This window comes from Setaria viridis, chromosome 6 (assembly GCF_005286985.2).
Source record: "Setaria viridis chromosome 6, Setaria_viridis_v4.0, whole genome shotgun sequence".
NCBI lineage: Eukaryota > Viridiplantae > Streptophyta > Magnoliopsida > Poales > Poaceae > Setaria > Setaria viridis.
This window is the reverse complement of record NC_048268.2, coordinates 6,348,122-6,489,091: the sequence shown is the minus strand read 5'-3', so window position 1 is coordinate 6,489,091 and position 140,970 is coordinate 6,348,122. Positions and strand designations below refer to the sequence as shown.

The 140,970-nt window shown below is 44.9% G+C and overlaps 10 protein-coding genes, 1 long non-coding RNA gene, 2 other non-coding genes and 5 pseudogenes across 21 annotated transcripts; 11 read left to right on the top strand and 7 right to left on the bottom strand.

Annotated features, from left to right (window-relative positions):
- Positions 1-3,165: 3,165 nt before the first annotated feature.
- LOC140223163 (receptor-like protein 7) lies at positions 3,166-4,737 on the top strand (annotated as a pseudogene).
- An 8,435-nt stretch (positions 4,738-13,172) lies between these two features.
- Positions 13,173-29,065, top strand: LOC117861013 (receptor like protein 24). Of its 3 annotated transcripts, XR_011898440.1 has the most exons (4): positions 13,509-15,359; positions 23,449-25,366; positions 27,394-28,290; positions 28,372-29,065. XR_011898440.1 is itself a non-coding variant. In XM_034744467.2 (3 exons), exons 1-3 carry the CDS (start codon positions 13,245-13,247, stop codon positions 25,368-25,370), a joined length of 2,985 nt encoding a protein of 994 aa, XP_034600358.1. In that variant the 5' UTR covers positions 13,173-13,244; the 3' UTR covers positions 25,371-25,643. The 3 variants fall into 3 exon arrangements, 2 of the variants coding, with proteins under 2 accessions (XP_034600358.1, XP_034600357.1); XM_034744467.2 differs by lacking the exons at positions 27,394-28,290; positions 28,372-29,065 and having other exon boundaries at positions 13,173-13,651; positions 14,704-15,359; positions 23,449-25,643; XM_034744466.2 differs by lacking the exons at positions 27,394-28,290; positions 28,372-29,065 and having other exon boundaries at positions 13,511-13,651; positions 13,853-15,359; positions 23,449-25,643.
- Positions 29,066-69,832: 40,767 nt separating this feature from the next.
- Positions 69,833-73,489, top strand: LOC117861693 (receptor like protein 28). The gene is made up of 2 exons (XM_034745251.2): positions 69,833-70,016; positions 71,431-73,489. Exons 1-2 carry the CDS (start codon positions 69,833-69,835, stop codon positions 73,314-73,316), a joined length of 2,070 nt encoding a protein of 689 aa, XP_034601142.2. The 3' UTR covers positions 73,317-73,489.
- Positions 73,490-79,261: 5,772 nt separating this feature from the next.
- On the bottom strand, positions 79,262-80,173 carry LOC117859534 (uncharacterized). The gene is made up of 2 exons (XR_011898542.1): positions 79,804-80,173; positions 79,262-79,703 (listed from the first exon to the last, which is right to left on the bottom strand). It is a non-coding gene; the product is annotated as an uncharacterized lncRNA (long non-coding RNA).
- Positions 80,174-80,383: 210 nt separating this feature from the next.
- LOC117859533 (uncharacterized) lies at positions 80,384-84,236 on the top strand. The gene is made up of 4 exons (XM_034742659.2): positions 80,384-81,391; positions 82,528-83,061; positions 83,160-83,302; positions 83,881-84,236. Exons 1-3 carry the CDS (start codon positions 80,537-80,539, stop codon positions 83,265-83,267), a joined length of 1,497 nt encoding a protein of 498 aa, XP_034598550.1. The 5' UTR covers positions 80,384-80,536; the 3' UTR covers positions 83,268-83,302; positions 83,881-84,236.
- A 117-nt stretch (positions 84,237-84,353) lies between these two features.
- Positions 84,354-86,113, bottom strand: LOC117861692 (F-box/LRR-repeat protein At4g14103-like; annotated as a pseudogene).
- A 9,765-nt stretch (positions 86,114-95,878) lies between these two features.
- On the top strand, positions 95,879-95,958 carry LOC117862298 (small nucleolar RNA R160). The gene has a single exon (XR_004641951.1). It is a non-coding gene; the product is annotated as a small nucleolar RNA R160 (small nucleolar RNA).
- A 92-nt stretch (positions 95,959-96,050) lies between these two features.
- Positions 96,051-96,139, top strand: LOC117862297 (small nucleolar RNA R160; annotated as a pseudogene).
- Positions 96,140-96,369: 230 nt separating this feature from the next.
- On the top strand, positions 96,370-96,446 carry LOC117862295 (small nucleolar RNA R160). Its single transcript, XR_004641950.1, has one exon. It is a non-coding gene; the product is annotated as a small nucleolar RNA R160 (small nucleolar RNA).
- Positions 96,447-96,584: 138 nt separating this feature from the next.
- On the top strand, positions 96,585-96,659 carry LOC117862296 (small nucleolar RNA R160; annotated as a pseudogene).
- A 1,872-nt stretch (positions 96,660-98,531) lies between these two features.
- LOC140223070 (F-box/LRR-repeat protein At3g58900-like) lies at positions 98,532-101,122 on the bottom strand. Of its 6 annotated transcripts, XM_072294486.1 has the most exons (5): positions 100,982-101,122; positions 99,585-100,334; positions 99,435-99,504; positions 99,186-99,271; positions 98,532-99,082 (listed from the first exon to the last, which is right to left on the bottom strand). In XM_072294486.1, exons 1-4 carry the CDS (start codon positions 101,084-101,086, stop codon positions 99,225-99,227), a joined length of 972 nt encoding a protein of 323 aa, XP_072150587.1. In that variant the 5' UTR covers positions 101,087-101,122; the 3' UTR covers positions 98,532-99,082; positions 99,186-99,224. The 6 variants fall into 6 exon arrangements, 5 of the variants coding, with proteins under 5 accessions (XP_072150587.1, XP_072150588.1, XP_072150585.1 ...); XR_011898497.1 differs by having other exon boundaries at positions 99,435-100,334; XM_072294487.1 differs by lacking the exon at positions 99,186-99,271.
- Positions 101,123-101,213: 91 nt separating this feature from the next.
- LOC117861022 (F-box protein At1g60400) lies at positions 101,214-103,831 on the bottom strand. The gene is made up of 4 exons (XM_034744476.2): positions 103,663-103,831; positions 102,035-102,931; positions 101,791-101,949; positions 101,214-101,681 (listed from the first exon to the last, which is right to left on the bottom strand). The coding sequence occupies exons 1-4, from the start codon at positions 103,744-103,746 to the stop codon at positions 101,364-101,366; spliced, it is 1,458 nt and encodes a 485-aa protein (XP_034600367.1). The 5' UTR covers positions 103,747-103,831; the 3' UTR covers positions 101,214-101,363.
- A 193-nt stretch (positions 103,832-104,024) lies between these two features.
- Positions 104,025-105,588, top strand: LOC117861691 (F-box/LRR-repeat protein At3g59210-like; annotated as a pseudogene).
- A 4,312-nt stretch (positions 105,589-109,900) lies between these two features.
- On the top strand, positions 109,901-110,940 carry LOC117860194 (basic blue protein). Its single transcript, XM_034743448.2, has 2 exons — positions 109,901-110,331; positions 110,431-110,940. The coding sequence occupies exons 1-2, from the start codon at positions 110,148-110,150 to the stop codon at positions 110,775-110,777; spliced, it is 531 nt and encodes a 176-aa protein (XP_034599339.1). The 5' UTR covers positions 109,901-110,147; the 3' UTR covers positions 110,778-110,940.
- A 1,894-nt stretch (positions 110,941-112,834) lies between these two features.
- Positions 112,835-125,671, top strand: LOC117860380 (probable protein NAP1). Of its 2 annotated transcripts, XM_034743655.2 has the most exons (24): positions 112,835-112,994; positions 113,773-114,184; positions 114,295-114,369; positions 115,055-115,135; positions 115,216-115,296; positions 115,405-115,487; positions 116,036-116,120; positions 116,726-116,851; positions 116,980-117,087; positions 117,706-117,750; positions 117,832-117,974; positions 118,332-118,464; positions 119,106-119,210; positions 119,293-119,371; positions 120,335-120,528; positions 121,164-121,309; positions 121,712-121,793; positions 121,899-122,009; positions 122,364-122,489; positions 122,572-122,687; positions 122,775-122,871; positions 123,176-124,173; positions 124,429-124,638; positions 124,733-125,671. In XM_034743655.2, the coding sequence occupies exons 2-24, from the start codon at positions 113,810-113,812 to the stop codon at positions 125,208-125,210; spliced, it is 4,077 nt and encodes a 1,358-aa protein (XP_034599546.1). In that variant the 5' UTR covers positions 112,835-112,994; positions 113,773-113,809; the 3' UTR covers positions 125,211-125,671. The 2 variants fall into 2 exon arrangements, with proteins under 2 accessions (XP_034599546.1, XP_034599545.1); XM_034743654.2 differs by having other exon boundaries at positions 117,706-117,974.
- Positions 125,672-128,134: 2,463 nt separating this feature from the next.
- LOC117861690 (protein STRICTOSIDINE SYNTHASE-LIKE 10) lies at positions 128,135-129,352 on the bottom strand. The gene has a single exon (XM_034745250.2). The coding sequence runs from the start codon at positions 129,158-129,160 to the stop codon at positions 128,135-128,137; it is 1,026 nt and encodes a 341-aa protein (XP_034601141.1). The 5' UTR covers positions 129,161-129,352.
- Positions 129,353-129,737: 385 nt separating this feature from the next.
- On the bottom strand, positions 129,738-130,715 carry LOC117861689 (uncharacterized mitochondrial protein AtMg00810-like). Its single transcript, XM_034745249.1, has one exon. It carries the CDS (start codon positions 130,713-130,715, stop codon positions 129,738-129,740), a length of 978 nt encoding a protein of 325 aa, XP_034601140.1.
- Positions 130,716-136,000: 5,285 nt separating this feature from the next.
- LOC117861120 ((E)-beta-caryophyllene synthase) lies at positions 136,001-139,715 on the bottom strand. Its single transcript, XM_034744622.2, has 7 exons — positions 139,218-139,715; positions 138,055-138,319; positions 137,542-137,908; positions 137,208-137,426; positions 136,973-137,108; positions 136,629-136,886; positions 136,001-136,495 (listed from the first exon to the last, which is right to left on the bottom strand). Exons 1-7 carry the CDS (start codon positions 139,461-139,463, stop codon positions 136,214-136,216), a joined length of 1,773 nt encoding a protein of 590 aa, XP_034600513.1. The 5' UTR covers positions 139,464-139,715; the 3' UTR covers positions 136,001-136,213.
- Between the last annotated feature and the right edge of the window lie 1,255 nt (positions 139,716-140,970).

The window sequence follows — 140,970 nt, the reverse complement described above, 5'->3', positions numbered from 1 at the left end:
AGTGAGATCTCCAACAGCCTCAACTTCAGCTTCAACTCCATTGGCAACTTTAACGGTGCGAGTCCCCTTTCTTATAGTCTGTGCACCACATAATCCCCGTGAGGAATCAGTAATATGAATGGTTGCCCCAGAATCAATCCACCATGTACTTAATATAAAATCAACATAAAGGGACTCATCGACTGTAGAAATAAAGTCATCATTACCATTTTTTATGCACCATTCCTTAAACTTTTCACAGTGCTTCTTGATGTGCCCATAGGCCACGCATTGATGGCATTTTGGACCCTTAGATGAGGATGACCCATCATTCTTAGGAGGAGGTTGATGAGGCTTCTTAATTTTCTTAAAAGGGACAATTTGCTTATTTTTACCCTTATTTACCTCATGCCTCATGAGGTTGGTAAGATTGCCCTTCCTTGATCTGAGCCTTTCTCCCTCCTGAGAACACTTCGCGATGAGTGTAGGAATATCCCACTTCGTGTCGCTGCCATTATAGTTTATCTTAAAGGGTTCAAACACTGAGGGCAGCGAAAGCATGATGTGGTGAAGCAATGTCTCATCATTAAGGGGGCAATTCATGTCATTGAGCTTATCCCTTAGATCAACGAGGCTCATGATGTGCTCCCTTTCACTGCCTTGCCCATCATACTTAGTGTTCATTAACTTAGTCAAGAGGGTGCTAGCATTAGCCTTACTGGAGCCTTTGAAGTAGTCCTCAACCTTCTCCATAAATGTTTGGCACTTTTGGGATTTTTCTCAATAACTCCCCTTATTGCCGGGTTTATGGTCCACTCCATGATCATTAGGGCCACCCTGTCTGATCACTCCTACCACTCCTTTTCCTTCTCATAGGCAGCAGTGCACTCAGGAAGGGTAGTATCATTATCCCCTTGAGTAGTAGGAGCAACAAGATGATTCTCCCTCATGGAGTGGTCCCGATCCATAATGCATAGGACCAACCCAATCTGGTTCTTCCAGTTGGTGAAGTTGTCTCCCCCAAGCTTCTCTATGCTGTTGACATAGCTTATGATGCTTGATGGAGTCAAGGCTGAGTAAATGAGAGAATTTCAATTAGTAATGATGACAATAATAAATAATAAATTTAATCTGCATTGGCTCGATTAAAAACATAAACAACTTTGCATTACCATTGGGTAGAAATAAAGACATAATTAAAATGACAGAGTAATTTTGCATCACCGTTGGGAAGAAGCAAAATACTTAAAACTTAAATAAAATAACATGAATTAATTTTGCATCACTATTGGGCGGAAGCAAAATAACTTAAAACTTAAATAAAATACTTATGCATATCAAATTAATATCAACATTGGTCAGAAATTAATTGCATGCTTTAATAAATAATTCTGAAATAAATTTCGTGTTGGTTCAATTTAATCAGAATATTATTTTGTTTAACTATGTGCAACTTAGACACTTATTAGCACAACAAATAGGAGAAACAGTGGACTATGCTCAATCTTAAAACCAGCCCAAGCTCAACTTTTGGCCCGTAGCTACCTCCCCTTATTGGCCCAAAATAGCCCAAGTGCGCACTCAGCAACTGACGGCCCAAATGATGCAAGCGCAAAATGGTCCTGCAGCCTGCCAGCGATTTGACAGCCCATGCGAGCCAAAACAGCAGCAGCCCGCAAGCGGCCGAAACCGGCCCACCAGAAAACAACCAGTTCGCGCCCAGCTAACAGCCTTCACAAGCCCTGCTCGTAGGCAGCCCAATCATGCAAGAACAATGGCACACGGCCTGCCTTCCTCATGGCCCTAAAGAGCACATGCCACACAGAGCTTAGGTGGGCCTGCGCCTTCTCACGGTTCGAGTGAGCCCAGCTGACGGCCCATACCGGGTTCCCCGCGCCGGCCTAGACTCTAAGCTCAGCAGCCAATGGCTGGGCCGCCAATCTGGCCCAACAGCGCGCTGCACTCGTCCGCGCTCTTTTGAGCCATCCGTTGCATCCGACGGCGGAGCGCGAGTTTCGGTGGGACAAAACCCGTGAGCGCTGCGCCTCTCCCGAACCCTAGGCCATTTCTGCCTGTCATCGCCTCAACCCTTCCCTCTTCTCTGCCTGCTTCTGCCCCAACCCCGAGCAGCCGCCGCCGGTGAGCTGCGCCGCCACCCTGTGCCCATGCCTCCGCGGCCCTCCCACTGGCGTGCACGTGCGACCAAGTCGTGCAGCGCTCTGTCAGGAGGCTCCGCTAGAGTGCTTTTCCACGACAGGGGGTGATTGAGCAGAAGGCGCGGCTGGCCGCAAGACCGGCGACTGTGAGCTAACCTGAAGCTCGCCGCGGTGTCAACAGGTTCGTGCGTGGAGGATCTGATGCCGCGGGTTGGGTCATGTGGATTAGACCGAGGCGCATTCGGGCCCGCGCCATGACTTGTTCATGTGCACGCTTATGGCCGGTGGTCGGTGTGGCTCGGCGGAGGTGCACGCCGGCATCCACGCGCAGCGGCCATCATGCCACGCGTGGCCGTCGTGATTCGAGGTAAGTTCTTATCCTCGAGTTAGGGTTAGGATTTCTGTGGGGATTTTCTTTGGGTTTTCCTTAATTCGACTTATAATTCGCCCAATTGTTCTCCTTCTACAGGCATTTGCGTGTCTAATTTTACTAATTGAGGACTTAATTGCGCGGATTGGAGCTAGACAATGGGGTTTGGGGAAAACAGTAGACCTCGACCTTAATAACTGAACTTAAACATGGAGACTAACTTAATTGACTTAATTAACCTTAATTTTAGACTTAATTAAGAACTGATCTAGTAGCTTAGGCATGGAATTAGGCTAACTGAGAACTAATTCGGTCTAATCTGACTTAACAGATCAAGTCAGTGAACTAAAACTTGAACATTGGCATGTAGCCGAAGAAGATTAAGCCTAATAGCATAGCAATTCATACTAGAAAGCTACTGTGTAGATCAAGAACATAGAAAACCAGTACAATTCAACTCAATTGCACACTAAGATTCAATCTACATAGCCTTAGGATCCAAGTCTAGATGCGATTGACTAACTGATACCAAATGTAAGAATCTACATTAGTTAATCTTAACCATCTAGAACATGACCACCACTCAATGAAGATGTTAGAGTACAACCAGCTGCCACTGCTTGTGACGATCCGGCCATTAGGGTCGTGGATGAGGCTGGGATGACAGATGCCGTAGGTGTACTAGCTCGGAGTAGATCACGTCTCGCTTCAGGTCTCCACCTGGTCTGTCCACAGATGGTGACAGTGGTGTGGCGACGGCCTTCGAGCAACTCCAGCGCTGCCGTGATCGGGAGGCATGTAGGGGGTGTGAGTAGGGTTTGGTGCGTTGGCGTGTTCCAAACCCGCCGGCCCGGCCCCCTTCTCTTATAGAGCTGGGTCGCTCTGGGCCGGGTCACTCGGGGCCGCAACCAATTGTTCGGTTGCACCTCCTATCGAGGTGCGGGGTGGACGTGCGCGAGGGAGTCCAAGTCGGGCATCAATCTTATCCTTCCCGTTTTCCTCTCGGTCTTTTGACCACCACGTTATTTTTCCAACAAACTCACCTCAACCTCTCCAATTTGGGCTTGTGTGGCCAGATACCTATTGGAATCGGTAAACTCGTGAACCTTGTCTCGTTGGATCTTTCTAGTTCCTTTGAAGATGATGATGATGATTATGACACATCCGACAGTTCCAGCTGAAGACATCATTCTCCTTCCATGAATCGACCACAAGGCTTTCATCATGGCGAGATGGTACTGAGTGCTGTCTCTGGGAAGGTGTTGGCTGCGATGATGCCTCCGGTAATGTCACCGTACTTGACCTCAACAATCGTGGCTTGTCCAGTAATGGCTTGGACCCTGCAGTCTTCAGCTTGACAACCCTTCGTCGCCTTGACCTTAGCATGAATGATTTCGGTGGGGCACAAGATGAAGATATGCCGTCAGACAACATCCCTGCTACTGGAATCGAGAGCTTGGCTTCGCTAACTCACCTTAACCTCTCCAATTTGGGCTTGTGTGGCTAGATACCTATTGGCATCGGTAAACTCATGAACCTTGTGTCGTTGGATCTTTCCAGTCCCTTGAAGATGATGATGATGATTATGACACATCCGACAGCTCCTACTATGTTGTCACTTCTAACTCTATGTGGGGACCCGATTTTGATGCCCTAGTGGCAAACGTCAGTAATCTAAGAGAGCTCTATCTTGACAGTGTGGATTTGTCTACCAGTGGAGAAGAGTGGTGCACATCTCTTGCTACACATGTTCCTCGACGTCAGATACTCAGCTTGGCCACTTGCAGCCTGAGTGGTCCTGTTCATGAGTCTCTCTCGCGGCTCCGTTCTCTCGTGGTGATCAACCTCCAAGGAAATGGTGATATAACTGCCGGTCCATTTCCAGAATTCTTCATGGATTTTATCAATTTAACTGTGCTTCAACTTTCTAGTATTTATCTTGAGGGGCGGTTCCCCATCAAACCCTTCCAATCAAAAAAATTAAGAGTTGTCGATTTGTCCAATAATCCGGACCTCTCAGGGCATTTGCCAAACTTTTCTTATCCAAATTCTTTAGAGACTTTGAGGCTAGACTGGACCAAGTTTTCTTATGCCAGATCAATGCCTTCTAATAATTTCAAGTCCTTGAAGCATTTGAGTCTCGGAGGGAATTTATCGGTGGATTTTCTCTCTTCATTTGGTAGACTTAGGTCCCTGTGCCAGTTGGACCTCACGCTGGACTCAATGAGTTAGGATCAATTATCTCATGGATTGGACAACAAAAGAACCTAATGAGTTTGAATTTGGCACTCTATGGATGTAACTTCTCTGAGATAACACCTACCTTGGTTAGCAACTTCAAGAACTTGAGAAGCTTGGAAATTGTTGATTGTAACCTCCCTAGGGAACTATTTTGTGCAATTGGGAATCTCGTGGACTTGCAAACACTGGAAATGGATCGCTGCACAACATATGGTTCCATGCCATCTTCTATCGGCAACCTCACAAATTTGAGGAAAATGGGTATAATTGATTCTGGGTTTGCAGGGCCAATGCCGATCGCAATCAGCAAACTAAAAAATTTGAAAATCATGTGGATAATTGATTGTTGGTTTTCAGGGCCTATGCCGGCTGCAATTGGCGGACTCACAAATAATTGTGGGTTCTCAGGACCAATACCGGATGCAATTGGCAACCTCACTAATTTGAAATCCATGCATATTCTAGGTTATAATTCTCTGTCTCCGACACCTTGCCCAATAGGCCATCAGAATTTTGGGTCGTTGATACCTTATGCAATTGGCCAGCTTAGTGAGTTGGAATGGTTAGTTCTTCAAGGTTGCAATTTTTATGGAAGCATGCCAAGTTCAATAACTGGAACTTTCATTTAATTCTTTCCAAGGTAACAATAATATTGTCTCCCGTGTCTTTTTTAATCATATGCTTAGGATTTTGTTTACTTGTTCAAGCATTTTTGGAGCACATTGCTTAGCCCTTGAGTTACACTAGTTGCTGTACAAGTGGAATGGATGTAAGACCTCCTGCCCTATCAATATATGTCGGGCAGTGTAATGCTGCCAGCCGCTTAAAAAAATAGAATCGATGTAGGACCAAAAGTCTGGCTATTCCTAATGATTATAGATTCCTAAACTCTTAAAATATAATAGAGTTACTAACCTTTGTTAAATGCAAAAGTATAACATGAGGTCCTAAATCCCCACTATACCCATGTGGCTCGACTTGGCTGTTGGGATTTGAAGTGGTTGTCCTTGGAATTCGAGTGTTAATTATGTTGAAGTATAATAGAACTATCGTCCTTCCCAATCGGGTTAAGACTTTAGGTGCAAGTGATTGGTGCATGAAGCTCAATAAATTATAGTCAAATTTGAATCAAAGAAATTCCATCAAACATAATTGAAAATTGAAGAAAAGGAAAAAGAAAAAAATGGAGGAAGGAATTCCAGCAATATAATTGAAATTCAACAGAGCACCAATGTTTTCACTTTTTTATTCGAGAATATGTGATGCAACATATTTCATCAAGAATACTTTTTGCATACACCTAAAAATAAACAACAGTACCCATAAACAGCACGCCAACAAAACAGGAACAAATGGTCGATTTGCTACCCCAGCTCACTTGATTCTGGTGATTTTCTGCTCTTGCCCTCCAGTTTGCTCCTCAGTGAAGGCCGCTAGCCGCACGTTCTGCAGTTGGACTGAGTGGTGAAACAAAGCAATCTTTAAGTGTAACCACATAAACTGTTGGCTTTTAGAGTCTATGTCATGCAATTTTCTAAGGATAAAATAACTAGATTTGGGAGCTTTTTCGATGGTACAGTATCAGTGGCATAACTTATCATGTTCTGAACAAAATAGGAGCCATCATTTTCTGAATTCAGATATTTCTAGAAGAGGAGACACTTTCTAACTTAATGTTTTCTATTGTCTTTACACGAGAGATTCCACCATCTATTTTCAGTCTTCCTGCATTAAGTGTCCTGGATCTTTCTTACAACCAACTTTCTGGGCCCATATATGGCTTTGACAAGGCAGAATCACGGTTGGCGAAAGTGCGCTTGAGCAACAATGTTCTGTCAAGTTTTATTCCCAAGGCCTTCTTTCAACTAACAAGTTTGGTACATATAGATGTTAGCTCGAACAAGTTGATAGGTTCCGTGGACCTCTCCCATTTTTGGAGATTAAGGGATCTCACCAGTTTGTATCTTTCCTACAGTGAGTTGCATGTCACGGATGCAGATGGTAATAATCCTATGGCTACCTATTTGGCCAGACTTTACTATTTAGGGCTCGCGTCTTGCAATATAATTCGATTCCCAACATCTTTGATGCGTCTTAAAAATATACAATATTTGGATCTTTCATCTAATAAAGGGTGTGTTTGGTTGCATGCATCACATGATGCATGCATGGATGATCCTGGATGGGGTGATTCAACCAATTTGCTTGTACCATATGGTTCACTCTAATTAGTAGAATAATGTATCTAGTGGGATGGCCTCATCCTGGATGAGTTGGTCCAATTCACCCAACCAAACAAAAGGATTATTACTATTTTGAATCATTTCATACATGAATCAAATGATACAACCAACCAAACACACCCAAAATCAGTGGGGATATACCAAATCGGATCTGGAAGACATGGAGCAGTAGTAGCCTTTATTATTTGAATCTTTCGCATAACGTGCTTACGGGCATGCAACTTGCTTCGGATGTACTCCCTTTCAGTAAATCACTACTAGTGCTTGATCTTAGTTTCAATAGGCTTTTAGGGCAGATCCCAATGCCAAACGCATCAGCTTCTTTCTGGGGATATTCCAACAACGGATTCTCTTCCGTTCCACCCAACTGGGCATCCTATCTTAGGGACACCAGATATCTCAGCATGTCCAGAAACAATATAAAAGGCCATATATCTCTGTTTTAAAGGCAAAACCAGATGCATAGATCACATGTATGTCAGAATCAAATTACACATATGCGACGACTTTAGTGAGTAACAAAGATAATGTCATAATGTAGAGAGAGTATATAATTATTACATGATCGATAGTCTTTTAAACCGAATGGCAAAAAGAGTATTATTGTCGCAGTGGATCTTCAACGAAAACGGCGACTCCACAGGCAGATGACTGGAGAAACACGTACGCGCCTAGTACTCCTCCCAATCTTGAAAGACATCCACAGCGCTGACTTGTTCTGAGCAGCGGTTTTAGCAAGGGTAAGTACACTTATGGTTGGTACTTAGCAAGCGTGAGGAATGTGTAGTGTATGGCCATTCAAGGATAGGTTAAGATTGATTAGCAAGTCAGCATTTTAATTGGTTGGTCAAGTTTTATTAGTATTTAATAAATGTAAGTTTATACCACCCACATTCAACGTGAACATAAATAAAGATAACATAAATAAATAATAACAATTTAATTCAACTTCCGATAATTTAATCATGTGAGGGTCCAGGCTGCTCTTGACCGTGAGCATGACTGATCGGTCAGTTTTACACTCTGTAGAGGTTGCACATCTTTACCCACAAGTCGCGTAAAAGTTCAAAAGAACTTTATACCCAACCATGTTGTGCAGGCTAGGCACAATACCACACTACCGAGGTGCGATTGCATAGGGACGCTACGAGGTCTTCACAAAGAGCCCCTAGTAAGTGGTAACCTGCTAAGGTTTCCAGATCAGTAGCAGAGTATAAACCTCGCTAGTGGGCATAATGTTAGGGCAAAGCTCACTTCCCAAGTGGATCGGGTTATACCCCATCTGCCGCCGCCCCTCTTGCCCTTTCGGTAAGATTACCCCAGACTAAAATCTCTAATTAATTAGTCAAGACCAGAGCCATTTAGTTCTTGTGGTTGTACTGTTTGCCCAGGTGGTTCTCCATGTTCTAATTAAGTATGGTGATCTTGTGTTAATGATAGGCATATCATAAATAAAATAAGTTTAACCATTGAGTTCATTAATACCACCATACCCAAGTTGAGCAACTAAGCATATACTACCCAACATTATGTAAGCCCGGGTTGATCAAGGTATTGGGAATAAAACTAGTCACTCCTTAATTAGGACCCATCATGTTTGTAACTTAAAGTGCATGGCATAAATGTTATTAAATAGGAAATTAAAAACTTTCATAGCTTCAAGTTGTGATCAAGGGCATGACTTGCCTTCTTGGATTTGCTCCGGCTGCTCGTAGTCTTCAAAGTCTTGACCTCTGAATCCCTCGAGCTACAGTCCTTCTAATGCATCACACGATCACGTACAAGCAAGCAAAGGAATAAAATAAGAAAATATTACATCAATCAGTAACAACAGAGAGAAACAAGATCATAAAACTAATCTATGTGTAAAGATGAACTCATAGACGTAAGAAGCACTTAAAATGGACCTAAAACGCTAAAGATATGCACTAAACAAGGTGCAAGGGCTTGCGGGCAAAGATTTAAAACTTTTAGGGGTTAAGCTTGAAGAAACCGAGGGCTAAAACATAAATATGCGTATAAACTGAAGGTTTAATGCACAAAAGAGAGAGTCTAGGATTGTGCGCACTATTTTGCAAAAGATCAAGGGCTAGAACAGAAGAAAAAGGACCTAGATCTAAAGATCTTTGAACTACTCTGGACCTCGGGTGCAAAAACCCTAAAACATAGGGACTCTTTAGCAAATGAATGGTGCGGCGTGGGGGTTGACTGGTACGTGTTGGTTTGACTCGGGTTAGATCGGATCTGAGTCGTCCAAAGCAGATCGTACAGCTAGCGGCTGCCAAGAGGACATGGACGGCGCGTGGGCGGCGGAGGCGAGCGGCACGCGACGACGACGAGCAGCGACACGCTCAACTTTGCTCGGAATTGAGTTTCTAGGCATGGTTTTCAACATGAAGAGTCAATCTAGGGTGTTGAGGAGGAGGATTGGGTGCTAGTGGTGGCCGGAGGCTCAACGAGGTGGCCCGGCCGAGCTTGCCCAACTCCGGCGAGCTCGTGCGCACGGAGAGAGGCATGGGAGCGCACGAGACCTGCACCAGGGGCTTCCTCACCTTGCGGAAAAGCTCCTGGGGGTATTCTTGGTGACGGAAAGGCGGCGGCGGCACAAATCGACGACGGCGGGCGGCTAGCTAGGGTTGTGGCGTTAGCGCTGTGGCTTGGAGCTAGGGTTTGGTGCGAGGTGCAGGAGATGCAGCGGTGCTTTTATAGGCCCGGAAGGAGGCACCTTGGTGTGCGGGCCAAGCGGAGGTGAGCACAGAGGATTCGGGATCGACCCCGAGTCGGTTGCGGCGCGGGCGGCCGAAGGAAGGATATGACAGGCGGGCCCCGCTGTCATCGGGTGGCGGCGGGCGCGTGGTGTTGGGCCGAGGCGGAACGGACCGACACGGGAGTTGGGCTGTTGCTGGGCTGTGGCATGCGACAGGCGAAGGAGGAGTGGGGTGCCGGGCTGAGTTGGGCCGGAAAAAGGAGACGGGCCGAAAGAGAGAGAAGAAAAGGAGGGAAAAGGAAAAGGGTTTCCTGTTGTTTGAAGGGAAAACAAACATGAATTCAAAACTGAATTCAAACACAAATTTGAATTCAAGCAACCAAAAATAATGCACCAGCATGAATGCAATAATAAACTCCTATGATTCATTACTTTATTTTGAAAAAGATTTAATTGCCTAAGAAAATTTAACTGCAACCTTAAAATCCTTAGACACATGCACCTAATTTCTAACAAATTTTATTAAATTGCAAAAGTTGAAAATTAGGGTGTTACAAATCCTACCCTCTTAAGAAGAATCTCGTTCTCGAGATTCGAATGGATTAGCAAAGAGCTGGGGAAATTCCTCCTTCAGTTCATCCTCTCTTTCCCATGTTGCCTCATCCTCTGCATGGTAGCTCCACTGTACCTTACACATCTTGGTAACTCTATTCCTGGTAACCCGTGCTAGAGTATCCAAGATTTTTATAGGGTATTCAGTGTAGGTGAGATCATCCTTTACATTTAAATCCTCCATCGGTATCTGTTCCTCTGGAACTCTGAGACACTTCTTTAGCTGAGAGATATGAAACACATCATGCACATCTGAGAGCTGATTGGGTAACACCAACCGATAAGCTACTTCCCTTTAACCTTCAATCTGCGTAAGCCTCTAATGGGTGACACTTTAAGATACACATATTCACCTTCCTAAAAGATCAATTCTCTCCTTTTAGTATCAGCATAACTCTTCTACCTGGACTGAGCTGTCCTCATATTCTCTCTGATTATCTGAACTTGCCTTTCAGCTTCTTGGATAATCTCTGGCCCAAATAATTGACTCTCTCCTGTCTCACTCCAATACAGAGGGGTTCTGCACTTCCTTCCATATAGAGCCTCAAAGGTTGACATCTTGAGACTAGCTTGGTAGCCGTTGTTATAAGAGAACTCAGCATAAGGCAAACTTTTATCCCAACTACCTTCATGTTTTAGAGCGCAGGCTCTCAACATATCCTCTAGAATCTAATTTGTCTTATCAATCTGTCCATCTATCTAAGAATGATAAGATGAGCTAAAATTTAGCTTTGTACCCATGGATTCATGCAGCTTCTGCCAGAAACATGATGTGAACTAAGTACCTCTATCAGACACTATCTTCTTGGGTACACCATGCAAACACACAATCCTTGATATATACAGCTCCGCCAGCTTGGACCCAGCATAGGTGGTTCTCACTTGGATGAAGTGAGCTACCTTGGTCATTCGATCCACTATAAAACGTATTGAATCATATCCATCTCGGGTGCGGGGCAAACCAACAATGAAATCCATATTGATTTCCTCCCACTTGCATTCAGGAACCTTTAATAGTTGAAGCAATCGAGCTGGTCTTTGGTGTTCAGCCTTAACTCTCTAGCATCTATCACACGGGGCCACATGTGCAGCTACATCCTTCTTCATCCCATACCACCAATACTTCTTCTTGAGGTCTTGATACATCTTGGTTCTCCCAGGATGAATTGAGTAGGCTGAATCACGAGCTTTCCTCAAGATAGTGTCTCTGAGATCTCCCACATCCGGTACACAAATCTTCTTTCTGAGCCATATAGTCCCTTGATCATCCTCTATGAATTCTGGAGCCTTCCCTTCGTTCATAAGTTCCTTGATCTCCTTGATCTTGGCATCCTCAAGTTGTCCATTCTGTATTTCTTTCCATAGTCACTCCTTCAGTATGGGCAACTATCCCCAAGTTGAGTTTCTCAAACTCCTTCATCAACTCTTCAGGCAGCTGAAATGCCAGAGCTATGTTAGCATGACCCTTCCAACTCAAGGCATCTGCAACCAAATTTGCTTTACCAGGATGATAGTGAATTTCCATATCATAGTCCTTGATCAGCTCCAACCAACGATGATGTCTTAGATTAAGGTCCTTCTGAGTGAAAATGTACTCCACCCGACACCTCCAAGTCGTGGTATCCTCCCCCGTGATGTACCATAGAGGAGCCGCACAACAGCGGAAGACCATGCGACAATAGGTTGAAGATGACCCTGACATGTGAGTCCCCATCCATTAGTGGTAGGATAGAGGGAAGGGGATGGCTAACGTGAGGGAGGTAGGGGCACTATGGTCATTGCCATGCTCAATTCATGCTAGCACGAGGATGTGGCTCACCACATTAGCAAAAATGGTAAAAGTATAGACTAATTCTTTCTTCAATGATAGATATGTAGGATTTCGTTAGAGTTGTTTTTGAAGGACCATCATCCGTAAGAATGGCAAATAGTTAAATATCCCGACTTTCGTTGCTCAGATCTTAGCTGTTCCTTACCCTGTAGTGTAGGGAGCTTGGGCAATCAGTGGTGGTGGTGGTGGTGGGGTGGGGTAGAGGAGGACCGGATGTGGACGAGTGCAACTGCGGCTAATGTGCGCCAAATCTGACGCGGACAGCGTTGTCCACAGGTGCCCGCTTTGAAAGCTGCTGATTAGGGGAAAAAACAAAAAGGTTCTGGTGTCATCGTCTTATTGGTCGTAGGCAAAAGCGACCTGAGGAACACGCATGTGACGCGATGTCTCCTTCGTATCGACGACTCGGCCAGAGGAACGCCATGGATTGGATGAGCTCTAGACGTGAACGCTGCAACATCTCCTTCGACAAGACGAGAACTACCGCGGCTGGAATACTGCGATTCACGAGCATCGTGGCAACCTCGACAAGTTTTAGCTGCGGCTCAACTGCATTTTTACTTGCTCCTTCTCGCTGATTCTTGAAGCACCACTATCATCTTCAGCCACGTTTTGTGCGAGATAAAACGAGTCAAGTCAGTGTTTTCCACAGCAGTAGGATCTTGATGCCGCTCCACTCCAACCAAAAAAAAAAATGAAGCACATCAGATCAGTATATTTGATGTTGTTATCTGCGGAGTGCGGACTAATTCATCCCAATGCGCAACTTGATTTGATCTTCAATTCCACCTTCCTCAGAATGTAGCGGCCGGCTTAGTTGACTTGGAAGTCTTGCTATAGTGAGACTTCCAATTACCGGTCACTGTTGTAGCAGTGGAGGATACCAACAGCATTAAACATAGGGTATACTAGTCAAGTCTCAGGTGTAGCAATTGCGTACAGCTAGCCATCGTACTCGTAAATTAATTAATTTATTAATGGATGAAGACTTGACAGCAGCTGGAAGCTGCATAACAATCTGTCACGCGTTACTAGACTAGACAATCCATTATGTATCTGGCTTGTGCCTCTTTGTAAGCCTATCATCGGCTCATACTGAGTTGCTATGGCTTCCATCGGCTGGGTGTTACTGCTCTTTCTTGCTCAGCTCCACACACTACTCTCCACCTCTATTGCCCACCGTGCTGATGGTGGTAACCTCACTCACCTCCCTGTCTCATTTTTGTGCCATCCAAACCAAGCTAAGGCGCTCCTCCAGCTGAAGAAGTCATTCTCCTTCAGCAGATCCACCACCAGGCTTTCGTCATGGCGAAATGGTACCAACTGTTGTCTTTGGGAGGGTGTTGGCTGCGACCCTTCCTCTGGCCATGTCACCATTCTCGACCTCAACAACCGTCACTTGTCAAGTCATGGCTTGGACCCTGCACTCTTCAGCCTCTTATCACTTCGGCGACTCGACCTTAGCATGAATGACATCGGTGGAGACACCATCCGTTCTACTGGTTTTGAGAGGTTCACTTTTTTAACCCACCTAAACCTTTCCAATTCAGGATTACATGGTCAGATACCTCCTAGCATCAGTAAACTAGTGAACCTTCTCTCATTGGATCTTTCAACATACAATATTGATTATCCAAACAATATTTATTATTATAATAATTATAATAACTATTTACGGGAATCAAGTTTTGATACCTTTGTGGCAAACCTCAGCAACTTAAGAGAGCTCTACCTTGACTCGGTGGATTTGTCCAATAGTGGAGAAGAGTGGGGCACATCTCTTGCTGCATATGTTCCTCAACTTCAGGTACTTAGTTTGGCTGCATATGGCTCTCGAGACTCCATTCTCTTGTTGTGATCAACCTCCAAGGAAACTGTGATGCAGCTGCTGGTCCATTTCCAGAGTTCTTCATGGATTTTCCCAATTTATCTGTGCTTCAACTTTCTGAGACAAATCTTGAGGGGCGGTTACCCTCTAGACCCTTTCAATCGAAAAATCTAAGGGTCCTCGATTTGTCCAATAATATGAATCTCTCAGGCCATGTGCCAAACTTTTCTAATGCCAGCTCTTTAGAGACTTTGAGACTTGATAGGACCAACTTTGTATATGCCATACCAACGCCTTCTAGTAATTTCACGTCGTTGAAGGAGTTGGGTCTTAACAGGAATTTAATTTCTGTGGATTTTCTCTCTACATTCGGTAGACTTAAGTCTCTACACCAGTTGGACCTTGATTGTTTTTTAGATAATGAGTTGGACCTCAATTTGGACTCAGGAAGCGACTTAGGTCCAATTTTCTCATCGATTGGCCAGCACAAAAACCTAACAAGTTTGGGACTCTTTGGATGTAACTTCTCTGGGGTACCACCTACCTTACTTAGCAACTTCATGAACTTGAAAAACTTGAAAATCGATGAGTGCGACCTCCCTAGGCCAATACTTCATGCAGTTGGAAACCTCACGGGCTTGCAAACACTTGCAATGGATGATTGCACAATATATGGCTCCATGCCATCTTCTATCGGCAACCTCACAAATTTGAGAAACTTGTATATATTATCTAGGTTTTCAGGACCAATGCCAGCTGCAATTGGTGAACTCACAAATTTGAGAAACTTGCATATCGAGGATGCTGGGTTTTCAGGACCAATGCCAGCTGCAATTGGTGAACTCACAAATTTGAGAAACTTGCATATCGAGGATGCTGGGTTTTCAGGACCAATGCCAGCTGCAATTGGTGAACTCACAAATTTGAGAAACCTGTATATCGAGGATGCTGGGTTTTCAGGACCAATGCCAGCTGCAATTGGTGAACTCACAAATTTGAGAAACCTGTATATCAAGGGTGCTGGGTTTTCAGGACTAATGCCAGCTGCAATTGGTGAACTCACAAATTTGAGAAACATGTATATAGTACAATGTGGGTTTTCAGGGCCAATGCCGCCTGCAATTGGCAAGCTCACAAATTTGAGAATCATGTATATCGAGGATTCTGGGTTTTCAGGTTCAATGCCGGCTCCAATTGGCAACCTCACTAACTTGGAAGCCATGGAAATTCATGGTCGTCAGATTTCTGGGTTGATACCTAATGCAATTGGGCAGCTCAATAAGTTGAGATGGTTAGTTCTTCAAGGTTGCAATTTTTCTGGAAGCATACCAAGCTCAATAGTTAATTTGACCCAGCTAACAATGCTGGATCTTTCTTCTAATTCTCTCAACGGTACGTAACAATACCCTACCCACACACACACACATTTACGATTGCAAAATGCTGTATTATCCATTCTGTGCTATTTAGTTTAAAAAAAACATAACCCTACGCCCGACATGCCACTAGTTCACAAGTTAAACCATGACAGATGTGTGAGGTGGCCGGCGCCTCTGCTCCCTCCTTGACCAAACTACACCTGCTGGAGGGGCATGAGTCTGCTTGCTCTGGAGAAGCTAGTCAGCCGCACCCGCTCATAAAAAGTTAGGTATATGTAGCTAGCAAATTTCTAGCTGTCACACATCATACAATTTCTCACACAAAATATGCAAATGTGCAGTATATAGGATTTGAACCAAGATTGCTCTTGTCACACCCGGTTTATTTTAATTAACAAAACATATGTAAAGGATACTTTAGAAAGAAAAATAACCTATGTTGGAATTAATGTAAATTATACTTTACTTACAAAAACTGAGGTAAAACCTTATCAAGTTTTATTCATAAATGTTCATATATAAATTATACCCGTTACACACTTAACTTTAGAAAGATGAACACATGTAATCGAATTAATACATCTGTCATGTTGGGCCAAACAAAGTTTATTTAGAAAACACATTCATATTGACATTGGTCATTTTATCAATAATTAAGAAAAATCGAGTTATAATTTATCTATATTTTAATTGTAAATATTGAAGTATAAATTATATCATTTAAATATTTAACTTTTAGAAAAGCAAAACTATATGAAACATCTAAACGTATACTTTATGATTCAAGTGGATCAAATTGTTATTGAAAATATAATCATGTTGGTATTAATCAAGTTAATATTTATTTATAAAAGCCACTGTAAAAGCCTAATCAACTTTTATTTAGAAAAGTTGACTCAGTGTTGAATATTAAAATAATGAACATTAGTTTATGAAAAACCGAGGTGTAGCTCTACTTAGCTTTTATTTAGAAAAATATATGAAGTAAGCATTAATAAAATTAACATTGATTATAAAAAAGGGGTATATAACTCTAAGTAGCTTTTAATTAAGGAAGACATGTTTAACAGGCATCAATAAAATTAATATTAAATTTATTTTCAAAAACATGCATGATGGAAAACATCATTTGTGGGTGATTTAATGTTATCTGTTTATTATGTGGGATCCACACATGGAACTCTTCCAACTCCGCAAACCCTATCTCGTTTCGACAACTCTAGCTCCCGCAAATCGAATGGAATTGATACCTGCTGCTTTATCTGATTGGATGTTGGGGGCTTTAGTAGTAGTAGAGGGAACAGTCAGCTCTGAAGAGAAAAGCTTTGCAAGACGCAGTTCAGTTATCTTAAGTTCTTCCTGTGCTGCAGCCTCAAATTCAACAATTGGCCTATTCACATAACGTCTCTGAAATAGCAGCAGGACAATATGAAGGTGATTACAATGAAAGAAATAAAAAACTGCATACATTCTTTAAGTTAATCCTTCAGCGATGGACCATGATATTACCAACACAGTGAAGCATACCAAAGCAATCATTAAACATAAAAAACCTGACAGAGTCAAAAGCAATATCGTTCTAGCTTTAAGTCTGGATAAGAAGATTTCAGATTCATCAAGTCTTTTATTTTCAAAGATTACAGATATGTGCAGGAATGGTCCTGATTATACTTTGGGTTTCAACTTGGTATTTCCAGAGGACTTACCAAAAATCGAAATACTGAATCCGGAGTATATAGCTATATAGCTATATTCAGCTTGATGAATGGAGTATTTGCTTGGAATGACAATGACAGCACCTTTAGACGTGCCCATCGCTATATAGCTCCTATGAACTGCCAGCACCTGGTGTCCGGCCTAAATGACGGTGAGGACATGGCACGAGTTACTGGGTTGTCCATCTCGATTTGCATGTAACCAATAGCTGGTGGGCCCTTTCCTATCCCCTCTAGTTGCATGGGTTGGGCAGCTGCTCCTTCTTTCCAGTGTCGACCAAACGAGGCCTGCCTCTTCTCAAGCTCCTCTGCCAACTCCAACGGTTTCATCGACACTTTCTGTTTCTTCTCTGCATTCTTCTCAGCCTTCCTGCTGATCTCCAGCTGCCCCATTCTCTCCTCGATCACCTTATCAATTGAACTCTCAGATTCCACTTGGTCTTCGATGATGCTGTCGGATTTGTCGGCCTCCCGATCATCATCAAAACTTTCCTCAGAAACGGACCCAATTGGATCCATACTCTGAGCTGATTGCACATAATTATCATCTCCAGTTTGGTCATATGCATTTTCCTCATAGACAACTGCAGTATGGTTCTCAACTTGATCGGTTTCCACCATGCTGCCATTTTCAGCTGTTTGCTCATGCCCACTGAAATCGTCAGCGACTACAGAATCAAGGGTACTCGCCTCCACCAGCTTCGTAGACCCAGAACTCTCTTCAATTTCCACTTCTGCATGTTTCTCCTCTTCAAATTCTTCAGTCCCACTCCCACTGGCAGTTTGCTCTTGTCGGTTCAGGAACCACTTCCGAGTTCCCTTTTCTTCTACCTCTGTTTCCAAGCTTCCAGTGGAAGGGAGCTCCTCGGAGGCCTCGAAGCCACTGCCCTCCTCCAGGAGCTTCTCGACGGGCACCGAGACTGATCGGCGGGACTTGATTGCAGCCGCGTGCGGGGTAAGGACCGCTCGGGATGCCGCGGCAGCGCCGGCTAGCGCGGCGCCGGGCTTGGGGCTGGGACGTACGCCGCGGAAGAGCGAGGGCAGCGGCTTCGAGTAGGAAGACGAGGCGCCGTTGCTGGAGAAGGTTCTCGCGACGAGGAAGGAGAGGGTCTCCGACGGCGCGGTGGATGTGGATCTCCTCGGGGACGGTGACGCGGGCGGGGAACGCAGTGGCGAGGGCTCGGCGGGCGGCGCCGGGGCTTGGACGCGGGGTAGGGCCGGTTGGGGGAGACGGAGAGGGACACGTACCAATTAAACAATTGTTCCACCCATCAATGATTATTATTAGGCTTACTTGTCAATGATTAAAGTTGGACCAAACAAAAAAAGATGAACACTTAACTTTAGAAAGATGAACACATGTAATCGAATTAATACATCTGTCGTGTTGAGCCAAACAAAGTTTATTTAGATAACACATTCATATTGACATTGGTCATTTTATCAATAATTAAGAAAAACCGAGTTATAATTTATCTATATTTTAATTGTAAATATTGAAGTATAAATTATATCATTTAAATATTTAACTTTTAGAAAAGCAAAACTATATGAAACATCTAAACGTATACTTTATGATTCAAGTGGATCAAATTGTTATTGAAAACATAATCATGTTGGTATTAATCAAGTTAATATTTATTTATAAAAGCCAGTGTAAAAGTCTAATCAACTTTTATTTGGAAAAGTTGACTCAGTGTTGAATATTAAAATAATTAACATTAGTTTATGAAAAACCGAGGTGTCGCTCTACTTAGCTTTTATTTAGCAAAATATATGAAGTAAGCATTAATCAAATTAATATTGATTATAAAAAGAGTTGTATAACTCTAAGTAGTTTTTAATTAAGGAAGACATGTTTAACAGGCATCAATAAAATTAATATTAAATTTATTTTCAAAAACATGCATGATGGAAACCATCATTACTAACATGTAATTTATGTTATCATCAACCTAACACAATAAGAATGAGGTTAAACGGAGCTAAAACAAAGGATCGATGAAACAAGCTGCAGGGTCTAATCGTGACTAACCCTAGACAATAGGGGCTAGCAGAGAAGATTTGCAAGACACATCAAAGAGTGCTTGCGAAATTGATAAGGCTCGAGGTTAGATCTGATAAAGATTACAACTTGGTTCGATTGTAAGGATCAGATAAAGTCTATGGGGTTCACTGTAAAAGGAGCAAGACATAGGAAAACTTGTAAACATTACACGATCTCCAAGGGGCCTAATCACAAAAGCTCAAAGAGCTTCTAATGGCCATGGCGGCTGGCTTCTGACCAGCGGGATTGGGGGCAATCCGGTCGCGAGGACAGGGATTGGAAGAGGAGGTCAAGGGGACTCTATGGAGGTGCTCACCAGAGGTGGGGTGGACAGATTCCAGCTGGAATTTTGGCTAGCAGCGGACAACAGACGGCGGTCGGATTGGCGTTGTGAGGCAAGGCGGTGCTGCTCCAATGGCCTTTTTGGTGTAGCGGATGCCTTGGTTGGAGGCGGCCTATCGTGGCGCAACTTTGGGAGGTGGAGGCTTGGTCTTGGGACGCCGGGGTCTGGCAGATCGAGGTGGCGGCGCAGCTCAGCTCCGGCAGTTGGCAGCGCTTGCGTGAGCAAGGGCGAGGCGCAGCACATGCACGAGCTGGGGCAGCATGGCAAGCAAGGGATGCGTCTTTGCTATTTATAGGGGCAGGGGTGGAGCCGTGGCACGCACACCCAAGTTAGCTGGGGAGGCGGCGGTGCCATATTGTGTCCGGCATGGACACCAAGAGCTGCAGGGCTCAGATGGGCCTGGCAGGCCGGCTGCTGGGCTAGAGCACGTCGGTCCCATGAGCCCGGCATGAAGGAAAGGGGATTTCTTTCTATTTCATTTTTAGAGATGTTTCCCATGCAAAGATAAATCTAGAAAATTCTAGATAAATCAATGAAACCACAAAAAATACTCTAAAAAGCTAAAATCCTAGGGAAATTTCTAGAGATAGTTTGGGACACGATGAATCCAAATAAAATACTTGGAGCTCAAGAAAGGGATTCGAGGGCCTTATAATAAAAAGATTTAGCTCTAGGAAAATGAGAATAGATCCTAGAAAAATTTGGAAAATTCTTAGAAGAACCTAAATGTTATAGAAACATATTTTTAAAATGTCTGCACTCATGAAACACCAAGATGTCTCGGCATGAATGCAACACACAAAGAACTAATTTATTTAATTTAGAAAAAACAACCAATCATTTTCCTATACTAAATTTCCTCTCAAGAAAATAAATGTTGAAAAAATTAAATTATTAGAAAATTATTGTTTAATTATTATTTTTAGTCATATCCTGAATTCCAAAAAATTCATGGTATGACAGCTCTCTTCACGCGTAGCTCTCTTTACGAAACACATATTAACTATATAAGGGATTCTTTTGATTTCACTTCTCTAAATATTGTACTATGCATTTGACACTCTAACGATCATAAATTTGAAAAAAAATATCAATTACAAATTTTTAGATCTCTTCATGCACTACAACTTTTGTGAAGAGCACATCTCCTTCAAAGATCATTTTGGAAATCATAATTTATTGTTAAAAATAAATATAAGAAATGGTGACGAATTTCATTTGGGCCTGTAAATAGTCTTAAATGAAAAGGTTATGAACTATGAAGTTTTAGATGTCATCGAGCTCTATAGTTATGCTAGTAAATTTGTCTTCATTCTTCTTCATTAAAAAAAGGCTATTATTTTTCTTTAAAATTTGGTTGTTTACATTTTTAGAGGAAGTTGCTTATTAGGCCTGCCTCTAGAAGTCAATTTCTAGTAGTGGTTGCTTAGGTGGCATGCCTTTCGAATTTTTTTCAGACAATTACTTAATTATGTGGCCCACATCTATAAACACTTGTATTTTTGGAACCCTTGCTAGAGACGTTTGTTATTAAGCACCGTTGTAAAAAAAATAGAATGATCGTATGCACAAATGATTTTTAAAGTAGTGCTAGAGTGAAACAATAAAGAAAACTAATTGAATAAATTATTCTTACTAGCAAACAAAATATACAAAAAATTGTTACTAAAAATAAAAAAGAAAAGAAGCATAAAAGATAATAAAAATGGAAACAATAAAATAAATGAAAAAGTTAGAATTTCCTAGTAGAAAAGGAAAACATAAAAGAAAATGAAACAAAAAATAGAAACAAATAATAAATATAAAGGAAATAAAATAATATGCAGAATAATATAAAAGGAAATAATTAAAGAAAAGGACAAGAAAATGTAAAACCCAAAAGAATGAAGAAAGGGAAAAAAATAGAACATGGATGTTAGTTCGGCAACAACTAAACCTAACTTGGGCTAAAATTAGGTCATATTGGGCTGCTTGTGCTCCCCCCACCGCTTGCGCAGTCGCACGCCAACTTGAGGATCCCTTAGAGAATCTTCAATAGTTTTCCAATCAATTTTTCCTAAGAACAAGCTAATGGAAATGTTCCAATATTTCTTTTATGGTTATCGGAAAAGTTGTTTTTGCAGTTCCCCAATAATCACAATCCAAACTACCGTATTGAAATACTCTTTTTTTAGGATAAGTTAGGGTGGATTATTAGTTTGTCCCAATAACTATTGTGAAATGGAAAAAAAGTAAAAAAGAATCTGCTGGAACACTATTTTTCGTTAACCCTCCCAATATGGTAGTTGGATTGGGGAGTAAGGATCTGCTAACATGCTCTTAGTTTGTATAGGCATGTAACAGGTCAAGGGCATCCCTCCACCATAATATATTTCTGTAAATCAAGCAAGCTAGCCTGCGAACCCACTTATAGTCTATGCTACCGTTGCCAACATGATTCAGCCCTATATCTGGTTTAGCCTGTTTGCATCCCTAAGCGTCAGTGCTCCACACCGTGGGCCTTGCAAGCTCCAACTGCACCCTCCTCTGCTCAGAGTAGGTGCAAGCTTGCCACTGACACATGTGTGCACGGCTCAAGCTCCTAGTATTCATCTTGAGTTGCAATTATCCCCTAAAAGAAAAATAGTTGCATTAAGGCCTCTACTATGTGGAGTGACTTTAGGAAAAAAAGTCGAGGCCCATGTGAGAAAAGTTGGCATCTGTTTTGTTCTGTCACAGTGCTGCTCCTGGTTTCAACTTGGCCACTTGGGGGAGTGATTGATGCCCAAACCTCCTCTCTCCATTTCAAGCAATACTCCAAGCACACGTTGTGTGAAGGGCCTAACGAACCCACAAGCCTAACCCTGTTGCAAAATCCTCCCTTAAGGTTCCTTCTTGATGCAACAACCACACATGTCACTTCTATATGAGCTTGAGTGTTCATTTGACAGGGAAGTAAGGACAATGGAAATCTTAAATGGTATTAGGGCTCATAAAGCTTCTCATTTGCTCTAGTTTACTCTAAAAGAATTTCATTAGCGCAGTTGACACGGTATACTTCTCTAACCCGGCCCTCTTATACAAAAGCGGGCAGCTGATATATATCATTGCAAGAGCTTAAACACAACAAATGAGTTTGACACTGTGTCAAGAACTTTGGGGGAGGATTTTGCAGCGTAATGAGTAAAAAAATGCGTGTATTAAAAAGTCAAACAAGTTCTTGAAAAGAAATCTACAATGCTATTTTTATAAATTTATTAATTCTTGTAAACTCGAGTCTACTTATTCATGTCAATGTCAATTCGACATTTCAACTTAACTCCAAACATTATCTAATCATAATTTAAAACAATTTAATGGTCAGATGTCATGCAAAGAGTAAAAGATGTCGAATTAATCTGAAGAAACATATATAATTACTCATGCATTTAATTTCAGATATTAACAAATTTTGATGTTAGGATCGGGATTCTATATAAGTGATCTTACCAATTCTTTTTGATGGTACAGGACTATACACCGGGTATCATAAATCATAATACCATAAAATTATGATCCATGATGGGTTCGGATCATTTCAGCTTCATGGGTCCTAGGATTATTAAATTCTATGGTCCGTAGGTGCACTAAATTCTTCCGGTAGTCCTTAAACTTGCACACTAATCTCACCCACCCCACTATTAGCAAATTAATGTTTTGAACCAGCATCAAACCATTGCCTAACACGTGGCACAACAAAGACGAGGGGGCTGGGGAAAGTAATTTGCAACAAGTGCAAGGGTCGGCGAGGTTACCACACAAGTTTTGACCATTTATTTTGAAACTAGTAATGCAATTTTCTCAAAATAAAATAAATAAACTTGGGATATATATTTCTATGGTACGATATCAACTTTTACTTTTCTCGAGAAAGGGTCAAGTATTCATGTTCTGAACAAAATAGGAGGTAGCATCTTCTGATTTCAATTTGTAGAAGGGGAAACATTTTCTAACTTAATGTTTTCTATTGTCCTTCCAGGGGAGATTCCACCATCTATTTTCAGTCTTCCTATATTAAATCGCCTTGATCTCTCTTTCAACCAGCTTTCTGGCCCTATACAAGGCTTTGACAAGGCAGGTCCACAGTTGGAGACCGTGACGTTCAAGAACAATGAATTGTCAGGTTTTATTCCCAAAGCCATCTTTCAACTAACAAGTTTAGTATGTATAGATGTTAGCTCAAACAACTTGATAGGTTCCGTGGACCTTGCACATTTTCGGAGATTAACTTACCTCACTGTTTTGAATCTTTCCTACAATAAGTTGCATGTCATGGCCTCAGAAGATAATAATCTAGTGGAAACCAGCTATTTGGCTGGACTACAAGAATTAGGGCTCGCATCTTGCAAGATAACTCGATTTCCAAGATTTTTGAGGCATGTTGACCGTATATCGTATTTGGATCTTTCATGTAATAAAATCAGTGGGGATATACCAAATTGGATCTGGGAGATGACATGGAATGTTATGGAATCTCATTTGAATCTTTCGCATAACATGTTCACAGGCATGCAACTTAATTCGGATGTTGTCCCTTTCAATACACCAATCGACACGCTTGATCTTAGTTTCAATAGACTTTCAGGGATGATCCCTATGCCAAAATTATCAGGACTAATCTTGGATTATTCCAACAACATGTTCTCTTCCCTTCTGCCAAACTGGACCTCCTATCTTCGGGACACCATTTATCTCAGCATGTCCAAAAATAATATACACGGCCATGTATCTCCCTCAATTTGCAATGCCACAGACCTGAATGTCTTTGATCTATCATATAACTACTTTAATGGCCCGATTCCACCTTGTTTTATAGAAAATATCCCCAGAAGTGTTTTAAATTTGAGGGAGAATCGCTTGAAAGGGATGCTGCCTTCCAATATAACAACAAGATGTTCTTTACAGACGATAGATTTACATGGCAATAAGATCGAAGGGAGGCTTCCTAGGGGCCTTTCTAACTGTACAGACTTGGAGGTTATAGACTTTGGAAGCAACAAAATAGCTGATGCTTTTCCTTCTTGGTTGAGGGGGCTTCCCAAGCTTTCTGTACTCGTCCTGAGATCAAACCAAATGTATGGCACCATAGGCGATATTGTTGGGGACACAAAATGTGAGGAATGTTTCCCTAGCTTGCAAATTATCGATCTTGCCTCAAACAACTTCTCTGGTACTTTGAGGCCACAATGGTTCAAGCAGTTAAAGTCAATGATGGCAGAGTTTAATAGTTCTGGGAAAACTCTCGAAACTCTAAACACTATAAATGTCAATGACGTAGAACATTCATATCAATATTCTGTTGAGATCATGTACAAGGGGGCAGATATGCTATTTGGAAGGATGCTGACTACCGTAACAGCAATTGACTTCTCAAAAAATAGTTTGGAGGGTACTATTCCTGAAACATTTGGAAGCCTTGTATCACTACGCGTACTGAGTCTGTCACACAATGCCTTCACTGGAAAAATTCCAGCCCAACTTGGAAGCATGACTGATTTGGAGTCACTAGACCTGTCCTGCAACCAACTCTCAGGGGACATTCCACAAGAGCTAACTGATCTCACCTTTCTTGGCTCCCTAAACTTGTCATACAATCACTTGGTGGGGAAGATACCGCAGTCACGTCAGTTCTCTACATTTGACAGCAGCTCATTTGAAGGGAATGCTGGATTGTGTGGGCTGCAATTGCCAAAATTTCCTTGTGGTAGTTCACCTCACTCTCCAGGTGTGGCACATGGGGACAAGTCTTCTCGTCATATTGATGTGGTTTTGTTTCTCTTCGTTGGGCTTGGCTTCGGCGTTGGCTTTGCAGCTGCTATTGTGGTCAAATGGGACCGGTTTGGCAGACGTTTCTATTGCAACTGCAAGAGTCTCGCGTACTTGATCACCACTGGAAGGTGATATTTTTTTTCACTGCAAATACAGCATTATACTTTCCTGGAAGCTAAGGGAGCTATGATGAGGCACTAAGGTTTATTGCATTGTACCTAGCTTCCAGTTGTATTTCTAAGCCTATTTCCATAGTCATTACTTCGGTATTGTACTTATATGTTAATCTTCCTTTCGGTACATCAAGAGTGCAGTGCTAAAGTATCTGGCCTTGCACGAAATCTGAAACTTAATTATGAAATGCGAGCTAACTTGTGTAGCTGGCCTTACACAAGTCTTTTTTTATACTGACACAAGTATTGTGCTCTGTTGTTCAATGTAAGCTGGCTGCTTAATGCTACTGTTACTACTAGTATGGTATGGTATGAACACTACTGAAGTCTCAAATAGGTTGTTACTTGTATATCTTCTTACGTTAATGTTTCCATCCATGGAAAATATTGTTAGCTTTTATCTCTTTTTTTAAAACCAATGGGTACAAGCTGGCTAATAGGTAAAGTGTAAAAAAAAAAAGTTACTGCGCTAAAAGTTCCGTTAGGTTTTTTGCCCCTACCCGCACTCAAGCAGCCGCTTCCTTTTTAATTTTGCCATCAAGGAAATCGAGGAGGACTCACACGGTCCGAAAAGTCTAGAGTTTCGTTGTAACCAAATCTCCAGAGTATCGCTTTTCTCGGGGCACGAGGTGAAGTGGTTATGTTTGTAATATTCCAAAATTTGTAATATTTATTTGAGTGAATTTTCCAAAAATTTAAAACTTTTGGTTGAATTGTGTGCTTGTTTGAAAATGGTAATCAAATTCTCTTCTCATCCCAAATTCCATTTCAAAACTTGTGTGGAATGACTTGGATCTTTTTGGATTTTATTTGGATCTCATGTTTGAGTGTGTGTTTGAATTTTGAATCTGATTCAAAATTCAAACTAAATCTAAATCTAAATAAAAACAAAATCTATCTAACCCTCCTAACCTACCAGGCCAGCAGCAGCCCACCGACTTGGCCCGCTCGCGCCTCACCCTCACCCGCCTTCGCCCCGGCCCAGCCAGATAGCCGGCCTGGCCTGCTCCACCGCCTCACATGCGCAGCCCCGCGACCAGCCTTGCAGGCCTCCTAGCTAGCCCAATGTAGCTTTGCCCTGCTTTTCTTGTCCACTGTGCTGTTGCAAACCAAAGAAGCCATCGATGGAGGTGGAATTTTTTTTATTTTTAACCCTTTTTTATTTATTTTTAAAAATAACCTCACCCGGGCTTTATTTTCGCGGCGTGACCCTTTTGGCCGCGCCAGACTGCCTGGCGCGGCAGTAACACGCTGCCGCGCCGCATGCACCGGCGCGGCGGCCCCCTGCCACGCTGGCGCGGCGAGTCGTGGCGCCAGGTGGGCGCTGACGTGGGCGGGCGTTCGCCGCGCCATCCCGCGTGGCGCGGCAGCGTTGCCGCGCCAGCCCGCCTGGCGCGGCAGGACCTACACTAATTCCACGCGCCGGCTCCCTTCCTCCTCCCTCCCTCCTTTCTTCCTCCTCCAGACACACCACACAGCAGCACCTTGCAGCGCCGGCCCCCACCGCCCCACCCCCAAATCCACCCAAAATCCGACGATTTGGGTGGGGAAAAGTAGTGAAAATCGATCCCTGCTTCGTGTGGAAGGTATTCCCCTACTTTTTCTCGTGTTTTACCGTTGCATTTGGTAGATCGGAGGATGTTTAGGTGACTTAGGGTTAGGTTAGTGATTTGAATTTTGAATGAAATGCAATGGTGTTTTGTGTTAGATGATACGTAGTTCATACGCAATTAAGTCTCTGCCCGCGATATTGACGTGTAGAACTTGTTGAATGCTTCGATTTAGGTATATATTCATCCAATTGTGTGGTTTACATGACATGTATTTTTTTTATATCTTCAATTAATTAGTCTCATATTTGTTTCAGTGTTTGTATTTTGTAGATCGAGTGTGTACATTTTATCAAAATGATGTATATAGCTCGTATGGATTACGTGTGTAAAGTTTATTTGTGTATTAAATTTGTTGCACTTGATTTCTAGGTGAGATGGCGTCGTTTGGTTGTGAATACAAACGGCGTAGGTGGTATGTGCGTTATGTGGGCAAGTCCAATGGTGCTGGTCCCGTACCTCCTGCCCTTCCGGTACCTCTTTGTAGATGTGGCGCGCAAGCAGAGGTGAAACAATCAAGGAATTCAAAAACAGCCGGAAGAGCCTTCTATGTATGCAAATGGACTTTTGATCCACTGCCTACCGCACCTTGTGATTTCTTTCAGTGGATCGATAGACCCGACAAATATGATCCTAGGATCCGCCTATTCCCATATCATAGCACAGAGCTTAAACCATACCATCAGTTTAGGCGTTGGGTTCCTCCTCCACCAAACCCACCTAGGATGACCGAGGAGGAGAAGCAGGAGGCTGCTTGTAGGCGTGTGAGGGATCCTCCCATGTGCAAGTGTGGTGTTCCTGCTAAGCTTATGCGTCCTAACTTAGGGGATCCACCTAAGTTTACTCCATTCTTTCGATGCTCCCTAAAGACTCATGTAAGTATATTACGAGAATATTAGTATGTCATTTAGGTAGCAGTTATAATTTTGCAGTATATTGTTCATACTTTTACTTGATGTTATTTACTTGATGTTATTGCTTGGAAGTTGGAGCAGCGTTTTGTAGTTACTTTACGTATGAGTAGTTCACGTCACGGATTTTTTGCAGGATGGGTGGCCGTTGTGTGATTTCAATGAGTATATATACAGCCCAATGGCAATGTGGCCAACAGAGGAGGAAGTGCGGGAGTTCGAAAGTCGAAAGGCACCGTGGCCATGTGTGTCCTCTCCTAGTGATAGATGCAAGTGTGGTATATTGGCAACAGAAGGTGTGGTGCCTTCTGAACTTGGATATGGTTCGTTCTGTGGAAATGCACATGGCGATTATTGGGTTAGTAACTAGTCGTCTCTTATATTTTATGAAGGTTGTAACTTGTTTCAAATTTGTAAGAATATTGAATTGTTGTTGCAGGAGGGAAGGACATGTGATTGGGAAGATTTTTGTGGTCGATATGATTTGTTATTAAAGTTGGGAAATACATCGGAACCATGGAAGTCAAGGAAACAATAAGAAATTAAAGAAAAGATTAGGAAGAAGTATGATGTGCCTATTCCTGACGACGACTTGCTTTGGGGGAAAATATATCAAGATATGGTGCATGAGACTGGAGTGGAACCTAAAGGACTTTATGCAAGGAAAACTATTATTAAGTATTGGAGGCAAAATAGATCCAAGTATCCACGACCTCTAACTGAAAATGAGAAGAGAGAAAATAGGAGGAAGTTGCAGGAGGAGAGGGAGTTGGAGAAACAAAGGTTGAGGGAGGAAAGAGATCGCTTAGGTTATGTGGTTGATCCGAATGTGAAATACCCTAAGGGTTCATGGGAAGAATATTTATAGCAAGTTAGGGCAAGAAAGAGAAGGATTGAAATGGAAGAGTTACAATAAAAAGCGGAAGAGGCACAGATGGAGACGATGAAGGCTCTTGTTGCCGATTTACCTGTTGGTAAGGTTAATGTCGATAAGAAAAAGGCAAGGGAGTTGTTGTTGCCAGAGATGATGATGATGATGACGACGAGTTACTTTATGAAGGTGACTCGGACTAGATGAACGCGTTGATGTAGCTGGATCATGTTTCTCTGTAGCTGTGAAAACTATGTTTATTTTTATTCTGGGAACTACAATTAGTTGTCAAAAACTATTTTCATTTCCGAGAGAACTATGTCCAAACGCATCAAAGTTTCCTCTCCGAGCTAGTAGTCAGCGCTAGAGTGTGAAAGAAATAGTAGTAGCTTCGATGGGATCGATGATTTGGATGGAGGACGAGGAGGAGTGGGCGGTGGAGGAGGAGGAAGGCATAGCGCTAGTAGAGCGGGTGATGGGGCGGCGGGCGGCGGGACGCTTCGTATTCTCGTACGAAGGAAGCACCATCGAGTAGATTCGCAGTCAAGTTGCAAAAAGGAAGAGCAGAGGGCAGTGGCCCGGTTCTGTAGGCGCGACGCGACTGCACGAGAATGGCGTGCATGCGTTGTGCGCTAGAGTGTGAAAGAAATATTAGTAGCTTCGATGGGATCGATGATTTGGATGGAGGACGAGGAGGAGTGGGCGGTGGAGGAGGAGGAAGGCATAGCGCTGGTAGAGCAGGTGATGGGGCGGCGGGCGGCGGGACGCTTCGTATTCTCGTACGAAGGAAGCACCATCGAGTAGATTTGCGGTCAAGTTGCAGAAAGGAAGAGCAGAGGGCAGTGGCCCGGTTCTGTAGGCGCGACGCGACTGCACGAGAATGGTGTGCATGCGTTGTGCGCTAGAGTGTGAAAGAAATAGTAGTAGCTTCGATGGGATCGATGATTTGGATGGAGGACGAGGAGGAGTGGGCGGTGGAAGAGGAGGAAGGTATAGCGCTGGTAGAGCGGGTGTACTTGAAGGTATTTGTGATGCAATAATAGTAGAAGACGAAGTACAAATGGGGCAATACGTACCCCTAACATTTAATGCACGTGTGTGTTATTCTTATCCATGATTGCGCACCGGTCTGATCTAATCCTATTGCAGAACACTTTGTGGGCGTCTTGTCAGTACCATGTGCCTTGTGTTAAATGTAGTCAGAATTACCGGGCCTACTAATAAATATTATTCTCTATCCTAACCACGGGCTTGCTGCGCCACTCCACCTGGCGAAGCAGAAATGCGCTGGTGGTAGGGGAGGGGGCTTGCCGCGCAAAATGAACCGAACTTTCAGTGAAGTGTGGATTGAAGTGTGGAGGGGGGGGGCCGTGCCGCGCCACTCCGCCTGGCACGGCAGGAGTGCGCTCCCGCGCCAAATGAAACGAACTTTCAGTAGGTTTCGGGGGGGGCCCTTGCTGCGCCAGGACGCCTGGCGCGGCAGGAGTGAGCTGCCGCGCCTACTGCAACGAACTTTCAGTAGGGGGCCTTGCCACGCCAGGCGGCCTGGCGCGGCAGGAGTGAGCTGCCGCGCCAACTGCAACACGCTTTCAGTAGGTTTCCTGCCGGGGGAGGGCCTTGCCGCGCCAGGCGGCCTGGCGCGGCAGGGGTCCGCTGCCGCGCCAATTTTAGTAACCTTTCAGTAGGTTTCGGCCCAGGAGGGTGGGGCGTCAGGAGCGCGCTGCACAATCTGAAACGTATTTTTGTTCTGAACATTTACGAAAAAATACACGAAATGTAAGTACATCATGGAGCAAACATATAACATTGTACGGACATAAAAAACCTAACAACCAACTTAGTCTTTTACAAACGTGACATGAATAAACCTAACAACCAACTTAGTCTTTTACACACGTGACAGTTCCAAAAGTCTTGAGACATGCTAGGTTCAGTGTCGTGACCGCCGCTCATCCGGAGGGCTAAAAGAATCTCTTGGGCAACGCTCCCTCCTTGGATGCATGGGCAGCACGTTGGCGCTGCCAACGTCGGTATGGTCCCGGGAATGACGACGCCGGTGTGGCAACCGGATACGAGGTGCAGGTTCCTATGGAATAATTGGGCACAAAACATAAAATTTGTATGACACTTCGGGAGCGAACATTAAAATGTATAATTGAATTTGGAGAAACTTGTGAATATACCTGGCTGGACTCTCCCTGCGTCTGAGTCACAGGTGGAGCATCGTGAGAAATCTCCAGTTCCTCACCATATGTAGGGTCATCATCCTCAGACTGCTCACCTTCAGAGTCCTCGCTTTCCTGAGGGGATGCGGGTTCCTTGCCTCGCGATCTCCTGCTAGGACCTGCAGCAGTGGACGGTGTTGCAGCCCTGGGGGTAGTCGCCAATGCAGTCCGATGTGATCCTGAAGAAGTACCCTGGACATTGCCCCCGTGGTGCACATCTGAGGACGTCATGCAGTTCATCCTCATGGCCATTCGCCTGCAACTTTTTCGAACCCTCTGCCACATGTAAGCAGCATATATTCACGGCTATGTTATTGATGGTTACAAAGGTAGTACGAGTATAAGTGAAAATTAGTTTGGGCTTCTACCTCTGCAAAAGCACGAAGCAGACCATCACCTTCCCCGACGGCGTGCTCCATAATCACGCCCGCCTCGTTTGAGAGCCTTGCAAGCTGCTGTCCCTGTACGTAGGAGTTTTCATTCCATAAGTGAGCAATGTTACGATACCATAATTACAAACCGAAATCTTACCATGTAGTCGTGGAGAGGTGCACGCTCAGGCTGTGTCCCATAGCGTGTCACCGTGTCGTACGCGTCAGCTATGTCAGCGTCATCATCAGACGGTGCATCCTCAATGGGCACATTAGTCCAAGATGGTTTCACTTTGGTTCTCGTCGAAGTACAGTACCATCATATGTACTCATTATTTGGTCGCCAGTACGGTCCACCTTCAGAATCGCATCCTTGCTTGTTCTGCCACAGGAGGAGGTACTGGCCATGCTTCAACCTCCAATCATTCTCCTTGTACCGCTTTCTGTGGTCGATACTGCATCAGAAATTAGTGAAGTATTAGTATAACATGTTAAGTGCATTAATTGAATAGCCTCCAATAGTAATTTATTCCTGCGTACCTGTGCAGCTGCTGCGAAGTCGATAATTCCAAAGGAGGGCACAGTTGCATCCTCCCAAACTGCCGCATCACCCTATGCGGCATATGAAACTCTACCACGTAGTACAATATCATTGGGGTCGTGCACCTCCACAGCTCTCTGTCTCTGTAGCACGTCGGTGAAAAGACGATATGGCTAAGCTGCTCACGGTCATACGGTTTCCATTCCACCTTCAAAAATTTTCACGCAATACTTATTTCATCTACCATTATACGGAAGTTAGCTTAAAAAACTATGGTGAGAAAATTACCTGGTGCTGCGTGAGAACATCAAACTCGTTTGTGTAGGCCCTGTAGCGCCTATCCGGATTGCCACGAACGGGCCGCACATGCTTCCACACATGATAGAACGTGGGACGAGCATCGTCTCGATGCCATGGCTGAAATTGCAAGTAAGTCCAATTGGTCACATGATACAATAGTTTTTCGAACATTAAAGTAGAAAAAGGAATTAGCCGTTGTGACTTACATCGACACGGAGGCGGGAAGGTCGACCCACGGGCATTCGCTCCCAAATCCAAATCTGGAGCATATAAGTGCACCCTCCAACATTGGAATCTCTCGCTGTGCGCCTGCAAGCCTCACATAGCTGTCTGTACAGCCAGGCAAGAGCCGCTGAGCCCCAACTGTAAACGGCTATGTTTTCCCAAACCTGACCTAGAATGGGGAGAACCATCCATGATACTGTGTTCCCAGCTGCATCTGGAAGGAGGAATGTACTAACAAAGTGCCATAGCCACACTCGAGCATAGCGCTGCACGACCTCGTCATTTGCTCCCGGAGGACACACATCGAAGTGCTCCCTCAACCATGCCGAGCTGACACCGGACGTCTTCTTCGAGCTATCTCCGCCCTCTGGCTCTGGCGGCCTAATCCCAATATGCATCTCGACCATATCACGCCAATTCTCATTCTGTATAATACCCGTCACTAGCTGCCCATCCAGTGGAAGGCCGAGTATCATAGCCGCATCCTGCATTGTGATGGTCATTTCTCCGAAGGGCAGGTGGAACGTGTGAGTCTCCGGACGCCACCTGTCGACCATAGTGGTCAACAGCGGTCCGTCCATTGGAGGGAGACCCCCCACGACCTGAACAGCGATATCCAAGAAACCTGCTCTCTACAGGTACTGGGCGTACCGCTCATCCCACCTAAGTGGTGAGGGCACCCTAGTCCTGAGTGGTGTCAAATTCTGCAAAACATTATAAGATTATTAAAAAATGAGAAGTCAATCCAATTGTGAATAACGGGCTACTAAAGTGGTAAGTAACACAAATATGATACAAATGACATTTGCAGTATGAAATTGTTTACACTGTACACAAGCGAATAGTAACGATAGGCACATCCTTAATTTATAAGAACATTTCATACGAAAATCTTGCAATTCTCATCCTAAGGTATGCATTCATCAGCAAAAATTAGCAACCATTGTTATACCTCATTTAGGTCCGCGAGGTGGTGGGCACGGTGCTGCAAGTCGTAAGCAGCCTCAAGAAGAGGGTACCCCGGGGCCGCCATCCTAAAGAAACAACAAAAATGATCGTTAGTAAAAAGCTTCATTATATGATAAGTACGGTAACTATGATAATGTACTACTATAAAAAAGATAAAATAATAGCCACGCAAAATACAAGCAACGCGCATACCCAATTGTTCGAAGTACGTGGCCTATTACTGCTCGGTCTAGATTTAGTGCCTTTTGATTTTCTACTGCGGCACGTGCAATTCCTAATGATCTTGTGGCACTTGGAGCAACGATTTTCCGACTTGTCAATATCAAAATCACCAGTATCATAATCTGCAGAAAGCCTCACTTCCGACACGTCCATGTCGCCTGTGAAACGCTTCTTCTGCCTCCTTCCTACTTTATTTCTCATTAAACAGGGGTTAGGCACGTACCCTGCCCCTTCATATGCCGGCCATTGTGACGGATCTAGGTAAGGTTGAAAGCTTGATTCCTATATTTTGATGGTGTGCTCCCTAGAGTACAACAGTGACATGTACAGGGGCTTTCATAGTTAAGACCTCTTGCCTTGCAAGCTGTAATGAAGTGTGAACATGGAAGGTGCAACAATTGAGGAACATTGCAGGTGCACGAAACTTCGTGTAGATCCACTCTGTAGTGTCGGCCTCCATGACTCTCACCCCCAATGTTAGTCGTACCGTAACTTCTTATAGAATACACCATCCTTTCTGGCCTGTACGGTTCTGCTAAGTGGTGCACGGATCTAAGCTCAGCCTCTGATAAATAATCATTGCAACTTGCCCAATTCTATAGCCTTGATCCAACATTTCACGTGCCTTTCGCCATCGGTTCACAAAGTAGGCGTTGCATTTTTCGAATGTGTATTCAATAATTCCAGCGACGGGCCTACTTCGGATGCCTTTGAAAACTCCATTGAGTGATTCCGAGTAGTTCGTGGTCATAATACCCCAGCGCATCCCTCCCTCATCGAAAGCCTGCGCCCATTTATCCTTGTCCTCCATTTCACCCTTCAACCATTCTTTTGCATCGTCGTTCAAGTCCTTCACTAGATCTTCTAACTTCTCACAAAATTCTCTCTCTGTATGAACCTTGCATAATAATTTCAATTTTCCAATCACACGATTGCTCTTCTGCCGACGCGACATGTTGGCAGCAAAGTGCCTCGTGCACCACCTATGCACAAGCGGTGGAAAACCATCAATGTGGTCCTTCGCACAATTTAGGAGCCCATGATTCCTATCTAATATCATACACACTATCCGTGAAGGTCCAAGAACATGTACCCGAACAAGTTTCATAAACCATGACCAATTCTCATTATTCTCACTCTCGACCAAGGCAAAAGCAAGAGGCACAAGCTGTTGTTCTGGATCTACAGCAACTGCCATCATTAATGTACCCTTGTACTTGCCAGTCAAGAATGTACCGTCCACAAGTATCACAGGACGGCAATGTTGAAATGCCTCACTACATTGAGGGAAGCACCAAAATACCCTTTGCAGTATATGCTTCAACACTCCATTGTCAGGAAGCATCATGCCACATGAGTCGATGCACCATTTAACTTCGGGATTGTAGTAGGTTATAGCTGAGAGTACCCTAGGAACCATGCCGTACGACTCCTTCCAGTCGCCCCAAAGCAGGGCAACAGCGTGTTGCTTCGCCCGCCAAGCCTTCGAATACTTCACACGGTACCCACTAAAGATGAAGATGGACTCCACGAGTGATGGCACCGATGTCTCGCTGTCTTTACGGATAATGCCTAGGATACGCCGTCCAAGGTACATTGTTGTGCACTGTACATGCTCTCGCTTCGGCTGTGACGACCGACAAGTATGCGGTTGCACAACATTTGAAATTCTCCATTGTCCGGTGCTTGATATTAGCCGAGACCATACACGCCAATGGCATCCTTGCTTGCACATCACATTGTATCTTAAGTTCTTGTCAGAGTGAACTACGCTAAAAGGTCTATGTAACCTCACCGCGTAGTCAGCCAAGAAAAACTTCAGCTCCTCAAGACTATTGAACTTCATCCCCTTCTTAATCACTGGACTCTCACCAATGGACGTCCCTTCGGCATTCACCATACTAGATTCACATATTGCTTTGTGAACCATACTTATGTCCTTATCATTGGGAACGGATGGCAGTTCGACAACACGTTCTTTTAACAACCGCAACTCATACTGGGTGTAAGAAAAACAATCGTCCATATGACGAATGCCTTCTACATCATGCACGGTTGCGGTGTCAAATTGCAGTCCATCCTCTTCATTTTCTACCCCGACGTTCTCATATTCATGCCCACCACTCTCAAATAGTGATTCCTCCTCTACCTCCACACCTACTACCCCATCTTCCTCCAATTCACAATCTTCGGAACCCATAGAGACATTATCAACATCTATATTTGCTTCATCCCTCTCAAAAATGTTATTGGAAAAATCATCATTGGCAATAGCCAAGTCAAAATCACGTTTTGTTTCACCTAACACGTGATGCAACATTTCTGACTCCTGGGTACCATTATGGTTCACTACCGCCACTTCCTCCCTCATGACAACATTTGGGCCAGGCATACGAACAATTTCGACTATAACCTCCAAACATGCAACATTAGCTTCGTGCACAACATCCTTATAGTGCTTCCAATTCGCATCGGATGCTAACTTCATGAGAACATAATGAGCTCTAGCTTTCCCACAATCAAAACGACCTCTCAAACTGATATCATCCACTCTATATCCATACTTCCTCATTACACGGTCAACTAAATCACTAAAACTTGGAGGACCATCGAAGAATTCAATTGACTCATTCATATTCTCTAACTCCCCATTTTGTTTCACAACACCACCATCAAAAAATCGAACTAAACGATCCATCTACAAAATACAAACATTTCACCATGTCATATACACTACACCTTGCACATATTCGACATATCAACTACACACATTATATATATTGGACAAATTGCAAACAAAAAATACACATATACATTGCACTATACGATTCAATGAATATATACCTAAATCGACAAGTTCTACACGTCAATATCGCGGACAGAGACTCAATTGCGTATGAACTACGTATCATCTAACACAAAACACCATTGCATTTCATTCAAAATTCAAATCACTAACCTAACCCTAAGTCCCCTAAACATCCTCCGATCTACCAAATGCAACGGTAAAACACGAGAAAAAGTAGGGGAATACCTTCCACACGAAGCAGGGATCGATTTCCACTACTTTCCCCCACCGAAAACGCCGGATTTTGGGTGGATTTGAGGGTGGGGCGGCGGGGGGCGGCGCAGGGAGCTCGATCTCGGGTGTCTGGAGGAGGAAGAAAGGAGGGAGGGAGGAGGAAGGGAGCCGGCGCGTGGAATTAGTGTAGGTCCTGCCGCGCCAGGCGGGCTGGCGCGGCAACGCTGCCGCGCCACGCTGGATGGCGCGGCGAACGCTCGCCCACGTCAGCGCCCACCTGGCGCCGCGACTCGCCGCGCCAGCGTGGCAGGGGGCCGCCGCGCCGGTGCATGCGGCGCGGCAGCGTGTTACTGCCGCGCCAGGCGGTCTGGCGCGGCCAAAAGGGTCACGCCGCGAAAATAAAGCCCGGGTGAGGTTATTTTTAAAAATAAATAAAAAAAGGGTTAAAAATAAAAAAAATTCCGATGGAGGTTTGGAGCTGGACAGTCAGCAGGTGCCAGGTGTACGGGTGGGTAAGCCTAGCACCGATGGGTGTTGCCGGAAAGCATGGATCCCTGTCCTGTGCTGTACAGTGCCAGCGGTCAGGCTCGCGATCGCTTGCTTGCTATCCGCGGGCGACCGTTTCAAAGCTGCTGGGGAAAAAATGCTTTTGCGTCGCCGTCTTCTTCGCAGCCGACAAAACCACCACCGAGGAGGCCCCTACTGGACTCAGTCGCCACCCCGGCCCAACCGGCCCAAGATAGAACACAAGCCGCACCCGGTTGCCAGGTCCATTCCTTCACAGCTCACGCCTTTTGACCTTTCCTCTCCTAAACTTACCAGTCTTGCACTCGCCGGCCGCTGGCGGCGGGCAGGAAGAGATGGTGGTCCGCGCCCGCAGCCGCAACAAGCCCCTGCGATCCTAGCTTATCCCGATGAACAATGGATCCTCAAGACAGCTCGATCAAGTTCGATGGAACCCAAGACAGGACCGATCGAAGAAACCAACGCCGAACTCGTGTCATCTTCATTCGGTGCTCTCACGGTCTTCCCGTTTCATCGATGAAACCGAAGCAAATCAGCAAATGCAATACCGATTGCCCAGATCGGCAGGGCATGCAACCATCTAGCTGGATATATCCAGCGCCATTCCACGTTGGGTGCCCCTGCCCCTGCCCTGCTTGATCGAGTGCCAAGCAGGAGGAAGCGGAGGAGGAGCACCATCATCACGACTTCACGAGCAGCTCCACCAACGCACCAAGATCTAGGAGCGCGCGCGACCATGGACACCGTGCAAGGCATCCTGTCATTCGGGATGAGCATGAGCCAAGCGCCGACCCAGCTGGAAAACGAGCTGGACCAACTCAAGACCAAGCTGCTCATCAGTCGCAGCGAGTGGGGCATGGTGGAGGCCCATCTCTTGCAGCTCAAGTACACCACCTACGACGCCGAGGACCTCCACCGAGAGTTCGAGAACCAGGCGCTGCGGCACAAGATTGAGGACGCCAGCCGGAGCAGGGCAGGTCAACTCGTGTCATCATCCTCTCTGAATATTGCCAAACATCTTGTCCATGCTAGCAGTAAAAGGATAGTCATAAGGGACACCAAAGATCAGCTCCACAAGGTTATGGCTGAAGTTAAAGAAGTGCTATGCTTGATTGGTCTTGATCGTGTTCAGCCAGTGCAGGTCATGCCAACAACGAATGAACTCATCACCGCGTGACACGGAAAGGGATCAAGTGATGGAGATGCTGGGTGTGACTCTGACGATTGATCGTGCTGCCGAAATTAATCAGGTGATCTCACAAATGGGCATGCCACTCACTATGGGCAGTACATCTGCAGGGTCTAAAGGAAAAGGCACAGAAGCAGCAAGTCATGACGCCATCGCATCTACATCCAAAGCCAAGCGACTTAAATTTGACAGTAACAGCAGTGCAGGGCTTGCTGAGACTGCTAACTGTGGCAATGTTTCTGTCTTGCCAATTTTTGGTTTGGCTGGATGGGGAAGACCACCCTGGCTCAGCTCATCTACACTGATGAAAGAGTGAAAGGCCACTTTACTGTAAGGATACGGGTCTGTGTTTCGGACCTGTTTGACATTGAAAGGATGAAAAAGGAGATCATCAAGACCATCCAGCCAAACTTCGACTTGTCTTCTGGTTTAGGTGTTCTTGAAGCAGATCTGAAGCACATGCTGAAGATCCAAAAGTTCCTTTTGGTGCTGGATGATATTTGGGAGATTACCACAATGGGAGTCTTTTTATGCACCGTTGAAGAATGGAATTGAAGGTAGCATGATCTTACTGACTACAAGACACAAAAACATTGCTCAGAATGTCACCGCATGGTCCAAATGCAGTTGTAAGCGTCTCCAGCTCGATGGATTGCCCGCTGGTGTATTTTGGGAATTTTTTCAAGAAATGTGCGTTTGGTAAAGAGTGCCCAGAGTCATATCCTCGCTTACAAGAGATTGGTCAGAGCATTTCCTCTAAGTTGCATGGTACTCCTTTGGCTGCCAAAACTCTCGGACGCTTGTTGAATAGTAATCTGACTGATCAACATTGGAGGACTATCAAGGACAGTGAATTATGGGAGCAAGAACAAAAACATGGCGAGATATTACCAGCACTTCGACTGAGCTACTTGTACCTCCCAACTGAACTTAGGAGATGCTTTGCATTTTGCTCCTTATTTCCGAAAGATTATAGCTTCAAAAGACATGAGATCGTTGACATTTGGGTGGCAGAGGGCTTTGTTTCACCACAAGTGAGCAAGCGTCTTGAAGATGTCGGGATGAACTATTTGGATGATTTGAGAGGCAGGTGCCTTTTCCAAACTGATCCAAAGTTCCCTAATCAAGATAAGTACGTAATGCATCACCTGATCCATGATACTGCACAGTATGTTTCTATCCATGAATGTTTCTCGATGAAAAATTTGAGCGGAATGACAAATAAACCTCGCCACATGTCAGTCGAGGTGGATGGTAAGTCCTTGAGCACAATGACAAACATTCAAAATTTGAACAAACTGCGTTCACTTAGGTTTGGTACCGAATTGGATGTTGAGATCACCTGGTTCAGTCAGCTTTCTAACATCCTGTTTTTGAGCCTAAAAGGTTGCAAGCTGAAAAGTCTACCCCAAAGCATATGTGGGTTGAATAGCCTTCGATATCTTGATATATCCTACAGCAATATAAATGAAGTGCCATCGAAATTCTGGTGCCTTAACAGCCTACAAGTTGTTGTTGCATTTGGTTCATGTCTGAGAACAATTCATCAGGATGTAACAAAGCTAATCAACTTGCGTCAACTAGCACTTCCAGTAAAAGCCTCTATTGACTTATCAAAGGAACTTGAGATATTTCACAGTTGAAGCACGGAGGGGGGCAAGTCATCGCGTGCTTTCTGCATCTCTTTCAGATGTTTGTTCTTTGCTTGTTGCAAGGTACATGGTATACCGGGGAGCTTAGAGGTGCAGCCAAAGCTTAGTGACAGCGGTGGCAAGGACGGCCAAGGTAGTGCACACACCAGCGAATCCAGACACCACGGAGGAAATGAGCGCGGAGGCGCTCTCCCGCCGGTGACCTTCTGGTCTCCGGGGAACAGGTCCCGCCGGTTTCCGGTGCCGGCGATCGTCTCCTTCTGTTTCTTCCTCCATGGACTCCTCATTGGTAGACCTTCGTCCTGGTCTTCAATTCTCCAAAAAGGTACGATCCCTCCTTGGAGTCTCGGTTTCTGCCCCTCCATCTTCTGGATCAAGCTTCTGGCTGCTTGCAACCTTCACAAGATCAAAGTTGAAGTTGTCTGTTGAGCATGTTGGCTTTCTTTTACAATCGGCCCTGGGAGGTTCTTCTGACCTCTTTCAAGTGTCTGAATTGGAGGATTGGATTTTCAAGTTTTGTGTCTCCTCCAAGGAAGTTGGCCTTCTGGTTTACCAATTGGGGATCTTTCAATGTGATATTTTCAAGGTGGCTTTTCATCTCTGTAACGATCGGGGAATTCAGTTTGCACGATCCGTCCTTTCCTCAGCTCAAGGAATTAGTTCGGATTGGAAAACAGTGGTTTCAAGGAAGTCTCACCATCATGGACATTTGCCTCTGACTGGATCAAACCTCATTCCAGTTAGATCTTTCTCTTCTGATGCATATTCTCGGAATAGTTCAAGGCACTTGTCTTCTGTTTTTCATCACCTGGGCAAGAATTTGGAACCTCAGCAGATTTCGCCAGTGAAGAACACGGCATCTAGATGGATTTTGAATTCAAACTCATCTTTTTCTGGAGTTAATTTGGGGCTTCATTTGGGGCCATCATTGCAAGTTGATAACTCAGCAAGGTCACCTGCTAACTTGGCGCTAGATTTGAATGTGGCCCCTGCTTCTCACTTGGGCCATCTTTCATGCTCAAGGTGTTTCTCCAATAAGCATAACCGGGCCTCCTGTCTCCGGCCCGTTCGATGTGCGGCCTGTTTCCGGCTGGGCCATGTCGCCAACTCTTGCAGATACCCACCAAGATTTCCTTGCCTGTCCATGAATAGCACCTTCTCCAATTCGGTTTTTCAGTCTGGTTGGCAGGATGTAAATGTTCACCGATGGTTTAAAACCCATGAGGCTATGACAAGTGGGCCCTCAACAACTGCTTCACCGGTTGTAGGAGCCTTCCAACATCTGGGTCGGCACCTCCTGGGTGTTCCTGCTGCTGCTCCGGAGGAAATAGTTCATTGGCAACTCTCCTCTACAGCCGCATTTGCCGGTGCTGTCGCTTCACCTTCCCAGCTTCCGACGCAGCAATCGCAGCTGCCTACCTCCTCGTGGCCGCAATCCAGCCGCCGTGATCCTCCTCCTTTGGCTGCAGCGCACCGCCATTGCTCCTCGCCGCAGATTCCTCAGCTCTTCTCCTTGGGTGACTTGTCTTGGCGATAGCCGGCATCCTCGGAGCATCCGCCTCCGGCCCCAATGGCGTACAGATTTGTGGATCCTACTCCTTTTCTTCCTCGTGGTTCCCAGAGGCAGTTGGTGGGCTTCCGTAAGCCAATGTCCCGAGTCATTCTTGGTGCTCCTCGGCGCAATTAGTGTGATGTGGCGATAGCAACCATCGAGCCCCTTCCTCATCAGCAGGTATCATTTCAATCCATAAGAGATCTGCTTGATGACTTCTTAAGGAATCGGTGTCGAATGGGGGTCCAGTCCATTCAGCCTTGCCCGTATGGACAAGCCTATGTTCATTTTTAGTTTGTGCATGAAAAAGATTTCCTGATTGGTGGGGGGCCTCATGAGTATGGCCAGTATAGGATCTCTTTTTCAGACCATAATAAGGGCTGGAATAATCGTCTCATAACTATGAATTGTGAAGTCTGGATCATGCTTCTCGGTTTCAATATTGATTACTGGACCAAAGCGGACCTGGAAAAGGCTATTGCGGAATTTGGTAGGCTTCTGGTCTGGGAAGAGGATCCCAATAATTTGGCCAGAATTGTTGCAAAAATCAGAGTTGTTGATCTCTCGGAAATACCATGGTTCCTTGTTTGTTCAGAAGGTGAGGATTTTGAAGGGAATTCTTGGACTGCGCAGTGTGAAATTTTGCAGTATAGAATGCTAGGTGGGGGTCCGGCTGATGAAGGACAACCGCCTGATGATGTGGAACCAACTCTATTTGATTTCTTTGGGTATGGGCAGCCTTCTGGTAATGCAAATCTAGGAAATGTTAATCCTAATGCTAATCAACCGGGTAATCAGGAGCCAGCACCACAATGGGGCCTTTGGCCAGATGGGCCGGATGCACAAGATAATGGGCCTTTCATTGGCCCACAAATAGCCCAGGAAGATCCTGTTGTCCCTATTGTTCAGGCATTGCCTGCACTTAATCCTGGGAACCATGGTCAGGGAGCAGAAGAGGATAACCCAGTTTTTTACTTGAACATGGCCATTGCTGATGATTTGGGGGGAATTGATAATTTGGCTCCTTTAGATGAGGAAATAGAGGAGGAAGGTAATGAGGCAGTAAACAACCAAGTGATTGAAGGTTCAGATAATTCTAATAATGATCTTCCTATAGCTAATCAGGCGCTGGAGCAACCTGTTCATGTTGAGGTTTTCATTCCTCAGGCTGATGGACAACCAGTCCAGATGGTGCAAGATGAAATAAATGAGAATGATCTGCTGGGAGGCAATCAGGACCAGGATATTCAGTTGGAAGATGAGAATAATGATCTTATGCACCTGGGTTATGTGGAGGTTATACAGCCTAGTCAGGATCCAGTCTTTGCCCAAAGGGAATCTTTGTATCGTCAACCTTTCAATCAGCCAAGTGCTGAATTTTATAGGCAGTGGGCTACACATTTCTCTTCGGCATCTGATGAACCCAAGGTAGAGGTTCCTATTTCTTGGGCTTCATTCTTTATGGCTCAACTGATTACCCCTGGAAAATTTGAGTGGGCCAAGAATTTTCTGTCATCTCCAGCTATGCAATGCCTGGAGTCTGACCAATTTCTGAAATTTTCGATCCCTTTGAAATGCCCTCATTCTGCACCTACAGCTTGTGCCAAGTCAGCAGTGGATAACAAAGGCAAAGGTATCATTTTCGAAGGTTCTGATAAATCCCTCATTACGAGTTCCTCTGCTTCTCCTTTTACTGCTGCAACTACACCTCAGTGTACTGGGCCTGGATTTCCCTCGGGTGACTCAGCCAATAGCACTCAGTCTTCCCCAGTTATGCCGGTTCAGGGGTTGCTTAAAAAGGTTGCTGCTTCAGCTGGCCCATGGTCCAAGTCCCTTCTTCAGCAGGCCTCCATGATGGACAAGGTCACTCAAGATGTCTCGGGTAACCCTCTCTCTGATGATGAACTTCGACGGAGTTCCAGGACTGCCAAGCACAATAATGGCTTTAAAGCTTCAGGTTGTAAGGACAGAAATTGCATTGGTTGCTCGGTAAAACCACCGCTCTTGACACAGTCAGTGATTCGTAACCTGGGAGAGTCATTCTGTAATATTGACTCTTCGAAGTTATCAGTGGTTGCTCTGAATAAGAAATCAAAGCCTGCAGCTCCCCCTGGTGGAAGGAAGCCAGCCAAGAAGAAAGCTGACAAAAATGAAGATGATAATGTTCCAAAAGATCAGAAGAAGAAGCCCAGAAAGTAGTGCTCTTGGAGGGGGGAATAGTTACTTTATTTTGCTTCTCAAGTATACAGAAGGCCTCTTTTGTTATGTACCTATGGGCTTTTATCATTCTGGAAGTAATTTTCTTTTGTGTCTGTGTACTGATGTTATTCATACAGTACTAAGGTTGCTGAAGTCTTACCTTATATCTCTTAATGAATTATAGTTCTAACAAAAGGATCTGGAAGGTTTTGTGCTGGAATGTCAGAGGAATTAATTCTGACAAAAAGTGGCATTCAGTTAAAGATAAAATTTCTGAAAGTAATTGTGACATCATTTGCCTCCAGGAAACAAAAAGAGAAGCCTTTGACATTGGATTTGTCAAAAAATTTTGCCCCCCCTCTTTTGATAAATTTGAGTTTTTGCCTTCACAAGGGGCTTCTGGTGGCCTTGCAATTCTCTGGAAATCTTCTGTGTTTCATGGTGATTTGGTGTTCATGAATCAATATGCTATTTCAGTGAAGCTCTCCTCCAATCTTACTGATTGGGAATGGATTTTAACAAATGTTTATGGGCCTTGTTCTGTGGAGGGGAAAATTGCGTTTATTCAGTGGTTTGAAAATATTCGGATGCCAGATGATTTTGACTGGTTAGTGGTGGGGGATTTTAACCTCATGAGGGAGCCATCCAATAGAAACAAGCCTAGGGGTAATCACAATGACATGTTTCGATTCAATGAGGCAATTAATAAGCTTAGCCTAGTGGAGATTCCTCTGAAATCAAAACGCTTTACATGGTCCAATAAACAACAAGTACCTCTGTTGGAAAGGTTAGACTGGTTTTTCACATCTAATTCTTGGGTTCTTAACCATCCGAACACAATGGCCTATACCTTGGTGATGGAAACTTCAGATCACTCTCCTTGTGTAATCAGCATCGCTTCTGCTATTCCGAAGGGCAAGCTCTTTAGATTCGAGAACTATTGGCTCGAACATGATCAGTTCATGAATATAGTTTCGCATGGCTGGTCGGTCCCCATACAGGCAACTGATAGAGCAAAAATTATTACTCAGAAGTTCAAGAATCTCAGAAGAGTGCTAAGGGCATGGCAGTCTCAACTCTCAAATCTAAAGTCCCTACTATCCAATGTGAAGTTGTCCCTCTCATTTATGGAACTAATTGAGGAATATAGAGACTTGTCTCTTATTGAATGGAATTTCAAGGTTCTGTTACAGGAACAGTTGCAAACTTTGCTCAAGCAGCAAAATATCTATTGGAAACAACGAGGCTCAATTAAATGGATCAAGTTTGGTGATGAGTCAACAAAATTCTTTCATGCAAATGCTTCCATCAAGCATGGTAAAAGTTATATTAGATCACTAGCAGACATAACAGGGACCCGAAATATAATCATTTGGAAAAAGAAGCAATTCTCTAGGATGCATACAAGGAAAGATTGGGTACTTCTGAACACAATTCTATGGTTTTTGATCTACAGCTATTATTGCACCAAGTGGAAGATCTATCTTGCCTGGAGGAACCTTTTTCTCATGCAGAGATAGATTCTGTTATCAACCTTATGCCGAATGATAAGGCGCCAGGTCCAGATGGATTTAATACAATCTTCATAAAGAGGTGCTGGTCGATAATCAAGCAGGATTTCTATGATCTTTGTGATGCTTTCTACTCTGGCACTGTTTCTCTATGGAGTATAAATGGATCTCTGATAACTTTGATACCTAAAGTGGAAGGGGCAATACATGTATCGGACTACAGGCCTATATCCCTTTTGAACACCTCTATGAAACTTCTGACCAAGTTGTTGGCTAATAGATTGCAATCTGTGATCAAATCTCTTGTGCATGTAAATCAGTATGGCTTCATCAAGACCAGAACGATACAAGATTGTCTTGCTTGGGCATTTGAATACCTTCACTTATGCCATAAATCCAGAAAGGAGATAGTCATCCTCAAGCTTGATTTTGAAAAAGCATTTGATAAGATTGAGCACCAGACCATGTTGGCAATCATGAAGCATAAGGGCTTTGGAGACAGATGGATTCATTGGATGGAACAAATCTTTGCTTCTGGTACTTCTTCAGTTCTTTTGAATGGTGTTCCTGGGAAAAGGTTTGAATGCAAAAGAGGAGTCCGGCAAGGAGATCCCCTTTCACCCCTTCTTTTTGTCCTAGGGGCTGACTTATTACAAACCATTGTAAATCACTCCAGAGATCAAGGTCATCTCACACTACCAATTCCTCTGACATACAGTTCGGATTTCCCTATTTTGCAATATGCTGATGATACCCTAATAATCATGGAGGGATGTCCTAACCAATTGTTACATTTGAAACAGCTACTTCACAATTTTGCACTGTCCACTGGGCTAAAGGTCAACTTCTGTAAATCAATGATGGTACCCATTAATATCACAGAGGAAAGATTGCAATTCCTATCACAGACTTTTGGATGTGCTATTGGTAAACTCCCCTTTACCTATTTAGGGCTTCCTCTTGGACTTACCAAGCCAAAAATTGAGGAATTCCTGCCTATGGTCACTAGATGTGAACGGAGATTGGTATCCACATCAAAACTTCTGTCAGATGCAAGGAGGCTTCAGGTGACAAACTCAATTTTTACAGCCATGCCAATGTTTCATATGTGCACTTTCCAGCTTCCCAAGACAGTATATAAACAAGTGGACAAATATAGAAAATGTTGCCTCTGGAGAAAGTCTGATGTAAATAATAGGCAACCACCAAAGGCTGCCTGGGACCTTGTTTGTCTCCCAAAGAAAGAGGGTGGCCTTGGGGTGTTAAATATTAGGACTCAGAATGAAGCTCTTCTTCTTAAGTACCTTCACAAGTTCCTGAATAAATCAGATATACCATGGGTACATCTAATTTGGGAGAAATACTATGCTTCTGGCAGGTTACCAGGACAAGTCCGAAAAGGATCATTTTGGTGGAAGGATGTTGTGAAACTCTTGGACAAATTCAAAGGTCTAGCATCTATAACTGTGCATAGTGGTCAGACCTGTCTTCTCTGGCATGATTTGTGGAATAATAAGATCCCTGCACAAGAGTATCCACACTTATACTCTTTCACTACAAAGGTTGATATATCTGTTAGGAAAGCTTATGACTTGCCTAACTTGCATCAGCTTTTCAATTTGCCTCTATCAACCCAAGCTATGGTTCAGCTGCTTCAATTAGGTACAGATCTGAATGGAATCCAATTTAATGAAGATCATGACTATTGGACATATATTTGGGGCAATTCTCACTTCTCCTCATCAAAAGCATATCATGTACTGTCTGGACATCGCCATGTGCATCCGGTTTTTGGATGGCTTTGGAAGTCTAGATGTCAAAGTAAACACAAGTTTTTCTTCTGGCTCCTTCTTAATGACCGTCTAAGTACCAGAAATGTACTTCAAAGAAAACACATGAATCTGCCCTCCTATTCTTGTGTCTTGTGTTCACAGGATAGTGAGGAAACCTTGTTCCATCTTTTACTGCAATGTCCTTTTGCCCAAGAGTGCTGGATCAATATCAGTCTTTTTGCTAACCTGGATGAGGAGCCCTATACAATTCTTACCAGCTTTAAAACTCAGCTGCAAGTCCCGTTTTATATGGAAATCATTGTGCTCATGAGCTGGTGTATTTGGATGGCAAGAAATGATTGGATTTTCAGAAATATTACTCCCTCCATCCACGATGCAATGAGGAGGTTTAGGATTGTTTTTACTCAAGTTGTTCTACGAGTAAAAGAGGCTTGGAAACAACCAATGTTTGAATGGCTAGAGCACTCATTGTAATTTTTCTGATTTTCTTTCTCTCCTTCTTTGTTTCTCAACTTTTGTTCTCTTTTAAATATATATCCAGCAGGGGATGATCATCCCCTCCTGTTTCATCAAAAAAAAATTGGTGAGCTGAAGGGCATGAATCAGCTTAGCGGAATGCTATGCATCAAATCTATTCATACTGTGAGGAGCAAGGAACAGGCTGCTGAGGCTAGACTCGTTGACAAGAAATACCTCAAGGAAATAGAGCTGAACTGGCGAACTAATCCCAGAGTTTTCGAGCCGAAACCACGTGAGAATGAAGTGATCGATGGCTTGTGCCCTAATGAGAGAATTGAATGTCCATGGCTTTTGTGGTGATAGCTTACCAAGTTGGTTTAATCCAAAAGACCTACAAAACTTAAGCTTCCTTTTTAATTTTGCCACCAAGGAAATCAAGGATGACTCACACAGTCCGAAAAATCTAGAGTTTCGTTCTAACCAAATTTCCCAGATGTTGAGGAGTGTTAAGCTTCGTATCGCTTTTCTCGGGGTACGAGGTGAAGTGGTTATGTTTGTAATATTCCAGAATTTTGTAATATTTATTTAAGTGAAATTTTCAAAAATTTAAAACTTTTGTTTGAATTGTGTGCTTGTTTGAAAATGGTAGTCAAATTCTCTTCTCGTCCCAAAATTCCATTTCAAAACTTGCGTGGAATGATTTGGATCTTTTTAGATTTTATTTGGATCTCATGTTTGAGTGTGTGTTTGAATTTTAAATCTGATTCAAAACTCAAACTAAATCTAAATCTAAATAAAAACAAAACCTATCTAACCCTCCTAACCAACCAGGCTAGCCGTAGCCCACCGGCCTGGCCCGCTTGCACCTCACCCTCACTTACCTTCGCCCCGGCCCAGCCAGACAGCCGGCCTAGCCTGCTCTGCCGCCTCGCCCGCGCAGCTCAGTGACCAGCCCAGCAGGCCTCCTAACCGGCCAGCTGGCCCAGCCCGCAGTCGCCACCCATGCCCCGCTCTCCCTCTCTTTCTCTCTCGCTGCCGCACCGGACCTGCCTGTCAGGTGCCCTTGGTCCTCTTCCTTCTTCCTCCGGCCGTACTGCTCATGCGCGCCTCGTGTGCGCACCCGTGACCTCGCCCGCGCCCTTGCTTTTGCGCTGGAGGCCTCGTATGGCTGCCACGTCGCCCGCACCATGCGACACCACATCCTAGCCATCCACATCACCGACGCCACGCCCCCAAACCCTAAAGTGCCGCCGCAACCTCCCTCCGGAACCCTAGCCGCCTCTCCGCTATAAGTAGAGCTGCCCAGGGCCTCTCCTCGCCATCCACTTCGGGCTTCGCCCTTACGCCATCAACCACTCGAGTGAGAGAATGGGGAAGGAGTAGAGGAGGAGGGAGGAGGAAAGAGAAGGAGGAGGGGAAGTAGAAGAGAAGAAGAAGAAGATGGGCCATCTAAGGGAGGAGCCTGAGCTGTCGCCCACCACCCGACGCCTCCCGCTTTCGCCGTCTCCCTGCAGTGAACCTCGCTGCCCCTCTCTTTCCTCTTGTTTGCTTGTCGTATGCCCAGCCTTCGAGCCACAGTAGTAGTACCGCCGCTCGCCTCGCTGCCAGCCACCACGGGCCCGGGACCTCGCACGCTGACGCGGTCGTGCCGCGGCTGGGGACTGCCTCCTGCACGCGTACACGTGCAGCAGCCGCGTCGTGACGTCGCACCACACCATGACGTCGTGGGCACGGTCACCGCTGGGTCGCCGCCAATCAGGCCTGCGCCACACCCGTGGCCACACGCGGGTGGCGGACGGGATCCGGGTGGCGCGCGGGTCCCGGCCAGCTGGGGACGACCACGTATGCACCATGTGGTAGTGCCACATAGACTAGATGGCCACGTGGCTGCCACGTGGAGCCACGCGGCGTTGACATGTCCGAGGCACGGACCCACTGGTGGGGCCCAGTTGACCGGTCAATGCTGACATCAGCTTGGCATTAGGAGACACGTGGCGCACTCTTATGCTCCCACATGGCACAACCAGGCGCTAACATGTGTCACCGTAATAATAAATATTTTCTAAAATTATTTAAATAATTAAATAAATCCTTTAATCTTTAAAATTTCATAACTAATTCATTTTAACTGCGAAAAATATGGAACCAGTTGCATTAAATTCGTAAAATGGAGCCCGTGTTGTTTGTAACTAGTTTGGTGTTATTTGGATATGCTAAATTTGGCTTTCTTGGAGTTTTTTTCTAGTTGTAATGCCGTTTAATTTACTTTATATCATATCTCGGTCTGTTCAGACCCGAGCTATGACCCGGAAGACCCTCAAGACTCCGACTATGCTGAGGAAGATCCAAACAACTACGGACAAGGTGTCATGTCACTCCCAATCACATAGATCATATGCATGCTTAGTTGCTAGTGCTTTATTTATGATGCTTGATGATGTTGAATTGCATAGCCAATGTTTTTAGCCATGCCTTGATAATTTTGTATCATGTTTTCCTTGTTACCTACTTTTGTGGACTAGCTATAGATCCCTAGCTAGTCCACTGCTCATATATCCATATACATGCTTTTGAGTTATGGATGGGCATATGCTATGATTTTGGTGATAGGATTCATTGAACACTCTCGCTTGAGTTTTGGGTGAGTGTGACTCCTTGATATATTTTGGCGGGAGCGCCATGGTTGGTACTAAGGAGTGCCTTGCTAGGAGAGAGCATTCTGGACTCTCTCTATACCCCGTACCTGTGGCGGGTACCTTGTTTGTTACTGAGGAGCAGGTGGCGTACTTGTATGTTGCATGTGTTTCGGCACATACTTGTGGAGTAGAGTGCTCGCTCTCAGCCGCTTAAGCACCGAGTCAGTTTACCACTAGTCACAGTAGCTATTTTACGTACATACCGCTCGCTTATGTTATGGGCAGGGTTCGGTTCGAGACTAGTGGTGGATAGTGCTCAGCCTCTAGGCGGATTGGAGGATCATGTAATGAGTTTAAGGCGTTGTCTTGCTCTGACCAGACTACACCCTGGCGTGGGTAAGTTTCATAGCTTCGAGGTCCTCACTGGTGACGGTGTGCCCTGCAGCTGAGGATGATTCCAGACTCGTGGAAATATGAGATAGCTATCCACCTACTAGGGCTCCGGCTATTAAGTGGGGTTTCGACGGATCGCCACCGTTTAGACTCCATCCGTGCAGGTACAGTTGTACATCCTCTGCAGAGTGTATAAAGCTGTAGCTATAATCCGTGTCCACTGGTTATGGACAGTGCTGTTGACTACCGCTATTTCTGACTAGACTTTGCTTATTCTTCTACTTGGGTTTGAGCTGTCAGTGTGAAAGGCTCACCGGAGTGCCGCCAGAAGGGCTGTGTGTGAGGTGCATGCGCAGCTCCGTGACAGGTTGGCTCAGACTCCCTACCGTTGCCTAACCAGGGCTTGCCGTGGGCCGAGGGATTTCGAGAGTTTAGCCCATCAGTACTATGAGGACACATATGCAGAGCCCAACGAGAAGTTTTGCGTGGCCTCCCGCTGTATTCACGCTCAGGACTTAGCGCTGTTCTGGAATGACAAAGAGGTGGAGGTACTTCACAATGGTTGGGACAACTGCATCGGTACCAACGCCATACTTGAGGGCAAGATAATGGGACTTGAGCACTATTTGACTGACCTGGACCGGACGAACCGTCGCCTGCAGCACGAGGTGGACACTGCACCGGACACCTACGACGAGAGGGACTCGCTGAGGATTGCCACGCTGGTGGTGAGAGTTGTTCGGATCGAGGAGGCACTGAAGGCTAGGGATAGGGTGATAGAGGAGAAGAACGCCTTGCTCAAGAAGAAGGAAGAGCTGATTGATACATTGGATGCCACACTGGTCACCAAGAATGGAGTCATTGAGCAGCAGGAAGCAATGGGATCATTCGGGTCATCAACTGTGCTACGGAGAAGTTAGCTAAGGTATAGTACCCCTAGCCTTGTCTTTGTTCCTACGTCAAACTTGAATGAAGCTTCATTTGCATAAATCTGTACATCAGTTGCTTACCTGACAGATACCATCTATGATATCCGATCCAGAAGGTCATTTGAATTTGGTTTGATTAAGGAATTGTCTGTTTGCTATGCATTAATACCACTAGCAAACTGTAACTTTTGCTCACAGAAGATTCTGTTTTTTGGATACTTCAGCATGTCCGTTATAGTCAAGACACGTTCAACCTAGTGTATCTATTTTGGCGTTATACATATAGTCAGGAGACTGGGCATGCCAATAAATACTATCCTATCCTATGAATTAGACTGTGCACGTGTTTATTTGTTATTTCTGTTTATGGAATTCTACAGAGCTTTGTTGTCCATGGTGACTCAATAAATGAGATAAGGACTCAAGCGTTGAAGCCTTCGCTCATCATTTCTGCAAGCAAGGTTAGCAGATAACCTGTTCTTAGGCTGAATGTACTTTGTTATAATTGTTCTGACACTGTTTCATATGGCATTATTCATTATTGAATAGGATGAATCTGTTAGGCTATGGAATGTCCATACAGGGGTCTGCATCTTGGTATTTGCTGGAGCTGGAGGTCATCGCAATGAAGTGTTGAGTGTTGTAAGTAGCTCCTGCCTCCTCTTATGGTATTGTTTCAGAATATTACTTGCTCAAAGTGCCCTGAAGCTACCACTTTTTCAGCTTCTGATGTTACTGTTTGTTATTGAGCATTACATCAGGGATAAATATAGTCCTGGTGACTACTATGGCTTTTGTACTTCCATTACGTTAGGCATAAATGTACTGATCAAAATACATTATTTTGGCTGAAGGACTTCCACCGTAGTGATGTTGAGCGTTTTGCAAGTTGTGGCATGGACAACACTGTGAAAATCTGGTCAATGAAAGGTTGGAAAACTACTTCAAAGTAGCATCATGTTTACATTTGCATGCTGCATATCATTGATAGAGTTTCCCAATGTTGTCACAGAATTTTGGCAATATGTTGACAAATCATATTCCTGGACTGACCTTCCATCAAAGTTTCCAACAAAATATGTCCAGTTTCCGGTATGTTTAGCATCTATAATAATCTTAGATCTATTCCTTTGCAAACTACTGTTGGTGGTTAATCCTCATGCCATCAAACCAACCTGTTTCTTTCCTTGCAGGTGTTGATTGCTGCAGTACACTCTAACTATGTTGATTGTACAAGATGGCTTGGTGACTTCATCCTGTCAAAGGTGAAATTCCTTCCCTTAAATGGATACAAATTGCTGCTATAGTAGTAGTACAGTCGTCATTCTTTTGATGCTTCAAAATACCACTGTATCTGGATCCTGTATTCTTGTACTGTGCATGGGTTCAGTCTTTCAACCTTTTCTTTCCCAGTGCCAGTTTTGGTTCCTGTATAATGAGGAATCTGATCTATGCTAGCTTGGATTTGCAGAGTGTTGATAATGAAATTGTGCTTTGGGAACCAAAAACAAAAGAACAAAGTCCTGGGGAGGTGATACAATTTAACGTTTCTTGAATTGAACTTTTCTCGAATTGAACTTTTCTTGAATTTAACTTCCAGCAGTTTCTTTGATTTCTAGTCATTGACTGCCCATTCCTCTGAAGTAATATGACTTTCTCTTTCCTCATATAGGGAAGCATCGATATTCTTCAGAAGTACCCTGTGCCAGAGTGTGACATCTGGTTCATAAAATTTTCGTCCGATTTTCACTTCAATCAGTTGGCAATAATTAATATCTACCATCTGGGCTGTTTTCTGACATAAAAGTTATATTTAAGTTATTGATTTGTAAATTTCACACACCAGAAGTTATAAAGAGGTTTTGGCATGGCAAAATGTTCACACTTAAAATATATGACTGGATTTTCATAGAAACTTTTGCTGATTAATCATCCTCCGCTTCAAACAGGAAATCGTGAAGGCAAAATCTATGTGTGGGAAGTACAGTCCAGCCCTCCTGTCCTAATTGCCCGGTAATTTTTAATGCAAGAATTTCAGTTATTCTTGTCCTCCACTTTTATTGGTGCTGCGTATTAGTAACTCTTATGCTTCTGGATGCAAATACTGTATCATTTTCAGGCTATATAATCAGCAATGCAGATCACCAATAAGGCAGACTGCAGTGTCTTTTGATGGAAGGTACTTCACTCTAATGCTCCTCTTGGTGTATTGCCTATTCTAGTTTTCTTTTATACTGATGGAGAAATTCTCAATTGCGTGTAATGTTCTTGCTTATTTTCTTTTTCTGTTTTTGCATTGGGTTGATTAAAAATGTGACGTTGTCTTCCTTTTCTAGCACTATCCTTGGAGCTGGTGAGGATGGCACCATCTGACGATGGGACGAAGTGGATCATGGCAGCTTCAAAAACTGAAGCAAGTGCTGCTGCTCTGCTACCAGTGAAAATGCGGGACTGATAATTTGGTTCTGAACTGGTTAGTGTTATGGTCGTTCAAGACTGCAACCTGGTTGTGCTGTAGTCAGAATGGTTGGTGTTAACTGAATGTTGAATCTTTGGATGTTGGCTCTGTTATGCTTCAAATGTTGTAACATGGGATGCTCGTGCTGTTATATTGCGCCATGGACAAGATAAATTTAATCGTCGTTGCAACTTAGGAAAACCGTTAAATGTTTGTTCTGCATCTTCGAGCATCGGTGATGCGTGCTTGATTTATGTCCTAACCTGCTACCGGTTTTTGCATGCTGTAAGATAAAGCAGCGCTCATCGTATTCTTTTTTCATTTTTTAAGAGCGAATTTCAGAAAACTTGAGTTTTTCTGGTATTAGAAAACTACAAGCTTGAGGTATGTTTTGTGAATTTTACTCTACTTTCTTTTTACTGTTTATCCAGTTGATTTGTGCTTCAGCTCCACCTTCCTCGGTTCGTAGCCACTTTACTTGACTTGGAAGTCCTTTTTTTCTTTCTGAAATGGAAGCCTTGATAGTTGGAGCCACTACGGGAAACAGAAAGTTCGCCGAGTGCCTGGGGCACTCGGCGAAGGCCAAAAACACTCGGCGAAACGTTCGCCGAGTGTAACACTCGGCAAACGACACACGGTAAATTTTGAGTCGGCAAAGTTAGCTTTGCCGAGTGTTTTATGCCGTGCACTCGGTGAAGCTTTCGCCGAGTGATAAAAAAACACTTGGCAAACATATTTTTAAAAAAAAATAAAAAAAAACAAAAGTGGCAACCGCCACCACCACCGGCACCACTGACGGCCACCACCACCGGCCTCCACCACCGCCGCCTCGCCACAGCCGCCGCCCACCGGCCTCCACCACCGCCACAACTGCCACCCGCCACGTCGCCTCGCCACGGCCGCCGCCCATCCTCGGCGCCTCACCACGGCCGCCGCCCCCCACGCCGCCTCGCCACGGCCGCCGCCCATCCTCGGCGCCTCGCCACGGCCGCCGCCCCCCACGCCGCCTCGCCAAGCCGCCACATTCGCCGGGGAGGGGCGGGCCACCCGGAGCTTCCGGCGGCCGACCTTGTCGACGAGGACGATGGAGACGACGGTGGCGGGCTGCGCATCGCCGGTGAGGGGATCCGGCCGGGGGAGGAAGGGCCGCCTCCCAACCTTACCCGGATCTAGCCCCCGCCGCCCGGATCTGGCCCGTCCGCCGGGGGAGGGAGGGCCGCCCTCCCATCCTCGCCCGGATCTGGCCTCCGTCGGGGGAGAAGGGGAGAGGGGAGGCGGCGTTCGGCCGGATCTGGGGGGAGAAGGGGAGAGGGGAGGCGGCGTCCGGCGGGAGGGGAGGAGGAGGGGGGGCGGCGTGAGGGGAGGAGGAGGCGGGCGGTGGCGTGAGGGGAGAGGAGGGGGCCGGCGGCGTGAAGGGAGGAGGAGGGGGCCGGCGTGAGGAGGAGGGGGCAGCGGCGTGCAGGGGAGGAGGAGGGGCCCAGCGTGAGAGGAGGGGGGGGTGGCGTGAGAAGGAGGGGGGCAGCGGCGTGCAGGGGAGGAGGAGGGGCCCGGCGTGAGTGAGGCGCGGGTGTCGGGGGGCGGGGGGCGGCGGCGTGAAGAGGGGGGTGGTGCGGGTGTTTTGAGGGGGGGCCGGCGTGAGAGGTCGCTGAGTGTCCTATGTGGACACTCGGTAAACGATTTCTTTGCCGAGTGTCCAACTTAGGACACTCGGCAAAGTTTTTTTGAAAAAAAATTAAAAAATATCTAACAGTTTCAAAAAAAATACCAAATTTTCACACGAACTAATATATGTTCTCTATTGACTATACAAAAAGTTTTGTAGTCAAACCAAACTCGACCGTCACTTCGACTCTAAATCTTATCGAATCCTCTCAAAGTTACTACTCTTCTTCTGAGATGCTTCAGTTTGTAATCATTATACATGATGAAATGTGCAAAACCTTCTCAATTTTTTCCACAGCCTCCACGTATTATATCATCACATCATGACAAATCTCATAATTTTTAGACTTTGCTTGTTTTTTTTTACAATTTAAAAATACTATTGCCACACGTTCATGGTCGTGTTTCCTGAACAAGATGTTCGAAATTTCTTTTCATTTCATGGGTCAGGTCACAAATTTGGCCAAATAACATGAATATTATTTTTCTACTCATTTTGTTCCATAATTTGAATCACTTGCCGTTCAAATTTGACTTATACCAAAAATTTCCTTGAAATGCAATTAATTAAATAAATATAGCAAATAAATCCAAAAATATACCAATTTTTAACATGGAGTACCACATGTTGTATGTGGGGAGTAGAAAAAATTTCATGGGGAAAAGAGGAGAAAAAATTATTTTTTTGCCGAGTGTCAAAAAAACACACTCGGCAAACCCCCCTCTTTGCCGAGTGTCTTTTTTGACACTCGGCAAACCCCCCCTATTTGCCGAGTGTTTTTTTTTGACACTCGGCAAAGAGGGGGTTTGCCGAGTGTTTTTTATTTGACACTCGGCAAAGCCCCAATTTGCCGAGTGTTTTTTTTTTGCCGAGTGTTTTTGGCTTGGCACTCGGCGAAGAGCTTGTTTGCCGAGTGCTCGAAAAAAAAAAACACTCGGCAAAAAAATACACTCGGCAATTTTTAGCTTTCCCGTAGTGAGCTCCACTTCCCAGGTCACTATTATGTCCTAGTGGTGCTGAACGATACCGACAGCAACTATGGAAAGTCTCACAAGTTGTAACAAGTCTCTTCCTTAACTTACTGTCATGATCCATTGCTAGTGTACGTCTGTATCTTACCCTTACTTGTTTGGCGTGTTTACAGGGGCAGAGACTTGGAGATTCTGAATTGCGACCATCACTTAAGCTCATGGAAGAAGCCTTGTGTGAAACTACCGCTTCACAAGATGTACAACAATTCTGTCACCCATTACTAGACTAGACTACCATTATATATCTGTGCCATTTTGGTGCTTGTCAGCTCATACCTCCATTGGACCATGGCTTCCATCGGCTGGGCGTTACTGCTCTGTCTTGCACAGCTCCTCACACTCCCTGCCACCTCACCATGCTGATGGTGGCAACCTCACTCATCTTCCCTTTTTGTGCCATCCAGACCAAGCTAAGGTGCTCCTCTAGCTGAAGAAGTCATTATCCTTCCATGAATCGACCACAAGGCTTTCATCATGGCGAGATGGTACCGAGTGCTGTCTCTGGAAGGTGTTGGCTGCGACGACGCCTCCGGTAATGTCACCGTACTTGACCTCAACAATCGTGGCTTGTCCAGTAATGGCTTGGACCCTGCAGTCTTCAACTTGACAACCCTTCGTTGCCTTTGTAGAGAGATAGAGTTTAGGAAAACACCACACACCCTAATGAGGGGCGTGACCTCTATTATATAGCCAATATGGTTTGGTATATGAGGAATACAATTAGTATACATGGAAAGCTATGGAAAGCTATAAATCAGCTATATACGGCTATACATTGCCTAATACCCGCTCGCAGTCACCGCGGGAGGTTCCCGGACGCAAAGACTGGACCTAAAGTCAGTGAACAGCTGAACTACAAGGCCTTTCATCATGATGTCCATGAACTAATGGGACAAAGGCACGTGAAGCACTCGAACTGTCCCAAAGCAACCTTCTCCCGGACGAAGTGGATGTCAATCTCGATATGCTTCGTGCGTCGATGATGATACGGATTGGCTGTCATATAGACAACACTCACATTGTCACAGTAGACAACAGTGGCCGAAGCGAGGGGGACGTAGCTCCTGAAGAAGCTGTCGAAGTTAGCAACACTCTGCAACAGCGTGAGCCACAACCCGATATTCAGCCTCAGCACTGGACCGAGACACTATGCTCTGGTGAGTGGAGGACCAAGACACCAAGTTATCCCCAAGATAGATGTAGAAGCCAGAGGTGGAGCATCGAGAGTTGGGGCAGCCAGCCCAGTCCGCATGGGAGTAGGCTGTCAGGGACTGGACAGGGCCGGTGCCGATGTGAAGCTCGGAGGATAGGGTGCCCTTCACATAGTGCAGGATGCACTTGATCAGTGTGAGATGAGGCTCGCGAGGATCGTGCATGAAGAGGCACACCTACTGAACTACATATACTAGGTCAGGTCGAGTCAAGGTGAGGTACGGAGAGCCCCTGCAAGACTTGAGCTTGTTGCCATCGGTCGCCGAGAGCTTGGCATGAGTGTCAACAGGACTCGCCGTAGAGTGACACTCAGCCACCGACATGTTGGAGGAGGTCCAGGGCGTACTTTTACTGGGACAGGAATAGCTCATCAGGGGAGCGCGTGATGGAGATGCCGAGAAAGTGATGAAGATCACCAAGATCCGTCATGGCGAATTCAGAGTGAAAACTAGCCATGATGTGCTGGAGGAGCATCGAAGATGAGGCGGTGAGGATGATGTCATCGACATAGAGCAGCAAGTAGGCAGCAAGTTGGCGAGGCGAAGCTCCTTCAAGGTGAGCATGTCACGAGCCTGGGTGAAGGACGGGAAGCTAGCGGGGGAGTTGGCGATGTCGTCGGTGGTGTTGGAGTAGTGCGGGTTGAGGCCGTGGAGAAGATTCAGGACCAACTGGGAGTCCTGAACAGGGTGACCAATGTCATGGAGGGCGTCGGCGAGGTTCTTCATGCGCTGGCAATACTACGAGATGGAGGAGTCCCCCTGGGTCATGGAGTGGAAGTCATAGCTGAGGAAGATCGCCTGGGATTGCTTGTTGGCGTGAAAGAAGCCTTCAATGGCGAGCCAAAGGGCCTTGGCAGTCTGCTCGTCGTCCTCCATGGTGAGGTCCATGACGGAGTCGTCAACGGAGCCAAAGATCCAGAAGAGGACGCAGCAATCCGCTTGATCCCAATCGGGGTCGTCAGGATGGGGCGCCACGGTGCCGTTGATGTGCGACTTGAGGCCGAGCTTGCCACACATGGATTTGAAGAAGGAAGCCCACTTGGAGTAGCTAGAGGTCTTCATCGTCAACGTCATGGGGACGTGAGCCTTGACGGAGATCGTTGCGTAGGGGTGGATGATGGTCAGCGGCGCCTAGTGGACGAGAAGACTGCCACCAGGGGGCAGTGCAGGGCCGTCGCTGGAGCCACCCAGTGGTTCAGGTCCAGTGGGGGTGGTGTCGGCGGAGATGGGCAGAGAGCCATCACCAGGCACTGGCTTGGGGCCACCAGTGGACAGAAGGCCGCCAGCGGACAGGGAGGACTCGGAAGAGGAATCGTTGGCCATGGGTGGAAGGGAGGTGGGGTGGGGCACAGGCGCAGGGGAGAAGCGCCACCACACAGGAGGTGCGCCTATGGTTAGGTGTATCAGGGAGAGGTGGAGCGGAAGGAAAGTACTAGTTAGATTGATCCCGATCTCATGATACCATGTAGAGAGATAGAGTTTGGGAAAACACCACGCAACCTAATGAGGGGGTGACCTCTATTATATAGCCAATATGGTTTGGCATACAAGGAATACAATCAGTATGCATGGAAAGCTATAAATCAGCTATATATGGCTATACATTGCCTAATAGCCTTGACCTTAGCATGAATGATGTTAGTGGGGCACAAGATGAAGCTATGCCGTCACACAACATCCCTGCTACTGGAATCGAGAGGTTGGCTTCATTAACTTTGTAGGAATCTACATTACTTAATCTTAACTAAAATAGGATCTTTGCACATCTAGAACATGAACACCACTCAATGAAGATGTTAGAGTACAACCAGCTGCCACGGCCTGTGACGATCCGGCCATTAGGGTCATGGAGGAGGCCGGGATGACAGATGTCGTAGGTGTACTAGCTCGAAGTAGATCGCATCTCCCTTCAAGTCTCCACCTCGTCTGTCCATGGACAGCGACGATGGTGCGACAACGGCCTTTGGCCAACTCCAGCGCCACCGTGATCGGGAGGCATCAATCTTATCCTTCCTATTTTACTCTCGACCTTTTGACCACCACGTTATTTTTCCAACGTTCTCCACTTTGGTCTAAAGGCCTATAACTTATGCCATTCTTAAAGAAGAATTATGCAGGGAGACAATGTGTGACAATGATGATTAAAATCCCACTGTGACACAGTTGTCCACAATGTATAAAACTACCTATCATGATGGGAGGCGGTTGTCTTATGACCCTCCAAGATCACAGGCTATCTGATAATCCTATGCCGGCAACATGTTCACTTGATATAATGGGAGGTAAGCCTTTTGTTAATGGATCCGCAAGCATCTTCTTAGTACTTATATGCTCTAACTCAATGGTGTGATCTTGGATTCTATCTTTCACATCAAGATACTTAATCTCAATATGCTTTGCAGCATCACTTGACTTGTTGTTATTTGAATAGAAAACTACTGACTTATTATCGCAGTATAATTTTAGTGACCTACTTATGCTGGCTACCACTCTTAATCCTGGGATGAAACTCTTAAGCCATACAACTTGTCCCACAACTTCATAACATGCCACAAACTCAGCTTGTATTGTCGATGCAGCTGTTAATGTTTGTTTGGAGCTTTTCCACGATATAGCCCCATTTGCAAGTGTGAAGACATAACCTAATGTGGATCTCTTTGTGCCTACACAACCCTCAAAATTAGTATCCGAATAGCTGATTATCTCTAATTTCTCAACTCTCCTATACGTTAGCATGTAATTCTTAGTGCTTGCATGTAACGTAAAGCTTTCTTAACTCCTTTCCAATGGCCTATTCCTAGATTAGACTGATAGCTTCCAAGCATCCTGCTTATAAAGGCCAAGTTAGGGTGTGTACACAATTGTGCATACATTATACTTCCGACAGCTGAACCATAAGGAATCATTCTCATTTGATCAATTTCTAATTGATTCCTAGGACTTTGGAATGACCCAAACTTATCGCCCTTGACAACTGGAGCAGCTGTGCCTGAACATTGGTGCATATTATATCTTTCAAGGAGGCTCTATGTAATCTCTTTGAGAGAGTCCTAATACACCCTTGGACCTGTCTCGGTGAATCTCAATGCCTAAGACATAAGCGGCATCACCGAGGTGCTTCATATCAAAGTTCAATGAGAGAAAGCCCTTTGTCTCATGCAACAAGTTCTTTATCGCTGCTTGCTAATAGGATGTCATCCACATAAAGCACTAGGATGATTATAGAGCTCCCCTTAGTCTTAACATATACGCAGTTGTCTTTCTTATTTTTAATGAAGCCAATTCTCTTAATTACTTCATCAAACATAAGGTACCATTGTTTGCATGCTTGTTTCAATCCATAAATGGATTTTCATAGTTTGCATCTCAAATGTTCCTTGCCTTCCATGACAAAACCTTCAGGTTACTTCATGTATACATTCTCATGCAAGTCACCATTAAGGAACGCAGTCTTAGCATCCATCTGATGTAGCTCAAGATCATAATGAGCTACTAAAGCCATAACGATTCTAAATGAATCTTTCTTTGAGATAGCCGAGAAGGTTTCATTATAATCGACTCCTTCTACTTGAGTGAAGCCCTGAGCCACGAGTCTTGCTTTGAACCTTTCGATCTTCCCTTTAGAGTCATATTTCATTTTGTAGACCCATTTACAGCCTACTATTTTGTCTCATTCAGGAATTTCTACTAAGTCCCATACTCTATTTGCTTCCATGGACTTCAACTCTTCTTCCATGGCCTCGCTCCACTTATGCAAGTGTTCACTTCTTATGGCCTCCTTAAATGAGTTTGGACCGTCCACCTTCCCCATGTCGTGCCCTTCTTCACTTATGTACACATATCCATCGGAAAGGGTGGACTTGCTCTTGTAGGGATACGAGGTAGGCTACACTAGCGCAAATCAAAATTTCTACCGCGTAAAACCAGGAAGAACTGCCGTATAAGGATCACCGGGTTACCACTCGACGCACTACTGGTGCGGAAGATGTAGATTTGCGTCGATGCAGTGAAGACGATCAACGTAGTCGTACGTAGTCGATCAACGTAGTCGTATGTAGTCGATCACATCAACGTCCAGCAGCTCCTCAGCAGCTCGTCCACGTGCAGCAAGATCGACCCCGTGCCGCGGCTCGTCGTCGGCTCATCGTGGCTCGTCGGCGGCTCGTCGTGGCTCGTCGGCGGCTCGTCCGAGTGCTGCAGGCGGAACACCTCCAAGGTATCCACACGTGCAGGGAGGAAGCGTCGCAAGCCGGACTACTAGATCCACGAGTTGCAACAGGCGAGGGCGTGGGAGGCGCGGCAGATGTATTTCGCCAACAAGGTGTCAACCCTAGGGCGCCCCCACCCCTCTATTTATAGAGGTTCCTAACGGGCCTCTAGGTCCGAGGCCCATTAGTACTTCTAAACCTAATCCAACTCGGATCACATCCGAATTGGGCTTCCAGCCCCTTAAGTGTGTGACCCTATGGGTTCGGATCCGTATAGACATGGCCCGAGTACTCCTACTCGGCCCAATAGTCGGTAGTGGCCTCTAGCAAGACGTGCCAACTCCTATACGCACACGAAGATCATATCAGACGAACCATCACAACATAATATACATGCTATTCCCTTTGCCTCACGATATTTGGTCTAGCTTCAAGCCGACCGCTCTTTCTCGATCCTGTGATTCGGAATCCCTTGTAGGTTAACTCTTAACCGTACGTAGCATGGTCATGCATTTTTCGGATCCGATCACTCGAGGGGCCCAGAGATATCACTCTCAATTAGAGAGGGGCAAATCCCATCTTGATTGACCATGTCTCATAGCATGCTTCTTGACAAACCCGAAAGCTACCTTTATAACTACCCTGTTACGGCGTAGCGTTTGATAGCCCCTAAGTAGGTCGATCCACATCTTGAATACATGCGACAATCTCAGGTCTAAGGACAAAGCGTATATGTTGTTTAAAGAGAGAACTACTTCTCGTGTTGGGTCAGTCCTAGCACATGTCTCCACATGTGTCCACATTATTAGTTCAACATCTCCATGTCCATGACTTGTGAAACATAGTCATCAACTAATACATGTGCTAGTCTAATATTCATGTGTGTCCTCATATGAACTCCGACTATGGACAACTTTAGAATAACCATACAAGTAAAGAGTTTCACATACAATTCACATAATTGCACATCAATTCAAGTAGCCTTTAATGGATATTCAATGAACACAATATACAAATTATGGATACAAATGGAATATCATCATCTCTATGATTGCCTCTAGGGCATACCTCCAACAGTCTCCCACTTGCACTAGAGTCAATCTAGAAGGTACATTATACCCATAGCTCTTACATGCGCATCATGCTTAGCCTGCGGGAGTGGTTTTGTCAACGGATCAGAAATGTTCAGATCCGTGTGTATTTTGCATACCTTGATCTCACCCCGGTAATGAAGTCTCGAATGAGATGAAATCGCCGCATTACGTGTTTGTTCTTCTGGTGGTTCCTTGGCTCCTTTGCTTGCGCAATTGCCCCATTATTATCACAGTAGAGATTCAATGGGCTGGACGCATTCGGGAACACACCAAGCTCAATGAGGAAATTCCTTATCCAAACACCTTCCTTCGCGGCTTCCGAAGCCGCGATGTACTCGGCTTCTGTCATAGAATCGGCCACCGTCTCCTGTTTGGAACTCTTCCAACTAACAGCGCCACCATTTAGCGTGAACACAAATTCTGATTGTGACTTTGAATCATCTCTGTTGGTTTGGAAACTAGCATCGGTGTAACCTGTTACAATGAGCTCCTCCTCACCTCCATAAACGAGGAACATATCTTTAGTCCTTCTCAAGTACTTAAGAATGTTTTTCACCGCTGTCCAGTGACTCTCACCTGGATCAGATTGGTGTCTGCTTGTCATACTTAGCGCATATGAAACATCTGGGCGAGTACTTATCATTGCATACATGATAGATCCAATAGCCGAGGCATATGGCACTCTACTCATGCGATCCCGCTCATCAGCAGTCGAAGGACACTGAGTCTTGCTGAGATGTATGCCATGTGACATAGACAAGAACCCTTTCTTTGCCTCTTCCATGCTAAACCGCTTCAACACTTTGTCAATGTAAGTATCTTGTCTTAAATCTATAAGCCTTCTTGATCTATCTCTATAGATCTTAATGCCCAGAATATATGCCGCTTCCCCTAAGTCCTTCATCGAAAAACTATTTTTCAGTGAAGTCTTTACGGACTCAAGCATAGGAATGTTATTTCCAATCAGTAATATGTCATCCACATATAAGATTAGAAATACTACAGAGCTCCCACTAACCTTCTTGTAAACACAAGACTCTTCTTCGTTCTTGGTGAAGTCAAACCCTTTGACCACTTCATCAAAACGAATGTTCCAACTCCTAGATGCTTGCTTCAATCCATAAATGGATCTCTGAAGCTTGCATACCTTTCCAGCATTTTTCGGATCGACAAAACCCTCGAGCTGTATCATATACACGTCCTCAGCTAGGTTTCCATTCAGGAAAGCTGTCTTGACATCCATCTGCCATATCTCATAATCGAAATATGCAGTTATAGCTTGAATAATCCGAATGGACTTAACCATCACTACGGGCGAGAAGGTCTCGTCGTAGTCAACTCCTTGAACTTGTCGAAAACCTTTTGTGACAAGTCGTGCTTTATAGATGTGAACATTTCCATCCATGTCCTTTTTCTTCTTATAGATCCACTTGCACTCTATGGCTTTAACACCATCAGGCGGGTCAACCAAGTTCCAAACTTGATTGTCTCCCATGGACTCTATTTCGGATTGCATGGCACTCTGCCATTTTTCGGAGTCTGGGTCCATCATTGCTTCTACATATGTCGCAGGCTCATCATTGTCCAACAATAATATTTCCTGCATTTCGCGGAGCCTTGCCGACCTTCGTGGTTGTGGCGGTGCTTCTCTTGCCATGGGTATCTCAACTTGTTTAGCTACGTTAGCATCACTCATTGATTCTTGCTCGATCGGCTCATCTTGAACTTCTTCAAGATGCACTGTCTTTCCACTCTTTTCTCCTTTGAGAAACTCTTTCTCTAGGAAAACCCCGTTCTGAGCGACAAACACTTTGCCTTCTGATCGGTTGTAGAAATAATATCCCAAAGTTTCCTTTGAATATCCCACGAAAATGCACTTATCCGACTTGGGTGTGATCTTGTCCGACTGAAGTCGCTTCACAAACACTTCACATCCCCAAATCTTTAGAAAAGACAAACTAGGAACCTTTCCAGTCCATATCTCATATGGTGTCTTAACTACGGATTTAGATGCTACCCTATTAAGTGTGAAAGCTGTTGTTTCTAGAGCGTATCCCCAAAATGACAACGGTAGGTCCGACTGACTCATCATTGATCGAACCATGTCTAACAAAGTTCGATTACGTCACTCGGATACACCGTTTCTCTGAGGTGTTCCAGGCGGCGTAAGTTGTGGAACAATTCCGCAACTCTTTAGATGATTGCTAAACTCGTGGCTCAAATACTCACCTCCACGATCACATCGTAAGGCTTTAATTTTCTTGCCACGCTGATTTTCAACTTCATTCTGAAATTCCTTGAACTTTTCAAAGGTTTCGGACTTGTGCCTCATCAAGTAGACATAGCCATATCTACTAAAATCATCAGTGAAAGTTATGAAGTATTGGAATCCTCCTCTAGCCGTCGTGCTTATTGGTCCGCATACATCACTATGTACGAGTTCCAACAAGTCTACTGCTCTCTCAGGAAATCCTGTGAAAGACATCTTGGTCATCTTGCCTAGCAAGCAAGCCTCACATGTCTCGTATGATTCAAAATCAAACAAAGTTAGAAGTCCATCAGAATGGAGCTTCTTCATGCGCTTTTCACTTATATGACCCAAACGACAATGCCACAAGTAGGTAGGACTCAAATCATTAGGCCGAGGCCTTTTAGCACTTACGTTACAGACAGGTGAACCATCAAGATTTAAAACAAATAATCCATTCACAATGGGTGCAAAAGCCATAAACATATCATTCTTAGAGATCACACAACCATTGTTTTCACTCGCAAATGAATAACCATCCTTCATCAAGCATGAAGGAGAAAAAATATTTCGACTTAAACTAGGAACGAAATAACAATTATTCAACTCCATAATAAATCCTGACAGGAGGTGGAGTTGTATCGTCCCGACGGTCAACGCAGCAACTCTTGCATTATTGCCCACGCGGAAATCAATTTCTCCTCTTTCCACGCTTCTACTTCTTATCATTCCCTGCATCGAATTGCAAATATGAGCAACCGATCCGGTATCAAATACCCAAGAATTAATAATTGTATCAGCGAGAAAAATGTTGTCTATAACATTAACAACAAGCGTACCTGAGGTAGAAGTACTCTTACTTCCGCCATTCTTCAACGAAGCTAGGTACTGCTTGCAGTTTCTCTTCCAGTGACCAAGTTCATGACAGTAAAAGCACTCTTTGTCTGGAGCAGGTCCAGGTCCAGCTTTAACCTTGGGCGCTGGGTTTGGCTTGGACGTTCCAGCCTTGCCCTTCTTCTTCCAAGAATTGCCCTTCTTCTTAAAGCTAGGCTTGTTCTGTATAGCCATCACATGGCTGGTACTAGCGCTTTTCTTGATGTCAGCCTTTGCTGTTTTAAGCATGCCACACAGTTCATTCAGACCCTTCTCCGTCCCATGCATATGGTAGTTCGAGATGAAGTTCCCATAGCTAGGCGGAAGAGACGAAAGAATGAAATCAGTGGCCAACTCTTGGCCCACTGGGAAGCCCAGCTTCTCCAACCGTTGAGTGTAACCAACCATCTTGATTACATGTGGTCCTACTGCTGCGCCTTCTGCTAGCTTGCTCTCCACAAAGGCCTTAGACACATTGAACCTTTCAGTCCTGGCCTGTGTTTGGAACATGTCTCTAAGAGCCACGATCATATCGTGTGCCTCATGGTTTGTTTCGAACTGCATCTGCAGCTCGGGTTCCATGCAAGCAAGCATAAGGCAGCTTACTTCGAGGTTAGCATCACATGCTTTCTTGTAAGCATTCTTAGCAGCAGCGGGTGCATCATCAGCAGGTTCTACTGGAAGTGGGTTGTCTAGAACATCTTCCTTTTTCTCAGCCCTGAGAACAATTCTCAGGTTACGGATCCAATCCGAGTAATTTGTTCCATTCAACTTGTCCTTCTCAAGGACCGAACGCAAAGCAAACGGTGTAGTGCTGCTAGCTGCCATTTAATCTACAACAAAAGTAATGCAAAATACACTAAGACAAACGTATCCATGATAGAGAAAATCACATTAAACTATTTTAACAGAATCTACTCCCACTAAAATCAATATCCCTCTATTGAAACTTAGTGATTCAGGATCCACAACTAACAAGTCTACTAGTGAGCTTAAGCATCACCGCTAGCAAACAAGGTAGATCGGTAAGCAACTTTTGCTAATCATATCACATATGACTCCTGTTGTTGGGTGACATCTCTATGTCTCGGCGCCCAACCTTTGTGCCCCAAGGTCCTTAACCGTTAAGATAACCTTGTTAAGCAAACCAACCCTTATGCGCGTAAGTGTCCGACACAAACCCGTCTAGTCAAGGAAAACTAGTGGTACCCTAATTTCATAGACCCACCACTAATTGTACAAGACATGGGATGGTGCAAGTTTTAGTTGGGAGGGCATACTAACTTAAACTTTGTGAGGGATCGTTCTACTTCTAACATCACAGCATGCAGAAAGTAAAACATAAATAGAATAGCATTCACACAGTTGTGACACAGTATGGTCCGTTTTCATATGGTGATCTCCATCTCCATAGAACCTGTTCACCATGGTGATCTCCATCTCCATGTTCCATGTGCGACATCCTCCTGGTGATGAGTCCTCCAAGAACTAGAGCATGCTATTACGCCTAATAGCTAGTAAAGAATCTAGTAATGAAGATTACATAGTTGCTTGGATCATCACAGATTGGTACGCAGACCATTAAATATAATAAAGTGACAACACATATGGCTCCTGCCGTGTTGCCGCACGCACAACACGCAGGTCACGAATGAGTTACACACATGCATCACATACACAAGGGGGCCATACTGATCACAAGATACATACATACATCCTGCAAAACAGAGTTAGGCGCCCTAACGTTCCAAACTTCGGATACCCGAAACTCCATCTTCCAAGCCGAATTTGGGAAATCTAATCTCGCCAAAAATAGCGAAGCAGTTGAATTTCATGTGTAACTTTTTCTGTAGATCAATTTTCATATAAAATTCGCCCCGATCCAAGATCATACCGAAAAGTTACGGCTGATTTACCAAAGCATACGCATACGGCAAAAATCCCGACCCCGGTAGTAGATCCCATCTACATTGCACATCTAATGCGCCTGGCGTATGACCCTGGATTTCGATTCGACCAATCATATTGATCTTTGCTCACTGCAACTAGAATTACGTGTATCAGTTAACTCCGATGGCGAAAACCGACCGGTAGGAGTATGTCGTTACACTACCATTGCAGCAAGAGCACGAAACCAGGACATAGATCAAACTGAAAACTCGCATATCTCCATATGCACACATCCCGAATCCAAAACTAAACAGCTACGGCTCTGATACCACTATAGGGATACGAGGTAGGCTACACTAGCGCAAATCAAAATTTCTACCGCGTAAAACCAGGAAGAACTGCCGTATAAGGATCACAGGATTACCACTCGACGCACTACTGGTGCGGAAGATGTAGATTTGCGTCGATGCAGTGAAGACGATCAACGTAGTCGTACGTAGTCGATCAATGTAGTCGTACGTAGTCGATCACGTCAACGTCCAGCAGCTCGTCCACGTGCAGCAAGATCGCCCCCGTGCCGCGGCTCGTCGTCGGCTCGTCGTGGCTCGTCGGCGGCTCGTCCGAGTGCTGCAGGCGGAACACCTCCAAGGTATCCACACGTGCAGGGAGGAAGCGTCGCAAGCCGGACTGCTAGATCCGTGAGTTGCAACAGGCGAGGGCGTGGGAGGCGCGGCAGATGTGTTTCGCCAACAAGGTTTCAACCCTAGGGCGCCCCCACCCCTCTATTTATAGAGGTTCCTAACGGGCCTCTAGGTCCGAGGCCCATTAGTACTTCTAAACCTAATCCAACTCGGATCACATCCGAATTGGGCTTCCAGCCCCTTAAGTGTGTGACCCTATGGGTTCGGATACGTATAGACATGGCCCGAGTACTCCTACTCGACCCAATAGTCGGTAGCGGCCTCTAGCAAGACGTGCCAACTCCTATACGCACACGAAGATCATATCAGACGAACCATCACAACATAATATACATGATATTCCCTTTGCCTCACGATATTTGGTCTAGCTTCAAGCCGACCGCTCTTTCTCGATCCTGTGATTCGGAATCCCTTTGTAGGTTAACTCTTAACCGTACGTAGCATGGCCATGCATTTTTCGGATCCGATCACTCGAGGGGCCGAGAGATATCACTCTCAATCAGAGAGGGGCAAATCCCATCTTGATTGACCATGTCTCATAGCATGCTTCTTGACAAACCCGAAAGCTACCTTTATAACTACCCTGTTACGGCGTAGCGTTTGATAGCCCCTAAGTAGGTCGATCCACATCTTGAATACATGCGACAATCTCAGGTCTAAGGACAAAGCGTATATGTTGTTTAAAGAGAGAACTACTTCTCGTGTTGGGTTAGTCCTAGCACATGTCTCCACAAGTGTCCACATTATTAGTTCAACATCTCCATGTTCATGACTTGTGAAACATAGTCATCAACTAATACATGTGCTAGTCTAATATTCATGTGTGTCCTCATATGAACTCCGACTAGGGACAACTTTAGAATAACCATACAAGTAAAGAGTTTCACATACAATTCACATAATTGCAAATCAATTCAAGTAGCCTTTAATGGATATTCAATGAACACAATATACAATCATGAGGATGAGTTTCTTGGGATAATACCTTCTTCTATTGGGCAGCTCAAAAAATTGACATGGTTAAATCTTGCAGCATGCAGTTTTTCTGGGAGAATACCAAGTTCAATTGCTAATTTGACCCAGCTAACAAAACTGGAACTTTCATATAATATGGGTTTCAGTGGTAAGAATATATATACTCTTATCCCTTCCTTTTCTTATCATGACCCTACACTTGTGTTTACTTATTAGGTTACCTTTTTATCCCTTATGAGTATACTAGCTACTGTACATCCTTAAACTCACATCAAGGCCAAACTTGTCTGGCCATTGCTAATTATAAATTATATAGATCCAATGAGATTTATTTCAGAGTTACTCATGGCACTGGCTTTGAGGAATAGGACGATGCAAATAAGCTGAGGAGCATAGTGCAACTGGGGCGGAGAGCAGTGTTATGAAAATTGTTATGTAACAGAGTTCGTTAGCAAGTACTAGTCCATCAACCCGTACTCCTGCATGGGCTAACAATTTTAAAATCCAATGTATTAGAAATTTATTTAACAATTAGACACCACTAACTAATAATCAAGATTGTTTAGTTACTTACTACTCTCATTTATTTAATATTTTAACACAATAGTCATATAGATGTATACTTACCTTTGTCCAGTTCTGATAAGCTTTTAATTATTAATTACTTTATACACTTTTTTATTCACATTCATATCATTTTTTCACTCTGCATCGCACCTTCATACATCATGTTTAAAATGAAAATCAGTATTTTTCGTCGCTTCCTCCCATACATGTATAAACAATCTACGTGGTGACACCCATCATGCACATATACCTTAACTTAGTATTCATGTATTAATAATGACAGAAATAGATAATTTTGAATCATATATTGGTTTACTTTTTGACATTTCTATATAATAACATACAAATAATTAAATTAAGTTTTAGGTGTGTTTACTTTAGGTTATTTTTAATAACGACATACATGGCTAATTTAGATACATATTTAGAAGAGTATTTTAAGTTATTTTTTATAATAACTTGCATGGGTAATTTAGATGTAGACTATAGGGTTACTTTAGATTATTTTTTATAAGGCAGAGATGGGTAATTTAGATATAGACTTAGGGGTTTACTTTAGAATATTTTCACACTGGTAGTGGTGGGTAATTATTTAGAAAATATAATAGACCAATGGCTAATAGTTATAGGATTGATGTTCGGATGTTTCTGATTTTTGTGAGAATTTCTAGGATTTATCTTTTTTTCCTAGCGCATCTCGTGAGGATTAATGCAAAGTCTCCAATTAAAAAAATGAGGGCACATAGCTAACAATCAAAACTATTGCCTTAACTTCTCTTTCATTTATTAAATATTTTAACGCAATACTTATATAGATATATATTTATTATCTTTATCAATTTTGATATACTTTAGTTAGTAATTACTCTATAACGTTTTCATCCGCATTTCTAATCTTTCTCTTTTTTTCACTTTGCATCAGGTTTGTGCTTAAATTTGTTTAATATATCCTAAGTTCGAGCTATTTTTTTAATGTCTTCTACTACTGTTTGCAGGGGAAATTCCATCTTCTATTTTCTCCCTTCCAGCATTACGTGAACTGAATCTTTCCTGGAACTATCTTTCTGGCCCAATACGAAATTTTGACAAAGCTTCTTCTTCACAGCTGGAGTCTGTGGACTTGAGCAACAATGAATTCTCAGGTCATATTCCCAAGGCATTCTTTCAACTGAAAAGCTTGAAACATCTCGACGTTAGTTCGAACAATTTTGTTGGTCTAGTGGACCTTACCTTGTTTTGGAGATTGAGTAAGCTCACCAGTTTGCATCTTTCCAACAATAATTTGAGTGTCGTGGATGGAGAAGGCCATAGCCCTTTGCCTACAGATTCCTATGGACCTAACGAGTTAGGGCTTGCATCTTGCAATATTACCCAATTTCCAAGAATTTTGAGACGCATTAACTACATGTCACATTTGGATCTCTCACACAATAACATCAGTGGGGATGTACCTAATTGGGTCTGGGAGACATGGAGTAGTAGCCTTAGCTATTTGGATCTTTCACATAACATGCTCACTGGCCTGCAACTTACTTCAAATGTTCTCCCTTTTACTACTACACTACAAACTATTGATCTTAGTTTCAACAGATTTTGGGGACAGATTCCTGTGCCAAACTCATCAGCACAAGTATTGGACTATTCAAACAACAACTTCTCTTCCGTGTTTCCAAACTTCACTCTGTATCTTAGTTACACCAGTTACCTTAGCATGTCCAAAAATTTTATAAGTGGCCATATACCTATCTCGATTTGCAATTCCATGCTTTCTGTCCTTGACCTATCACATAACTACTTTAGAGGCCCCATTCCATCTTGTCTCATAGAAAGTACTCGGTTACTAGTTTTAAATTTGAGGAACAATCACTTCGAAGGGACGTTTCCTTGCAATATTACAACCGGATGTGCTTTACAGACTATAGATTTACATGGCAATAAGATTGAAGGGCAGCTTCCCAGGGGACTTTCTAACTGCTCAGACTTGGAGGTTCTGAACTTTGGAGGCAACCAAATAAATGACACTTTTCCTTCTTGGTTGAGGGGCCTTCCTCACCTTTCTGTGATGGTCCTGAGATCAAACCAATTCTATGGCTCAATATGTGATATGGTTTGGTATAACAAGTATGATCAATGCTTCTCTAGCTTGCAAATTATTGATCTTGCCTCAAACAATTTCTCTGGGAATTTGACATCACAATGGTTTGAAAATTTAGAATTAATGATGACTGAGTCAAGAAGTACATTGCAAATTACCTCTGCTGAAAGCGTGAAATTCCCTGGATATCAAGATACTGTTGACATCATATACAAGGGATCTGAGGTGTCCTTTGAAAGGATCTTGACTACTTTAACAGCAATTGACTTCTCAAACAATAGATTGGAGGGTGACATTCCTAAATCAATTGGAAGGCTTGTATCACTACGCATGCTGAATATGTCACACAATGCCTTCACAGGAAAAATTCCAGCCCAACTTGGTGGAATGACCGATTTGGAGTCATTAGACCTGTCCTGCAACCAAATCTCAGGGGAGATTCCGCAAGAGCTGACCGATCTCACCTTTCTTGACGTCCTGAACTTGTCAAACAACCACTTGGTGGGGAAGATACCGCAATCGCATCAGTTCTCTACATTCGGCAGCAGTTCGTTTGGAGGGAATGCAGGGCTATGTGGACCACCATTGTCCAAGTTACCTTGTGGCTATTCACCTTACATTCCAGGTGCGGCTGCACAGGTAATCAAGTCTTCGCATCATGTTGATGTGGTCTTGTTTCTCTTCGCGGGGCTCGGCTTTGGTGTCGGATTTGCAGCTGCTATTGTGGTGAAATGGGGCCGGATCAGCAGATGGTTTACTGCAACTGTAAGAGCTTCACAGACTTGATCGCTGCTGGAAGCCTGGAAGGTGCTGGACTCTGTTTCCAGATGCATCTCCAGATGCATCGGCACACTTTGTTGTTCAATGTAAGCTGGCTGTTTGATGCTAATTGTTAGTAGCGTGGGGAAATGGCAATCCATAAGGGTGATGGCTAGTAGCACAGGAAAGCTTGAAACTGTCTTCACTTCATGAACCTGGCACTGTAATTGTATCATCAAGTCTTGTTAAGTATTTTGCTTGGTTGTTCATTATCTCCTCCTAAAACTGATGAGAAAGCCATTGAGTGCGTGCGTCCTGGCTGTGATAGAGATTTCGAGCTGTACAGTTGTAGCAGCAAGCTGTCCATAGAAACAAGCAAGCAAAGAACTTTAAGAGGGCATTGTTGTACACATACAGATATTGTGTACTACTACGTGGCAGTGAGCTTGTAACGTGTCAATTGTCATTATAAATCCGAAGTATCTGTTTTCTTGTTCTGAACCTGAGGCAGACCCATTGGCTGCCCCTGCCTGTTCTGTGGCCGAGACTTCGAGGCTAACAGTTTCAGCAGCAGCTAGTGGACCTGGTTCTGTCTGTGATAGGCTGACACCGATTGCGATGGAGGGAAATCCTGTCCTGCGCAGCGGCTGGCTGGATTCCGGTGGCACGCATGGCTTTTGGTAGCCTAGTTCTTAGCTGTGTCCCAACTGAACTTTAAGAGGCCGTTGTTGCACATGTGCAGATAATGTGTACCATACTACACGTGACGCCGAACTTGCAATGTAGTATAGCCATGTTTAGTTACCTTCAAACTCCCAACTTTGACACTATGTAAAAAGAAGATTCCTCATCACATCAAACTTGCGGTACATGCATGGAGTACTAAATGTACATGAAATTAAAAACTAATTGCACAGTTTTGTTATACTTTGCGAGACGAATCTTTTGAGCCTAATTAGTCAATATTTGGACAATAATTCACAAATACAAACGAAACGCTACAGTTGCGCATTTATAGTAAAATATCAATTTTGCTACTCCCAAATTAGGAACTAAACAAGGTCATAGACGTATAGTTCAGAATTGTAGTGAAACGGCTTGCTTCTTGTTGGCGGCACCGGCACGCATGGGCATGGCTTTTGGTCGCCTAGTTCTTCCTAGCTGTCTCGGGGATGTGGACACCGCGGGCGCGAGGCGGTTGATGCGGCCGCGCCAGGGTCAGGGCGCGCCCGCTGTGGCAAGTTTTGTTTATTTACTTGAGAACATGAACTTTGCAAGATATTCTATGTATTGTATATCACAAGACAATTCATGAGAAATGAAGAGACTTTTCGAATCTCCAAGATCTACAGAAAGTTTCTGAAAATGTGAATATGATGAAGATTCCTGAAACAATCTTTATGGCATGTTTGGGAGAGATTTGGAGAGCTTCAGCTCCAAGGATTCTCACTATAGTAGGGCCTGGGCCCAAACTGGAGAGATAATTCCGGGCTGCTTTGGACTGGGCCAATTCCTAATGAACATACAGGCCCAAACATGCCAGCCCAGCCCTGCGCCGAAACGAAAACCAGTCTAACAACTCCACTGCTTGAGCCCGCCACGAGAGCGGCCTGCAGCCGCCGCTAGCCCGCAAATAAATGACCGGAAGCGGAGGAGGAAGTGGCGACGAAGCACCGGCGGCCCAGCTGAGGAGATGGAGGAGCACCCACATGCTCCACCGCCGCGGCAGTCTCCATCGTTCTATTATACTCCCTCCGTCCAAAAAAAAAACAATTCGTTTTAGGATTATCCTGACAAACTTTTTTAAATCTGATCAAGATTATTGAAAAAACTGTATATATTTATGGTATGAAATAAGTATCATTGGATCTATCATGAGATATATTTTTATAATATACCTATTTGATGCTATAAACATGGATACTTTTCTTTATAAATTTGGTCAAATTTGAGAAAGGTTGACTTAGGACAAACTGTTTTTTTTGAACAAAGAGAGTAGATCAATTCATACTTGGCAGAGCAAGAGGCTGCAGAGGAGTAGTATCAATTGCAGCAATGGCATTACTGTTATACATCTTTTCAGATGCAATGGGCTGAAAAAAACTTGACCAGTTCTTGTCCCCGAAGAACCTGCCATCCATCGAGACCAGCCAATAATTCATAGATTATGTCGACACAGTTGTCCAAAGCTAACCCAAGTACAAGAGGGCACCAAAAAGAATGCACTACAGACCAAAACAGGAGAGGGAAATCAAAGATTTCGTTTGGACTATATACTCCCTCCATAAAAAAGAATGTAACTCTTGCTTCTCAAGGAGTCAAACAGTTTCAAGTTTGATCAAATTTATATAAAAAAGTACTAACATTCACGTCTCCAAATAGATTTAGTATGAAAATATATTACATGATTAATCTATTGATATTTATTTTATACCATAAATGTTAGTACTATTTTGTATAAATTTGATCAAATTTAAAATTAGTTTACTTCTCGGGAAGCGAGAGTTGCATTTTTTAGGACGGAGGGAGTAGAATTTAGCTGTGACTATGTGCTCTACCCTACAAAGACCTTTTACGGGTAGATAAGTGTACACGCATGCTTGTTCTAGTGTTGATTTTCTAACTTTCCTTTTGTTCAACAGTGTTCCAAACCTATATCCGCATTTATTTTTAATACCAAACTCAACATTTTGTAAAACCTAGATCAGAATCTTAAAATACTAGATTGAACATTGTTTTTGAAACCTAGATCAACATTTTAAAAATTATGACCTTAATCATTTTTCAAAACCTATATCAACATTTTGAAAGATTAGATTTTGCAGTTTTCAAACAACAAAACCATAGGTCAACATTTTGGGAAAAACTAAACATTTTTATGTAAAAATGTTGACATATTATATAAAAAAGTCGAATCAATATAATTACAATGCTAAATTTTATATTCAAAACATTGAATTAGTATATCTAGATATTGAGCTAGCATATTTGGAATTTCGAATTAAAAATCATAAAAATAATTATATTGGATCTTATTTTATTAAGTTAATTGCAAAAATGTCACATTTTAAATGGATTTAAAAACGAACTTGTGATTTGTGAGATCATTTATTTAAAGTTTATGCAACAACGCATGTATTTCATGCTTCCCATGATTTCAGTCAATCATCTGCTCAACATCAATCTCCAACACCTTGTGACATGTAAGCAAACTTCATCTGGAAGAAATATAGGGAAGCCATGTAAGAAAATACATACCTAGGCTACAAACTAAGTCACGGCTGGCTCTATGATTTTAAGGGCCGTCGAGCAAACCTAATAACATTATAGGCCCTTTAGGCTAATTTCTTTTTCATTTGTAATATGCTAAAGGAGATAATAATACTAATAACATATATTTAATTCTTGAAGAACAATGCCAATAATAAAAACCAAAAGAGAGGCAAAATAAAACTGGTATGATGACCTCAAATAATAACTCCTTTGTGATTCAACCAACTGATCACATTGTTTTTTTTATTTTTTTCTTTTCTAAGACCTGACAATTTCTTTTTTGACAACATCTAAGACCTAAATTATACCGGAAATTAAATAATGCTCACTGGAATTCAAAGTTTAAACATAAAGATCTAACATGCTAATTAAATAAATAATGATTAAGATAAGTCAATAACTCACTAAGTCGATACTTCACGAATTTCAAAATCTGAAGGCAATAGCTGGTAAGGCGATACGGTGAGTCGGCATTGTTGTGTTCCATGCTCGTGGCTCATGCTGGTAGCGTGGCTGGGAGCAGCGAGGGTAGGCAGAGAAGGCCACATGATGGATGATGATTCGGGCCTTGTTTAGTTATCCTAAAATCCTAACTTTGGCACTATGCAAAAAGATAATTCCCCATCACATCAAACTTACGGTACATGCATGGAGTACTGAATGTAGACGAAATCAAAAACTAATTGCACAGTTTGGTTGTACTTTGCGAGATGAATCTTTTGAGCCTAATTAGTCAATATTTGGACAATAATTTACAAATACAAACGAAATGCTACAGTATGCTACAGTGCTGTCGCGGTGCTTTTGGTTGTCCAAAATCGGGAAACTAAACAAGACCTCGGTGATTTGTGTCATTGCGTGCCTGCCCTCCTTGTCTCCTCAACTTCTCAATTGTTAGAGCAGTGGCTTCTCGAAGACGATTTACGTGCCTACTCACATGGCTGGAGGCCTGCTAGAGCACAGAGCCACATAGGGGATAGTGCTAGTGGCAAAGGTCCGCTACACATCGGCCTTGTTTAGTTCCCAAATTGAAAGTGGTAAAGTTTGCATTTTGCCATAAATGCGTAACTGTAGCATTTCGTTTGTATTTGTGAATTATTATCCAAACATTGACTAATTAGGCTCAAAAAATTCGTCTCGCAAAGTGCAACAAAACTGTGCAATTAGTTTTTGATTTCGTCTACATTTAGTACTCCATGCATGTACCACAAGTTTGATGTGATGAAGAATCTTCTTTTTGCATAGTGCTAAAGTTGGGAAAAAGGAGGAACTAAACAAGGCCCGAATTGGTTTTGGCTGTTAGACCCCCTCTAGCATAGCCCGGGGCCTAAGCTAAGCTGAGTCTGCTAGAGCATACACCTTTTGTAGCTTCTTGAAATAGGTCTAATTAGGGCATGTGCCCCCCTACTAGCACCCACAGACCTAAGGGGGTGTTTGGATACGAGGTGCTAAACTTTAGTAAGGTCACATCAGATGTTCGGATACTAATTAGAAGGACTAAACATAAGCTAATTACAAAACTAATTGCACAGATGGAGTCTAATTCGCGAGACGAATCTATTAAGGCCAATTAATCCATCATTAGCAAATGGTTACTGTAGCACCACATTATCAAATCATGGACTAATTAGGTTTAATAGATTCGTCTCGCGAATTAGACTCCATCTGTGCAATTAGTTTTGTAATTAGACTATATTTAATACTCCTAATTAGTATCCAAACATCCAATGTGACAGCTGCTAAAGTTTCGCATGGTGTTCCCAAACACCCCCTAAGTAGAATGGAGCCCGGCTTAAATTTACATACACCTGAACCCTCAGATACACCTGAACCCTCAGATGGAGTCGCGTGCTGCTCCTGATGAGCTTTGGCATCTCCTTTAACGATTTTGCTAGGTTAAATCTCAAGTGCATTGAGCCAAGCAGTAAGTAACGGTGAGCATCCTGCCATCGTCCAAGAATCCACTAGTGGCAAATAATATTGACATGTTGACCACTGCATAACTCATCATGGCATTGAGGAGCATGTCAATGCCTGAATGCATATTGAGAAGCAAGTCATAGGCACTAGCGAGCTAGATCTAAAACATTTTTTTTTGTCAATAATGCATGATCAGAATTATGGCCTAATGTTCTACTGCATCGCATGAGGATTATTATGGAGTTGTACTATAATAGTATGATACGACTAGTCCATCAACATGTGCTCTTGCATAGTTTTAAGAGACTAAGTGTAAGAAGTTGATGAGTAAATTTATGACCCACAGCTAATCAAAAAATTTAAATGTTGTAATAATCTAACATAATACTCATAGTTACTTTGTAATAATATTAAATTTATCCGGTTGAGGGTACACTGTGTTTATGAATTACTCTATATCCTTTTCGGTCCGTGTTAATAGACCATTTTTAATGGAAAGCACGGGTAATGAGTAGATGTTTCTAGATCTTTTCCTTTTTGAGAATTTCTAAGATTTATCTTTATTTTTCCAAATGTGCCTTGTGAGGATTAACACGGTGGAGTGCTCAATTATCTGGACTCAAATGTAAAATCTATACAAATGTCCTTGTGAAAATACGAGCTTGCTTGTGTATATATGGCCTGCACAAGTACTATTGTAGTGTGTCGTTCAATGTACTTAAGCTGAATGTTCTGTGATACTGTAAGTTAATTCCATGGTAGTAAGCACAGTCGTCAAATGACTTTAAGTCTTGAATATCGATGAAAATGATTATGGGCAGGCAAGATGGAGAACTACGTTTTGACATTCTTAATGTACTACTACGCGATACTAGGCTCGGCAGCGTGAGAGGCCCAAAGCCAGGAGAGGCTCTAATCAGCGGTGGCGGATGTGGACTCCGTGGATGATGCGGCCGCGCCGGTTCGCGCCAAAAGCTGGCGGGGGTCAGGGCCCGCCGCGCTCTGCTCTGAAAGGAAAGGCGGAAAGGCTCCGGCGTCGTCGTCGTCTTCCTTCAATCCCTCCCTCCTCGCACAGCAGGCAACGGCGACCTGAGGACGACGGTGTGGTGGCGCGACGTCCACGCCCATCGATATCGTCACATCGATCCCCATGGCGGCGCACGGAGGAGGAACCAACGCCGGCCGTCGCGTCGCCATGGATGGATCCGGCTGCAGAAAAAGCTGAAGGGAGGAAAGGGAAAAAGCATCATCAGTCATCACATGGCGTCCGTGGGTGAAAGGGTGAACCGATGCGAGTTCCCAGGGCACAAGCAAAGCAAACCTGCAGAACAGAGGATGTTACCCAGCAGCCGCAAGCAGAGAACCGTCGCTGCCGCGTTGAACAGGCGACGGCACCTCGAGACCACGGCGTCTTTTTCTCCCTTTTTCGGGGGTCGCTTTTTCGATCCGTGGGTGGAGGAAGCGTGCAGCCAACAGGTGGACGGCCAAGGTTTCCAGCTCCCCCAACCGGGGGGTGCCTTTCCTCTCTTCCCTGTCCTGTCGTCGTCAAGGTCAAGGACGTCGACCAATGGGGCCGTGGCGCGTGGGTTTTCCGAGATGCCGTCTGCACCAGCGAGCGGATGACCAGGATCATATTCTCTCTGGACCAGATAGCTTCAGCTTTTTCTTCTTCCTCCAGTCATCTCTTCTAACTCTCTATCTAATTAAATGATCATAATGTCGTCAACAACGGATGGTACGAGAGTGCTTTTCATATGCTTGGAGTGCTTGCATGATTAATTGAGCGTAAAAGGATCTTTCTTCGTGATGATAAGCTGACCAAACCATCCTATACTGGTTTAACTTGGAAGAGAGTATGTAACAGAACCCATGAAATGGAATTGATTTAATTCTTGGGCCAAACAAACCACCCATGTACTGGTTGCATGGATTTGACCATGGTTTGAATTTCACTCGACCACCGATTCCCATCCCTTCCGGACGGTTCGTTTCTTCCTCCTCCCTCCACTTCGCCACTTCCCACCAACAAACCACGTCGCCGCCGCTCGCCGCCCATGGCGACCCCATCGCCCGGCGTCCTCCCCCTCCGCGCGCTCCTCGTCGCGCTCCCCCTCCTCTCCCTCATCATCATCTTCCAGCTCCTCCACCGCCCGGCTCCCCTGCCCCCGCCGCTCCGGACCCACGCCCACACCCAGCGCCGCGCCGAGGCGGAGGAGGAGGTGTCCGTTAATTCCCCATCATCCACAACGTCCCCGGCGTCGCGGCATCGATCGGAGCCGGAGCCGACGTCCCTGCGCCACGTGGTGTTCGGCATCGCCTCCTCCCGCCGCACGCTGCCGCTCCGGCTCCGGCTCCTCCGCCTCTGGCTCCGTCCCCCGGCTCGCGCCTTCCTCTTCCTCGACGCCGCGCTCCCCGCGCCGCCGGACCTCCCGAGCGGCGTCGCGCTCCGCGTCTCCGCCGACGCGTCCCGCTTCCCCTACACGCACCCGCGGGGCCTCCCCTCGGCCGTCCGCGTCGCGCGCATCGCGGGGGAGCTCGTCTCCGCGCTCGACCGCGAAGAGGAGGGCCTCAGCCGCCGCCGCCCGCCGCCGCAGTGGCTCGTGCTCGCCGACGACGACACCGCCTTCGTGCTCCCGAACCTGCTCCGCGCCCTCCGCAGGTACGACCACCGCGAGCCCTGGTACCTCGGCGCGCGCTCCGAGTCCGCGGCGCAGAACGCCTGGCACGGCTTCGCCATGGCATACGGCGGCGCCGGCATCGCCGTCAGCTGGCCCCTCGCGCGCCGCCTCGCCCGCTCCCTCGACTCCTGCGTCCTCAGGTACCCGCACCTCTACGGCAGCGACGCCAGGATCTACGCCTGCCTCGCCGAGCTCGGCGTCGAGCTCACCCACGAGCCAGGCTTCCACCAGGTGCGTGCCTTCTTCCTCCTGCAACTCTCCATGCCTGCTTCGTTTTGGAACGTGTCTTTCTCTGCTCCATGTGCCGTTGTGCTGTGCTCTTGGCATGTTCCATTACATGGATATCAGCAGTTGCCATAGAATTATTTAACAAGAAAAAACTATTTTTTTCGTACTCTACTACTTTTACAGCAGAATTGGGTTAGGAGTCGGTGGATTGTCTCAAAACTAGGAAAAAAACAATCAACCTTGTAACTACAATCATTCCTCCTCTGTTCCCCCACATAGTTCACTGCCGCAGAGACGTCAGATGCCTCTAGCTGATGGAGGAGCCAATAAAGTATCCGCGGCGAAGACTGTTCTTTCTTCTATGATGTCTTATGCACTATTATTATCCTATTGTAGTACGATGTTTAGATTGTTTCGACAAGGTATCTGGTTTTTTAATGCTAATATTCAATGTTCTCATGAGGATTGGTTGATGATATTTCATAAGTGAGCATGGATCATATATCACCACCATATGGTTGGCTGGCCAGTACAGGCAGGAAGCATGCTGCCAACAAGCAAACTTTAAGCCCGTGATCTCCGAAAAATAGAAGTATGGCACTAGATGAACTTTTCTGCATTTTTTAAGTTGATCCCCGGATAAAAGCTTATCCTCTGGAACTCTCTCAAGAAATGAAGAACAACACAGCTTGATGGCTACTGGTTAACCTCTGCCATTTTGTAGTGCTGAACCTATACAAAAGTGATCTGCATTGGTAGTCTAGTACATTGACGGACGTTGACGTGAGGGCACTTAAATATTGGCTATTATGGTCCACAATGGGGTGCACACATCCCTTTCAGACAATTTAGTAACACTCTGGTCAGTTCTATCTGAATGTTTGACAAATAGTACTATTGCTGAAGAATATGGTTGTGCAATTTTCATACAGCAGTTGACATGGCTGCACTAGCCATTTCATCTCTTCCTTGTGCTACATCATACTTTTGAAGTTTGCATTTGGTAAAATCTAGAGACTGCTTCTACTTCAGTATTTTCAATGTCATAAAAAAAGCATTTAGCTGTTTAGCGTGCATCAAAATAGGCAGACATAGTTAAACTCCGAGCTTATATCTGTTTTTGCATTTGTTATGACCAGATTGACCTTCATGGGGATATTTCTGGCCTGCTAAGAGCACATCCACTTTCTCCTTTAGTTTCACTGCACCACCTTGATAATGTGTATCCTCTTTACCCTGGTATGGACCGGACAAGAGCAATGAAACATTTCTTCAGGGCTGCTAATGCTGATCCAGCGAGGATCCTGCAACAAACAGTGTGTTATGACAGCAAAAGATCCCTTACAGTATCAATCGCATGGGGCTATTCAGTTCAGGTGTTCAAAGGCAATATTCTGCTCCCTGACCTCCTTGCTGTGCAGAAAACATTTGTGCCATGGAAAAGGGGTCGCAATGTTACAGATGTCTATATGTTTAACACCAAACATGTTCCCAGAGATGAGTGCAAAAGAGGAGCTCTTTTCTTTCTGAAAAGCATTTCTTCGGGGGAAGGCAAGACACAAACCACTTACAATAGACAGCCACCGAGAAAATGCTTGCCTGACTTGATACCATTGAAGAATCTAAGTCTGATAAAAGTGACGGCTGAACAACTGCAACTGATTCCTGGGAAGGTATGATAGGGGTAACTTTTGGCATCAATGGTTGCTTAAATTGCATTGCTTACGCTAACATTTTATAATCTTTGTTACTGGTCTATATATATTTTCAGGCCTTAAAACGGCATTGTTGTGACATTGTACCTTCTTCATCTGATACCACCATGGATGTTAACATCAGAAAATGCAAAGATGATGAGTTGATCGCGATGCATTCATAGTCATTCTTCTGTCAGATGGACGCTCATCTATTGCAGTAAGTCCCCACCCCACCCAAAAAAGAACACTCGCATTATCATGATTCATGAACAGCCAACCCACTTCATCTGCTCAAAGCTTCAAACTTTCCAAAACCGGTTCTATATTTCTGTTACATGGCCCGCGTCACTTCATTTAATTTTGGTTCGTTTTAATAGGACTAATTAGAGTTACAGAAATGTATTGCAGTGCATGAGAGTTTTGGGATTCTTTTATTAATAAAATTATATGTAGCATTTTAAGTCCACGTTCGTCCTGGCAGTATTCGATATGCAGTGAACAATGACAGTTTGCATTGCCGCAGTTGTCCATTGCTTATTGGGCCCATTTCATTGCTCTTATCAAATTTGAAAAAAAAATTGTCTACACAATGTTAATGCCGTGTTTTTTTATCTCACACACTTTGCATTTTTTTGTGTTGATATGATATATTTTTCAAACAGCTGCCATATATCACAAAAGGAGGGAACCTGAAACAATATCACTATACTTTCCAAGCAGCTGCCGTATTTTTTTTTCAGTTCATTTTTGTATATTTTTCAGTTCATTTTCATAAATAGCCCCCTTTCATTGCAGGAGGTCATCATCCACCCCAATCGTGTCCTGAAACTGAGCCATGCTCTTTGAAGAATCATCATGGATGAACACTAGATTTATTATAGTATAGACAGAGACAGAAACAGCAAAGAAATACAGATACATACAGAGTCTAGACAGAGGTAGGAACGTAGGATAAATTAGCAATTTAGCATCTCTATTCCTTCAAATAGCAGAGTCGGGGCAACAGCATTTGATTGTTCCATAGTCTGACTTGTAACATCAAATAGTCATATTTTTCGCAGACAATGCTGCAAATAATACAGCTCACGCAAATCACCTTTTTGTTGGGGCGTTGAGATGGATCTTGGAAATGTGAAAAAAGTTTACACTTATTTCTCACCATTTGTGATATCCCATACAGAGTATATCTCTTGAAATGTTCATGTTTCAAGTAACAAATAAATAAAACTGCTACATAAAAGTTCTCCAGACAAAGTAAACATAGCACTCCTTTGATTCTACTCGATCTGAAATCAGTACAAGTATGCATGTGACTACCAGAACTGCTGCCTAGGGCGTTCTGTGACAGTGATCGCTTTACCAAACCGTTCTGAGTACGGTGCGCCCATTCACAAATCTCACCCTGAGGTATACCTAAATTCACCGAGCCAGGGCTACATGGTATTCTCACCATTGGTTCAATGGTCACGTGCTCGAGCTCAGCACCCATTTCCAAAATGCCACACAGCAGCTCGACCTGAGCCCGGTAGCACCGGAACCCACTCATGTAGACCGTATTGAGGCGATCATGGTGGCGCATATGGTAGGAGACTCCCTCACCATGCCAGCAGTGACCAAAAGCAACAGGCACATAATGCATCATCTGTTTCATGAAGACAACTCTGTCAGTATTGCAATCTACATAGTCAAATATTTGTCCTTTTTAGGTCCATCCATGACTAAACCAACAGGAGGCTTCTGTTCGGCAGCAAAGAAAGCAAGGAAGAGAAACAAAAGCAAGATAGAAGACCACTCACATGCAATTCTAGCGTCTCTAGCTGTGGCGCAAAAGCCAAATACCGTGACAACTGAAGAATTCCACTGTGTCTATTTGGAGCTTTTGTAAAAATAAGTATCTCATAAGTCAGATGCTTCAAATTCAGAAACATGCATGCTGGCCTTGTTGTCGACGTATGCACCTGAAACATGACCAAAACAATTAAGGCATTTTTTTTGCGAAAACAAATACGGAAACATTAACACCTCCATTTGAACAGCTAGGAAGCAAGCAAAGAAAATGATAAACATCAGGTACCTGTGAGGACCAGACCGGTAGATTTGTGTGCATATTAGCATGTACATGGAGCATCTTGACTGCCGAAACACTGGGAATTCCATGGAATACGTGGCCAAGTACTTTATTATTGTCTTGTTCAAGCCATGTCGGGTGAAAAGTCAGGGTTGCCTTCTGTAATTTTGAGCAACCATGAAGCACAATAGGAATCGCAGTACCTTTGTACCCAAAACGAGAAAGATTAGGAACATTAAACCTAATCATCTGGACACGCACATTGGAAATTAGCAAATGTCTAAGTTTATCAAGTTGTTGTGGTATATTCAGATCAGCCACTCCAGAGCAGGCGATGAGCTCCAAGTCCTCAAGAATAGAGCAACTTAATAGCAAGCCTGAAAGATCTCCAATAATTTGAATGCAGTGCAGATGAAGACTTCTGAGTTTTGTAAAGCCACATATATCCGAGTGGGGCTTTATAGAGACATTGGTGAGAAACAAACACCGGATAAAAGGGCGGCCTTGAGCACCTAAAGCCTCAAGAGGGAAATGATGAACTTGCTTGGTTGGTCCTACATAATTTCCTTTCGGCCGCAGGTTCATATCTATAATATTAGCCTTTGATCCAGTGGCAAAGCAAATCCACCTGTTAAGAATATCTGAGTCCATCCGAAGGCTGTACCTGACACTGAACTTATCTAGCCCTATTCCACTGTGCTGCTGAATAATGGAATTCACTGTCTCAATGAACTTTGGTCTTTCTATTTTGACACTATCCACATCGGTGGAGCCGTCTTTGCTGCCATCAAAGCACAGATTAGGATACCTTGTCCAGAGCTTTCTCCAGCTTCTTGGCACGAGGCTTGTCCTTGCAGCCTCTTTTAGTGACAGCAGCGACAGTACAAGATGTTGAATTTCCTGCAACAAGGATGACGAGGGTTGAGTACTTGGGTTTTGATCAAACCACCTGATAGGCATGATAGTCATTAGTACTCATGAGTCAGGAGACACAATGATTGAAGATTAAGTTCAAAGTGGTTTTCCTCTCTATCTTTTTTCCCAAAGGAAAACCTAAACAGATAAGATTGTGCAACCTAGGCACTGTAGCTCGCCCAACGACATGGAGGTTCGTGCACGGGCAACAATGGAACACCATGAATGCAAGCTCGGAAACGATTTTTTTTTTTGAAGAAACAGGAGGGTGACCCCTACTGATTATATAAAAGAAAGGTTAAAACAGGTACAAAGCAGCCAACAAGGCAGAAAAGTAAGAAGAAGCAACAAAAGGTCTACAAGTAAAACCAAAAAAAAAGGGGGAGAAGGGGTCTATCAGTAAGTTACAAAGCGGCCACCCAATCTAACATCTGTGGTTGTAAGAGGGGCCTAGCCCTATGAAGCGCTACCTGACGAAACTCTGAAATGAATTTCCTTTTGACATCTCTGATCGCCGGAGCCACGTTATTGAAAGTCCAGTCATTTCTGGATGTCCATATACTCCAAGACATGAGGATTATTATTTCCATAGAGAAGGGTAAAAGAAGCTGCCTTCTAATATTAAGGAAGATGGAGATGGCCGATCTGGTGGAGGGATAAGAGATACCGACCGAGCGCCAACAGGCCTTGGCGAAGTTGCATCGTAGGAAGAGATGTGCTGCCGTCTCACGTTTTTGTAGGATGCACATTTCGCACGCTGTGGAATCCAAAGCCATGGATCTCCTGCTGAGGACATCTTTGGTGTTAACTCTGTCCTTCATGAGTAGCCAAAAGAAGATTTTGTGTTTGTTTTGACATTTTGATCTCCATAACCAGCTGAAGATTGGGTGAGCTCTTCTTTCCCCAATAAGGATTTTGTATGTCTTAGAGGTTGAGAAGAGAGGATTACCCCAAGTGTACACCCATATATCTTGGGGCAGTGAGTTGTCTATCTGATGTAAGATCCCCTGTAATTGTGTGAGCTGATCATGTGCCTCTGTTGACAAAGGTATCTGCACTATATCCAGCAAAGGGCCTTGCAAGACCTTCTTGAGTGTGATTCTTTCATCTTTTGCATAGGAGGCTAGCTGTGGGAAATCACGAGATAGGAGATGGTTGTTCCAGGTATCTTTCCAGAATAGGACTGTGCCACCATCAGAGACTCTAGCAGACGCTATTCCCTTGTATAAAGCGATGAGCTTCACTATGTCTCGCCACCAGAAGGACCCTTTCCTACGTCCTCCAGGGAGATTACCGTGCTGGTAATAGCTTTCCCATAGAAGGTGTACCCAGGGAATGTCCTCTTGGGAGTAGAACTTGTGCAGGAATTTGAGTAGAAGAGCTTCATTTTGATTCTGGAGGTTGATGACCCCCAAACCCCCTTGCTTCTTGGGCAGACACACCAAAGGCCAAGCCGCTTTAGATGGTTTCCTAGATGTCAAATCTGAACCTCTCCAGAGGCAGTGCTTTCTGAATTTATCAATCTGTGCAATAACCCCTTTTGGAAGCTTAAAGGTGGCCATATGAAACATTACTGTTGATGTTAAAACCGAATTGACAAGATGTAGTTTTCCACCTTGTGATAACATAGAAGAAATACCACCCAACTTTCTCTCAACCTTCTTAATAACTGGGAGGAAGTCTTCAAATTTTGGTTTGGTCATACCCAGGGGCAATCCAAGATAAGTAAAGGGGAGGGAACCAGCTTGACAATTGAGCACGTTGGCTAGAACCTGCAGGGTTTCTAGACTTGTGTTTATGGGAACCATAACTGTTTTGGCAAAGTTGACCTTCAAACCAGTAGATTCAGCAAACATGTCTAGGATGGATTTTAATTGTAGGAGTTGACTTTGATCTGCTTCCATGATTAACAGAGTGTCATCTGCATATTGAATGACAGGGAAATCTGTGCCCACACCATTTGCAATGGGCAAACGAATTCTGCCTTCCTCTTTGGCTCTATTTAGGATGGACTGTAGGAGGTCGGCTGCTAACACAAAGAGAAGTGGCGAAAGAGGATCACCCTGCCTGACTCCCCTCTTGCAGTGGAAAACTTTCCCCGGGACCCCATTCAGAATTACTGAGGATGTTCCTGAGGTAAGAATGCTTTCAATCCATTTGATCCATCTGTTTCCAAAACCCTTATGCTTTAGGATTTCCAATATTGCCCGATGTTCAATTTTGTCAAAGGCCTTTTCAAAATCCAGTTTGAATAACCAAGTCCTTCCTAGAGGCTTTATAGATGTGTAGGAACTCAAAAGCCCATGCCAAGCAATCCTGGATGCTTCTGGTCTTAATGAAGCCATATTGATTTTTATGCACTAGTTCTGGAATGACCTTCTGAAGCCTTTCAGCAAGAATTTTTGTGATAAGCTTGATTGATGAGTTAAGGAGAGAAATAGGTCTGAAGTCCCCTACCTCCAGAGGGCAGTCCTTTTTCGGGATAAGGGTAATATATGAAGAATTGATACTCCTTACACATACTTCTCCATCGTAGAAAGCATCACAAAGGGAGTAGAAGTCAGGGGCTATCAGGTGCCAGCATTTCTTTATAAACTCACCATTAAAACCATCTGGACCAGGGGATTTGTTAGCAGGTAAATCCATAATAACATTATCAATTTCCTGTCTTGAAAAGGGTGATTCCAACCGCTCCAGGTGATTGGAGGGGAGTAGGAGGGATTGGAGGTCAAAGTACATATGGGTGTAATTGCTCCTGCCCATCCTGTCTCTGAAAGTTTCCCACAGCAAGGTAGCTTTGACGTGATGATCCTTAAATTGCTGGCCGGATTGATTTTGGAGACAGGTGATATGATTGAATTTGTTTCTGATAGATGCCCTTGCATGGAAGAATTGAGTGCTTTCATCTCCCAGTTTAACCCAATTGATGGAGCTTCTCTGCTTCCAGTAAATCTTCTGTTGTTGTAGAAGAGCGGACAGATGTGAAGAGATTACATCCCTGAATGTCCACTCTTCCAGAGTTAGATCTCTGAATTCCTCCATGACATCAAGGAAGAAAAGCACATCCTTTGTGTTTTGAATAGTTTTGGCTAAACTCTGTAGATTTGATTTCCAAGCTCTCAGCTCCTTTCGTAGATTCTTGAATTTAGCTCCAATGATCCTAGCCTTGTCACTATAAGGTGGGACATAGTTCCAACTCCTTTGCAAAAGAACTGGGAAGTGCTCGTGATGTAGCCAATAGTTTTCAAACCTGAACAGCTGAGGTGCTGGAATATGGGTTGAGGCTGAAATAACACAGGGATTATGATCCGATGAATCTCTAGAAAGGACAGAGGCACAAGTGTTGGGGTATTTGGATATCCAGGATGAGGAAGAGAAGAACCAGTCTAATCTCTCCAGGAGGGGACTGACTTGTTTGTTGGTCCAGGTGTATTTTCCCCCTTTTAGCTGAATTTCATTTAGACTTAAACGGCTGATGGCATAATTGAAGAGGAACATATCTTGGAGATTACCTCCTGGCTTATTTCTATTATCTGGCCTTCTTAGGAGATTAAAGTCACCCACAACGAGCCAATGTTCCTCCTCAGGCATATCAATTCGTTTGAACCACCTTAAAAATTCAACTTTTCCATCTGGGGTACAGGGGGCATAGATGTTTGTTATGATCCAGGAGTCCCCAGAGAGTTTGCAATGGAATTCTATGGACTGCGCAAACCTATTCTGAAAGAGAGGTTCTCCTCTGAGTTTGTCATTATTCCAAAAGACCAATAAACCACCAGAGTTCCCAATTGACGGGACAAAATCAAACTGATTGAACTTTGTGCAACAAAAATTCCTCAGATAGGCTTCAGAGAAGGAATCTCTTTTGGTTTCTTGTAAGCAGATAATATCAGCTTTAGATTCAGCGATTTTACTTCTAATGGCATTCCATCTAGTCACCGAATTGATGCCCCTCACATTCCAAGACAAAATATTCCATGATCTTCTAGTATTCATATAAACCAGGGGGGGAGCTAACTGAATCACTATGCCAATCTTCATGAAACATAAGAGGCAAGAAACAAAAGGGGGATAAAAGGCACAGCTGATGAACAAACAACCGAGGCACATAAAAGCCAGCAACTTCCAGAAACGATAACCGACCACAAAGAGGAATGGCCATACAATTTTTATGGTACGACATAAAGAGTTCATCACTGAGTCACTAAAAAAGCAGGTCCAGAGAGTTAACCACATAAGCCAACATTAGACAAAAGACATGAAAGCGGCTTTAGATCTCTTTAGACTCCGTTGGAGCTGTTGGACGACGCTTCTGACAGGGCCTCCTTCCCCTTGCTGTCAGCTTCAGAAAGTCTTGTGGTCGTCGTCCTCCCTATGGGTTTCTGAGATCCTGAGTTAAAGGACAGCTTTCCTGGGCCAATCTTAGTTCTGTCGAGCGCGCATACCTTTGTACCCAAGCTCTGGATAACATCAGCACTGATTGTAGGTGGGCAAGCAGAGCAAGCTAAGCATGTGTTGTCCTGACAAGGAGATCTGCGAAAGCCTTTGCTTTTAGCTTTGATGCGGTCGCTCCTTCTGACCGAGGATTCACATTCTGGTGCCGCTCTGATGCCCAAACGAACTCTGGCTTTCTTAGGTGACCTTGCTTCCTTCAAATCAGGTTTAGCTGCCTTACAGAGTCCAGGAGTCGAAGAGCCCACCTCTTCCTGAGAGAGCGAGCAGATGAGGGGAGTAGAACTTGGGCATCTCTGAGGAATAGCAAAAGCCATCAAAGCTGTCTGGTTGGAGCACGAGAGCAAGAATTCCCAGGTCTTGGAGGCCAGAAACTGCTTAGCCCAATCAAAGTGTTCTGGAGACATGAGCATATTAATGAAGAAAGCAGCCCAATCAGAAGGTATCTGGGTCACCTGCTCAGGACATCCAACAGGAGAGAAGTGTTGGGCCCAAAGTCTGTAAACATTGGGGTTCTGCCCAGGCCTTTGCTTATCTATGTTAAAGTCCTTGGGAGTGGAAAGACAGTCTGGTAAGAAAGATGACATGCTGCCCGTGATATTCCTGGGCAAGTGGGAGAGATTCACCTGCTGATCTTGAGTGAGGACCATGTTTATATTGAGATTAACAAACAGATGACCCTCCTGGGCCACATTCTGACCAAGACCCACTCCCTCTTGAATAGGGGCCTGCAGCCCAAGGACAACTTCCTGGGCACCTTGATTCCCTTCCTGAGCCCCCATCTGGACCATGTTGCCATGTTGAGCCCCCATCTGCTGTGCATGAAAATCCAAGGGATGACCCATTTGGGGTGGTGGTGCAATAGGATCCAGCACTATGGCTTGAGGTGAGCCCTCATTGAAGACCACCATAGGCAACAGAGGTGCTTCCAAATCAGGAGATGGAGAAGCCTGTGGCGGTGGAGACAGATGGAGGTGAAGGTCCAATTCCACTTGCTGCTCCTCCTCCTGATGAATAGCCTGAGCTTCCTCTAAAAGTATATCCAGCATAGCTTCATCATCAGGATCTTCCTCGTCACCAATATCCTCCATTAAATCATCTTCTTGCATGTTCTGGTTGTTCTGGTTGTCCTGTGGGTTGTCATTTAGGTCAGGAATACCCCCATCCTGTTGCAAGGCCGGGTTCTGAAAATTATCAAGCTGATTTGGTGGGCCTTGGGGCTGGATGCCTGGAAAAACAAAGTTGTCATCTAGCCCCCCTGGGGGTATATCCTCATCCTGCAGAAATCCCCCCAACAAGTTCTGCTGCAAGATTTCACATTGGACTGTGAACGAAACTCCTTCAAAATCATCTCCTTCAGAAAGGATAAGGTAATGCGGTATATCCGTAAGCTCCGTCACTCTTGCTTTTATAATTACTCTCGCCAGCACATTATCTTTTTGCCAGAGAATCATTCTGCCAAAAGAACAGATAGCATCTTCTATTTCGCGGACTGAGCAGCTATCTAGCGGGAACCCGATGAGCATTAACCAGCATTCTCTGTTAAAAGTAACCCTTCTAGCATTAGCTGCTCTATTGTGCTGGACAAACAAAAAAGCAAACCCATTACGAAAATGAGGGCTTTGAGCGATTAAAGCATCTCTGTCTGACGGGCGACCCAACCGAACATAGGCTTGCCCCCTTCCAAAGGGACACCGCTGAACATCAAGAACCTCAAGCCCCAAATCATGTTCCAGGAATTGTAAAATGACATTGCGCAGAGGACCAAAGAGAATCTCACCAGGGGGGAGATTTGTCACTGTGACAATGGCCAGATTCTCATTTCTTGGAGTCGCCCTGGGGTGGACGACCCTAGCAAATTGCTGGCGACCATGAATGATGACTCTGTTGAACCCTGCTAGCATCATCGGCTGAGGGTCTATGTTGAGGAAAGCCATGGGTGCTGAGGGGAGAGGTGGAGGACGGCAGGTGGCGATGTTCTCTGGAGTTGGGGGGAACTGTTGCAGAGTAGGGGGACCCAACAAAGACGAAGGGGTCAGAGGGGGAGCGACGGTTGCAATTCTGGGCAGAGGAACAGGAGGTTGAGCAGGTGAGGTGGGCCGCTGTCCTGGAGATGGGCCGGCCTTGAACCAAGTGAGGTGGCAATTGGAGGGCCAATCTCCGGCTGAGAGGCAAGGAGAAAAAGAACAGCCGAAAGAGTCGCCACAGCGCTTAATGAAACCTTGGAGATCGTGGTAAGCTTTGCAGTCATTACGGGTGTGCCCCTGCTTTTTACAGTGCCGGCAGTAGATACGGCTGACACATGAGGATCTTAGGTGGTTGGGAGATAGACATCGGGAACACCTGAGATCTCTAGAACCAGCAAGATCAAAGCTAGAGATCCTAGAAACTGAAGGCCCACGCCCTACAACCGGCCTATTATCCCGCACATTTGACCGATTCAAACCTGGGATGACCAGACGTTGGAAAACCGACTGTCTGACTTTCTTCGGAGCCAACGGCAAGGGTCGATCAGAGGTTGAGGAGGTGCCAACCAGGGAAGCTGAATTGCGAAGAAGAGGTCGATCTCCAAGAGGAACCAAATTGACACCCGAGAGGGGAGAATCCTTGTTCAAATTTAACTTAATAGTTTCCGCATAAGACCGGGAGAAACCTGAAGAAGAGCAGTCTTTTGATGCTAAAGAAGGGGAACTATCATCATGAAAACCCTTAGCTGCTTGGGAGGAGCTTCCATAGAAACGATATCCAGAGAGAGCTTGAGAAGCCTTATCATAATTAACCGATTTGTTGAAGCCAACGTTCCAGGGATCATCAGATTTCAACATAGTCTGATCAGCAGCAAGAGAAACCGCTTTTCCTTTTCTGGGGCGCACAAGCTCCCAGTGATAAGCAGGCCCAGAATCTTTCTTGGCAAAGGAGAATGCCTGCGCTAGCCCGGAGGAGTTGTTGAAGAAAAACCCAACATGAAAACCATCACAAGAGAAATCCTTGAGGTCCATACAGAGAAAGCCAACATGTTTAGAGGATACATGAAACTTGAATACTTGATGGCCCAGATGAGAAACGTGAAAACCCGAGGCAGGCCCGCCAAGAATCGCTTGGAGACAATGGCTCACGGAAGGCGGAGTCAGCCGGAAATTGTTCCTGCTGAACGCTATCACCAGAGAGAACCCTTGATGCTGAGCAGACGGGGGTTGGACCACTTGGGATCCAAGCAGATCTCTCACCTTGGCAGCAAAGGCAAAACCATGACTCTGGACAAACTTGAAAGAGGCCATGAAGACAAACCCAAGAAGAACCAAGAGCAGGCAGAAAAGAACAGCGGACAGAAGAGATCAGTCACCAGGGGTGGTGAGAAACTAGAGGCCTGGCAAACGTCTCTGGGGAAAAGGACAGCGGGACCAGAGGAAACACCAACTGAGAGCGCTCCAGCAAGGAGTTACCTGACCGGCGCCAGCCAACCGGCCGACTAGGGCAAGGCGGAGGCCGTGGCCATGGCCGTGGCCATGGCAGCGCGGTCCGCTCTCGCTCTCTTCGTCTGAATCGATTCCTCCAACGACGTACGTTCCCGGAGGTAAACCGCACGGTTGGCGTATGCAAGGGCCTCCGCTCAGAAACGATTTGCCGGATTGTTTTGCTACACTAGCAACTTGATAAGCATGGACTCGTTTCCATCCCCCCAAACCGACCCAACGAAAGCGGAGGGGCAGAGTAAACCTCAGGGAGGTCCTCCATGCGGAAGGAGACGGACGGATACGGCCGCGGCGGCGCAAGTGCTTCGTTGATGCCGCCGTGGCGCTCCAGCCTCCTCCGTGTAATGCCCCTTGGCCGTCAAAGATCGCCGGCGACATGAGTACGTCACAGATGGAAGAATCAGAGGGTAGCTTGGGGAAGGGGATGAACCTGAACCCCGGAGAGTAATTCATTCAACAAAATATTCAGACATGTCTCGGTTGTTCACCGTCTGACCTTTAACTAGTTACACGGGCTGACAGCCCGATCCCACACCGCTATGCCACCCACGCACACAACTACATTACTTGCCTACAAAGACGTACTCCAGCTCTACGCTTCCTCTTCGGACGATGTAGCAGTCAGGGTGTCACACCTCCCCCGGTATCAAATGTTGCTTGACCCCAAGCAACCGTATTGGGAAACATCAAACGGGGAAAGTTCATGACAGTGGACAGTTAGTACTTCAATCGCGAGCTTTTACTTTAGGATTTAGATAGCCCCTCTCTAATCTGTAAAATACATCTCTTCTTACCATGCTAATTGTGTATGAATCAAATGTATGCATTTCGATTAGGATCTATTCTACGGTTATGACTACAAGGATCATTATTTGTGAGGACGAAAATGTGCCAGACTGTTGTAAGGAATAGTTTGATTATTCCTACAATATACCCTAAGAGATATAGGGGGCAGTCCCCATAAATCTCTTTCTTCCTTTTCTTTTTTTTCAGAATTGAACAAATAAATTAGGAAAGATCTTTTATAACTCCACCTATCATGAAATACGAGCCATAGGGAAGGAGTGAGATGACTTTAAAAAATTCATCAAAGACTTCCTCTATCACTTGTTTGCTTCGTCGCCATCACCGTTGCCGCCGGTGCTTTACCGCTTCCTCCGGCTCCAGTCATTGCTGGGCTCGCACGGTGGCCCTTCAAGCCGGGTCTCTAGTTCGCTCTGGCCCAGCCCCATTGCCGGGTCTCCCATTGCCGTGACATTAGTTGGACCCAAAGGCCTGGTCCAAAATATGAGTGGCCCAAGGCCTAGTAGATTTTGCAGCCCAAGCCCACAGAAAAGCCCTAGCTTCCAGTCCTCTCCCTAAAACCCTCGCCCCCAATCTCTCTCGCTCCTACCAGAGCCGCCGGCCGCTAAACCCGCCGCCACCGCTACACGCGCGCCCTTTTCTGATCCATTTGTGTTATCTCTTCTTGTTGTTGACATGGTTGATGATTTGTAGATGGATCATTTGTGCTGTCTCTTCTTGTTGTTGTTTCTTTTTTGGATCAAATTTGCATCTGAAATATGTGATATTCATGCTGATGCTATTTGCATCCGGATCTGACCCAATTGCATTCGTATGGATTTTATTCTGGTTAGCTAGCACCATTAGCCCCCTGCTCTGTTGAGGTTGGATGCAGGGAAAAATGCGAGGAAAGGGGTATATATGGGTGCAAGATTCATGCACTGGGCAGGGGCTCGATACTTCTGGGGAAACCAGTGCTTTCCCAGATCACATCCTCTGTCCACATTGCATCACCCTGCTGCTGTTTCCATTGATGCGTTTCTTGCTCGGATGTTTTGCTGCCTTCTCAAGATCATTTTATTGAGTCTAACATGCTGGCTTCGGCGATGTGAGGAGACTGAAGCATCTGAGAGTTTTCGTGTGGATAACACATCAAATGGTCTTCAAAGTTCTCTGATCGCTTAAAAGTTCATTTTATCTTCTTCAGTAGGTCACATTCTTTCATGTGTACTAGCTAGTTTTTTTGCTTAAGAATAAACATGTAGTAGATGTGAAGCAAAATGAGGAAGCTATACCATCTGAAACTAACTGTGCTGTTGTCTGTTGATGATTCTTGGATGGTCTTCAAAGTTCTCTGATTGCTTTCTCTATCTACCTTCTCATACAGTTGATGCTTGTTGGTCTAGTACTCCAGTAGTGTTCAAGTTTCTTAATTACGTCATCTGAATTTGGTCCTAGTGATGCTTCATGTTTGGATCAGAGCTGATGTGTATTAGTCATTGAGAAGAAAAATGAGGGGGCATGTAGTTCTCTGATTGCTTCCTTTACCTACATTTTCTAATCCAAATGTCTTTTTTTTTGGAGATTTGAATTAGTAAAATGAGGAGGTCATATAATCTGAATTGAATGTTGATACATCCATTCATGGTCTTCAAAGTTCTCTGATTGCTTCATCTACCAACATGTTACACTGTTTTCAGTGAAATCATATTAATTGTGTCCATCCTCAGTTTTGTGTGTGTTGCTTTAGCTTTACAGTATTCATAACTACGCTTGAGCAAAGCTTTAGTGTTTAAGATGTCAAACGAAGCAAAATGAGGAGGTTTTATGACCTGAAGTATCTGATGTTGATACATACATGGTCTTCAAAGTTCTCTGATGCTGCTTCCTGTGCATGTATTTCCATCTAAGCTTCCTGTGCAGGTTTGTCCCCATTGGTAGTATTGTTGTCATTCCTTTTGCATGAGTTCGTTATGAACCAACATGTTGTCATATGCTTACCTAAGGCATCCCTTTGTCTCAAGCAAATTTGAACTAAGTGTGACGGTCTCCTGGACAAATATACGGTTTTCAAGTAAATATGTCAGCATCCCTATTTTATCCTTTCTGTTGAAGAGCGAACAGATTGTACTCCATTGCTCTTAACATTTCCAGAATGGCTGATAGTGCCAACAAATTTGTTCTATAAAATGTCTAGCTAGTTAACACTTGGTTATATTTGGGAATTGGTTTTGCAACAGACTGCCTAAATGAACAGTTCTGTATTGGTTTGTTGATTGTTCTGACATACCCACATCACAGTACCAAAGTATACTGGCAAATTGTTGCGTATCGCACCAGGTGTACAAAGTCACAGCTCTGCAATTGGTCATGGGTGAAATTGGTTGCTCTAGTAGATGCATCGTGCATCAGATCAGTGCCTAGAGACAATATTGTACTTTAGAGAGAGTTGTTTACCCAGGTCATCGACTGATCAGTTCCATAATTTTACGGATCTCTTTTGTAGCAGCTACCTTGTTGTATTCAGTACTCTATCATGATGTATGATCTGACACTTGTAATGGGGTAATTCGATGTATGATGTTGTATTTGTTCTGATAAATGAACCTCGAGTATGCCAAGTTATATGTTTACAGCAGTTGGGCTCTTCTCTTCATTATATGTTCTCTTCGTCGGCACCCCGAACAACTAGTTTGCATATAGCACATCTCAGAGGAATCTTGTCCATTGTGCATGATTTAGCACATGATCCATCAGCTGCCCTGAATGGAGCTAGCTTAGGTCCAGTTTGGCATGGCTCCAGCTCTGGGTGAAGCTGCTCTACTCCAGAACTCCAGGTAGAGTCAGCTCCACTCCAGAAATAAAATGGGGTGTTTAGCTAGATGGGTACTCTCAGCTTCAAAAAAATCGATTTTAGTGTTGATTGCCATTGTTGCCCTCATTTAGGCTCCACTTGTCATCCTCTCCCCCTCCTTTCTTCCTCCTTTCTTTTTCCCTCTGTCTCTTTGCCGTTGCCCACTGGTCATCGTTGCCACGGTCGCACCTAGCGGACGGGCGGTTGGACGGGCGACAGGGGATCTCCTTCGGCGGAGGGGCGTTGCGGCCGGCGGCGGGGCCCTGCGGCCGGCGGCGGGCCTCGTGCAGACGCTGCGGGAGGCGGAGCTAGGTGCCGGGTGAAGCTAGGCGGGCGGGCGGACCGGCGTCGGGGCGTCGGCGGCGGGGCCCTACGGCCGGCGACGGGCCTCGTGCAGACGCGGCGGGAGGCGGAGCTAGGCGCCGGGTGGAGCTAGGCGGGCGGGCGGACCGGCGTCGGGCCTAGGGCGCCTGGCGGCGGGGCTCGGCCGGCCTGCGGCGGGGGTGGACAGCGGGTCTCCAGCCGCCGGCAGGGGCTACGACAGCGGCAAGGCTAGGGTCCCTAGCCGCCGGCACAGGTACAGGCGCGGGCGGGCGACTAGGCGCGAGGCAAACAGAAAGAATGAAACGTTATTTTTGTGTAACCAGTGGCAGTGGTGGGTAATTACCCACCAACTCCACGAGGAGGTTCAAAAGAGGACATTTTGGAGCAGCAAAAGGGGTGCTTCAAAACTCCAGCCCCATTTGCACTACAGCTACATGGAGTTGGCAGCTCCATGAAGTTTTGGAGTTGACGTGTTTGGCTGGATTTTTTTGCTGGAGTCGCTGAAGTTATGGAGTGGAGCCGTGCCAAACAGGCCCTTAATCAGAGAGTTAGCACATCAGGAGTAAACATAAACAGCTACAAAAAGACAACTATATCCTTAATTTTAACATTTGTGAATTCCAATTTAATACATAGCACCTATTGGGAAACAAAATCAATTTTCTCAACAACATACACAGCCAACTTGTTTTCGAGATGAAATCAGAGAACCAGTTCCAACGTTGCCAAAATCTTAACGCGGACATAAATTTACTCCCACACGAACAAAATATACAGTTCAGAGCAATACATTGCTAATAAACATGACCCAAACACGGTCGAGGGGCCTCTACAACAGTGATCACTTTACCATAGCGTTGCGATACACGACGAACCCAATCACGAATCTTGTACTCAGGTATGTATATGTTCAATGAGTTCTTGCCGTATGGCGTCACCAACGGTTGGATGGTCACATTCTCAAGCGCAGTGCCATTTTTCAGAATGCCACACAGCAGCTCGACCTGAGGCCGGTAAGCAATGGAACCCACTCATGTAGACCGTCTTGAGGCGATCAAGGCGGCACATACGGAAGGAGGCTTCCTCACCGTGGCAGCAGTGGCTACCACCCGCCACAACATAAGACATCTGTTTCCAAAAGATTGATAAATGGCATGTTAATCTGGCTAAATTGATGGGATGATACTGTTCGTAACCAAAGGAAGAAAAAAAAACAAAAGCAGGAAATTACTCGCATGCAATTGCAGCGTCTCCAATCTGGGTGCAGAATCTAAATAGTGAGCCAGCAGCAGAAGTCTAGCGTGGTTATTTGGACCCCTGGTGAAAATAGTTATTCTACAAGTCAGATGCCTCAAATTCAAAAACATGCATGCCGGTCTTGTCAACTTGTGCACCTTAAACATGACCAAAACAAATAAGGAAACATTTACACACCAATAAAATTACGAGGTGAGCAAAGATAATGATAAACAGCGGGTACCTGTGAGGATCAGACTGGTCGATCTTCCATCATTTGTGTATGCACGTTTAGCACCTTCGCTGTGGAAATACTGGGAATTCCAGTGATGGCATGACTCAATGCTCTATTATTGTCTCGGTCAAATAATGCCTTGTGAAACTTGAGGGTTACCTCCTCTAGTGTTGGGCGACCATGAAGCACTATAGGAATTACATCACCTTGGTACTCGAAATGAGAAAGATCAGGAACATGAAACTCAACCATCTGGACACATATATTGGAACGAATTAGCAAATGATTAAGTTTATCGAGTTGGTGTGGTATATTCAGATCAGTTACACCGGAGCAGGTGATGAGCTCCAAGTCCTCAAGACTAGAACAATTTAATAGCAAGCCTGGAAGATCTCCAATTATATGAACACAGTGCAAATGAAGCTTCTTGAGTCTCATAAAGCCACAAATAACCAAGTGTGGCTCTATAGAAACATTGGTGAGAAACAAGGATCGGATAAAAGGGCCATCTTGAGCATCTAAAGCCTCAAGAGGGAAGCGATAAACATTTCTGGTTGGTCCTACATTATTCCTCTTCGGCCACAGGTTCATATCAATAATCTTAGCCTTTGATGCAGTTGCAAAGCGAATCCACCTATCAATATGATCTGAGGAGTTGTCCCGAAGGCTGCACCTGATGCTGAACTTATTGAGCCCTATTCCACCGTGCTGCTGAATAATAGAATTTACTGTCTCGATGAACACTGCGCTTTCTATTTTGATACTATCATCATTAGTGGACTGGTCGTTGGCGCCATCAAAGCAAAGGTTAGGGAAATGTGTCCAGAGCATTCTCCAGTTTCTCGAAATAATGCTTGTCCTTGCAGCCTCTTTTAGTGGCAGCAGCGACAATACAACAAGTTGAATTTCCTGTGACAAGAACGGACAATAAAGATCGAGTTATGATCAAAACTACCTGATAGGCATGATAATCATAAGTACTCATGATTCAGGACAGACAACGATTAAAGTATGTATGCCAAACTTCAGTGAGGTTCTAAATTGTTGCAAGGAAAATCTAAGCACACAAAAATCCAACAGTGAAACTGGTAATACAGTGCAAAGGAACCAAAATACTAAAAGAAATGCATCTACCACCACCAAATTCAGCTAGGATGGAATACTGGGGCCCAGATGATTTTACATTTTACCAAACTCCTGGCAACATGGTGAACAGAGTGAAGGTAAAACTATGCCCGATCGTGCTACGAAGAGTTAGACCCATTTCAGAACACTGGAAATAACCAGCTTGAAATTTGGACATGAGATGCACGGGAGAACCGTATGCTGTATGGGGAGAATGTACTAGATATGGCGCAGGGATCTAAAACACAGTTAGGAACAACCAGGTTGATAGTACAGATGAGGAAATACTGGCTTCTCATGAAGTCGTCCTCAAAGGCTCAAACATTGGAGAATCCAAGATAATAACTTCATTGTTGTTAATTTTTTTTCTCCTACAGCCCCAATCCATTCGGATCCAGCGAAGAGGAGCGGAGACATGAGAAGGAGCTTACCTCGGGGAGATCCTCCAGGTGGAAGGAGGAGGAAGGGCCGAGTGCATCGCTGACGCCGCGGGGGTGCACCAGCCTCCTCAGCTTGCCCGCCGCGTACTCCTCCATCCAACGCTACTGCTGAAGGAGAGCAAGGCAGCGGGACTAGCGGATATCCATCTCCGATCCGGGATCCCTTCTTCTACAAACGTTATTTGAAGGATCTGACCACATAATTACATAGAAGTTCTCAAGATAAAACAAAAAGGACCAGCTCCAAGACTTTCACTGTCATAATCCTAACACGGACACAAATTTACTCTCATGGAAACAAAGCACGTACAGTAAACAACACACTTTTGCTCACTCACTCAACCCTAAGTAAATACAAGTTGTATGCACGGCACTACGACCACCGCCGTCGATGGGCTTTTACGACAGTGATGGCTTTACCAAAGCGTTCCGAGGCACGGTGCGCCCATTCACAAATCTTGTCCTCAGGTACACCTATGTTCGCTATGCTATCAACATAGAGCGTCACCGTTGGTTCAATGGTTACATGCTCAAGCACAGCACCATTTTCCAGAATGCCATGCAGCAGCTCGACCTGAGGCCGGTAGCACCGGAACCCGCTCATGTAGACCGTCTTGAGGTGATCTAGGCGGCGCATAGGGAGGATTCCCTCACCAGGCCAGCAGCGGCTGCCCATCACATGGTATTGCATCTGTTTCCCAAAGATTTGATAAATCGCATGTTAATCTGGCTGAATCGACAGGAGGCTAATGTTCGTCTACAAAGAAAGAAAAGCAAAAAGAAAACAGCAAAGTACTCACATGCAGTTTCAGTGTCTCCAGTTGGGGTGCACAATCCAAGCAGTGAGCCAGCTGAAGAATTCCAGTGTGCGTATTTGGGCTATTAGTGAAAATAGTTATTTCACAGGTCAGATGCCTCAAATTCACAAACATGAATGTCGGTCTTGTCATCCTAGGCACCTGGAAACATGACCAAAATAAATAAGAAGACATGAACAAACTGTTTGAACAATTATGGGGGCAAGTAATGATAGACACCAGGTACCTGCGAGGACCAGATCGGTTGGTCTTCCTGCATATAAGCACGTATGTTTAGCTCCTTGACTGCCGAAATACTGGGAATTCCGGTGATGGCATGGCCCAGACCTTTATTGCTGACTTGTTCATGCAACGGCATCTGAAATGTGAGAGTTACCTTCTCTAATTTTGTGCAACCATGAAGCACTATAGGAATCACATCCCCTTTGTATCCAAAATGAGTAAGACCGGCAACATGAAAATCGACCTTGTGGACACACATATTGGAAATTAGCAAATGTCTAAGTTTAGCTAGTTGGTGTGTTATATTCAGATCAGCCACACCAGAGCAGGCGATAAGCTCCAAATCCTCAAGAATAGAACAATTTAATAGCAACCCTGGAAGATCTCCAATTATTTGAACATGGTGCAAATGAAGCCTCCTGAGTTTTGTAAAGCTGCATATATCTGAGAGTGCCTCTATAGAAACATTGGTGAGAAACAAGGACTGGATAAAAGGGAAACCCTGAGCACTTAAAGCCTCAAGAGGGAAGTGATAAACGTTTTCGGTTCGACATGCATCGTTCCTTTTTGGCTGCAGGTTCAGATCTATAATCTTAGCCTTTGCTGCACTCGCAAAGCAAATCCACCTATCAAGATGATCTGAGGAGTTGTTCTGAAGGCTACACCTGATACTGAACTTATTGAGCCCTATTCCACTGTGCTGCTGAATAATAGCATTAACCGTCTCAATGAACTTTGCCTTTTCTATTTTGACACTATCCTCATCAGCAGACCCACTTTTGGTGCCATCAAAGCATAGATTAGGGTGCCATGTCCAGAGCTTTCTCCAGTTTCTCGACACAGTGCTTGCCCTTGCAGCATCTTTCAGTGACAGCAGCGATAGTACAAGAAGCTGAATCTCCTGTGATAAGAAAGGTCGATAAGAGGACTTGAATCTGGATCAAAACCACCTGATAGGCATGATAGTCGCAGAGTACTCGAGAGTCAGGACACACAATGATTGAAGTGCACATATTGGATTTCAATGTTCTTTGTAAATAAAAATCAAGCACATATGCACGCAAATTGGACATTGAAACAGATATGAAAGATAGTGCAGAAACCTAAAACACACCAGGGAGACATTTATTTCTACCAAATTAGCTAAGCTAGCATGTTGTCCAGACGATCTTCAGATTTTCAGTAAGCTAGCAAATTTCAGTAAGCACGATGAATGCGGTGAAGAGAAAACAAATCTACATCAGATTTTCATAAACGAACTAGGCCATCTGAAACTCAATGCAGCATGAGTAGAATTAATTCAGACATCATTGCCGCACTAGGAGATAGGCAAACAACTAGAGATGTGTGGTTGAGCCTGATGAACATTAGTAAAAAGAAAGAAAGAACTTGTCGGTACTGAGCATGCTCGTTCGCCTCCCCAAGAATCCAGAGACAACAGTAAGCTGGACACCGTATCGCCCAATCAGCGTGCAGGTTCGTGGGGGGCCGGGGGAAGCGATGCAGCAACGACACTGCAAGCTCGAAAATGATCCACCGAATCGCTCGCTAGCCACACCATCGACTCGCTTCGGTGCCCCCCTAACCCCACGCAGCGATGGGAAAGCGGAATCGGGTAAGGGGAGGGTTCACCTCGGGGAGGGCCTCCATGCGGAAGGAAACGGATGGAGTCGGCGGCGGAGCGAGCGCGTCGCGGACGCCGCTGCGGCGCTCCATCCGCCACGGCTTGGTCGCCGTCGCCGACTCGCCGGTGCTTCGCCGTTTCTGCTGGCACCGGTGGTTGACCAGCCTCTTCCGAAGAATAAGAAAAATGGGCCGAGATTTCACCCGATACTGGACGATTGCGGGTTCGAAAGGCTGAACGGGCTTCCAGTGACAACGGAGGCCCAACTGAGGATAGCAGGCAGGCTACCACCCTCTAGAATTCAACAAAATCAGTTTATCAGATACCCTGCAGTGATTGTAGTAGTACTCATGCAGGGATAGATACTGTCATGCAAGGTCTTAGTATGGTATTTGTGGAACATGTCAATTGTGTCTTCTTCATTATAATATTAACTATGTATTCATTGTTATAATTAAAAAAATTTATTACTGTTTTTTTTATACACTCAAACTCTTTAAAGGACTTGATATTACTGTGATATAAGAAGAATATAATGAATCTAATCGACTTTTATTTAGCCTACGCAAGGTTCGTTTTTGAAAGATCACTTGCAACATTTTGCGAGGCCAAATCCATCAATGTGCAGAAAAGAAAAAGAAGAAACATATTGGGCATTTTGCAACATCTGCATGTAGAGCAATTAAAAGTTTAAGATCACTGCTCTTTTCTTCCTCTTGGTAGGATCGAGGGGATCAAAATCAAGTCAGTGAAGCTCGTGCTGGACCTTGAGCAAATGAGTCTTGTTAATTATCTTATCGGCCTTCCTTGCTGCAGGAAATTCAGTCTATTGTGATGTCGTCGCTGCCACTGAAAGATGCTGCAAGGACAAGCATTGTGTCGAGAAACTGGAGAAAGCTCTGGACACAACACCCTAATCTATGCTTTGATGGCACCATAAACCACCCCACTTGTTAGGATTTTGTCAAAATAGCTCCACAGTTCATTGAGATGGTAAATTCTGTTATCCAACAGCGCAGTGGAATAGGGCTCAACAAATTCAGCATCAGGTACAGATTGTAAGGCCAAGATCATTGATATTAACATGTGGCCAGATGGAGATTTATTAGGGCCAAGACCAACCAACGAGGTTTATCACTTCCCCCTTGAAGCTTTAGGTTTCTCACCAATGTTTCTACTGAGCCACACTCTGATACATGTGGCTTTACAAAACTCAGGAGGCTTCATTTGCGCTGTGTTCCAATAATTGGAGATCTTCAAGTCTTGCTATTAAACTGTTGTATTCTTGAGGAGTTAGAGCTCATCGGGTGCTCTGGTATGGACAATCTGAATATACATAGAGAACCGCCGACTTGATAAACTGCAACATTTGCTAATTTCCGATATGCGTGTCAAGATGGTTGAGTTTCATGTTCCTGGTCTTTCTCATTTTGAGTACCAAGGGGATGTGCTTCCTATAGTGCTTCATGGTCGTTGCTCAAAATTAGGGACCGCAACAGTATCGAATTAAAGAAAACAGTAATAAAGGACTGGGTCATGCATTCACAATTCCCAGTATTTCGGCAGCTCAGAGGTATCCAGTGTTTATCTTTCGGTTTCCTTGACCTCCTGGTTCTAGAAAATGTTAATATTTCTTTTCTATTTTTTTTGTTTCTAACATGTTTCAGGTGCATACATTGACAACAGGACCAGCATGCATGTTCATGAATTTGAGGCATCTGACTTTTCAAGTAACAATCTCCACCAATAATGCAAATAGCCACAATGGAATTCTTCAGTTGGCTAACTACTTGGATTTGGTACCCCAGCTAGAGGTGCTGCAATTGCATGTGAGTACTCTTCTCTTGATTTAGCCAGAATGCCAGATTGATCTTGAGTTAGTGCATGCCTATAACGTCATTATTAAGCTTTTTATTAGATGGCATATATGCCTGCAGTTTTATCTTTGAGAGTACTACTGCACAATACTATGTTGACAGAGTCTGGTGCACTATTTTTCTGAATTCGGTAACTACGGCTGGGGCGGTGAGGGAACTGGTGTTCAGAAAAGTAGCAAACGCCACATATTTGTTGCTAAGTGGTAAGAGCTGCATTTCCCTAATTGCTGCATACGAAGACAAGGCTAATTAACACAACAACTTGGGTGGTCTAGCTGATGTGTGCCAATTGTTATTGTGGCATATGTTCCATAGTTTGAATCAGGGTTTGTTCATGATCGTGATTTTTCTCAGCTGTAAAAACTCTACATTGTCGAATTGGCTCTTAAGATTCGTGCTGGAGTCTTAGTCGTATTTGCGCAACAATCGAAATTACTTAGCACTAGTAGATGTTTAGTAGTTGCACAACAATCTCGTCCCAGAGCTACTCTGTCTTTATTTTTATTTTGAGGATGTCACATTATACAATGTTGCAGCAACCGATCCAGGATGTCGCCGTTAGTGTAATGTAGGGTCAATATCTTTATAAGCCAAATTAAGGCCAGAGCTAATGGCTCATCAACAAAATTCTGATCGGTTTTTATAGTGACCATTTGTGTGGTTCATATGATCCAAAGGTTCAAACTAATATATGATTCTCATATTCTTTCATTTTTGCAATATATGTCTATATATGATCGTAAATTCGTAATATTTATGTCTGTCTATGTCCTTATCATATTATTTCATTATCTCCATATATATATGCCTACGATGATGCTTTTGTTTAAAAGATTTTAAATCCAAAATGTAGCTTCTGGAGAGGAACATTTGCATGTACAGCAATTAAATGTTTAAGATAGACTCGATGCTCCAAGAGGCGGACACACATATGAATTAATTTATTTTCTCCTCCGTCAATTTTAATTTTTATTGGAACGAAGCCCTTTGTTAGCAGTTAAAACTTAGCACCAACCGGACCAGTTGATCATCAGACGGCAGCGAACAATATAGCTCCTGCATGCGCGGATCTGTGCTGATGATGGGGTCGGGGTGGTGTTCACAACAGAAGCAATGGCGCAGGTCTTCTTTGAATACTTCGACACGCTGCTAGGCTCAGAGTGGACAAGACCGTGCACGCTAAATATGGACTGTTTGGGAATATCTCCTCGAGATCTGTCTGCTTTGGAAACTCCGTACTCGGAGCAGGAGACCTGGCAAGTAATCGAGGAGCTCCCAACGGATAAGTCACCAGCGCCGGATGGTACGACGGCGGCGTTCTATCAGGCAGCATGGCCGGTGATCAAACATACGTGCTCAGGGCGGTCAATGCCTTCTTCGCGGCGGACCGGCGTGGTTTCACCTGTGGTAACGGTGCTCTCCTGGCGCCTTCTTCGCGGCGGACCGGCGTGGTTTCACCTGTGGTAACGGTGCTCTCCTGGCACTCATCCCCAACAATATCGACGCGCGCCTACCCAGGGATTACCGACCGATTTTCCCAAAACTGCTGTCCAAACTCCTAGCGAACCAATTGACCTTGTCCTTTGCAACCAGAGCGCCTTCGTTCGTGGCCGGTCTATCCTTGGCAACTTCAAATATGTGCAACGATCGTGGTGATACTCAAGAAACATAAGATGCCAAAATTGTTGCTCAAGCTGGACATCTCAAAGGCTTTTAACACTATCTCTTGGCAATTCCTGTTAGAAGTGTTACAAGCTTGGAGTTTCGGCGCACGGTGGCACGACCGGATCTCTATCCTATTATCCACGACGTCCACGAAAGTGCTTATCAACGGATAGCTGGGTCAGCCGATTGAGCACCACCGCAGCCTACGGCAGGGCGATTCATTATCGCCAATGTTGTTCATCATCGTTATGGACGTGTTGAACCGACTCTTCTGCAAGGTGGCCGAAGACGGGGTTCTGCAACCGATGTTTTTGCCTGCTATCAGGCACCACTGCAGTCTCTATGCGGACGATGCTATTTTGTTGGTGGCACCAACTGCAGCGGGCGGTGAAGCATATTCTGCAGATCTTTACTGATGCATCCGGGTTGTAGGTCAATTTGGATAAATGCTCGGTCACACCTATCTTTGACGACGAAGAATGGCTGCAGGAGTTTCTGTCGGTGCTGTCCAGTCCAGTTCAACAATTTCCGATCAAGTACTTGGGAGCGCCACTGTCAACTAAGGCCCTACCTAAATCCCAATTTAGGCCATCGATCGAAAAGACCGCGGCTAAGTTGCCGGAATGATAGGGTCCACTGCTGGCCAAAAGCGGCTGCCTAACCCTGGTCAAATCGACGCTATCAGCCATGCCAATCTACTTGATGATGTCTGACAAGCTGACGCCATAGGACATCAAAGAACTTCCTGTGGACAGGAAAGGATACTGCTATCCATAAGAAAAACGTTGTGGCATGGCCTACTATATTTGTCGTCCAACAAATTGGGGTGGTTCGGGCATCATCAGCCTCAAGCTGTCCGGATTTGCCCTCTTGGCGCGCTGGCTATGGCTGCAGAAGACGGACACTACGAGGGCCTGGTCTACGTTGCAAATCAATGTCGAACCTGAAGTGCGGGCCTTCTTTGACGCATCGGTCACGGTTCGAGTTGGCAAGGGACAACGTGCCTTATTCTGGAACGATTGTTGGATAGATGGCGTCTATGTTGCCAAGCTTGCCCCGAACCTGTTCGCCACAATTCCTAAGAGAATCACCAGGATCAGAATAGTGGAGCAAGGATTGACTGATCGGCGCTGAATTCAAGACATTCATGGACGATTGTCCATTCAGGCGCTTGTTGAATACGTCAACCTCTAGCATCGCCTCTCGGAGGAGCAGCTGTCGGAAGATCTGGAGGATGTATCCTCTGGAGTTGGGCACCGCCAAAGATCAAATTCTTCGCATGGCTGCCAACCAAAGGACACCTCTGCACAGCTGACAGAGGATGGCGCCATAACCTGGAGGCTCACGCATCCTGTTGGCTTTGCGACCAGGAGTCGGAAACTGCTCCTACGCGAAGCAGACCTGGTGGGGAGCTTTGACTTAGTTGGGGTGGGTCTGCACATTCCAAGCTGCTAATTGCTCCCTGCAAGACTGGTGGGCACATGTCAACGCAGCTAAGGGAGAAGAGAAGAGGAATTGGTACACTCTTCATGCTAATCATCTGGAGCTTGTGGAAGGAACGTAATGCGCGTCTCTTCGACGGCCGCGAAGCCACGGTTCAGGAGCTGCTGAGCGCAATCAGACATGAAGCACTACTATGGATCGAGGCAGGAGCAACTAAGTTGGGTGAATTCAGTAGAGAGTAGTAGGGTTCTAATACAAGATCGTCAGTCTTTTCTTAGTGCACTTAGGGGGTGTTTGGGAGCACTCCACTCCACGAAAAATTGCTCCACTCTACCACCTCCGAAAATTTTGCAGCCAAACGCGTCTAGCTCCAGCAACTCCGGCTCCAGGAAAAAAGTGGAGCAAGGGGGTAGATCCACGTTTTTTGTGGAGTACCTCAAGGGGTGCTCTCAAGGGGTGCTCCAAAAACCCCCTTTACAGACCTCCTCGTGAAGTTGGTGGGTATTTACACACCATTGCCACTCGTTACACACATACCGGTTCGATTCAAGGAAAAGAAAACACCCCGTCGCCGCCCCTCGCCCCGGCTCGCCGTGCCGCCCCGGCCTGCCGCCCGCTGCGCCCCGCGCCCCGCGCCACCCGCCCACCGCCCCAACGCCTCGGGAGAAGAAAGGAGGAGGAGAAGAAAGGAGAAGAAAGGAGAAGGAGAAGAAAGGAGAAGAAAAGGAGACTAACAAGTGGGACCCATTCACATGGGTATAATAGACCATTCACAACAAGTGCTAATGTTTTTGGAGCTGGAGCACTGCCATTAGCCAAACACATGCAGCAGCTCCATGTTTTTTTGGAGTTGGTGGAGTGGAGCTAGGAAAGTGTGGAGCTGGTGGAGTGGAGCTGGTTTTTCTGGAGTGGAGTGCTCCCAAACAGGCCCTTAGTAGTGCCTAATGCTTATAGCGTGAGCGTCATGCTCCGTGTCATTGTAAACAACTTTCTCCAATTTTTTTCTATCTTAAGATAATGATACGTAGCTCTCCTGTCGTATTTGAAAAAAAAATAGCTCCTGCATGCTGTACTTCCTCTACCTCTCGTATAGGACTAGCTAGCTCCTGCTGCATGCTGGCCGGGTTGCTGGTGGTGCTGGATGGATAGGGGGGTGCTACCTGCAACTGCAACCATCGTTGTCAACCTTTTCCCGTGTCCCTGATCCTATTCTTACGCAAGCTAAGGTATCCTTGTCGTTGCTCGGTCCAGAGCGCTCTCTCTCCCTCTCCTTCTCTTAATTAATACTGCAATTACCCATCTGTCGACGACGCGGATCAGCGATAAAATCCGGCATTAAACCCACGCCAAACGATCATTGATCCATGTGTCCGTAGGCCGATTTGATCCATCCACTGTCATTAGGGAGTGTGTGAACCATGGACTAACAAGTCCTAGACTAACTTTATATATACATGCAGATGTAGAGCCAGTGAACCAGTTCATTGACTGTCCTCCATCATTTTTATATGGGGACGAGGGCTCTTGTTCCTGCGGCGGCGATGGCGGCGCTTGTGGCGGTGTCCGCCGTGATGGAGGCGGCGGCGGCGGCGACGACGTACACGGTGGGCGCGCCGGACGGGCTGTGGGACATGCAGACCGACTACGCCCAGTGGGTCAAGACCAGGACCTTCCACCCCGGCGACAAGATCAGTGAGCTTCTCTTCTTTTTTTTTTCCTTCTTTTTGATCCTGGTGTACGTGGATCTTCTGTATGTACTGTCTGATCATATCCTCTGGGACGACGTTGCAGTGTTCACGTACTCGCCGGAGCTGCACGACGTGGTGGAGGTGACCAAGGCGGGGTACGACGCCTGCTCCAGCGCCAACAACATCTCCGCCTTCCGCTCCGGCAACGACGTCGTCGCCCTCGCCGACGTCGGCACCCGCTACTTCCTCTGCGGCCTCACGGGCCACTGCGACAGCGGCATGAAGATCCGGATCGACGTCGTCGCCGCCGCCGCGCCTGGCCCAGCCGCCGCCGCCGCCGGGCCGTCCTCCTCCTCCGCGTCCAGGGCCGCGGCGGCCTCTTCCGCCGGGATCGCCGCCGCCTGCTTGCTCCTGCAGCACGCCGTCGTCATCGCGCGGCTGCTTTGGTAGCCATACCCATAGCTTGTTTGTTAGACGCGTCTTAATATTGTGCTTAGACGTTTGGTGTTGCTATACATTACGTACTTAATTGTGTACGTAGTTTTGTTTTAGCCTGTACACTTTTGTTATTTCAATACCTTGGGGTACTTATAATAATACTGTTATTCGTTTATTCAACGTGCCAAGTATTTTGTGTGAGTTATTTTGTTTTTCTCAAGCACGCAGCACAAAATTCATCTTTGTATTACGCTATCCTCGTGAGTTCTTGCATCTTGAAACATTTTCTCTTTTCAGCTAGAACACTAGTATATCCGGAGTTCACGTAGAATCAGTCAGTTGTTAACGAAGAGATCTGGGATGCACATTATTTGCACGACATCGATAACTAGTGATTAGTGTTTGACTTTGTGTTGGAGCACGTGACAGTGACTTGAAATGAAGCATCGATGCATCATCGGTCACAGGCTTCAACTAACTGATGGCCTGCCAGCAACGGCCTGTGCCTTTTTTGCTTTTTAAGCTGCAGCACCCTCATCATTGATCATAGGTTTGGGTCTGGTTCATCTCTTGTGCTTGGTAGCCAGCTAGACGCGCGAGACTTCCCTAATACACGCGCGTTTCTGAATTTTGAAGCGTTGCATCGAATCTTTATTGTTCTGTGGTGTGTCAGTCACTTACTAGTTCATTGTTACCCGCAAAAAAAAGTCAGTTACTAGTTCATTGCTATGCGATGTTTCATTCAACTCTTGTGCTTTCTCTCTCTTGGGAGTCTGCGAAGAAAGTGACTTGAAATAAAGAATCATCAATCTGCGCTGTGGTCTTATCCGCTAGAGTACCAGCTACCAACCAGACTTGAACTGATCTTTGTAGTACCTCAACGCTAGCATCAGCGCCATTGGCGGTGTGAATGCACCTCAAGTTGCAACTCAAGCTTCACCGTGTTCATCGTCAGTACTAGCCGAACAGATAACTGTTTGATTTGAAGGTGCACCAACACCGCCATCGTCATGGGCTCATGGGTCAAGGGTGGGCTCCACAGAATTGTGCTTGCTCAATTTGCTCATGCACCCGAACTTGCACCAAATCCCATGACCAATGCATGTACTACGGGAAAAACACACATTATTGGACCTTAGACGTTCTAAATTCAAAGGCTTTTTTAGAAACCGTGGTTTTTGGGCTGAGACAAAAACTCGAACGATCACTAGTCGTACGTGTTGTGTCCATGCATGCGTTTGATTTCTTACAACGAAGCATCATGGCGTGATCTTCATATCTCAACGACGACTAAATATAAGAGGCAGACTTGAATTGACATGTCATCATCACGCTCACCGGCAGTAACGTACTAGCCGCACAGTAACTGTGTTGATTTGAAGCTGCACCCTCCTCGACCAGTCCTCGTCATCACTAGATCATCAAGGACAAAAAAGTTCAAACACTTGTGCTTGCTTGTCTGACCTGTATACCGAATCATACTTTTACCTTACAAATTTGGAAATGACGGGACATACAAATTTTTTTTTAAAGGGGAGAAAGAATTTTCTTTTAGCCAACATTTGGATACTACAAATGTTTCCAATGTAGTGGAGTATGCCTGTATCCTTGTACTCCTTTCATTCAAATATGAGATGTTTATGACAAGCTAATTGGTTAAAACAAATGAAGTTTTTACCTGCGTTATTCTCTTTTTCAGAAAAATAATCCGTCAGAGGTCCACGAGGCCTTGGGCCCAGCCCATTAATTAATCCTTTCTCTCCCCTAGGTAGGCGTGAGCAACGACGGGCCATGCAGCAGGCTGGGCCCCTAGTCCTTCCTGTGCAGCCCGCCGGACGTCCGGTAACGGCCTTGGGGCCCCAGCCCATTAATTCTAAATCGGCGGCGGGTACAGCAATCCAACGAAGCCCAGCAGATGAGTGTCCCTCCGGCGGGCCCGCCGTCGCGGAAGATCCGTGGAAAGACGCGGGCCCCACGGCGCAGCGTCGGGATGGGACGGGATGCGTAGGCGTAACGACGAATCCGCCACCCCGAACCACCGCATCCTGGCCCGGTCGCCTTCCGTCGCCTACTCCCCTCCCACTCCCCCCCCCCTCCCTTCCACCACGTCGGAGATCGAGGGCGACGCCGCTGCCCCCGCTTCCCCTCGCAATGGCGCCGAGATCCCCGCGCTGAGCGAGCCGGGGGACCTCCGGATCCGCGCGCCCCGTGCCACCGTCCGTCCTGCAGGTGAGCTCAGCTCGCTCGCTCGCTCTCACACCCGCTGGTGCCCAGCGAAATGCGCCGCGGGTTTCGTGTCGGTTTAGGCGGTCGAGCTTTCTTCGCTGCGTTCTAGAGTAATCACGGCGAGTATGTCGTGCTGATTGCCAGCAATTCGAGGGGATTAAGTCGCCGCATGCTGCTGGGTCGGCCTATGTCTCAGTTGTCAAGCACTGAAGCGCGCTGAGTAATTGCGTGGCCTGGATGTCCTCGCTTCAATTCCGGCCTCCTTTGTTAGATTGTTTTCCCATTTTCGAGCTTGTTGAGCGCTGCTTGGTGTGTGCTTAGATTGTTTGATATACTGGAGTAATTCCGTAATGGGTTAGTGGGCTTCCAGGAATGCCGTTCCAGTTACAGATTCTGTTAATCTGTTGGTTCGGCAAAGCCCTTTGTTGGTGCCGTGCAACGTGCATGCAGCGGCGGAACTAAAATTAGCCAAAATGGCAATTCAGTCGTGCTGCCATTGGCCGTGGCCGCATGCATGTAGTGCCAATCAATCGCGTCCACTGTTTCAAGCCCTCTGCAGCGTAGTTTCGCTTCCATTATGTTGTTGTCTAACTGCTGCATCCGTTAGGCTAGCGGACATGTTTGAATGGTAACTGACACATAGTTCTAAGCTTAAAATGTGAAAGTTATTTCATAGTTAAGTGGGTAGATGTAGGTTGAATATATCGTTGCGATTTAAATTCGCGTAGGTTTAGGTCATGAATGCTTTTCCTCAACTTACGCATCCGTACTTTGGTCGCAGTTGAAGACCAGTAAGCTGTGCTCTACTTAAGGAAGACATGGCCCACGTGTCGTTCAAAAATAAAGAGGTGGACGGAGGCATGTCCCGATGGTCGGAGTACCTGAATGTTGAAGAACCGACTCCTTCTGCATTGGCAAGCTGGAGGAATATGAGTGTTGATGGGCCACAAGGTTCTTCCGCCAGTGGCCACAAACACCTCCAGATGGAACCGGTGGTTCAGCTGTCAAAAGTCGCGGAGGGGTTGCTGGCCAAGATGTACCGGCTGAATAGCATCCTGGACTATCCGGATCCCAACACGCACACATTCTCGGACGCATTCTGGAAAGCTGGTGTCTTTCCAAATTTCCCGAAAATTTGCATCACGCTGTCAAAGAAATTTCCTGAGCATCCAAACAAGCTGCAGTTGGAAAGAGTAAGGATTCAGTTTTCTTCAGCTTCTAACACCCCTTCACTCTTCCTACTTAGGTTTTACTTAATATTACTACTGGTGGTGGCTCAATCACTTGAATGTTTGCCTTGCAGGTAGATAAATTTGCACTTGATGCTTTAAATGAGAATGCTGAAGGTTACATGCACAATCTAGAGCAATGGATCCTGGTATGTGCCAAGCATATCAATTAATCTTAATGTTCAGGGCAAAAAGGAAAATTTTCCATTTGTTAAAAAAAAGATTAGGTTGCAATCCAAAACCTAAGTGTATGGTATGGCTCAAGTCTGCACTGAATTGTGGAAAATGGATCACATCAATCAACCTATGGGTTTCTACTGTATTCTGCTCTGATTAACTGAGCATCCTTGTTGGAAATTATAGGACATAGTACCTGATCTACCCTAATTCTTTATGACCCACTGCACGGGTTCATTTTCCAATTTCAGCTCACCTGATACATTTTTCAGACTTGGGTTGGTCGGATATGGATTCCATGTAGGTTGCATGTGCTAGCACTGTCAATCTTTTTTAGCATAACTATGCTGTCCCCGATTCTGCTCGAGTATCAAGAAATGCTATATGAAGAAAAAGATGCCGTACTTGCGGCTTCCAAAATGCTTATCATAATATGTGCCAACTGTTGGTACTGTAGTTGGAGTGAAGCACTGCCTGAACTAACCTTGAGTCAATGAGTAGCAGCCTGAAATTGGGTGTGCACGTCCTGGTACTCTTTCTATGTGAAAACGTGTGTTTAGAAATTACTGACTTGTATACTAGCCAATCACCTTATTCGCCTTGCAATGTTTTTTCCCTTTCATTTTGCTGATTTCCTTCTAAATGTCATCCCATTAGTTGCTTCTTGATTTGCTGGCATTTCGTGAACAAGCTTTGCGACTTATTTTGGATTTGAGCAGCACGGTCATAACATTGCTGGTAAGGAATCGTTTGATCTTGATTGAAACAACCTATTGTTTCTATCTGTGTAATTAACTATGTTTCCACTATTTTCACAGCCACATCAGAACTCTTTAATTCTTCATGCTTTTATGGATCTGTTTTGTTCATTTGTCCGAGTCAATGTTTTCTCAGACAAGGTAATCATCTTCTTTATCTCGTTATATCTGAAATTCACTGCTACTCTAAATAACATTTTTTCCTCCTTTACTAAATTATTATTGTCCTCTCTGACCTTCTGTTTACAGGTACCAAGAAAGATGATCCTCCAGGTTTACAACATCTTACACGTTATGCTAAAAGGTGGTCGTGATTGTGAGTTTTATCACAGGTATGGATGCTATGTTTGGAAACTAGGAAGTTGTTTCCACCTTCCAAAACCTTTATATTATGATTAAAATTTATGTGGGTCATCAGATGCTTTGTGTTGTAAAACTGAATGGGCAACAAATACAGATCATTCTTTATTAGTGGACCACGTGTGTTAATTTATGATTATTGATTGATAATAAAAGAAAAATACAAATATGCATGCAATGCAAGACATAATTCAAAATTAGAAGGCCAAGAGTCAAAGTGTTATGCTTTTTCAATATTGATACTTATGTAGTTTATTGATAAATGTGAAGATCCAAGTCTCTTTTATAGGAATTTTAAATATTCATGCTGCATTTTTCAATATATTATTGTTTGTAGCAGGAGTGGGTACCACTGATTGCAACCTGTGCACTTACTATTTAACTGCATCCCTGTGATATTCTTTTTGTGATGAATGGTTTCATTAGTTATGTCATGTTATCTTATCATTCTTTTTTGTCATCTGCAGTCCCTACTCAATGCTAGATTCTTTCACACTGACTATTGTTTAACTATGCACAGATTGGTTCAATTTGTCGACTCTTATGATCCACCTATCAAAGGGTTGCATGAAGATCTAAATTTTGTGAGCCCACGAATTGGAGAGGTGATACTCATGTCATTCTCCATTGCAGTAGCGATAACTAGGAATCAAGTTTCATATGCTGTTTACAGTGTTCAGCACCTTAGTTGTCATGCTAGGCTACTTCCCCCGTTGTTCAGTACTATAATTGTGAAATAGGTTGCAGAAAAGCTTCTTAGAGCTGGTTTTGCATATTTTGCACTAGCATGGATTATATTAGGAAGGCCAAATATTTTTCTTACAGTCTTTGTTGCTTTACCAGTTTTGTGGATTTTCCATTCATGTCACTTGTCAATCTCATCCCTATTTTTTTATTTTGTATTTGATACCTTGTCTATCTGCTATTGTATTTATTACTAATATGAAAGATGGTGTTGGAGTCTTTTCTGTGGATTTGTTTTTGGAGCACTTGATGTGCCACTGAGCATCTTCTGTGCTTGCACAACTGTATTCACAAGGTGTAAGATATTAAGATCCATGGTTTATGCTAGGAATTTATAATTTAAATACAATTAAGATCAGCAGATAATGTTTGAGACTTTCGAGTAGAGAGCATCTACAGCATCTGACTTAGATACTCATTTTATTTTAATTTTTTTGGTGCTTTGACTATATTTTTTGTTCCTCAGGTCCTGGAAGCTGTTGGTCCAATTATCTTCCTTTCAACTGATACAAAAAAGTTAAGAAATGAAGGTTTCCTCAGTCCATTTCATCCACGTTATCCAGACATCCTAACAAACTCCGCTCATCCAATGGTTAGTTTTTTCACTGGTTAGGCGATGATAAATCACGAGGTCTTAAATATTTTTTTCATTATTTTCCCAATACCATGATAAAGATGTATTGCAATTCAGAAACTTAATGTGATTCTGTATCCTTCCAGAGGGCCCAAGACTTGGCTAATGTCACATCATACCGTGAGTGGGTTCTTCTAGGATATCTTGTTTGTCCTGATGAACTACTTCGGGTGACCAGTATAGATGTTGCCATGGTATGTCCTATGCCTTTTCTTTCCTGTTAGCTCCGTAATCTGTTTTCCTGAATTATTAATAATTCATTCATGTGTATAGTTAGTGGTGCATAATGGTTTTAATGAACACTTTACACCCACCCACATAGTGGCACATATATCTTGTTTTCTCAGCCTAAATAATCATAACAAATCTTCTGTTGGTGTCATGTGAGGCTCCATTTGGTGTTGTGGTGGCTTTTTAAAAGCATTCTTTTTATTGTCATATGCCTTTTCTTTCCTGTGTCTGTTTTCCTGAATTTTTAATAATTCATCCATATGTGTAGTTAGTGGTGCATAATGGTTTTAATGAACCTTTACACCCACCCATGTAGTGGCATTTATATCTTGTTTCGTCAGCTTACTGTATCATAATAACGCTTCTGTTGGTATCTTGTGAGGCTCTCCATTTGGTGTTTGTGGTGGTTTTTTTAAAAACATTTTTTTATTTCTAAGTTTAGATGGAGCATTTAGTTGAAAGAATCTACCATTTTTTTGTTACAACAAACTGTACTAGAATTAATAAATATTCACCGAACTAGATTCCTCAGTGCAACGTGTGACGTAAGCCTTGATTTGTTTTCTCTTGGTGATTTTCAGGTTGTTCTAAAAGAGAATTTAATACTCCCTCTGTTCAGAGATGAGGTAAAATTAAAGATAATGTGGCAGCTACTATTGGTTTGTTGGTGGTCCTTTGCTAATTTGGTCTTTCATTGGTTCATGCAGTACATCTTACTTCATGAAAACTATCAACTTTATGTCCTTCCAAAAGTTCTAGAATCAAAGAGAATGGCTAAATCTGGACGAACTAAGCAAAAGGAAGCTGATCTGGAGTATAATGTTGCAAAGCAGGTTGAGAAAATGTTAACGTATGTCCTTCACAGCTTTTGCTCCTCTATTTTGTCCTATGCTCCAAAATAGTTTGTGATCTGGAGGATTTTGTTCTTCCGTGAAGTTTGAACTATTTGCTCTATACTTTGATTATTATTTTCATAAAGTCTTGCTGCAGATTCACCTTTTTATGTTTGCCACAAGTTCAGATAGCCTATATTTGATTGGTAGTTTTGACTTTATCAACTTGTGAACTATTCCAAAGATGTTTCTCCCTTTTTCCTAGCACTTCTTTTCTTTCTGGCGTCATTACTCTTTTTTACTGGACCTTTTTTACTCCCAACTTGGCATCATTCTTGGAGATGTTTGTTAATGCTATGTGTTGACTTCTGCAGGGAAGTGCATGAGCAAGCGCTAGTGTCATGTGATGCTATGCATCGTGAAAGAAGAATTCTTCTTAAGCAGGAAATTGGAAGGATGGTTTTATTTTTCACAGATCAACCTAGCCTCCTAGCACCTAATATTCAGGTCTGGTGCCAAGTATCACATTTCGTTAACTATTACCTTTTTCTGGATTGTTGTAATGGGACATCAAAGCTGATGCATTAGATTCTGGCATTTGACATTTTGATAGTATGTCCAATATTAGCCTCTTTGAATGATGCTTGAGCTTCAGATCAACTTAAAAATGATTTATAGTTTATATTGTAAGAAAAAACTGAATGATGAAAGGTGTATCCTACTATACATTTGTATCAGTTATTCTGGTATGGCGGACATATTAGAGTTTCTTTTTCTCTTTTGCGCTTGTAAGTATTTCAACTATCATTTAAGGCAACTTATCTGTGTGTAAGATCTTCTTTAGGGGAAAACAGTAGGATATCATGCTATATGTTAGTATTATCATTGTCAAAAGAGGGTAATTCACAAGAAAGAGGAAAGGAATGCAGAAGTGATTAATTTGGATTAACTAGCTGCTGATTGATTTCCAGAGAAAATTTCTGTGTGCATTATGGATAACCTTGGTAAATTCCATCTTAAAAGAACTTTTCCATGAGATTTGAGTCGGATCTATACTTTCAAAGATCTTCATGAGTTCTGTTCAGGGAAACACCTAAGATCATGTTATTCCGTAACTGATATATAAATAATATTGCTACATTATGCAGATGGTCTTTTCTGCTCTTTCGTTGGCTCAATCTGAGGTGATTTGGTACTTCCAGCATGTGGGGGTTTCATCATCAAAATCTACTCGAGGGAAAACTGTTGACATTGTGAGTTAGTGTGTTCTTAGTTTTTCTTGGATCCTACAAATTGTTGTTCCCTCCATGCTAATTTGTCCATTGAAACTTTCAGGATGCAACGGACCCAACTATTGGTTTCTTATTAGATGGAATGGGGAAACTTTGTTGCTTGGTCCGTAAATACATAGCAGGTTCTTCCAGACCTGTTGCCTTATTTGAGTGTTCCTTTCAATATTTTTCTTAATTAGTTCTAGCCTTGCCTCATAGGGCAATCATAGTGAGTACAGAACAACTTTGTAGCTGGCATGACATTCATGGTAGTCCATTCTTGGCTTTGTTAATGTTTGCTTGGTTCTTGTTGTGAGCACTATCTGTTTAGAACATAGGTGTTAGGGACCTAGAGGGCCCATCCAGGCCAGATGAGCCGTAGGGGCTCAGAATCGGCACAAAGAGAGCCGCGTGGGACTGTTCACGGGTCTGCGTGAACAGTACTCGCGGGTACTGTAGCGCGGCAGCCGCCGCCTATCTACCTAGGTTAGGAATTAGGGAGGGTCTAGACATAGGTTTGCTTGTAAGTCAAGTCATTAGGATGACTTGGGAGTCAAGTAGGGTCCTCCCCATAAATATGAGGGGAGATGTAATCATTGGAATCAAGCAAAGAATTAAGGGGTAAAACCCTAAAGCTCTCTCTCTCCCTGCGCCGCCCCCTCCCCCTGCGCCTCCTGCGCAGACCCCCTCCATGGCCGCTAGCCACCTCCCCCTCCCTCTCTAGGCCCCCAGATCCAAGGGGGTAGCCAAAACCATAACAATAGGGTATGCCTCCTGCGCAGACCCCCTCCATGGCTGCTAGCCAGCTCCCCCTCCCTCTCTAGGCCCCCAGATCCAAGGGGGTAGCCAAAACCATAACAATAGGGTATTAGGTTCAGCTGGTAGGCTTATTAGTTGAGGACAGGAAAAATAGTATGAGTTGAGTAGGATTTCATTTATGCCCATAAGATTTGTTTGGTTCTGAATTTAGATGTTTCTCAGTTTTATTCTGACGCACATCCCTTTATTTTTGGACAAAGAAAGTATTATACAATTTTTTTTTGTCCTGGAGTAGCATTGAAAAAAAAGTTCCATTGTTATTCACATGCTTCCTTTTCTCATTGCAGCAATAAAAGGATATGCATTATCATACTTGTCATCTTGTGCTGGAAGAATACGGTTCTTACTTGGTACTCCAGGAATGGTTGCTCTCGACCTAGATGCAACACTGAAGGGCCTTTTTCAGCAAGTCCTCCATTGTCTGGAGAACATTCCAAAACCTCAGGGGGAAAGTGTTCCTGCCATTACCTCTGACTTGACTGTAAGTTAGCCTAATATTATATACAGATTTACTCAATGACCCATGAAGATAGACCTAAATTGTCCTACAACTTCTGCACTCATTGTTAGTATGATTTTCTATGCCCCAGTAATGGGTAAATTTATGGAAAGGCTTTCTTGTTGATCCACATAGCATTATACAGTTTCAGCTCAAATTTGCCCAGAATATTTCCAATACTTATGTTTTCCCTCTCAAAACTGTTTCACTTGAGCAGTAGCACATATTTTACTACAGTTCTAAGTTTTATCAAGGGCAATCCAAGATAGTATGGATTACTTTTCAATGATGATGAAAATCTTACTTCTAGATATTGATGAGAATCTTTTTGCCCTAGAGGCCAGAGCTATATTTTTTTTTCTGTGGATAAAAAGCTCACTTTGCTTCTCCTCAAACTCACTATCTGTGAATTGTGCTCTATCGCATGTTACCTGTGTATTGATGATTTTAACACTATAATCTACTTGTTGCGAGTTTTGCACCTTGGTTTTTGTTTATTTTACATTGCCGATTGCATTAACCAGTGAAATTGTATGTCACCAACTGTGTATCTATATGCTTAGTCTTCCATACAATTTACCTTTTGAATTTTTCAAACATGATAATTGATGCTGTAGGATTTGCGTAAGCACTGGCTCTCCATTTTGATGATTGTCACATCTTCACGATCCTCGATAAACATTCGGCACTTGGAGAAGGCTACGGTGTCTACTGGGAAGGAGGGTTTAGTGTCCGAAGGCAATGCTGCATATAATTGGTCAAGGTGATGGGAAAGATCCACTTTAATTTGAGTTAACTAGATGTTTTAACTTCTCTTGCGAGCCAATATTTTTCGGAAAGGTCATGAGTTGGAAAATGATATCCAATGTGTCAATGGCATGTGGCTCCAGGCCCCAAGCATTGGCTTAGCATAAATAAATAATTTTAATTCATTTTACAAAAAGTTCACCTTGTTTTATTCCATCTTCATGCCATTAACTGCATTATCTGTATATCTTAACTACTGCAAATATAATTGGTAATCAATAGAATAGCTAAATCTGTTGTTTATTATGCATCCAACTGCATAGTTATCTGGTATTGTGCTTTTGGCAAGAACTCAAATACTTGAATTCAAAGTCTTTAAGAATAATTTGAATCTCACTGGAGTTGATATGTTTTGCAGATGTGTGGATGAACTTGAGAGCCAACTTTCCAAACATGGAAGTCTTAAAAAACTTTACTTTTATCATCAGCATCTTACCACAGTAAGTGTATATTGCTTTGAATAATTTGCATATTCCTTTTATTCTTTGCCAATTAACTAGCCTTTTGCGGTGATAACAAGTTCAATTTTTTCTGGGACCTCACAGGTCTTCAGAAATACAATGTTTGGTCCGGAAGGCCGCCCACAGCATTGTTGTGCTTGGCTTGGAGCTGCTTGCAGTTTTCCAGAATGTGCTTCTGCAATTATTCCTGAAGAGGTGTATATTTGAATTCACTATATGATTCAGTTTGAGAATTATTTTGATGGTTACAGCATCGTGAGCACGTGCTTTAACAAGATGGTTAGCTTTGAGGATTTTTAAAATATTACAAGGCGACACTTACGCTATTGATTTTTGCTTGAGAATTAGTAAAATAGACCTTTACTTTCTTGTTGATCGAGAAGCAAATCAGCCTGCCTATGCCCTCGGAAATGTGAAGATTTTGAACTGCCTTGAAAATAAATAGATCCTCAATCTGCTACCAAGATTCCTCCCCTAGGGGACTGCATCTCTCTTCCGTGTTTAACATATTACATATTAATTGTGAATCTTCCTTTGTTTGAAATGTAGGTTAACAAAATTGGCAGAGACTCTATCTCATATGTTGAGTCCCTTATCGAGTCTATCATGGGTGGATTGGAAGGTTTGATAAACATTCTAGATTCAGAAGGTGGATTTGGCTCATTAGAGATGCAGGTAGATATAATTTCTGACTTCATATTTATGATTTTGACTATATATAGGTTATATATTTGAGCCTGACTTCTAAACTTGCCAGCTTTCCCCGGAGCAAGCAGCTCTTCACTTGAATAATACAACAAGAGCAAAAGGTGTTTCAAGCTTGTTAACACCAGGACATGAGAGCTATCCTGATAATAGTTCGTCAATTAAGATGTCAGTCAATTTGGTACTTAACATCACTGTTTAAATGTTATCGTGATTCTATTAACTTCAATATAATAATGCATGCATCAAAAACAGGTTGGAAGCTGCTATGCAAAGGCTGACAAGTTTGTGTTCTGTTCTAAATGACATGGAGCCTATTTGTGTTCTCAACCATGTTTTTGTTCTCCGGGAGGTATGTACAATTTATATTCACGGGGAGGAAATAAATATGGAAGTTTTGGAACCTTAGACATGTTAGGTTTTTAGGATATATTGGTGAATAATAAAATGATTGGTGGTTCATGACTATTAAGCTAGTGGATTTTATATCCTTATTTTTCGTGTTAAGTAATAATCTTATGGTGAAAGGGATCTTGAAAAAATCACAAAAATGAATTTGTATTTTCAGAAGACAAATCATTGCTTATGTTGTTTACTCCTTAAACTGGCATACATGTGTCCTTGTTTGACTTACCTAGATTCTGCTTATTTCACAGTACATGAGAGACTGCATCATAGGAAATTTCAGGAGAAGATTTCATAGTATGATTAGAACTGATAACTGCATTCAGCGACCATCAATCATAGAGTCTCTTCTACGAAGACATCTGGGCATTATCCATCTAGCAGAGCAGCATATCAGTATGGACCTTACTGAAGGTATACGTGAAGTGCTACTAGCAGAGAGTTATACTGGTCCATTTCCCAATCTGCAAATGTTTGAGACACCAGTGGGGACACAGGGAGGGGGATCTGCTGTTGAGATGATATGCAATTGGTATATTGAGAATGTAGTAAAGGATGCTTCTCATATTGGAGTTGCTTTTGATGCAATCCAGAATTGCTTCAGGAGCTCACAACCTATTGGTGGTGGATGTTTGGCTGAAGCATTTACAGATACAAGAGAACTCAAAGCACTTGTTCGTCTTTTTGGTGGCTATGGAATAGATAAAATGGACAAGATGCTAAGGGAACATACTTCTGCACTGTTAAATTGTATCGATTCAGCATTGAGGTCAAATCGTGATGCCTTAGAGGGCCTAGCTGGAAGTGTAAATTCTGGTGATAGGATTGAAAGGGATGCAAATCTGAAGCAGATTATTGATATTGAGACATTGGCTGACCTCTGTATTCAAGCAGGACAGGCGATAACTTTTCGTCGACTGTTGGTTGAGGCTGTTGGAGCGGTGCTTGAAGAGAAAGTACCTCTTATATATTCTCTTCTCAAAGGATTAGCCCTGCAGCTGCCAGACGAGGTACCTGATAAAAATGAGATCATTAGATTGAGAAGGGTTGCAAGCAGTGTTGGTGTTGGTGACAAACATGATGCTGAGTGGGTACACTCTATCCTGGCAGAAGCTGGTGCAGCTAACGATAATTCTTGGGTCTTACTTCCATATCTTTGTGCTGCATTTATGGTATCCAATATTTGGAGTGGTGCTGTTTATGATGTCAATATAGGTGGATTCAGTAACAATTTGCACTGCCTAGCAAGGTAAGCACTTATTTCTTAATGATTATGTTTGACTGGTGCCAGTATATGCTTGATGTCAACATTTTTTTCGTTATCGATATATATGGCAGACAATGCATGTCTTTGATTGTACTAGTTATGAAACTAGTTGCTTAGGATTGACCATTTAATTCCTAAAATCTTTTTCTTGTGTCCTTGTCCAATAGTATACACAAGAGGGACAAAAAGAATACTTTTGGGCATCATGTGACTGTATCCACCTCCTGTAATGTGCAGGTGTGTAAATGCTGTGGTCGGGGGAAGTGAATACACTAGGGTTGAAAGGGAGCAGCAAATAAATTCTCTTTCAAATGGGCATACAGATGAGTTGCAAGAGGCTGAATTACCAAGCCGTGTCTCAGCAGAAGCAAATATTAAATCTGCTATGCAGATCTATGTCAAATTGTCTGCAGGGATAGTCCTGGATTCATGGAATGATACTAGCAGGTACTGAATTCGCTTGGTTCACACATCATTTTTGGATTTCATTTGGCCATGTTTTGTAGTTTGTTTTGATGGCTTTTACATGACCTAAATGCAGGCCACACATTGTTCCTAAGCTAATATTCCTGGATCAACTCTGTGAGCTGTCCCCGTACCTCCCCAGGAGCACCTTAGAAGTTCACATACCTTACACAATCCTCCGCTCAATCTACCACCAGCTATATGGTGCCTCACTGATGGCTTCAGAACCAATGGATCAGTCTCCAAGACAGTCACCTCTGATCTCTCTTGCGCATGCATCCCCATCTGCAAGGCAAAATCGACCGGAGACAACACCCAGGTCCCACACTTTCGAGCCAAGCTACTACAGTTCGTCAGGGTCACAGCACGACGACGGGTACGATGGAGATAAGAGGACCGGACAGCTGCGGAGCATGAGGCGCTCGGGACCACTTGACTTCAGCGCTAGCAGGAAGGTGAAGTTTGTTGAGGGCTCAAGCTCCGGGAGCAGCCATGGCGCTGGCTCACTGCAGAGATTCGCGGTGTCGAGATCTGGCCCTCTGTCCTACAAATAGGAACTTTCGGTAACATGACCATGTGTTCTGATGGAGCACCAGAATCAGGCAGCTGACAAGCAGCGTAAGCGAATATTATTCTTTAATCTTTGTGATTGTAGGGTACTAGGTCTGTAGATCATCCTAATGTGTATTACTTGTATGTAGCTAGTGGAGTTGTAAGTAAAACCCGTTGTATGTTGGTTTTGTAGTGTGCTCATGTTTAATGTTGTTAGAGAAGTGATTTGAACTAGCTAAGCCAGTTTGCGTGTGAAAGCAAAGACACTGCTTGTATTGTAGTACCCAGTACAGCTGTTCATGTGAAATGGGCTGTCCGATAGCCGGTAAGGTAACAAATGGTGAGTTATGAGATCTTGACTGAAATGAGATCTTGACTGTTCATGTGTAAGTCAAGATTCATCCCTGTAAAACTCATTTCATCACTCTTCATAATTTCTATGCCATGTCACCATATTTGTTTACATGGCATCTCATTTATGGAAAATGAAACTTCCATTGAGAGTGGGTTAAACATCTCCATACTTTGCTGACAAGATCAAATGAGACCATTTCCGTGTCAAAAGGAAAATGAGACCATTTATCGTGGCGTACGATCCATTAATAAGTCCCTCATCTCTGACCATTTCACCAACGCTCCAGGCTCCATCTGTGGAGGAAAGCACTACGGGAAACCTTAAATTTGCCGAGTGTCCATCTGTGGAGGAAAGCACTACGGGAAACCTTAAATTTGCCGAGTGTTTTCTTTTTGCCGAGTGTTTTTTTTCGGACACTCGGCAAACAAGCTCTTCGCCGAGTGCCAAGCCAAAAACACTCGGCAAAAAAAAAAACACTCGGCAAATCGGAGCTTTGCCGAGTGTCAAATAAAAAACACTCGGCAAAGCCCCCTCTTTGCCGAGTGTCAAAAAAAACACTCGGCAAAGAGGGGGGTTTGCCTAGTGTTTTTTTTTGACACTCGGCAAAAAAATAATTTTTTTTTCTCTTTTCACCATGAAATTTTTTCTACTCCCCACATACAACATGTGGTACTCCATGTTAAAATTTGGTATATTTTTGAATTTATTTGCTATATTTAATTAATTAATTGCATTTCAAGGGAATTTTTGGTATAAGTCAAATTTGAACTGCAAGTGATTCAAATTATGGAATAAAATGAGTAGAAAAATGATATTCATGTTATTTGGACCAATTTGAGACCTGACCCATGAAATGAAAAGAAATTTCGAACATCTTGTTCAGGAAACACGACCATGAACGTGTGGCAGTAGTATTTTTAAATTGTAAAAGAAACAATCAAAGTCTGAAAATCTTAAGATTTGTCATGATGTGATGATATAATACGTGGAGGCTGTGGAAAAAAATTGAGAAGGTTTTGCACATTTCATCATGTACGATGATTACAAACCGAAGCATCTCAGAAGAAGAATAGTAACTTTGAGAAGGATTCGATAAAATTTAGAGTCGAAGTGACGGTCGAGTTCGGTTTGACTACAAAACTTTTTGTATAGTCAGTAGAGAACCTATATTGGTTCGTGTGAAAATTTGGTATTTTTTTGAAACTGTTGGATATTTTTTAAATTTTTTTCAAAAAAAGTTTGCCGAGTGTCCTACGTTGGACACTCGGCAAAGAAACTCTTTACCGAGTGTCCATGTAGGACACTCGGCAAACCAGACCGTCCCCACCCCTCAAAACAATCCCCCCGGCCTCCCCCCGCGACAGACCGCGCCCGGCCCCTCCTCCAGCGCCCCCCCGGCCCCCTCCCTCCAGCGCCCCCCCCCGGCCCCCTCCGCCACCGCCGCCGCCGCCGCCCTCCCTCCCTCTCCCTCTCCCTCTCCCTCTCCTACCGACGCCCCCCTCCCCCACCTTCCTCTCCTGACGCCCCCTCCCCCACCTGCCGCCGCCGCCGCCGCCGCCGCCCTCCCTCCCTCTCCCTCTCCCTCTCCTACCGGCGCCCCTCCCCCTCCTCTCCCCTCCTCCCTCCCTCGCATGGCCGCTCCGCCCCTCTCCCCAGATCCGGTCGGATCCGGCGGGGAATCCGCCCCTCCTCGCCGGATCCGGCGGGGACTCGCGTCGGGAGCCCCGGATCCGGCGGGGACTCGCGTCGGGGGCCCCGGATCCGGCGGGCGTGGATGGTGGCGGCGGCGTGGATGGTGGCGGCGAGCGTGGATGGTGGCCGGCGGCGGCGGTGGCGGCGGCGTGGATGGTGGCGGCGGCGGTGTGGATGGTGGTGACGTGCTGGTGGTGCGGCCGCCGCCTCCCCCGGTTCCGGCGCCGCCGCCTCCCCCGGTTCCGGCGCCGCCGCCTCCCTCCTCCAGATGCGCCGGCGCGGGCGGCGCCCCTCCCCTCCCTCTCCTCCGGCCCTTCCCCTCCCAGCGGGCGGTGGTGGTGCTGCTGGCGGCCGGTGGCTGGGTGTGGATGGTGGCGGCGGCGGCCGGTGGCGGTGCTGGCTGGCGGCGGCGGCCGGTGGCGGTGCTGGCGGTGGTGGCTGGCGGCGGCGGCCGGCGGCCGGAACAGGTTTTTTTTTATTTTTTTCAACAATTGTATGCCGAGTATTTTCTGGCCACTCGGCAAAGTCTTTGCCGAGTGCGCGACAGAAAACACTCGGCAAAACCTTGTTTGCCGTCACAGAATTTGCCGTGTGCCGTTTGCCGAGTGTTACACTCGGCAAACGGCTCGCCGTGTGTATTTCGCCCTTCGCCGAGTGCCCCTGGCACTCGGCGAATTTCTTGTTTCCCGTAGTGAAGAGAGCAATTCAGGTGCTCCACCACCTTGAGGTACTCCCATACTCCACATCAAAATGATCCACCAAAACATGCATGAGAAATTCAATATAAAATATGAGTAGATGGACGATGCAATGATCCATGTTCATGCAAAATTTGAAGTTGAACAAAATTATGTGATATACCTAAAATCTATCCTAGACCTAGCTACTCTTGACCATGCTTACATAAGACAACTCTACAGACCCAAGATATATTTTGCCGTCCTCTCGTTCGACCACCTCTGTTGGACGGACATCCTTGGGACCCCTCATTTCTTGCAACTTCTCACCTTCAGAGCCGATCCTAATAGCGACCAAGTGGCTGTCCTTTCCAAACGGGAGCTCATACTTCTCCCTATGCAGCGCAACCCAGTACCCACCCTTCCCGTCGGGCCTCACATTGTCCGGGTATCCCGGTAGGTCGGTAAATAGCTCAGATGTACCGGCCTTAGGCCCTCGGATCCAGTACCTCATTAGCTTGCATGGTCCCGTGAGAGCGACGATGAGGTGGCTCCTGTCGGCACTGATGGCGATACCATTAGGGTACGTGACACCGGACTGGAGCACGGTGACCTTGTTAGTCCGTCGATTGTATCTCATAATCCGTCCTGTTGAGTCTCCCGACGTGGTGACCATCTGATGCTGTGCCCGAGTGTACGTCGTGCTACTATCAGTGAAATAGACGTCGCCAGTAACCTGATCAACGTCCACACCATTTGTGAAGCGCAGTGGCGCGCCACCGGCCTCAGTTGCAAGCACCGTCGCTTCCCCACCGTTCGGCCCGACGCGCATCAGCCCCATGTATGCGTCCGCGATGTACAGGTTGCCGGAGTTGTTGTGGAACCGAAGGCCCAGCGGCCGGCCGCAGGAGCTCTCTGTGGCAACCGCCGGGAGCTCAGACGAGGGTGCATCGCAGCCGTTCTTGATGTAGCTAGGGCTGTACGCGAAAGTGGCAAACCCAACGCTCTTGCCTGCGTACTTGAGGATGCGGCCGTCGGAGACGCTGACGTAGGGCCCGTCGCCGCGACGGTCGAACGCGACGCTCTCGGGGCCGATCAGCCCGTCGGGCAGCTCCAGTCGCTGGGTGTTGGTGGCGTCGATGGCCTTGGCTACGGCGGCGGAGGGCAGGAGCAGCAGGACGGAGAGCAAAGTCGCCAAAAGGGGCAGCGTCGACGTCCTCCGCGCCATGGGTACGGTGCTGTTACGTCGAGTACTACGTACGAGCGAGACTACGATGAGTACGCGGTGGTTCTGGCTTGCTGTTGCTGTTGCTGTTGTTGGCTTGATGGACAGGGCGTACCGCGCCTCCCGTTTTATTGGGTGGGTTCTTCAGGTCTCATCTCCGAATCGGCTTCAGCACTCCAGCAGTCCAGCACAAAATCGGACTCAAAGTTTCCCTCGGCAGAGCAAAGGAACAGAAACGGACTCGGAGTTTCACTGAAGGAGAACCAGGTTCCAGGGCCACAACCTTGCCTACCTAATACCTCAGATCCACCGGCCCAACTGCCTCGCTGCAGCCGTCGCCCTTCTCCTTGGGCAGTGCTAACAACTCTGACGTACTGTCATTCTTGATCCATCCACCACCAGTACTGACGGACTGGCAACTAACCTCCCGGGTGTAAAACACAGGAGTTTGGGAACTGCACAACACCCTAATACGGGTGTGGCTATCTCATATATATAGGGATACAGAACGTGTACAATACAAGTTACAAAGGCATGTACAGCTACTACGTATAATATAGTCTAACACCCTCCATCAATCTTAACTGTGACCTGAAGTACATAGCAAGTTAAGATTGCGTCTACAACCTTCAAAAAGAGGCTGCGACGGTGGCTCCGTGAAGATGTCAGCAAGTTGATCTTTTGAAGAGATAAACTTGATGTGGAGTAGCTTCTGTGCAACACGTTCCCTCACAAAATGATAGTCAACTTCGATGTGTTTCGTTCGCGCATGGAATACCGGAATAGAAGAGAGGTATGTCGTGCCGATGTTGTCACACCAAAGGACCGGTGGCTGATCTTGATAGACTCCCAACTCTCTCAGTAAAGACTGCACCCATATGAGCTCAGCTGTGGCATTGGCAACCGCCTTGCACTCAGCTTCAGTACTGCTGCGAGAAACTGTAGCTTGCTTGCGAGCACTCCAGACGATCAAGTTAGGACCAAAGAATACTGCATAGCCCCCCGTGGATCGCCTGTCATCCGGACTGCCAGCCCAATCCGCATCTGAAAACGCCGAGAGGACACAGGATGGTGCAGGGCGGAGGTGCAGACCATATGAGGTAGTGAAACGGATATAGCGTAGGATGCGCTTCACAGCTGACCAATGAGAAGTCCTGGGAGCATGAAGATACTGACATACATGATTAACTGCATAGGAGATATCAGGCCTGGTGATAGTCAAGTACTGCAGACCACCAACAATACTGCGATACTCAATGGCATCATCAGGAGCGAGTGGATCACCATCAAGAGCAGATAATCGAGGCGTGGCAGACATAGGAGTGGCAACATCTTTGCACTTCAGCATACCTGCACCGCGCAGCAAGTCCAAGGAATACTTGTGCTGAGTGAGAGTGAGCCCAGCAGCAGACCGAGAGACCTCCAGACCAAGGAAGTAATGCAACGTACCCAGATCCTTCACAGCAAGAACCCCACGCAAGGCAGCCAAGAGACGATCAGCAGCAGCAACGGAGGAACTAATAAGAGTAATGTCATCGACATATACCAGCAGGTACATAGTTACCTCAGAACGCGGATAAAGGAACAATGATGTATCAGCAGTGGATGGAACAAATCCATGAGCCCGAAGAACAGAACCAAGGCGTGCATGCCATGCACGAGGAGCCTGCTTCAGGCCATAGAGAGCCTTAACAAGATGACACAGATGATGAGGACGAGCAGGATCAACAAACCTCGGAGGCTGACGCATATATACCTCTTCCTCCAAGACTCCATGGAGAAAAGCATTCTGAACATCCAGCTAGCGTAGAGACCACCCTCTTGTAACAGCCAATGAGAGCAGCAAACGAATGGTAGTAGGCTTGACAACCGGGCTGAAAGTATCATCATAATCAAGACCATACCTCTGTTTGAATCCTTTGGCCACTAAGCGTGCCTTATAACGTTCAATAGAGCCATAAGCATGTTTCTTGACCTTGAACACCCACCTGGAATCAATAATGTTAACGCCAGAGATAGGAGGAACCAATTGCCAAGTATCATTCTTCAAAAGTGCATGAAACTCCTGCTCCATTGCACAACGCCAGTGTGGAATACCAAGAGCAGCCTGAAAACATCAAGGTTCAGCAGTGGGATCAGCCTCAGCTTGTGCTGTGCATGCCGCAATCCATGCAACCGTGCCATCGGTGCGTTCTCGCGGGCGAAAGATGCCATTCTGGCTGCGTGTACGAGGACGCAGAACAGCGGGTGTAGGGGGTGGCGACAGCGAAGTTGCAGTAGGCGTCGGTGGCGATGCAGGGCCATCGCTGGGCGCAGAGGAGGCCACAGGCGATGGAAGTACAGATGCGTCACGCGACATGGAAGCGGGCATCACTCCTGATGGAGAGGCAGGCGCGGTACGAGGCGCAGACGCTAGCGTTGCTTGCAAGGCAGGGCCTGGTGATGAAGGCCCATGCTAGTCCTCAGCGGAGGAGGCCAGCTCAGGTGCTGGGCTGGGCGACGAAGGCCCACCCGGGGAGGCGACGCGGTCCAGGGCATCGACGCGGCCAGGAACGCATGGCACATGCACCCGATCGTCGTTCGGCACGTGATCGACGTCCGGTGCCTGGGCGACAGGAGGCACCTGATCATCAAGGAGCTGAAGACGCGCTCCTCTGCTAGTACCTGCGGAATGATTAGGCAGCAAAGCAGGGGTATACACAACATCTCTAAATTGATCAGGCGAAGGTAAAAAAGAATGCATAGGTGGTGTGGGAGTAGTGGTAGTGGTCGGAAGTGCAGAAAAGGGGAACACATTCTCATCAAACACAACATCACGGGAAATGTAGACATGGTTAGATGGAACATGAAGGCATTTGTACCCTTTATGGAGAGAACTATACCCAAGGAAGACGCACTTCTTAGATCGAAACTCTAGCTTACGTTTATTATATGGATGAAGGTGAGGCCAACACGCACATCCAAAAACTTTGAAAAACGTATAATCTGGAATTTCATTGAGTAAGAGTTCAAGTGGTGTTTTCATGTTGAGGAGCTGTGTAGGAAGTCTATTAATGAGGAAACATGCTGTGGAAAAAGTGTCACTCCAAAACCGAAAAGGAACGGAGGCATGAGCTAGTAGAGTTAAGCCAGTTTCTACAAGGTGGCGATGCTTACGTTCAGCTGCGCCATTCTGCTGATGTGTATGAGGACAAGACACACGGTGCGAGATCCCAAGCTTATTAAAAAAGGCATTGAAGTTGTGGTACTCACCCCCCAATCAGATTGAACATGAATAATCTTGTGCTTAAGGAGACACTCAACATGCGCTTGAAATTGAATAAAGACATCGAACACATCAGATTTGCGCTTGATAAGATAAAGCCAAGTAAATCGACTATAAGCATCAATAAAACTGACATAGTAATTATGGCCACTAACAGATGTTTGGGCAGGACCCCAGACATCAGAAAACACAAGCTCAAGTGGAGTTTGGACTACACGACTTGACTCATGAAAAGCAAGCTGGTGACTCTTTCCCTGCTGATAGGCATCACAAACTATTTCAGCATTTTTATTGGACACAACTGGAAGCTCATGGCGGTGAAGAACAAGACGAACTATGGGGATAGCAGGATGACCAAGACGCGCGTGCCAATGAGAGGACGACACACGAACACTGCTGAAAGCTCGAGAGACAGGCGGCTCATCAAGCACATAAAGACCATGGCGCAGTCGACCTCTAAGGAGTACATCCCTCGTGTCCCGGTCCTTAATAAAAAAATGGAAACGGTGAAATTCAGCAAAGACATTATTGTCACGAGTAAGTTGAGGAACTGACAACAAACTACGTGCAACTGAAGGAACTCGAAGGACATTGAGGAGATGCAACTTTTGTGAATTATGAGTAAGAAGGGATGCCTGACCAATATGTGAGATGTGCATACCTGCGCCATTGGTAGTGCGAACCTGATCATGACCACGATATGGCTCCTGAGTAGAGAGCTTGCCCATCTCACTTGTCAGGTGATTGGTAGCTCCCGTATCCATGTACCATGAAGCATCAATGGGATATGAAGGAGTGTGTCCATGCTCGTGACTCGCCAAAGCAGCCTGTTTCTCATTGCCCTTTCCATTGTTGCCAATGCCCAAAAAATCATGCTTGAAACGACGATGGCAGCGTGAGGCAATATGACCCGCAAGGCCGCACAGCTGGCAGGGCACCACATGAGGGACAGCAGGCACGCGGGCGACCGCTCGTGGGGGTGTTGGCGGGGCGCGATGGCTGGGGCGGGGGCACCGGTTTGCTACCCCCGTTCGGCGGCTTGTAGGGCACCGATTTGCCGTGCGAGGCGACGTTGGCTGAAGAGAAGCTGGGGGTCGCACGGCGAGCCTTAACGCGCTGTTCCGTCGTGAGAAGACGCGAGTACAGCTCACGTGGCTGAATAGGAGTGTCACGCCCATTGATGTTCTCCACGAGATTGTCGTAGTCATCATCCAGCCCATTGAGGATGTAGGAAGTGAAGTCCTCGGGGCGAAGCGGTTGGCCAATAGAGGCGAGAGTATCCGCCAGGCCCGTGACCATGTTGAAGTAGTCGGTGATGGTGCGGTCGAGCAGCTTCACCTCGCCAAGTTGTGTGCGAATAGCATGGGCTCGTGCTTGCGACTGAGACGTAAAGCTGGTGTGGAGAGCAGCCCATGCATCCCGAGATGTAGCGGCGAAGATGACCAACGACGCCACGCCCTCCGTGAGCGAGGACTGAATAGCAGAGAGGATGGCCTGATCCTGAGCCACCCATGCATGATAAGCCGGATGATACGGCGAAGGGCACGGCAGTGTACCGTCGACATAGCCCTCCAAGTAGCGGTTGCGAAGAAGAGGCAGCACTTGTGCGCGCCACGACAGATAATTATCCGGTGTGAGCTTCACCGGTATAAGGTGCGCAAAGTAGAAGGGCTGAGGGGCACCGCCGAGGACGGCCGCAGCATGCTCCACGTGGGCAGCCGGAGGTGGTACAGGTGCGGCGGAGGGCGACGCATAGAAGCCAGATGGCGGCGCACTAGCGAGGGCTGGCGAGGGGCCAACCAATGCGGTCGATGTTGAGGACGCGCCGTAGGACACGCCGTACGGCGGCGGCTAATACGCGCCATGGGTCAGTGGTGCGTGGGCTCTGTAGGTCATCGGCGACGACCCACCATAAGACGGGTGCGCAGGCGCGCCCTAGGATGACGGCACAGGCAGTTTGTAGGACGGCGTCGGCGCACCACACGGCGTCAGCGGGGGATACCATAGGAGCCGCCGTTTGACGGCGGCGCGATGGAATCGGATGCGGATGGGGACGGCCAGTGGACCATCGTCGAGGCATCGTGGGGCGCGGACGTCGCAGTAGGGGCACCGATCGAGGGCGCCGCAGGCGGAGGTTCGGCAGTTGCGACGAGGGGCGCAGCCATGGGCAGCTGCCGGGGATGCACCCACGCGAGGGGCTGGGACTCCATGAACGGAGAGGCAGCAGCTAAGGAGAACGGCGCGGCAGCGGAGATCGCACCGTCGGCAGGGGCCGACGCGGTGGTGCGGCGGAAAGCATGGGTCGAACGACCTAGCCTGATACCATGTAAAACACAGGAGTTTGGGAACTGCACAACACCCTAATACGGGTGTGGCTATCTCATATATATAGGGATACAGAACGTGTACAATACAAGTTACAAAGGCATGTACAGCTACTACGTATAATACAGTCTAACACCGGGCTGAGCAGGAGGCCACCAAAATCTTCAAACCTAAACCTCAACCTGAAACCCTAACCTTCTAGAGTTTAAGAGGTTGCTAGGCATGGAGAAGAAGAAAGCACTTCACAGAAGAAGGTACTCGAGATACAAAATTCGACAATTTAATTTCACCCCAACAATCTGTCAACAAATAATTCAGCTCATATTTTAACTTGCAAGTGTTTTTTGAGACCTCTCTCAGAATAATGTTTGACGGCGTGAAGGACCGATCAGACAAGCGGGCCAAGTAGGGTCAATAAAAAATCTCCAAGAATTTGGCCTACATCCCGATTACAGCCCAACATTTTTTTTAGGGAAATACAACCCAACATTTTCATTTCACGCATCAAAAAGATGACAATGACGGTAGTGTTACTTCACCGGCGAAGTCATCCAAGGTCCTAGCAAAGTAAAAAAAAAAGCTTTACAAATCATATTTGAGTATGCAAGAAGCGTGAACACAACATTTTAGCGAGAAGATGTTTAATGATGAGGAAATAAGGAGACCTGGATTTTTTTCCCTAGGTTCCATATATCTGGTAAATAAACGTTTATAGATGCCCGGGATTATTTTGGATGTGTGTCCAATTAGTGTATTTTGAATTTGTCCACACGTTTCAATCATACAAAAGCTGATCAAGCTAAGATATTAAACAAAGTCATACTTGCACACTACACCCTATCTCTACAAAGCCTTCTAGAGTTTAAGAGAAGTATTTGTTATACTACACGAAAGTGTTCCACTGACCTAGAACTTGTTCTTTATTTATCGTTATAATTAACTTTTAATTGTTGTGTAGGCTCTGTTGGCAGTACCCATGTGATTTGCACAAGTTAGTACTCCCTCCGTCCCAAATTATAGGTCGTTTTGACTTTATAAGATTCATAAACTTTGTTATGCACTTAGATATACCCTATGTCTAGATGCATAATAATATCTATGTATCTATAAAAGCTAAAACGACCTATAATTTGGAACGGAGGGAGTAGGTTGCAAATATGAGAGGACTCAACGGAGAGCAATACCTTCTTTATTTCAAAAAAAAAAGCTGTAGCAACTATTCTCGAGCTCTATGGGCCGAGAACAGGCCTCAATCTACCATGTGTAAGCTCATAAAGAAAAGGACCAGAGCTTATATATATATTAATTTGGAAACCCAAAATTGCAAGTATATATGATACCATACGTCCCCCAAACCACATATATACTCACACGTCTCAGCTTGGCAGTGTGCCAAAAAGCCGTACTACTTGATCCTCATCATCAAGCAGTGATAAGGTATATTGTACCCTAGGTCCCAAGATAACTCACACGGAATTCACGTACATCAAAGTTATAGTGTCTTTGAGGCTCAGCGGGGAGGTGTACGCATCATCATGCTTGTAAAAGAAATCTATTGTTCGTGCAACGTCGACCGATTTCTCAAGAAGCTCCATGGGACGCTTCTGGTCATGATATTCCTGGACGATGTCCATCCATGCTTCTTCAATTATAACTCTAAGCTTTTCTTTGGCTTGCTCTGCTGTTACCCCATATTGCTTCATGCAAGTTTGCACTGTGGATACCACATGTATCGACGCTTGTTCCCGCTTGAAAGGACAAAAGAGTCAAGATACTTAGAAAACAAACATTTGGCGAGTGCAGTAACTCTATCCTAATCAAGGCTTTCACTACTGATGAGAAGATTTTACGACATCTTATATGTGGATAAATTTGGTATACCTCATGTGACACGATGTCATTGCCAATGCGCCCCACAATAGAAACACCTCTTACAATTTTCGGAAAGGTGAAAACCCAATCAACATCATCCTCCCAATCAACATCAACCCAATTTTCGGAAATGAGCACAAGGTTTATTATTTGCATACAAACACTGCTGCGCATGGATATTTGGAGATGCTCGTCGACACTAGTTGGTACATAGCGTTGATCACGCCATTTCACCTCAGCGTGGTAGAATTTAGCGGTGCAGATCACCTATACAGATAGATATGCAAGTCATTAAACTTAAATTTATTAAAAAATGCCATGGTTCCTTAGTGTGATCTTTTAAAGCAACTTACTAGTTTCTTGACCAATTCAGCGTGCCTGTTTTTCTGAAGTTTTAACTCATCCTCGATCTTATTTGTAGTGTTAAGTATGTTGATGAGGAGTGCCTTCATGTGTGCTGGGAACTTCTCTGTGGTCTGTCCATCCCACCTGCCATCAGTTGTACAAGCACAGGTACGGTAAATGTTTTCTTGAGTAAATTCTGTTTATCCTCCTGTGATATTATTCCAAAAAGTGAGCTATGTGAACCTTTCCATGGCTGTGGTGAAGACATTACTCTCCTCTGTGGTGCTGTAGTTGTCATAAAGGTCATCAAGCAATGACGCTAATAGGGTGAATTTTGTCAGCATTGTCCGTGAATATGAGTAGTAGGGTTCATAAAGCGCTCCGAGAATCCAAAAATGCATCTCCACCATGCTGTCTCGTGCGAAGCTGAGGTCTGTACGTGATTGGAAATCCTTCCACCATCTATAAATTATTAATGGTTAAATGTTTATTATTAGTAGTTTAACACAGTGCACCAGACTAATTATAAGCAATTCCATTAAGTTGCTGCCAACTTATTGTGTCTGTGTCTCCTTACATTGTAAGTTCTTTCAACTCATCACAGTAGATAGCTTGCAAGATGTTGTAGTCCAGCTTTGCAAAAACTAGTAGTGTCTTATGTTGCACAGCCTTCTTCTCGTATACTGAGATGTAGCGCCTTGCCTCCACTCTCTCAACCCGCCTGAACCGAGGTGTCTCCAAAGTGCGTCGCACTTCCTCTGCCAGATCTGGCTCCAAATTTGTCATCATCAAAAATTGGAGACGGCTCTTATTGAAAGTGATCATGTCGTCAAGTATCTCCTCCCCATGAGTTCTCATATATGCAGCATCATATAGCATTAGTAGGCAACTGACATCATCACTTGAAATGTTCCCTTGCTTGTCCCTAAACTTCTCAAACACGTCTGCATACATGTTTGAGCATTTATTCATCCTAAGAAAACTAAAAATTGCATACCACACAGCAAAGGCATATTTAGCATCAGCATCAACAAAAGTTAAAAAAAATACTTGGACACTAAAAGTACTAGAATTGAATTTGTCGTCTTACCTGCAGAGACAGTGTATCCATGCTTCCTAAGTAAATAGAACCGCAATGAGGTGATATAGAGGTCATTAGAGCCTCTATCCTTGTCATTGTAGATAGAACAAAGTAAGTCATCGATCTCCTTCTTGTAGTGGTAGTCCACCCCTATCCGTTGCAGTGTGTCAACTAGCTCCAGTTTCTGAGCCAGATTGGAGGAGGCAATGATTTCCATTATGATCTTTCTCACCTCCTCCTCCTTTATGCGTGCCGTCTCCTTCATTGACAATAGCTGCAGTAGAAAAATAACAAAATATCTCATTGACATATGGGCACTACTAGAAATATGAGCATTCGTCCTTAACGTACCGGACAGCTTTTCGTCCGGTATTGCGAAATTAATACCGGGTAGAAATTTTCAGTCCTCGGAGGTCTTTTAGTACCGGGCAATAACACCAGTACTCCATGGGGATGGTAAGGAAAGCATATCTAAGTCAATCACATGTGCTGTGTAGGTGAGATGGTAAGGAAAGTTCGTGCGAGACTTAAGGTTATGGGTTCGAATTCCACGGACCGCGCACGTGCATATTATACGTGAAATTCGCGAGACTTGTGGCTTGCAACGAGGCCATTTTTGTCGGTACTAAATGGCATGACATTTAGTACTGAACAAGTGGTACCGGTCAGGCGCACGGTGCTAAAGGGGCCAGGGTTACTGACCGGTCACTTCCCCAGTAGTGGGGCAAAAGAACTATTCGGTGCACATATGGACATTTAAACGTCATTGAATAATTGAATGTGTAAGTTCAACAAAGGTCGAATGAGTTGCACTTTGCCCCTCACAATAGGTTCCATGATGTCAGAAATCTCATATGAAACATGTTGTTTTGAAAGTATGGGGGCAAAATGAAATAATTCGATTTGTTTATATGGGGCTAAGTGACACAAAATGCTATATATGAGGTTCTCTTAAAGTATTGCACCTTTATATGGGCAAAATGCAATTCACCTTGCATATATACCATCCCTCTCACAAATTGAAGTCTATTGTAAAGTATGCTAGAAGAAACTAAAACATAAGTTTTGCAGCCAAATAAACACGGCAGCTATCTTTATTATGTTATAAGCTTTTTGTTTTTTATTTAAAAATTTGTTAGAACATTGTTCACCGACATTATAATTCTCTTTACCTGCGATGGAGTACATGTAACATGGTTGAGGAAGAAGTCACCCCAGGGGCTGGGGCTGTAATGCCGGAGTTTGCGCTGCGACGACTGCGAAGCGAGGGCTATTGGGTGATAGGTGGTCGCCATGTCGACGGCTGGTGTTGCCTCCGAGCGTCGTCGGATCTCTGTGTGATGGCTAGAGATTAAGGTCTGGCTGGTTGGCTGGAGATGATGGCCCTGCTGGGACTCGGACGTCTTTATATAGACCATCAAACGAGCAGGAGGTCGGCATCAACTACTTCATTCGGGTGGTACGTGCCCTACTAGTGTCGACAGGCATCAACTTCATTCTGAGTCACGTTTATTTATTTGAATAATTATTTGCAATGTTTTCAGATTCAATATTGAAATTATAAACAATGTGCACGTTCCGGGACTATCAATATCATGTATTTGGGATCGTTTTTTTATTTCGAAATAATGTATTTAGATAATCGGAGTAATGGTATACACTACAAGACTTGCCATTTTTCCCAACAGTTTCTATTATAAAGTGGCCAACAGTGATAGTGCTTTGGTTCTGTTGACGCCGAATTTTGACACGTGTTTTGAATCGGCGTCAAGGGAGGAAAAGATTGACCGACGCGGCAGGCTAAAAGCTACAATTGGGAATCAGCCGATTGACGCTGCAGTGTTTCGGCCGATTGGCGCTACAGTGTTTCGGCCTATTGGTGAACGGAGTTGATGAAGGTCGGCTAATTGGAAGTTGGAGTGGCTTGGCCAGTATGGGCCTAAAGTGGGCCGGAGAAGAAGATTAGTTAAAGGAGAAGGTTGGCCCGTGGAATACGATAACCAACTCCGATACGAGTTGTGTTTGTAAATATTTGTTATCATTTAAAATTGGAGATAGATCCTAGTCGGTTAGGAAATCAATTGTAATAGGCTATAAATAGCCATCTCTAAAGATTTGTAAACACATCAATCAATACAAAAAATCTACTTATTCCTCGCACTTTACTTTTAAGTCGGCGACTTCACCAAAAACCTTTTCTTTTCACGAGTTCATACGGGTTGGCAGGGCTGCATCGACACGATCTCCGGCCGATTTGTAAGTTCCGTTTATCGAGTAATATCTAAGCTTTAACTTGGGTGCATCGCTGTCATTTCGTTTAAATTTATTCACCAGTTACCGATATTAACTAGAATTATAGGTTTTATCTATTGCTCTAGTTTTATCACCAGTTATCCAGCTTGAGATTCGAACGGTCGGCTTCATTACTGTTATTCTTATTTATCGCCACATAGCCGATTAGATCTATTTCAAGTGTCGTATTTGTAGCGTTGTTTAGTTTACTCTATTAATTTCTTTACAATTGCTACGTGATCATCGGCTGTTCTATAGCCGGTCATCCCCACAATAAATCGGCCGATTCGCTGATACGCTTTTCGAGACAGATCGGAACTTTAGCCGATCGAAACCTCTGGAATTTAATATGTTTCTTTCCTTGTCAATGAACATGTCAGATTGACTGGCCCGCCGCACGAACCGCACTAGGGCGATAACCCGAATAGGAGTTAAGCAGATTCTCCCGGGTCATGTGTCCGACACTGAAGATCATCGGCCGATTTTTAGCGCCAACACACTTTTGGCACGCCCAGTGGGACCGAAACAACATCCAACATGACGAAAGCTGCCGAAATCTCCGAAGACAACGTCATCGAAGTTACGGAAGCAGATCTCAAGAATGACCAGAAGGAAGAGTTGGCAAGACACCTA

Coding starts and splice junctions, on each gene's coding strand:
- LOC117861013 (XM_034744466.2), top strand. CDS start 14,051: ATGGATTTTCCCAATTTATCTGTGCTTCAACTTTCTGAGACAAATCTT. Junction 15,360..23,448: donor TTCTTCTAATTCTCTCAACG/GTACGTAACAAT, acceptor TTGTCCTTCCAG/GGGAGATTCCACCATCTATT.
- LOC117861693 (XM_034745251.2), top strand. CDS start 69,833: ATGAACACAATATACAATCATGAGGATGAGTTTCTTGGGATAATACCT. Junction 70,017..71,430: donor ATATAATATGGGTTTCAGTG/GTAAGAATATAT, acceptor TACTGTTTGCAG/GGGAAATTCCATCTTCTATT.
- LOC117859533 (XM_034742659.2), top strand. CDS start 80,537: ATGGCGACCCCATCGCCCGGCGTCCTCCCCCTCCGCGCGCTCCTCGTC. Junction 81,392..82,527: donor ACGAGCCAGGCTTCCACCAG/GTGCGTGCCTTC, acceptor TGTTATGACCAG/ATTGACCTTCATGGGGATAT. Junction 83,062..83,159: donor TGCAACTGATTCCTGGGAAG/GTATGATAGGGG, acceptor ATATATTTTCAG/GCCTTAAAACGGCATTGTTG.
- LOC140223070 (XM_072294484.1), bottom strand. CDS start 101,086: ATGGAGGAGTACGCGGCGGGCAAGCTGAGGAGGCTGGTGCACCCCCGC. Junction 100,335..100,981: donor ACCTGGAGGATCTCCCCGAG/GTAAGCTCCTTC, acceptor TTCTTGTCACAG/GAAATTCAACTTGTTGTATT.
- LOC117861022 (XM_034744476.2), bottom strand. CDS start 103,746: ATGGAGCGCCGCAGCGGCGTCCGCGACGCGCTCGCTCCGCCGCCGACT. Junction 102,932..103,662: donor GCATGGAGGCCCTCCCCGAG/GTGAACCCTCCC, acceptor TTCTTATCACAG/GAGATTCAGCTTCTTGTACT. Junction 101,950..102,034: donor AACCGATCTGGTCCTCGCAG/GTACCTGGTGTC, acceptor TCATGTTTCCAG/GTGCCTAGGATGACAAGACC.
- LOC117860194 (XM_034743448.2), top strand. CDS start 110,148: ATGGGGACGAGGGCTCTTGTTCCTGCGGCGGCGATGGCGGCGCTTGTG. Junction 110,332..110,430: donor CCACCCCGGCGACAAGATCA/GTGAGCTTCTCT, acceptor ACGACGTTGCAG/TGTTCACGTACTCGCCGGAG.
- LOC117860380 (XM_034743654.2), top strand. CDS start 113,810: ATGGCCCACGTGTCGTTCAAAAATAAAGAGGTGGACGGAGGCATGTCC. Junction 121,794..121,898: donor ATCATCAGCATCTTACCACA/GTAAGTGTATAT, acceptor GGGACCTCACAG/GTCTTCAGAAATACAATGTT. Junction 124,639..124,732: donor TCATGGAATGATACTAGCAG/GTACTGAATTCG, acceptor ACCTAAATGCAG/GCCACACATTGTTCCTAAGC.
- LOC117861690 (XM_034745250.2), bottom strand. CDS start 129,160: ATGGCGCGGAGGACGTCGACGCTGCCCCTTTTGGCGACTTTGCTCTCC.
- LOC117861689 (XM_034745249.1), bottom strand. CDS start 130,715: ATGTACCTGCTGGTATATGTCGATGACATTACTCTTATTAGTTCCTCC.
- LOC117861120 (XM_034744622.2), bottom strand. CDS start 139,463: ATGGTCTATATAAAGACGTCCGAGTCCCAGCAGGGCCATCATCTCCAG. Junction 136,887..136,972: donor CTGAATTGGTCAAGAAACTA/GTAAGTTGCTTT, acceptor CTATCTGTATAG/GTGATCTGCACCGCTAAATT. Junction 136,496..136,628: donor ATGACATCGTGTCACATGAG/GTATACCAAATT, acceptor TGTCCTTTCAAG/CGGGAACAAGCGTCGATACA.